Source organism: Vombatus ursinus, unplaced genomic scaffold, assembly GCF_900497805.2.
Source record: "Vombatus ursinus unplaced genomic scaffold, bare-nosed wombat genome assembly UNPS02007284.1, whole genome shotgun sequence".
NCBI lineage: Eukaryota > Metazoa > Chordata > Mammalia > Diprotodontia > Vombatidae > Vombatus > Vombatus ursinus.
Window position 1 is genome coordinate 16,253,704 of NW_020947062.1, and position 144,179 is coordinate 16,397,882.

Consider the following 144,179-nt stretch of genomic DNA (forward strand, 5'->3'; position numbering starts at 1 on the left):
GTGGTAAGTTTATACCATTTTAGTTTCTTTTTATCATCAGCTAGTATGGCGCTTCCACATACAGAAATCCATACCTCCTTTATCCTTTAGGTGTGTCATCTCATCCCTGAGAGAAATATCAATCAGGGATGCCAGGTAATCACATAGCGGGTTTTTACCTTCGGTGTGGGTATCCAGGAATGAAAGCATTCTAAGACTCTAATCTGGTTATGACTCTGTGGTATACTTATTTCTGAAATGTGCATCCAGACTACTGACTCAGAAACCTGGCTGGTAGATAAATGGAAGTCCCCACTGAGGACTCCTAACCACATCACCTTTACCCTACATGTCCCCATGTCACCAGGCCAAGGACTTTGCTAGCACTAGGCCTAGTGTGAGCTGAAATGCTTGTACCCACGCCAGGAAGCAAATGTCAGAAAGCTTAATTCTCTGCCCCCTCCATCCATTCAGGAAAACTAGGTCAGAAGCACTTGAAAAGTATTTTCTCTCAAAATCAGAAATAGGGAAGTGAGGAAAGAAGGGTAGCTTTTGGGATAAAGAGGAATTCCATTTTGGACATGTTTAATTTTAGACGTTTCTAAGATAACTAGAAATGCCCATTGGGTGTTAGTGATGTGAGACTGGAGCTCAGGAGAGAAAAGGGCTGGATATAGAATCTGATTCATCATCATTTTAATAGCTTGCATTTATACATAACTTTAAGGTTTACACTTTACATACATTACCTTACTTGGTAGAATGCAAGCAGTTTAAGACCAAGGAGTTGTACTTTCTGTCTTGGGATCCTAGCACTTGGCACAATGCTTGGCACACAGTGTTTAATAAATGTTTGCTGAATGATACAACCCTGTGAGATGTGCTATTGTTATCTGTGTATTAGAGATGAGGAAGCCGAGTACCAGAGTGGTTGCCCTCATCAAAAAGCTAGTAAATATATGAGATACGACTCAAACCCAGGCCTTCCTGACCCCAGATTCACCACTCTATCCTTTATGCTATGAATCGTTTCATTTGCCTAGAGATGACAACTAAACCCAGAGGACCTTATGAGATCACCGAGAAGCTGGAGAGAAAACAAAAGGGCCTAGGACAGAGTTGTGGGGTCCCATCCTTGGTTAAGGATGATCTAGAAAAAGAGACTGAGGAGCTGCTACCCAGGCAGGAAAACCAAGTGAGAGTCCCAGCCCAAATACTCAGGGAGAAGTAGTGATCAGTGTTAAAGATAGCCCGTTAGAAGGATGAGGCCTGAGATGTGTTGGTATTCCTCTGTCCATGGCACCCCCCAGATCAACAGGCCTGAAATGTGGCCGCTTTGCCGTGGTGGAGGTGGAGGCAGCGTAGGCGGTAAGGGTGTTGCTGTCATTGAGACTTGATTTTGCAGGTGTGAGAAGCTGCCAGTAACTGGTTAAGAAATGAAAATCCTCCCACAGATATTTTGTTTCTAGGAATTTTTTAACAGGCAAATGATGAATTAAAGTTCAAAATGATGGCATTTTCTTTAAATGAAGTAATTTCCTCCTGTCAAAGGATATATTGGCCACAGAATTAACCCAAAAGATGCTTAGCTGGTAGCTGCCACCCCTTACAGGATCATAGAGAGGCTGAAGGCGTGTCAGAGACCACCGGTTCCAAACCTCTCATTCTCCAGAGGAAAGTGAGGCCCAAGGTAGGTTAAAGAATCTGCTTTAGGTCACACAGGTGAGCCTCAGTCTTGTACATCCTGCTGGGCATCTTGGAATTGGGTTCACAAGTGAGGTGAATCTGGTAGGGACCTGTAAGTCACCTTTTGACAATTGGCCCCAAATACCCTTCTTAAAAGGGTTTTGAAGTTAATCCTCTCCCCAGCTATTATTATTGTGTTTGTTCTACAAATAGCTTCATGTTTTCCCAAAGAGAAAGGGATGAAAAGATAAGGGCAGGTCTCTTCAACATTTCTGACTCCTGGCCAAGAAATAAGGCTGCTTACAGGTAATCTGTTCAATTCAACAAGTATTCAGTAAGTACATACTGTATGCAGAATACCATGATGGGCATTGGGAAGATAAGAAGTGACATTTGAGTTGGGCAGAGTTGGACAGAAATTCAACAAGAAATTAGAGGGTAAAGATGGTTGAGAATCCTGTCTTTGCTTTTTACTACTTGTGTGACTCAGGGAGTCACCTGATCTTTCTGGTTTTGTTTCCTCAACCATAAAATGAGGGAATTAAGACCAGGTGATGCTTTAAGATTTCTTCCAACTCTAAGTCCTATACATATGCAATGTTTGCCTAAAGTAAATTACCCAACATTAATCATCCTCATTTTTTTGCTATAAAACCACATTTGCGCACTTCTCTTAGAGACACCTCCAATGGTCTAATGAAATCTTGTCTAGAGGTTAGGGTTGATTTTGATAGCAGCTAGAAGGGGGAAAAAGCCCCTAGAGGATCCTTTAATCTGGTTCCAGGAGACCACAGTTTCTTAACCTTTTTTGGCAGTGGATGAGGCCTATGAACCCCTTCTCAGAATGTTTTTAACTACATAAAAACACAAAGGAAATTAATTGTATCAAAATGTAATTATCAAATAGTTTAAAAAAAAACAAAACAACAAATTCACAGACCCCCAAGTTAACAAGCCCTGCACTAGACCCTGAATAGTGTTTTCTAAATAACACACATCTTAGTTATTTCCTGCCACGTAGTAATTAGCAGAAGGGGGGTAGCTGAGGTGCCCATAATAGTTCTTCCTCTGGTTTTCACTATAAGTGAAGAGGAAATGCATCTTAATCAGTTGGAATCAACTAATGAAGTTATGTTTTTGATAACATTAAATTATATAATTTTAGTTGCTCAGGACTATTCTAGTCTACTAAACTATCGCTGATCTTGCCTACCAGTTGGGTACCTCCCAAGAGGGAAGTTCTTTTCTTGGGTAACCTACAGAATACAGGATGGTTTCTACTTCCTGCCAACAACAATGCAATTCTCCTCTAGGTCCCTTTGAACACCCATTATGGAGCTATACATGTACATGCAGATAACAGATACATATCTGAAAGAGCACAGAGACTCCCAGTTCAGAAAACAGTTCAGCAAACTTGCAACAACTCCATAGCACTTGGTTATTTTCAAAGCACTTTTGTACATAATGATTTTAATTCAAGAAACAAACACCAAGAGAGGTGAGCAGGATGGATACTTCAGAACTCCCACTTTACTCATGAGGAAACTGAGACTCAGAGAGGGGAAGGCACTTAGCTAAGGTCACACAGAAAGTAACTGGCAGAACTGCGATCAGAAGCTCCCAGGGGATGGCTTTACCCTACATTCTACTGTATCTACTGGGTCTAAAATCCCAGTGAGGTATTAAAAAAATTAGGAAACAAGACAAATACCATTTAAAATTAAACTTGTCATTTTTATTACACTCAAACTACACAGAAATGTTCAGAAGCTCAGGCCTAGGCTGCTTGAGGCAACTAGCAGGTTCTTGTCATTCCTGCTCATCAAAAAACAGTGCTTCCATTGCAGAGACACTCTCAAAGGGAGAGTTACTTAGAAAGACTTTAATGAACGTAAGAGCCCAGGGAGCTGACACTGCATTTGATTATCTCTGAGCACTGGTCAATGTTCTTTCTAATCCTGTAGAATTTCTCCACATACTCAGAACGACCCAAAAGCTCCACAAAGTCTTCATCGTGGGTGATCACAAGAAGCTGGAAGTTGCGCTGCTGGGAACGACTTTTTATTATTCTGGAACAAAATATTTACAACGAGTTACTGAAGGTACAAGAATCCTTTCTCCACAGTATGTCCTGCATACCCAGGAAGGCTCTTCCTTGCTAAGCCAAGTCAATAATGTCCCCCCTCAGACCGTTAATAGCCTTTTCCTTAACTCTCTACAATCCATGTTATGAGATATTACACGTGGGTGCCTCGTTCTGCTACTGGAATGTGACCTCTTTGAGGTCAGGGAATCAAATAGCAAGATTCTGAATAAATATTTGTTGTGTTGTACAGATCTGAGTAATAACTTTATGTCGTTCACAAAGTGTACCAGTGTGAATGATGTAATCATCATTCCCAACTAGTGTCTCTCAGTCTCTCCTGTTGGAAAGAAAGATGGGGGCCCCAGCCTCTAAGAGCCAGGTAATAGCCGAGATGAGGAAAAGGGAACATTTTGAAGTCTGTTGCTAAATCAGGATCACAGACTTATAGCTCATTTTACAATACAGGAAACAGGCCTAGAGCAGTTCAGGTGAGTTGCCCAAGGTCACAGAGATCTAAGTGTTAGGACCAAGATATAAACCCAGGTCCCCTGACTCCAAATTTACTAAGTCACACTGCCTCAAAAATCTGGCAGCTCCACTTGAATTCCAATTGCCCACAACAAAGTGGAGTTACTTAGTCATGAACTCCAGAAGTTCTGGCCCAGAAATTTCTAACCATTCTGAAGAGGTTAGGAGGCAGGAAAGAGACATTTAAATATCCAGCTTCATTTAACTCATAGCTTGGTCTCACTCATTCTCCTTGCTTCGGGAATTTCCCAGACTTGTCTGCTTTTTTTCTCTGGTGATGTTAAAAACAAAATTACAGATGATGGATGGGGGAATAACACAAGCTGTCCCCAAAGTTTTCTTAGGAGTTGGGCCTACTTAGAAATGAGTCCCAACCAGTTATCAGATGCATCTACACAGAAGATAGGTGAGTGGGCGGGTTGGGAAAATTTTTATACTTCTTTGTGGGGAGAAGCTGAACACATGGGTTAAGAAGCTTGCTGAGGTTTAGTGGGGCAACATGAAGTTTCAGAAAAATGCTAACCCATGTCACAGAAAGAGGTCTGAGTGGTGGCTGTCTTAGTCTAGAATACTGCACCCAAACACAGCCAGCACAAAACATGACAAATGGTGAGAGGATGGAGAAAGTTCTATCAATGACTATTCAGCAACTTGGAAGCACATCAATTGTCTTACCCTGTATGTCCCTAAAACATGGAGCTGTAGGCTAAGAGGAGATGCCCTGTCAAACACATACAACATCACCATTGGGAGAAGTGCAGGTAAAGACAATGACTACCTTTTGGGATGGATGTATTTCTAAAACACACATGAATAATATAACATACCCAGTATACATCTGAATATATGAAAAACAAGTTCTGCCCTCACCCCTCACAACACAAGTGACAAAAACGGTAACAATTTCATAATCTCTACTTAATATTACCATTTAAAGTTATGCTAATTCTGAAGCTGTGGTTGTCCACTGGATATACCATTAGATGCCATAAATGAATTATTGCTTATTTTCATTTTTCATCATAACCTTTTTTAAAATGGAAAAATATGTTTATTTTTGAGTATGTATGGTATTTCCACTGAAATTCTACTCTGATGCCTTATCCAGGGGCCAGCGGGGCACAAGTTCTAGTCTGGCAGATCCCACTGACCTGAGCAGGCCTTGCTAACTGCAGAGCTTCCTCACCACACATGCCACAGGATGATCAAATTTGTGACCACAACAACTCTCAGAGACCATTTACCAAGTTAAAGAGGGGCTATGATCTGCTGTGGGACAGAGTAACCATATCTATGAAATTACAGATCCTTGAAATATTAAAATATTTACAACCCCTATTGCCTCACCAAACCAAGAATTTCATTTCAAAATAAGGACTACGTATTTATAATTCCATTCATCTGACACAGAAAATACTTCAGCTCCCAACTTGGTAGAAACTGTAAAGCCTGTCTATTAAAGAGTATACTGTTAAATAAGGAAGGACAAAGGTTGTGTGTATGTCTTTGTGTTTGTCCACATTTCTCCCATTGACAGATATCTGGCTAAAGTGATCCAACTTTTTAATATTAAACACCATTCAGGTAAAATCAGCCCATCTTGGGACTATACAGTAGTGCATTCTACACTTTCCCATGGACATCCCCATGCAAAGAAATTCAATTCCATTCCATTCACCTAATATATTAAAATGCTAATTGGGTTCAAGTTAAGGCACCACAGGGTAATGGACAGTTGGGATGACCTGGGATCTCCATTTCTCTGATCCATCCTTGCTGTGTGTCACTAGGCAAGTCACCTAACCCCTCAGCAACCTAGGCAATTCTCTTAGACTCCAAGTTGTAGAGAAGTGGCTGATCTGCACTGATCAAGGGAAATTCCTCACTGCGAACTCCCTAATGCAATTAGGAAGGTCAGGACCAAAGAAGAAGAGTGGTGCTACTGTTCTGGGGACATACAACAAACAGTCCTTGCTTTCAAGGGACATAACATCTACAGGGAAGGAGGAGGAACAGACAGCATAACACCAATAAGTCTGTGGAAAAGTGGGGAGGGGAAGAGCACCAACCACAAGGAGTAAGAGGCTCTGAGGCAATCCTGGAAAGAAGACAAGATAAGGTCTGAAGGTCTAGGTAAGAAGCCAGGGTATGGTGGGGCAACCAATCTTGTTGATTCTGCTTCCATCAAGCCTCTCCTAGCACCCTCTTTCCTCTGCTCCCACACCCACCACTCTAACCCATCTCACCTGGAGGAGCGCCAGAGCTCCCTACTCATGTCTCTGCCCCCCAGCCCTAATTCACACCCATCTCTCATTATTGCTGTCCCCACCCTCAACACTCCCCCTTCAGTCTCAGGACAGGTGGGCTTTCCTGATCTCCCCAGCTGATGGCCAACGGCTCTTACTCTCCTTGATTCTTCTTATAGGGACAGAAATAAGGAACAAAACAGGGAACTCTTTGACAAGGAAACTCCCTCTATTGCTGTAGGGCAGCCTTTTTGATGTAAGTGATAGTTATAAGAGTTGCTCAGAGCACTTAGAGGCAAAATAACTTGCCCGGCCAGGGTCATGCAGCCTTTTTGTGCTAGAGCCAGGACTTGAACCCAGGTCTTCCTTCTGGCTCTGAGGTCACTTCTCTATCCATTATGCCACATCGCCTCTCATTTTCCTTGTACTATACTGATTTGTGCTTATGCTGCATTCCCCCAGTAGAACTAACATAAGAAGAGGAAAACTGAAGACAAAGAGAGCAGAGCACCTTGCACATAACAGGTGTTTGGTCTGAGGACAGGGGTCAGGGTGGAAAAGATGACCAAATGGTCAAGCAAACCCATTTAGAAAAGGAGAGTGTGGGGCAGGTAGGTGTACAGTGGATAGAGCATGCAGTGGATAGAGTGGATAGGCCCTATAGTCAGGAGGACCTGAGTTCAAATCTGGCCTGAGACACTTCCTAGTTGTGTGACCCTGGGCAAGTCACTTAACTTCGACTGCCTCAAAAATACAAACAAAAAAAAAAACCTGGGGAGACTTAGTAAATTGCTGTAGAATGAAGCAGAACCTGGGGAACAATTATACAATGACTACAAAACTGTAAAGGAAAAGAACATTAAAAGATTTAAGAACTTTATCTAGAAGACTGATTATGAAACATAGCCCATCTCTTGACAAAGAGGTCAAGATGGAATACAGGTGCGCAATGAAACATATACTTTCATACATAACCAATGTATGAATTTTTTTTTTCTGCTTGACTATACTTAATTGTTACAAGGAACAGTTTTTAACCTTTTTTTTTTTTGGTGGGGTGGGAATTAGAGAATAGAGATGCAAAGAAAAAGAAAGGAACATCAATGAAACATTTTAAAATACACAGAAGAGTAGAAAGAAATTCAGAAGGGAACACAAATAAGCAAGGCAGTATTGTTATTATTATGTTAAATTTAATATATACTTTAAAACTAAAGCTGCATATAATAGATTCCCATTTTGATATACAATCCTCCTTTTCTGTGTGTACAAATACGTTCATGTTTTCTGATATTGGTCAAACTCATAAGGAAAAAAAAAGAAAAGAAACAGAGAAAAAAAAAAACGCAGCCTCTTTCTTGATGATGGCCTAATGTGTTGCCGTTAAGAAAAACATTAGCTGAATATATTTTTTAAGATTTCCAACAGTCAAACCTTTATATTGAAATGAATCAAATTCTTCATGAAGCCTATGTACAGTTTTCACTCAAAGCTTATTTTAAATGAGAACTTACCTTTCCTGATGTTATTTAAAAGTTATTGCTATAAAGTTACCACTGTCCCCTCCCAGTGTTAATAAACACTTACTCCACCAGGGCATGTGCAAGAGATTCAATGTTTTCTCTATCGAGGTTTGTTGTAGGTTCATCCAAGGCAAGAATGCCACAGTTCAAACAGAAGGTTTCTGCGAGGGCCAAGCGAATGATAAGAGAAGCAAGCACCTGAGGGAAAATCAATGGCAGTTAAAGTTGAGTCTGTGAGGTGTAAAGAAAGCCCCCAGAAGAAAAAGGTACTGGAATTTGAGCCTACAAGACAGACTCCTGCATTTTCAGCCTCAAGGAAATGTCACAAATGTCATTCCCAACCAAAGGGCCTTAGATGGTGACAGACCTCAACCAACATTCTGGATAAGTCAAAGTTCACAAGAACAGTATTCCAGTGAGGAGGATATACTGAGAATCTAATATACCAGAGAGGTAGGGTGATATAATGGAGAAAGCCAGCCTTGGAGCTAGGAGTACCTGGGTCGAAATCTTGTGTCTGATATCTACTGGTTGAGTAGTTCTGGACAAGTCACTTAATTCCTCAGTGATCTCCAGCAACCTCTAGGTTGCAGGACACTGGCTATACACCTCAGCGGAGAAAGTTTCCTCATTAGGAGTTCCCTACATCAATGAAATCATAGGTCCAGACAAAAAACAAGAAACCAAAGGAACTCCAAAACAAAACAAAATTGTGAAAAAAGCAAATGCTAAACATAATGCTAAGCCTCCCAAGATAAGGGTAAGATAAAAATAGTAGCTAATGGGAACCCACAAGCAGGTTCTTTTTAAGATCCTCTTGACCAGTGGTGTCAAACTCAAGTAGAAACTGGCCAATAAACTGTATATTAGGATCCCTGCAACCACATAATTGACTCAGAAAACCACATATTAACATTATCTATGTTCCATGTATTTTTATCAATTTTGTAAAATATTTCCCAATTATATATCAATCTAATTCAGGCTGCATAGCAGTGTTGTGGGTTGCATGCAGCTTTGGGCATTTGATATCTCTGCTCTAGACAATGGGGAGCCATTGAAAGATCTTTACTAAGGACAGTGACATGATCCTATTCACTAGAGGTAAAGGACTTGCCCAAAGCTACCCAGCTGTTGCTGCAGCTAAGCCACAAGCTCTGATGACTTGTCCAGTGCTCCTTCCACCATAGTAGACTGTCACTCAAGCTATATCTAACCACTAGCAAAACTCCTATTACATCACTCATTTCTGTTTCTCAATTTCCCTAAGAGTAGTTACTAAAAAACATCACTGAAATGTATGAGATAAAACAGATAAAAAAGCTCTTAAATCTGGAAGGGTCACTACATTTTCTTCACCCTAGCAGTCAGCAGTCTGCTTTGATGAAATACACAGTCTCTGGGTTAGAAAGGACTCTCTTAGTTCATAGTTATTTCTGATGGTAGCTCCTATTACTATTTTTCCTAGAGAACTGCTGTAGTTGTCCACTCCTCTTCACTTCCTTGGGAGATGGGGCTTCATTTATTTATAGCCATATTCCTGCCTTATTAGGAGGTTAGGGCAAATATTTCCAACTGCCCTTTAGCTGGAAACGTGTAGCTTCTTGATGAAGGCCCAACACAAACAGTGACTGAACTTGGCTGACATAAATGAGCAGTTATCTAGCTGAATGTATAAGTCTGATGACTTCATAGCCAATCTGAATAGAAGAGATGAAAATCCAGGTAAAAGTGTTTCTGATTTTGCTTCCATAAACCTATCTTTTATTTGTAAAAGTAAAAATATCAGATCAGAATTATTTTGCACTTAAATGTAAGGAGGAATTGGTTGTTGTAAGCTTCGGATAAAATTAGAAGTTTTCAAGCATCCAGTTGTTCATTTCCAGAGTTAAACCTCAATTCTTCTTCAGCTAAACTGAAAATGCAGAACACCTTTCCTGTTCTCAGAAGCTGTCTAAAGAAGGGAAGTTTATAAGCATTTATAAGCCAAAGTTCAGGACTTTTTACGAAAATAAAAACTCAGCCAATGTAGACAATAATCTCTGGATGTTTAAAAATTCTCTTAATAAAGGCTGAACACAAGCCACATGATCCAATGCTCTGCCAGACGGCAGAATTATATCTAAGTTGTAACATGTGGAAAGACTTCATAACTTCTCTGGGGAATCTATTTGCACATATATCCAGGAAGGTAAGCAGGCAAATTCCATTATATATACATACTACAGGCAACCATATGTCCTGGATTTTCCTAGACAGTTCCAAATTCAAGAAAGGAAAATAGGGTTCTAATGAGGTGAGGTAAAGGAACAACCATGATTTGGGAGTCAGAAAATATGATCACCACAGCCATGTGCATGTGTCTAGGAAGCTTGATAATTTCTCCCAGTGCATTTTAAACCATTTCTCATGCTGTCCTCAGCAAAGGGAAAAGGTTATTTTCTCTCTTTAAAGATTAAAAAAAAATTATAGTAGTATGTTACTATTCCAATTCAGGCAGAGACCAAGTATTTTAAATTCCAATTCTTCCAATAAAGTAGCATCACAGGTGCTACTTTATTGCCCTTTAACCTTTTACTTCTCTTTTACATTCTTTAATATTTGCCACTTCTCTCTTAAATGGTAGCTACTTGAACTGAACCCAGTGATGTACTCTATGCCAGATCCAATGATCACAATGCAGCCCTAACCTCTGAATTTCCATATGACTTCTCCCAGATATGCAAGCTAGTGCCTAACTCAGGCACCATGGAATTCATGCTAGAAGCAGAATCAATTATACCTTAACCTTACGGATAATTTTGTTAGGTCTTTAAGGGATGGTATTTATAGTTACCTCACCAAATGTGGGTGAAGCCGATGTACTGGAGACATCGTCTGCAAGTCTGAAGATTCAAATATGCCAGTGAGCACTCCTACTTTTTCAAAAGTTTCCTAAACCAGTAACAACCTCTAGAGATATAGTGAAGAGAAATGAGAAGATATAGTGGCAACAGGCACTAGACTTGGAGTTAAGAGGCATCAAATCCTAACTTGCATGTAGCCCTCTCAGTCTCAGTTTCCTCATCTGCAAAATGAAGGGCTTGGCCCTCATGGCCTTTAGGGTCCTTTGCGATTCTAACACTTTGAACTCATGATCTAATTCCCTTGCATGTCTATCTTGTAAACTTTTTTTGGTTACTGCTACTCATAATAGAGTTTTCAGTATCTTATGGCAGTTCACTTATGACTTGCTCCATTTCCTCGTCTGACTATTAACATGATAATTTCTTGTTTTTGTTGGTTTGTTTATTTTATATTTTTGCAGATGTTCATCCATTTCCATTGATGACAGGGTTAGAATCCCAGAAGATCTTGACAGTCTAGAGCACTGGACTAAGAGGCAGGAAAATTTAAAAAACAAAACAAAACAAAACAAAAGAAACAACCACAATGTGACTTCAGCTAATGAATGCACTAATGAAGGCACAAGTTTCTGGGGAGAAAGTGACAGCTCACATCTGGAGTGCTTTATTTAGTGCTCTATTCTGGGCATCCTAGTTTAAGAGGCTATTGATAAGAGCAAACAGGATGGTGAAAGGCCTTGAGTCCACATCATAAAGAAAACAGGTTAAAACCAATGGGGAGGTCTGTATCCCAAAAGAGACAAAAAAACAAAAAAGAAAAGGACCTACATGTACAAAATATTTATGGAAGCTCTTTTTTGAGGGTAAAGAATTAAAAATTGGGGGATGCCCATCAATTGGGGAATGGCTGAACAAACTGTGGTATGTGATTATGATGGAATCCTATCGTACTATAAGAAATGATAAGCAGGATGCTCTCAGAAAAACCTGGAAAGACTTGCATGGGCTGATGCAAAGTGAAATGTACTGTGTACAAAGTAACAGCATTATTGTTAGATGATCAGCTGTGAATGACTTAGCTATTCTCAGCAACACAATGATCCAAGACAACTCTGAAAGACTTATGATGAAAAATGTTATCCATCCCCAAGAAAGAACTGATGGTGTCTGAATACAGATTGAAGCATAATTTTTTTTTTTACTTTATTTTTCTTGAGTTTTTTTTTTGCCTATGTTTTCTTTCACAACATGACTATTACAGATATGTTTTGCATGACTACACATGTATAACTATATTGAATTGCTTGCTTTCTCAATGGGGAGGGGTGGAGAAGAAGGAAGGGAGAGAATTTGGAACTCAAAGTTTTAAAAATAAATGTTAAAAATCGTTTTTACACATAACTGGGGGAAAATAAAATATTAAATAAATTTAAAAAAACAACAACAACCAAAAAACCCCAAAAACCTATGGGGAGGTTTAGCCTGGAGAAGAGATGACTCAGAGGGATATCAGAGTTGTCTTCAAGTATCTGAAAGGAAGTCATGTGGAAGAGGGATTTGAGGTGTTCTGTTTGGTCCCAGAGGGCAGCACCAGGAACAATGGAGGTTTGGTGTCAAGAACACCAACAATTAGAGCTATTCCAAAATGACGTGTGCTCTCTCAGGAGGGGAGTGTTTCCCCTTCAGTGAAGGTCTTCAAGCAAAGGGCTGGCACTGGGGATGTCATGGGAGAGATTCCTTTCAGATATGGCCTGGACTGAGGCTGCTGAGGTCTCTTCCAACTCTAAAATTCTGTGATTCTGGGAATTCTCAGTTTTGCGAGCATTTAAATTTTGCAAATTGCTTTACATACATTATCTCCCTTGATTCTCACAACCCTGTAAGAGAGATATTATTATTATCCCCATTTTATGGGCAAGAAAACTAAGACTCAAAGAGTTTAAACAACCTGACCAGGGTCACCCAGACGGCATCAGAGGGGAGAGTAAAATCCAGATTTCTCCTGCCTCCAAGTCCTATGCTCCTACCACTCATACTACCTACCCTCTCTAGATCGGAATTTAGATTTCTCATCTTTGCTTGGAAAGAATCACAATTTCCCTTTCCCCCCTTTTACTCTATCTTTATATGTAACTGCTAAAACAATTCTATATACCTACCTTTTGCCCAGCACTGCACCGTCCTCGCATATCCAAGGCTGTATCTCCTTTTATCATTACTACTCTATAGTTGTAATTCCTCCTTTTGTCAGAAGCTGATACGTTTTCATCTGTATCAGACCGAATTTCTATGTATTCAATATCTGATATAGTAAGAAAAGAGTTTGAGAGAAAAAAAAAGAATGTTTTTCTTGAAGAGAATATTAAGCAGTATGGGAATTATCTAAAATAACAGTAGCTCCCTAGACCTCTAGGATCAAATATAAGCGCCTCTGTTTAGTTTTTAAGGCCATTCACTCCCTGACCCCAGCCTAACTTTCTAGCTTCACTGAACATTATTCCCTTCCTGCACTGATACACCAAATTTGCCTTCTCTGTTCCATGCATGTGATATGCCATCATTCCTTGTCTCAGTACCTTTGAACAGGCTGCCCTCATGCCTGGAATGGAATGCCCTCCTCACCCCCAGTACACAGAATCCCTCTCTTCCTTCAAGATACAGCTCAGGCAACATCTTCTACATGAAGCCTTTCTGCCTTCCCAAAATACCTTGTTTGTTTCGTTTACGTCCACATATGGTTAAAGATGTACTTGTCTTCCCCATTAGGACATAAGCTCCTTGTGTGAAACTATTGCTTCATGCTTTGTATTTATATCTTCAGAGGCTACCTTTTGCCTGGCACACAGTATGCACTTGGTTGATTGAAAAAATTCCTGATTGATTTTAGACAGGTTAGATGACAAATGATGTAATTAGTTTTAAGTAGCATTATTAAAGTGGCACTCCATGTCAAGTTCAAAATAAAACATTTTTATGCTTCTCTTAAAATATGGAGCTGAATCTTTTTAAAACTGATTGCCAAAGTCAGGAAGTAGTAGTCACAAGATACCAAAAATAAGGTCAGGGAATGGGGCGCCCTTTTTGCCCTAAGTTCCACTATCAATTTACTCATGATGGCTTTCTCCTTATCTGAGTTAAGCTTATCCATATCTACATTCTTCAAAAGAAATTGAACCCAAACCCTTTTTTCCTATTACAGCTCGGGCTAATTGTTATTTGCATCATAGCCAAATTATGTAAAATCTGACCAGGTTGTGAACAGAAAATTTTGCCTTATCTTCTTGGTAGAGGATCATACCAAGATAAGAAGTCTTATGAATTCTCAGAAAGAAAGTCAGTGGGAAAGTCAGAAGTAATAATGGAAAGGGAGTGATAAAGAAGACGCAACAGGAGAGGAGTAGCAATGAAGGAACAGGGCCAGTCCAAAGCCATGGAAAATGAAGAGCCTCCAAAATAGTTCATCTTAAATGTTATATAATATAGATACGACTTTTCACTTTAGCTGGAGTGTCAATAGTGCCAGAAATGGCACAGGAGTGTGGGAAAGACAACAGGAAGTTTGGATGAAACTCAGGGAATGGTTAGAGTAAAGCTGTTAATTGTGGAATAAGACTCCTGATAAAGAGTATTAACTGAATAATCACCTTGGCCTCGGTAGGTACTTCGCCAGAGATCACGAATAATTTTATTGATTTCTTCCATTTTCATGCTATGAAACTTCATTATTGCACTGAGAAAAGAAAATAATTTGCCAGTAAAAAAAAATTAATATCATGAAACTCTCATTATAAAACAGCTACATCAATTTTATTTCATTCATTTATTTATTTATTTCATTTCATTCATATTAGAAGTCTCCCCTCATTCCAAGAAATCTTAAATTGGTCAGCTTTGTTCCAGGGACCAGTGAATCAGCTAAGAAACTAATTTTATTAAGTCGCTTCTTTGGTGTACATTATAAACATTTTACAAAGTATATTTATTCCTTTAAAAAGTTTACCTAAGTTGTGATAAGTTGTTGGAGGAAAAGAGAAAGGTGTCTGATAAACTTCTCCCACTTACCACTGGTGTAAAGTACAATAACTGCTTGTTGAACAGTCTTTCTAGGGTTGGAACCAGGTCAGGAGGAACTAAGACATAGCTAATTCTAATTCACAGGCCAAGTCCCTGAGTTATCAGTCTCTATTACCATATACTGAAGCTAAGCAAAGAAGGACAGAAATCATACCATAGTTCATCTTGTATTTAAGAGTCTCAGGACAACAGCTCTCATAACTTCTCCAAACTAGAGTCTAGGCTGTTGGGGCTCCTGCAGGGATCTCTGCCTTACTGTCACCAGTAGGTGAGGGATCTCTAATTTTCAAATCATTAACATGGAGAAGACCACCACTTAACATAAAGCAGATCATCTGCCTATTCTGCTAACTAAGCAAAGGGAACAATTATTAAAAAGAGTAAAGTGTTATGATAGCGTCAGGATTTCACATACTGACAGAAGCACAAAGGAGAAATTTCCTTAAGGGCAGAAGAAGCTGACTGACATGCAGTGGTACAAGTCAGGCTTCCAGGGGTTGTTCCTGGAGTCCCCAGCTCTGCTGCCTTCCCCTCTTCACTTAGATAAAACCTACATAGCTTCAGTTTTTGTTTTTTTGGTTTTTATCCCTAACGTTCTGGTCTGGGTCTTTTAAATTTTTTGTCATTTGGACAACCTGGTCAAGCTGAGAAGTTGTGATACAGAAGAGATGATACTGTTTAGAGGATGAAGGTGTTTCAGATGCCAAAAAGTAAACCTCAAACATCTGTATAGCTAATCCCAAATATCACATGCTATTCAGTTGTGATAAATATTCCCCATTTGTGTTAAGGCACATCTTCTCAATTTCATTTGGTAACTGATAGGTTTTCAACTCAAAAGAAAGGAAAAGATAACTACAAAACTGAAAGTGATGTGACTGGTTGCAATGAAACTTTCCAACTACATGTCACCTTTCAACAAAAGATCCTCAGGTTTCTTTGGACAACTTAAGAATTTTACAAATATTACACACTATCGTGCCCCAAAGGCAGACAATACTCTCAGGGTAAAATGTAGACCAAGGATGTGAGGCGGACCTTACTTCCATAGCAGGTTTCTTATCTGATTGCACAAAAATGAAACTTAACTTTATGCTACTTACTTCGGCAAAATCATTTCATGATCTTTTGATTCACCAGCAAAAGAAACAAGAAATGACTCAACATAAAATACATTTTAAATATTATCAGATGAAGGATTATAATGCAAATTATAAAAAGAACTGGAAAAAAAAGCAAATGACTAAAACCCACACTCAGCTTGTTGATGAGGATGTCATCTGTTGCCTTATAATCACCCACGTTTTCTTACTTGTGGGGAGAAAAGTTTTTTTTGGGGGGGATGGGACAATCATGAAAAGGGACTTCCTATACCTTTTATACCATGAATCTAATATTTTAAAATACAAATTAATTCATTCAAACTTTAAAAACAAATCTACTTCAGCTAACACTGAAACTCAATTTATACATGGTAGAAATAAAATCCTTCTGTTCCCCTCTCATTCTTACCATGGATATGAAATGTTACAGACTTCAACATTAGAATAGGGGTGGGGGAAGAAGGGAGAGGCACTGATTTTTTGCACTTGAAGCTGCTTGGAGATGAGATTATTTAATAATCAGATAGATTCCAAAGAGAATCTCAGAGATCTAGTGAGGCCTGGTATGACTTAAATACTTGAAAAAATGTTGTGAAGTCTTAAAGAAAAACCTACAATTCAGAACAATACTGTATTAGCAGAAGTAAACTGGCTATACAACTCAATCACTTTATTTACTGAGTGAGTGTAAGACTGGAATTGAAGATGAGGGGAAAACAGGTGAATAAGACATATTCACTTCCCTGGGGGATTTTACATAGTCTAACAGGAATGAGAAGATGAACTCACAGATACCTATAATACCAGGCAGAAAGCAAAGTACAGGAAGGGTATATAGAATGCTATGATTGCTTAGAAGGAAAGATCACACTAAAGCTAAGGGGTAGCAGGGGGGAGGAGGTTTCCTAACTAACTTGTTCAACATATTCATTAGAGAGTGGCATGCAGGATCAGCTAGAAGATAGAGGTACTACTTAGGTTAGTGTTATAAACTGGGGAAAGGCTAACAATAAAATAACAGCAATAGTTGCCATTTATATAACATCTGATGGTCACAAAGTGTTTTACATAATCTCACTTGACCATCAACAATTCAATGAAGAAGATAATGCAAATATTATCATCCCTATTTTGGAGATGGGGAAACTGGTGAAGTGACTTAATGCACTCCTAAAGCTATGAAGTCAGAGCCAGCATCCAAAGCTGCATCTTCTGCGCCCAAATATACTGCTGTTTCATATTGTATGATGATCAACCGTGAAAGATTTAGCTATTCTCAGCAATACAATGATACAAAGATCTTATGATGAAAAATGCTATCTACCTGTAGGGAAAGAAATGATGAACTCTAAATGCAGACTGAAGCATTCTTTTAAAACTTTCTTTATTATCCTTGTCTTTTTTGGTCTCTGTTGTCTGTTGCAATATGGCTAATGTGGAAATGTTTTACATGACTGCACACATACAAATTATATCAAATTGCCTACCTTCTCAAGGGGAGGAAGGGAGGGTGAGAATTTGGAACTCAATTTTTAAAAATGAGTATTAAAAATATTTTGTTTACATGTAATTGAGAAAAAAAAATAAACAACATAAAAAAGTATATGGCTGTTTACACCACATCACGCCACCTCTTAGGATGGTGGGCATGGTCACAGGGAATGGTGAGATGGTGGGAATCATCTCAAGCAAGGAGGGATCACATCTCCCTGCAGAGACCAATGTTTTTCACATTTCTATAATATAATACTTTCCTAAGTCCTTAAATGTGTGTTAAATTCAAGGCACTATGCTAGTATTATAAGTCTTCTTCCTTTTCCAATTCCTAGGCAAGCTATGCTTGTTTGAAACAAGGAGTCTAGTGATTATTCAGGCTATACCGGCTCCCTGAAACATTTATATATTTCATTGACAATACAAAAAGGGCTATATCAAATAGTTAACTTTAACAAGCAGATATGGAAAAAAATGTGGAAAGAAATTTATTTCCTTCGGTGAGTTAGCCAGTCAACAAACATTTATTGCTTACTATGTGCTAGGCAGTGTCTTAATTGCTGGGAATATAAATGCAGATATAAGTAGGTCCTGACCTCAAGGTCACATTCTAATGGAAAAGGTATGTAAAGAGATATATTTGGAGTAGATGGAAAGTAATCTAAAAGAAAAAGGCATTAGCAAATGTGGGGACAGGCCACCTAAAGAAGGATGGATTTGAGCTAAGTCTTGATGGAAGTCAGGAAAAGCAGGAGGTATAACCTCGGAGAGAAAGCATTCTAAACTGAGAAAAGCTAGTGAAAGGGAATGGAGGGAGGAGATGGAGTGTCATCTCCAGGGAACTAGTAAGTAGGACAATGTCAATGGATCATGGAGTACCTGCAAGGAATAAAATATAAGAATGGAAAGGTGGGAAGGGGCCAGGTTGTGAAGAGCTTTACATATCAAAGACAAGAATTTATACGTAATCCTTCAGGTAACAGGAGACAACTGAAGTTTATGTAACAGGGGAGTGATATGGTCAGACTGATGCTTTAAAAAAAAATCACTTTCACAGCTGAGTGATGATAGATTAGAGAGGGGAGTCATATGAAGCAGAGAAACCAGTGAGAAGGCTAACAGTCCAGATGTGAAGTGATGAAGGCCCATATCAGGGTGGTTGCTGTGTGAGTGAGGAGAAAGGCCTATATACAAGAATGGTTGTAAAGATAGAACAACAAGATTTGGTAAAGGATTAGACATCTATTGGATGAGTGAGAATAAAGAGGTGAGAATGACACTAAGGTAACAAAGCAGGGTGTCTGGGAGGATGGAGGGTATCCTTGACACCTAATAGGAAAAGCTGGGAAAAGAAGAGTTTGGATAAAAAGATAAGGTGTTCTGTTTTGGACAGGATGATTTGAGATACCTGTAGTTTACTCAGTTCAAAATGTCCAAAAGTCAGTTGGTGGTAAGTAACTGGACTCAGGAAACAGACTAGAACTGGATGTATAAATCTAGGAGTCATCCACATAGAGAAGAAAATTGAATTCACGCAAGTGGATGAACTAAAAAAAGCAGAAACAGTAGTATATGAATGTAATGGAATACTATTGTTTCATAAGAAATGATGAGCAGGTAGACTTCAGAAAACCTGGAAAGACTGAGATAGTATAGAGAAAAAAGAGAGCACTTGTGAACACCCACAGATAGTGGGCAAAACATAGATGAAAAATTAATAAAGGAGACTGAGGAGGACAGGTAGAAAGAGAAGCAAGTGAGAAGCATTAGGAAAATCTAGAGAGGAGAGTGTAGCAAAACATTGTCTTAGAGATATTATAACACTCAGAGGTTTAAAAACACATGTCATCATAGTGTAGGTAACAGGATTATAGAACTAGATCCAGAAGGGTCCTTAGTGGCCACTCAGTCCAGTAAATTTTAGAGGTAAAGAAGCTGAGCCCCAGAGAGGTTTCGTAATTTCCCAAGGTCATTGAGGTAATTCATGTCAGAGATAAGCTGTGAGACCAGGTCCTCTGGCTCAAATCCCGCAAAGAGGTCAAGAAAGGTCAAGACTGAGAAAAGGCTCTGAGATTTGGTGATTAAGAAATCACTGGTGATTTTGGAGACAGCAGTTTCAGTTAATGATGTCTAGGCATCATTCATTTATTCACAAACATGTATGAAAGACCCATCCTGTGCAAAGTATAGTGCTAGAGACTGGAGAGATAAATTAGGTAAGAAATTCATGAAGTTTACAGTAAGAGGATAGTACATAAATACAAACAGTTATGATAAACAACATTACATGATTAGTGCACTAGAGAACTGCAAAATAAAGTGCTATGCAAGGTCAAAGAGTGAAGGTCACTCTTAAAGGGTTGTTGCTTGTCCTCTATCTGGTATATGTAGGGCCCTTCCTATCTTGTCCTACAAAAACTTGTGAGACAGAAAAGAAAATTTGCTCTTTTATTAGTACGCCAATTTCAGGCTGAATATTAACTGATACACTACAGACCCCAAAGGCGAGGGGGGAAATGGACACAATGCAATGGATTTTCCTTACATATACATTTAGACTTCAGATTCTCTGACCACTGGTTATACTTAGTCTCAGTGATTTTTCTGATGATTACTAATAACAGATACTAATCAGCTTTTCTTAAAAATGCAAAGCTAATTTCCTGCGTTACCTTAAATAAACACACAAACGCAACACTACACTGAATTCAAGCTTAACTTTCTAAGAGGGAAAAAAGGTTAACTGGGGCCATGTTTTCTTGAGGAGAGAAAAGCTGCATTCAGTGTTTGCAGGAAAACTTGTATAAAAAGGGGCTGCTGAGTTCCCTTCAGCTCAGTCTAGCAATCGGTCACTGAGTTCTTACAATGGACATGGCATAGCAAGGCTTATAAATATGAGTATAAATCTCTGTCATCAGGAACTTTCAGCTTAAAATGAAGGATAAAGATAAGTGTACAAATAATTGTAATACAATGTACAATACAGTCAAGTCGCACAAGAAGGGTACAAAACAAGGTAATAGGCTCAGAAAGGGGAGTGGGATCACATCTAGACAGGGTGGATGAAAGAGACCTTGAAGAATGGGTAAGATTTCAAGAGGAGAACATGAGGGGGTGGAAGAGGTGGGGAAGAAGGATAGAAAGGAATGGGCATTTTTGGAAGAGGAAAGAGCATTGTGGAAAGGTGCAGAAGGCAAAGAAGTGCATAAATGAATGGTAGTTTGATCTGAATGTAGGAGAGTAAGGTAAAACAGGTGGGACTAATTATAGAGGGACCCTGGAATGCTGAAGTAAGCAATTTGAACTTTATCCTTTTGGTCAACTGGGACTCACTGAAGTTTTCTGAGCAGAACATTGACCTTTACCCTTTTTCCAATGTTAAAAACCTTAGTATTATCTTTAATTCTTTCCTCATCTCACTTCTCTTATCCAACCATTTACTAGGCCCTATCATATCTACTTAAGGTCTCTCATCTCAACCATCTGAGGAGCCTCCTAAGAGGTCTCACTACTTTCAATTTCCTTCTCTTTCCAATCCATCCAACAGATTACTGCCACACCTCATTCTTACTCATTCCACATCACAAATCAGTTGCCAAGTCTTGTCATTGCTATTTCCACAACACATCATGTGTCCATCCCTTTCTCTGCACTCACATAAACAACACCCCTTCAGGTCAGACCCTTATCACCTCTCACCTGGACTACTGAAAAACAGTGTCCTCATCAGTCTCCTTACTTTGAATCTTCCCTCACACCAATCCATCTTCCACACACTTACCAAAGTGATTTTCCTAAATCACAGATCTGACCTGGGCCCTCCTTTACTAAAACTCTACTGGCTCCTTATTACCTCTAGGAACAAATATACATGCCTTAGTTTATTTTTTTAAAGCTCTTCACAACCTAGCCCCAAACCTACCTTTCCGGCCTTTTTAGATATCATTTCCCTTCACACACTCCATGATCCAACCAAATTGACTTTCTTAGTGTTCCTCATACACAACACTCCATCTCCTGTCTCTCTGCCCAGGAAAAACAAGAATCCAGGTACACATTGTGAAATATGAACTGAGTTAAATGCCTGGAACTGCAAAACAGGACTAGCCTCTGTGAGGAAGAGGCTAGTCAGGAAAAGCTTTGCAGCACCAAGACTCATTCTCTTTCTTCTTTTAAGCTATTAAGTTTTCATCTTCACTAGGCATCAATGAACAGCATCTTTTCCTTAGAATTCCTCCTTCACTGATGAACCTAACATCTCTCTAGTTTTTTTTTCTCTTGCTCTTCCAACACATTGTCTTAGGGATATTCTAACATTCAGAGGTTTAAAAACACATGTCAACATAGTGTAGGTAACAGGATTATAGAACTAGATCCAGAATGGTCCTTAGTGGCCACTCAGTCCAATAAATTTTAGAGGTAAAGAAGCTGAGCCCCAGAGAGGTTCCGTAATTTCCCAAGGTCATTGAGGTAATTCATGTCAGAGATAAACTGTGAAGCCAGGTCCTCTGGCTCCAAATCGCTGCTCTTTCTACCATAATGTATTGCCTCTCCAACACATTTTGAACTAAATAGTTCTACATCTTAAAATGTTGATCAGGGAAGCTAGGTGGCGCAGTGGATAGAGCATTGACCCTGGAGTCAGGAGGACCTGAGTTCAAATCCAACCTCAGACATGTAATACTTACTAGCTGTGTGACTCTGGGCAAGTCACTTAACCCTAACTGCCTCTCCAAAAAAAAAACAAATGTTGATCAATCAACTTTTAAAAGATTATTTTATAAGTCAGGTCCCATTACAACAAAAACTCTTAGGCTAAGAGCCCTTTTATTTCAAATCACAGTCAAGACAACAAACTATCAAAATAAAACACCTGGTCAGTCCCTTTGAGGTTTCTAAGACTAAATATGACCCATATGAAGTATCTGGGCACTTATCCACAACTTTTCTATGACAGTGGCTCTGTAACTCCAAAGGCCCATCCATGTGCAACCATCTCATGACTTCATGTGCCCTGTAGAGTCTGAGCAACACTATTTTGTGGTTTGTTTTTCTCCCATATCTATTCCCCTTTAAATCCTAAAGTACAGAAAACCTATTAGTATAGTTCTTTAAGCTGAGACCCTATTGATAAAGTTCTCACTTTATGTAAATTTGTATTATGCAAGTTCAACTTTACAAACAGAGTTCTGAAAGAAATCAATATTCCAAAAAAACACCTATGTTAACTTTACTGAACCAAATTGTGTGTTGTTTCTCTCCACTCCTGCCCCTCAGCTAGGTGCTCTAAGGCTTGCTCCCCTCCCTCCACCAAACCCCTCCAACTGAAAGCAGAACAGATGCCAGGAATGGCTGCTGACAGCTAGGGGGCTTGGCCTGAGATGTCCAGTGCCACGAGAACTTGACCATGTTCCATCCACATGGCCCACTGTTTGTCCCCAGCTTCTGTATGTTGCCCATCCTCTTCTGTCTATGTCCATTTCTAACCCATTCTTTTTGGTTCCTGGTGAACCTCTCACGTGGCTGGCCCTGGCCCTGTGTGTTCCTCCTGCTCTAGCTTCTGTGTCTTCAGCCCCCATGTGTCCTTGAACTATGTCTCTCCTGCTCCCTCCACAAGTACTCAGGACCCTTCCTATATCCTTTTCTCCCTCCCTTCCTCACATCCGAAGGCAAATTTGTATTAAAGTAAAAGTCTCTCTACTTAGAGATGTGTGGAATAATCCACTTATGTAAAGCAAGAACTGCCTGTAGTTCATGCACAGGTAAAGATGTAAATCTCTATAGAATTAATAAAAAGAACAGAATAATTGGAGACTGTGTATTCTCTGATGTAAATGAGAATCAGGTCTATAACATGACACTTACTGGTCCAATGCCTTGTAATAAATGTCGAGGTCCTTGTTCACAAGTTCTGTTGTTCTCATCACAATCATCATTTCTCTGTACTTTTCCTCAGCACTAGAAAACTGAGGTTCCCGCAGTTCTCTCTTAAAATGAAGAATTTCTTCCTCGTAGCCTTTTTGTCGTCCTAATGCTAAACTGTGATTTCTTTTTAACATTTCTATTTTTTCTTCCAAAGTCTGATATTCACTGTAAAGGAAGAAAAAATTAAAACTGCATTGAAGACTGCTGTGTGATTCACAATAGCTTCCAGTGAAAAACCTCACAGTTCAATCTGATGAGTCTTTAGTAAGCATCTCCTCTGTAAAAAGCACTAAGCTAGGGCTAGGGATGTGCAAACAAGAATAAAACAGTCTCTGATCTAGAGGAACATACAGTTCACTGAAAGTATCTGACACACAGACACATAACTGGGGTACAAAGAAAGCTGAAGAGGAAGAAAGCCTTAATACAGGAGATTGGGGAAGGCTTCATGAAGAAGGGGGCACCTGTATTAACTTTTAAAAGAAAGACAAGGATTCTGATGGGTGGACATGAGGAAGGATTGAATCTTAGAAATGAGGGGTGGCTTGTGGTACTGTTTGGAAACAGGAGATAGAGGGTCAATTTTGGTCAACAGCTGCTAGTACAGCTTCACAGAGTCACAGAATGCCAAGTGATGGGAGGGACTTCCAAGAATATCTGGTCTAGCCCATACTCTCTGTGGTACAACATGGCTGACACAGTGTGGTGTGTCTGTTCCTATCTGTTGTAGCTATTATGTATATACCCTGGGGGGACAGGACCTACCATATCCTCAGGAAATCCATGTTATTTTTGGATAGCATTAGTTGATAGGAATTTTTTCCTTACCTCAAGCCTAAATTTGCCTCTTTGCAACATCTAGCCATTGCCCCTATTTCTGCCCCTGGGACCAAGAAGAACAAGTTTATTCTCTCTTCCATGTAGTAGCCCTTCAAATACTTAGAGCTATTACACAACTCCACCCCCACCAAGTCTTCTCTTCTCCAAGATAAACATCTCCAGTTCCTTCAAATGATCTTTGGATGGACTGAATTCAATGTCTATGACCATACTGACTGCTTCCCCTGGACATATTTCAGCTTACCAAAACCTTTCCTAAAATGTGGCTCCTGGAATGGAACAAAATGCAGACATGATCTTACCAAGGGTAAGATCCACCAAAGGCGAATCAAAGGATTAAACAGGAGGCAATGATCAGAGAAGGAATATCAAAGATCAGGGCCAGGAAGTAGCATTTGTGGGCAATGGAAATCTAAGGTACAACTATCCTTATTGATGGCTGTGGTGGAATGAAGATTAAAGTCATAGGAACTGAGGAGAATGATGACTTGGATGACCAGACTAAGATCATAGATTTAGAGCTGGAAGGGACTTTAGAAGTCATTTAGTCTAACCCTCTCATTTTACAGGGAAGGAAACTCAGGCCCAATGAGGTTAAATGACTTGCCCAATATCACAGAGCTAGTAAGTAGAAGAATCAGAATGTGGCCCCAGGTTCCCTGACCCCAAAATCAGCCGATCAACCTCTCTCCCTCCCTTTGGGAAAATGTAAATCACTTCCAATCACTCCAAGGCACCCCCTGAAGCAAAAATCTACATTAAAAAAAAAAAACCAATGTTTTTACAGTGATTGCTATGAATCATGGAATAAATACCACGATCTTCAAAAAATCAAAATTTCAAGTAAGCCATGGGTCAATGGAAAGATGTAGTCATTCCCCAATTGATAAATGGTCAAAGGATATTAGCAGGCAGCTTTTCAATGAAGAAATCAAAACTATATATAATCATATGAAAAAACGCTCTAAATCATTATTAATAAGAGAAATGAAAATTAAAACAACTTTGAGATATCATCTTACACTTATGAGATTGGCTAAAAAAGGAGATGGAGGGGATTTTGAAGGGGATCCAGAAAAATTAGGACACTAATTCACTGTTGGTGGAACTGTGAACTGATCTAACCATTCTGGAGAGCAATCTGGAATTATGCCCAAAGACTTAAGAAATTGTGCATACCCTTTGACCCTGCAATGCCACTATTAGGTCTGTTTCCCAAGGTGATTAGGGAAAAAAGGAAAAGAACTCATACGTTCTAAAATATTTACAGCAGCTCCTTTAGTGCTGGCAAAGAACTGGAAATTGAGTGGATGCCCATTATTTGGGGAATGGCTAAACAAGTTGTGGTATATGATTGTGATGGAATACTACTGTACTATAAGAAATGATGAACTGGTTGGTTTTAGAAAAATTTTCAGAGTGATATGACCAGAACCAAGAGAATGTTGTATAGACAGTATAGCAATATTGTTCTAAGAACTGTGAATGACTAAGTCATTATGAGTATTATAAACACTCAAATCAACTACAAAGGACCTATGCAGTAAGATGTTATCCACCTCTAGAGAAAGAACTGGCAAACAGAAGTATGTATAATATGGTACCTATGTCTAATGGTGGTCTTCTCTAGTGTGAAGAGAGGAAGGAGGGAGGAAAAAAAAGTGCACAGCAGAGAAAAGAAAACTCAGAAGGAAGCAAAGAAACAATGTGTATTATCTACTACATAGTTTTTCAAAAAAAGTAAACAGTGTGAAATGGAGATTTATGGTTTTGTATTGAATCCTCTTTTTGTACTGTGCTATGTACATGGATTTTTTTTGTCTTTTGTATTTAAGTTCAAAATGAATAAAATTTTTAAAAAAGAAAGACAGTAGATATAAATAAGTTACAGCATTACTATCAACAACTTATCAGCAAGAAATGGCATAAAATATATCATTCAAGACGTTTATGACAGGAAAAGAAGGGGGGTTAGTTATGTAACAAAGGTAAAGAATAAGGGATACATATATAACCTTATATAATCCTCACAACCCATATGCCATCTATAAGATGGGGAACTGAGACTGAGAATCACTTATTATAAGCTAATAAACAACAATCTCTCTCTTAGTTTCCTCTTTCTCTAAAAGGGGGACAAGAGCACTTACCAAACCACAAGGTCACTTGTGACATAGTATGTATTTTACTTACACACATATACACCCATGTATATATATAGCACTTTGCAAAACATTAAGTGACATATCATGTTAACTATTAAGTGACACATAGCTAGTGACTAAGGCAAGTCTTGAATTTAGGTACTCCTAACTTTTATCTACTAAGCCATGGAAATCAATGAGACAAAAACTCCATTTGAGTATTGTGCTCTTAAGTTACATAGAGGGAATGAAATCTATAAATAATTCTACTAAAATGGATCTGAGAACTTGTCAATGTGGGTACTTCCTCCACCGGTATAATCTACCCAGGCTTTCCATCCTGTGTTATTCATGTCAATATTTTTCCGTAAGTTCTCTTGGCACCTATCCAAAATACTGGTGGTGTTCCTTTAGTTCTTTTAATATTTTATGGCTACTACTGTAGCACATAGGCTGCCTATCACTTGTTCTTGCTACCTGAATGGTCCATTTATGCCCACCACATGTCTTTCATACTCCCCTCTGGGCTACATGCAATTCTGATTCTTTGGATATCATAATGTTCATGATTCACAAGTCTACAGCATCACCATAATGATGCTTTTGTGACAGAGAGAGGATTAAGATCACTACAAAATGTCTCAAATGCAATGTAGTAGGACCTTTTTAAAAAAAAATCCAGGGGCAGCTAGGTGGTGCAGTGGATAGAGCACCGGCCCTGAAGTCAGGAGGACCTGAGTTCAAATCTGGCCTCAGACCAAACACTTGACACTTACTAGCTGTGTGACCCTGGGCAAGTCATTTAACTCCAACTGCTTAAAAAAAAAAAAATTCCAGACTTGGTGGTGTATTTATCTTTGGCACCCATTCAAGATCTACATACTAACAGACCAACTCAGTGAGTAATCTGTCCTACTGCATAGCACAACCTGGGTAATATGCACTCTTCACTTTTTTTTAGTGTAAATGTTTAGGCTCATCTCTTTTAAATAACCATGGATCTCAGTGAAGAGGTCCAGTAATGTTCCTGGGCATAAAGTAGTTAGCACAATGCTATTCACGAACAGAAGTATGTGGAAAATCTTGCTATGAGAAAGAATTCTTTGTCTGGCACCTTCCATGACACTGGTGAGCATGTTTCCTTATTTTATGACTTGCTGACACCCAATAGATTAATGAACAATTACTCCATGGTTGAATTCTGTTATGGAATCTTGTATGATTTAAATGAATAGATGGGAGACACAGTGTGTTTGAGGAGAACCTTTATAGTTATATTCTATTCAAATAAGTTAAACACTTTTTTTTGAGTAATCAACAAATAACAAATACAGCATAACCTCATACTCTCTACATCTCTCAGTCAGGTATATAGCTGTGGAGATGCTATCTGCTATAAAAATATCATCTACAAAAGCCCATTTCCTTCTTACTTTTTTTACTGAGGCTATCTTCAATCCATGCATTTAACCATTTTCACGAAATTTTAGAGAGATAAGCATATGAACTGGTAGCTGTTCTGTCTTCTCTCAGCTTTTTTTTTTCCTTTCAAGAACACTGTCCACAATTTTTTCCCATTCTTTTGGAATCTTTTCTCCTTTAAAATATCTTGAAAATCAGGCCAGAAATGCTTTAAAAATTGTGTCGCTTTCAGTATGAATGTCTTCAGAATGCCTTTATTCAGGTTCAGTCACTTCTGACTTGATCTTCTTAAGTGCTACTGCCCCATTTCCTTACAGAGAAACACTGGGTCCAGAAATGATGACAAAGACTGTAATGGAAATGCTGGAACTCGTCCTCTTTGCTGTTCTCTTTCCAGTTTCATCTACAAATGTTATTGGGATGATCTGACCTGACTTAGAAAAACATCATGACAGAGTGGGGAGGGTCCTGGACTTGGAGTCAGGAGTTCTGATTAGGAATCTTGTTTTATCTTGTGTTTTATCACATTTAGTAACTGTGTGACAACAGGCAAGTCTCACTGAAGCTGACAGTCCCTGTGCCACTTCACACATGCAATAAGACCTGGAGCATTCTCTTCCTGATCTCTGCTTTTCAATCCTGAGCTTTCTTCCAGGCTCAGCTCAACCATCACCTCTTACTCTAAGCCTTTTTTGGTGCCTCAGATATTAGGGCTCTTCCTTGTCAACTTAGCTCCTATTTACTTCTCTGTGTACAGGGTTCCACCTTCTTGGTAGAATATAACCTCCCTGAGGGCAAGAACAGTTTCATTTTCCTCTTTGTTTCTAGTGACTAGTACCTACCTATGCAGATTTGTACCTCATCTGTAACGCATAATCTTAGAGAGGTGCCTGGGATAGGGGGGAGGGCTATGTAACACTGAGTGGTTAGTAATTTGCCTACGCTCATACAGCCAAGGTTAGAGCTTGGACTTGAATTTAGGCGTACCTGACTCCAGGCTGACCCTCTAATCACTATACCACACTGCTTTTCTCTTGCACCTAAAGGCATGATCTTTAATAAATATCTTTTTTATTGAATGGAATATTTTAGCTCTTAATTTTAATATGCTTTTCAAAATCCTATTTTATTTAGATTTTCTTTAAAATATACTTTAAATCTAGTTTACTAATTTGTTGAGAATTTATTGCTCCACCCATTTGAAGTTCCTCTTTGTTTGCAGGGTCTTTTCAATTTGGGGCTCTCACCAATAAACTGAGTTCCTTCATGGTTTTTTTTCTCTGCTTCTATTCTCAAGCAAGAGGCTGGGGAGCCAACTCCTCAGCTTGTGCTGATTTTTTGATCTTCCTAGAAATTTTTCCCATAGTTTTTTTTTTTAAACAATGCATACTTTTCTATCAACTCAAGAATTCTTTACAGTTACGTCTATTTAAAATGCATCAAAAGTTTAGTCTAAGTGCTTTGAATTCTGTTTCACTAATAATTTTTAAAGAAATTAAAGAATAAACTTTTAAAAGCTCCTACTTTTTCAGCTGTAAAACCTGCATTTGTCCCATCTCCTTTAAGTGTTGCTTTCTTTCTTCTTCAACCTCTTTCAGTTCCTCATTTCTCTTCCTCAGAGTAAGGTTATCTTGTAGCCACCTTTCCTGCACCTAAAGAGACAGGCAGTAAGTCAGAGTCTATACGTGGCCCACTGATATAGGGCATGTCTAAAGGGGAAATACTATTTTTTCCTTTACTTAAAACTATATTACACACATTAGACTGACAAACGGAACACAAATGACAGCAAGTGGGATTTAGAGTCAGATGATCTTGGTTCAAATCCCAGCCCTGTCACTTAATGTGACCCCAGATGAGTCTCTGGCCTCAGTTTCTTCATTTATAAAATGAGAGGGCTACATTTAATGACTTCTAATGTTCTTTCCAGTTCTAAATCTGTGATCCTATGAAACTAAAGTTGACAATATCCCAATGATAGAGAATCTATGGTCTTTGACTTACTTTAATCTGCTCACTCAACAAATAAACATTTGCTAAACACATGGCAGTGAAAACACCAAACAGGTTTTTACAAGTCCTTAGTGGAAATACTCTAAAGAGCCACAAGATGGCAATACCATGTTATAGGATCAGAGGCCCTCCCAACATATGACAATGCTATATTGCAATGATCACCAACCTCTCCTGGATTCTTTCTCTTCTCTGGGTTATCATGAAATTGCTCTTTCCTGGGTCTCTTTCTACCTATCTGACCACTTTTTTTTAGTCTCTTTTGCTAGATCTTCACCAAAGTCATGACCATTAATCACAGGTGTCTGTTAAGGGTCTGTTCTGAGCCCTATTCTCTATTACTTGGTGATCTCATCAGCTACCATTTCAATTTTTTATTTCTATGCAGATGAATCCTAAATCTACATACCCAGCCTCAGTCTCTCTCCAGAGTTTGAGTTTCACATTATCAACTGTTTTGGATATTTCAAAAAAGACACTAACTACACAGATATCTAAAACTCAACATATCCAAAACAGAATTCAATCTTTCCCCACAAACCTACACTCTTCCAAACTTCCCTATTTCTGTTGGAGATACCACTGAATTCAGTTTTCCAGGTTTGTCATCTCAGTGTTCTACTTGATTCCTCATTCTCCCTCACCCATCAATCATTAAATATAGTGCTCTTGCCATTGGACTCTCTTGCTCCTCAATGAAAATGTTTTTTGTCTCTGGGTGCTGGGGGGTTGGAAGGGAGGGCAGGAAGAGAGAAACAAATAAAAAAATCAGTTCCTATCTAACAGCATGAGAAAATGTACCCAAATATAATTACTGCCTTGTCTTCTAGTTAAATGCCATGTAAATGATGTTTCCTGTTTCTGTATGCTGAATGAATGCATATATTTTTTCCATTTCTTTTCCTATATGTTTTATATTACGTATATCTATTAACAGATTTTCTGTTCCTTATTCTTAGTTTTTAAAAAGTCAACGAGTAAAGTATTTTATATTTCCCCCCAAATAAAGGTTTTACCCATGTAAAAACTGGCAGAAAAAAAAAGGGGACCAATCATCAACACAAATTCTAAGATTTTCTTGGAGAAACAATACCCCAATTTAATGTGTTCCTCTAGCTTTACAGGAAATCTTCCTATGATTCCATGCTATCATGAAGCAAACATTTTTATCTGAAGTTAATGTTAATATCGAGTCTTACACAAGATAAAGCTGGCCATTCTCCCTGCCAAGGCCAATTCCTCCACTTGTGTCCTTGAACTCATCTTCCTTCTAGGACCTTGTCTCAATCATTTCCTTTCTCATCTCTAATCTCTCCTTATTCTACCCTGCTGTCTACAAAAACGCCCAGGTTGTCACCTTAAACTATCACTCTGTATAACTTTTCCCTTTCCCAGCCAAACTTCTAAAGAATTGTCTACATTTGCTACTTTCATGTCCTCAATGTCAGCCTCTTATAATCTGGCTTCCTACACTACTATGCTATTGAAACTGCTCTCTCCCAAGTTATTTATGATATTTTAACTGCTAATATAATGGCTTTTCTCAGTTTTCATTCTACTTGATCTCTTTGTAGTTTCCACAGTCAAGCACCCTTCCCTCATGGTTACTTCTTTGGATTCCGTGATACTGCTTCTTCTTGGTTCTCTCCCTTTGCTAGATCATCTACTATCTTAAACCCACTAAGGTGATTGAGCAACAAGGTTATGTTTGGGGACTGTTCTCTATTTACACTTACACTCTTGGTGATCTCAACAGCTCTTAAGGGTTCAGTTATCATCTCAACACAGATGACTCCCTAAAGAGCTAAACTTAATCACAATCCTAAACTTCATCTTGTCTTTACCAAATGGGCATCTCCACTTGGATATCCCCTAAGCTAGGTGGTACAGTAGATATCACTTAACTGTTTGCCTGTTTCCTCAATTGTAAAAAGGGGATAATAGCACCTACCTCACAGGGTTGTTGTGAAGATCAAATGAGATAACATTTGTAAATTGCTTAGCTAATATTATTATGATGATGATGATAGTTGTTATTATTATTATTGTTGTCAGCATCATCAGAATTTCAAATTTAACATAACCAGAATGGAATTCCCTTAACCCTATCACCATTCCAAACATACCTACTTTTGCTGAGGAATTAGGTACCACTATCAACCCACATGTACAAAAATATTTATAGCAGCTCTTATTGTGGTGGCAAAGAATTGGAAATTGAGGGTATGCCCATTAATTGGGGAACGGCTGAACAAGTTGTGGTATGTGAATGTAATGGAATACTATTGTGCTATAAGAAATGATGAGCAGGCAGACTTCAGAAAAACCTGGAAAGACTTATATGAACTGATGCAGAGTGAAATGTGTAGAACCAGGAGAACATTGTACACAGTAACAACCACACTGTGCAATGACTGACTTTGATAGACTTGTCTCTTCTCAGCAAGGCAAGAATCTAAGACAACTCCAAAAGACTCACAATGGAAAATGCTCTCCACATCTAGAGAAAGAACTATGGAGTCTGAATGCAGATGGAAGCATATTATTTGCTCTCCTTTCCCTATGTTATTTTGCTTTATTGTCTCATTCTCGTGGTTCCTCCCATTAGTTCTAATTGTTCTTTACAACATGACTAATGTGAAAATATGCTTAATATGAATGTATAAGTAGAGCCTATATCAGATTGCACGCCATCTTGAGGGGGGGAGGAAAAGGAGGGGGAGAAAATTTAAAACTCAAAATCTTATGGAAGTGAATGGTGAAAACTAAAAATAAATAAATTAATTATTTAAAAAAAAATAAGGTACCACTATCTTTCTAGTTACCAGTTAACTATGCAACCTCAGAGTCATTTTTTATTTTTCCCTCTCTTTTGCTTTCCATATCCAATCAGTTGCTAGATTTTATCTATTCTATCTCTATAACACCTCTCACATTTATTTCCTTTCCATTTACATAATCACTCCCCTAGTTCAGACTCCCATCATCTTTCACTTGAACTTCTTTAACAGCCTCTTACTACATCTCCTTAAAATCTTCCCTCTCTCCATATCAACCATTTCCATGTCAAATCTGTGCTCAAAAACCTCTGCTGCCTTTAAATACACACACATATGTGTGTATATGTACATATGTATACATACACATATAAAGAGAGAGAGAAAGAGAGAGAATTAAGTAGCCTGGCATCTAAGGCCCTCTACAACCTGGCTTCTATGTCCATTCCTAGACTTGTGTACTACATGTTCTAGATAAACTGGCCTACTAGCTTTTCCCCTAAATTGACATTTCATCTTTTATTTCTGTACCTCTGCAAGACTGTCCTCCACACCTGAAATGCCCTCTTCATCTCTGCCTATTAGAATGATTAGCTTCCTTCAAGGTTTTTAGTTCAGGTGTCTTTCTTTTTGGATCAATCAATCAATCACTTATTAAACATCTTTCTGCCAGGCACTATTTTTCACAAAAACTGAAACGATCCCTACTCTCACGAGGACAGACGTTTAGTGACTCATCCAGAATCACCTAGCCACTGCTTGAAACCAGATTTAAACTCAAGTCTTCCTGCCTCTAGATGTTTTCTAAGGTCTCTTACAGTTCCAAGATTTGATGGTTCTAGCTATTGTCCAACTGTACCAATATTCTACCCAATTTTATATGAGTTAGCAACCAACTTATAAAAGATCAATGATTTAAATGCAAATCTCATTGAATTTCCTATTTAAGTAAGCAATTTCTTCAAAAGTGGCAAATATTTTCATACCTTTCATTGAAACCTATAATAATTAAGCATTCTATTATGCAGTTCACTTGATTTTCATGAATTCATTGAGATATTTTTTTGAGCATTTAAAGATTACAGCAAGGATCCTCTGTAAATTTGACATTTCATCCATATTCAAAGAAATTCCTGGGCTTACAGCCAAGGGAGGTGTAGACAAGGTAACTGGGACAGCTTTCATAGATATATTTACTTGTAGAAGCATTTCCAAAAGAAAGGATAATTTTATCAACTAATTAGCCACATCAAGCATTAAAACATGATAAAACAAATTCAGGGTAGAAGCAGCAGGAACAAGAGACTAATGGGTGTGCACAGAAACCAGTTTTATTTAAAGAAGACTAGCTCTGGAAACACTGGAGTTGGGCTCGAGTCCTGGCTCTGACACTGTCTGTGTGGTCTCAGGAAGTCACATAACTTCCCTTGGTCCCAGTTTCCTTATCTGTAAGATGAGGGGGTTGGACTAGATGGCTTCCCAAATCCCTTCCCCTCCTAGATCTATGATCTTCAGAGATCAATTTTTTGTTCCTGTGGAAAATATTAACTATAAATAAATATCAAGAGAAAAATGATTTGACATAAAGAAGAACTTACTTTACAGCAACTTTTAAGAACATATTTATTGTAGAGAGCTAGTCGAAACCTTCCCATCATTTAAATCACATGATATGGGCCTTACCATTAAGCCTCGAACAACAAAGAATACCTACCTTTTGCATATCTATGTCTTGTCTCATTGTTCCCATTTCCTTACTTATCTTGTCTTTTTGTTTTTCACATTCATTTAGCTGACTTATTACTTTATTGAGTTCAGCTTCTTTTTGCTACCAAAAAAGAGACAGATTTGTAAGTATATGGAAAATTTCATAAGCTTAATCAAATTAATTCTTTTTAGGCTTTAAATTACCATTTTGTAGCTGTCTTTTCCATCTTGAATATAGTTCTCAATGTCTTTCATATAACTAGAGATGTTTTTAACCTTCTCTTTGATATCATTTAACTGTGGAAAGACATTAATTCATTAGTTTAATCCATTTCTAAGCATCATACAGAGATAAGTGCAAAGCATTAAAAAAAGACTTTTTTCTCACAAAATGCTTAACAGCATGTGTGGGCATACACAGTACTGAACTGTAACCAAGCCAGGACTACAAGCTAGGTTTCAACTTGCTGCGTTGCTCTGCATTGGTTATGTCCCAACTCCTCAACCCCTAACCTCATAAAATGGAAAACTTCAACAAGTGACTTGAAGCCCTGTCAACTCCAACAATTCATACTTCTATAAACTGCAAAATCTATACGATGGGTCTATGAGATAATGATTAACACTGCCATTATAACTTTGATCAACTTACATGAAAATATTTTTTCAATGTAAACATCAATTTTTCTCTGCTTTTGGGGACAATGCAGCTCAAAATCATACATCATCCTTTTTAATAAGATTTTATGAACAAGTTCATATCCTAACTTGATGTTATCTTTGTCAACCATCTCTCTCCATTTCTAATTAAGTTAGATATTTGCTCACTAGACGCTTTATAGGCTCTTTTGAATATAAGTCCTTCAGGCCACCAGCAAATTGGGTGGATTCCCCTGTGACAAACTTTTGGGAGAACATAGACAACAATCATACAGGACAGGCAGGCAAGATGGGTTGTCCTCTGCATCAATGGAGGGAAGTGAATCAATAAGATCAGTGATCCATTACAGGATATGTATAAAGAAGACCATTTTGTGACACACTGAAAGATCCATTATTTTAATAGTATGGCTACTCCCAGTCAATCTCTGTTATGAGTCTAGCCTTCCCTAATCTTTTTATCCAGGCTGATTCTTAAACAACATACTTCTGACTTGTTTCCAGGCCTATGTTCAAAGCTTCTCCAGCTTGGTGAGTTAGATCCAACAGAAACTGTGTTTTGCTGTAAAAGTCTTTTAAGAATCCAGGGCCACAAGAGTAGGACTTAGATAAAGAATGGAAGACTCCAAGACAAAAAAACAATCTAAACATAACTATTAGAATCACAGAACGTTAAGTATCAAAAGCATTTCAGAGATCATCTAGTTCAACACTGTCATTTGAAAGAGGAGGAAACTGTTTATGAGCATTCTAAAGTAAAAAGAAATTTCATAAAAACACAGACAATCTGTATAAGTCTTACTTTTTCCTGTACTGCACTGTTACTTGTATTCTTTTTGTTAATTAATTCTTCTTTTTCTTGCTGCAATTTTCCCAGCGTGGCTTCCAAAGGACACAGCTGCTCTTTTGAATCCTAAAAGAAAAAAAAAAAGCACACACATTAAGGAAGAGTGGCTACATATTATCCCATGATCTTTACTATGAAATGTCTCTGGGATGATTCTTAGGGCTATTTTAACATAGCTTTTACAGGCACAGCAGTTTGTGGGTGAGGTGGTATCCTTAGCTTGTACCTTGTTCTTGTTTATATATACAGAACTATAAAGATATTCAGTAATACATTTATCAGGGATCAATGAATATAACAAATAACTCTGATAGTAAATCTAAAAATTTAATTAAAATGGCTCCATCTCTCAAACTGTAACACAATCCCAGAAGCTTAAGAGTTGGAAGCAACCTCAGTCTGAGGGTTCTTAACCTAAGGTGCATGACACTGTTTTATGAAATATTTTGATAAGTGTACTGCAATGTAAGTGGTTTTCTTTGCAATCCCTATGTATTTGTTTTATACATTCAAAAACATCATTCTGAGAAGGGGTCCAATAGGCTTCACTAGACTGTCAAAGGGGTTCACAACATAAAAATAGTTAAGGACTCCGGTCTAATCCAACCCAAGCAGGAATTCCCATCTCTAACAGGTGGTCATCCTGCCTTTACTTAAATAATGGGAAAGTTATTGTCTAATAATGAACTGACTCCATTTTTGACAATTGTTAAGAAGTGATTCTTCATAATGAGCTTAAATTTGCCTCTCAACTCACAGACACTGACCCTACTTCTGCCCTCTCAAGCCAAAATACACTTATACCTTCTTCCACATAATAGACCTTCAAATATTGGAAGACATTTATCATGTTTCCCCTAAAGCAATCTCATTAACTGAAGGGGTAAAACGGAAAAATGAAATAATAATAATCCCCTGTTAGTTTCCAAAGTGTTTTCACACATGTTGTATGTCAACTTATATATTCTTACTTTTATTTCTCGATGTAAGGACTGAACTTCTGTAGACAATTCTACTGTCTGCTCCTCCAGTTGCTGTCGATGTTGCAGATTACTAGATATCTGAAGTTTTTCTGATTTAAGTTCATTTACTGTACTTTTTAGGTGTTGGATTTGTTCTTGCTGGTCCTGTATAAGCTTACGATTCAACTCAATTTTGCTGGAGACTACAATGAAAACACATGCCATCAAAGATGAAATACTGTATCACTCAACATTTACCACCGTAAATCAAAGAAAACTATTAGAAGTCCATTTTCAGCAAAATGTCCTGTCACATTATATATTAATTAATCAATTTAAAAGCATTTATTAAGCAGTTCATATGTGCTAGGTACTAGGGATACAAAAACAAAAATAAGATAGTCCCTATCCTCCAGGAACTTACATTTTATCAGGGACAGCTTGGTGGTGTAGTGGAGAAGCAATGGGCCTGGAGTCAGGGAGATCCAAGTTCAAATTCAGTGACCCTGGGCAAGGTAATTAACTTCTGTTTCCTCAACTGTAAAATGTAGATAATAATAGCATCTACCTCACAGGGCTGTGGTGAGGGTCAAATGAAATCTTATTTGTAAAGTGCCCTATAAGCCATTATTATTATTGTTGTTAGAGACATCATGTACACATGATGAGAGGAGTGAACACATTCCAAGGAATGATGTTATGAATCTGTCTACTCTATAGAGTATGTGAAAGGGCATCACATATAATAAGGCTGGAAACTGGAAATTGGAGTCAGGTTGTAAAGAGCTTTAAGTGCCAAAAAGAAGCCTGCATTAGATCCTAAAGGCCCCCAAAGGGAACCAGTGGAGTTTACTGAGCAGGGAAGAGTCATGATTCAGAATATCATTTTGGCATCCATAGAAGATAGACTGAACCAGTCCAGATGAGAAATAATGAGGATGTGAATTAGGGTGGTGATTATGTGAGGGGACTGATATGGAGCACCAAGACTTGATAAGTCATGGCAGCTAGGTGGCGCAGTGGATAGAGCACCGGCCCTGGAGTCAGGAGGATCTGAGTTCAAAACAAGCCTGAGACACTTGGCACTTACTAGCTGTGTGACCCTACGCAAGTCACTTAACCCTGATTGCTTCACCAAAAAAAAAGTCAGATGATAGAAGTTTCTGTTGGGACAACAAGGATGAATGGGTAAAAGGTGTTTTATATAATAAAAGTCATCATTTTGGAAAGATTGGATTTTCTGTCTTACCTGTATCCAATCTATGCTGTTTTTCTTGCTTTTCTTGGTTTACTTGTTGAACAGTTCGATCCAAATCTACGCCTTGTAGCTTAGCAGCTTGTTGTGCAATTTTTCGCTCAACATCTCTAAGCTCCATCTTAAAAATAATAAAATCATTTCATTAAAAATATTTTGCACAATATAGTGAATGCATTGCTATTTAGAATCTTCAAACAGAACAGGTCTCAAGCTAAGTGTAGGTACTAGAAGTGGGGCAGCACCCGGAAATACCTTCAGTAAAAGGTAGGATTTGAACTGAGTCTTGAAGGAAGCCAAGCAGCAGAGATAGGACGGAGAGCATTTCAGGCATGGGGGACAGACAGTGAAATGGGATGGAGCCAGGAGACAGAGTGTTACGTGCAAAAAATGGCAAGAAGGCCAGTGAAGCTTGATGGTAGGATACGTGGAAGGGAATAAAAAGTAAGAAAACTAGAAAAAAAGGAAGGGGCCAGGTTGTGAAAGGTCATAAAAGTCAAGGAGAATATTTTACAGGGAGCCACTGGAGGGGGATCCAGGGGGTGGGGAAACATGGTCAGACCTCCATTTTAGGGAAATCTAGCAGTTGAGCAGAAAATAGATTAGAGTAAGGAGACACTTGAGAGAGACCAACCAGTAGGCTATTGCAACAGTCAAGCTATGAAAGGATGAGGGCCTGTGTGAGGCTGTGTGAGCAGAGAAAGGGCCATATATAAGAGATGCTGTGAAGGTAGAAATGACAAGACTTGGCAATTGACTGGATATGAGTGTTGACAGAGAATAAGGAACCCAGGATGACACTTAGGTTTCATGCCCAGGTGACTGGGAGGATGGTGGTACCCCAATAGTAATGAAGGAATTAGGACAGGTGGAGGGTTTGAGGAAAAAGATAATGTGTTTGGATATGTGAGTTTGAGATGTCTATGGGATATCCGGTTCAAGATGTCCAAGGGGAAACTGGTGATGTGAGACTGGAGCTCCAGAGACAGACAAGGCCGAGATATAAAGTTCTTAGAATCATCCACATAGAGACTGCACACATGGGAGCTGGCGAGAGGTCAAAAAAGATGAGGATTGAGAAAAGGCCATTAGATTTGGTAATTAAGAGATCACTGAAAACTATGGCAAGAGTAATTTCAGTTGAATGATGAGGTCAGAATGCAGGAGTTTTGAAAAAAGTGAGAGAAGAAAAAGTGAAGGCACCTTTGAGAAAGTCTATGACTTTCTCAAGGAATTGAGCCACAAACAAGTAGATATACAGGTAGAATGACAGTCATACAGTCAGTCCACCTCTAGGCTTTCCACCAAGTTTTTCAGTTTGGTAAAAATTGCCAGAGCTTACACTCTGAGGATATAACTCACAGACCCAGGGTTTACAAGTTTAATTAATTTTTAGGAAATTAAGTTAATAAAACAATAAAAATCTTAGTAAACATAAATGTTTGTATATAAAAATGTAGTTAGGAATGCAAATGACATACAAGAGAAAATATAGAAATGAAAAGGAAGTTGATTAATATTTGCTAACAAATTGAAAGACATTTCATTTTTATACAGGGCAAAACCAAAGACTACAACAATGCAGTTCTGCTTTCTAATTCTGATTTTGATGTACTGCTCACCTTTCCTCTTTAATTTTTGGTTAACTTGCCAAATGCCTAAGCATCACAAACCTCTTATTTTCTAGCAGATTGTTTTAAATTTAAAGATGTCATTTCTTCATCCACAACATTTCATCTTTACTAAAAAAGAATGTAGGACTACCTACATGCCTAACACCATTTGGAGACTATAAAGCTATGGCTATGAGAATAAATAGCAAGTATATTGCACTATAAACTCTTTTATTGAGCTCATGCTATATGCAAAGCTCTGCTGCAAGAAGAGGTCCCCAACAAGACATCTTTATAGTTATATGTAAGACTTTCCTAGCAAAAAGTCAAGAACAAGTTGTATTTCAGTATTTCCATTTAAAATCACACCCTGGACAATTACTAGATGTATGACCCTGGGCAAGTCACTTAATCCCTATCGCCTAGCAAAAACCAAACCAAAACAAAATAAAATAAGAAACCTACAAAAAAAAAATCAAAATAACACCATATTGGCTACGCCTCCTAAAATTTATCTACAATCAGCTGCTGGAAGAGGTCAATGGACTGGATAAGGGAAGTTAAGAACAAGACAAAAAGCTGGTAAGAGTAGATCAAAAGGTTGGCTTGAGGGACCAATGTGCCTGCAAGTTAATGGGTATATGACACTTGATGAGAATGATGGAAACCAGGAAAGGAAAGTATAAAAAATTATACAGAAGTATTATCATGCCCTCCAAAAGGAACTCTACATACCTGTAACCTTTCCATGATAGTAACATCTGTTAAACATGCTTTAGCACTTTCCTCTTCAGGTATTATTGTACCTAAGAGAGTCTCTTGTTCTTCTATTTCACCCTTTAGATGCTGTATGTCCCTGTTCACATTCTGTAGTTTATTCCTCAATTCTGGTATTTCTCTTTCCTTCAAATCAATTATGTTTTGTCTTGATAAAAAAAAAAACAACACACACACACACACAGAGAAAACTCTAAGTAAAAACTCAGTTCAACAATTACCACTTACTAAGTTACGTACTATATACAAGGCATTGTGCTAAATTTCTGTTTTTAATTTTTAAAAGTACATTTTAAGCTGTTATTGATGCCTGTTACTATGGCCATTTCCCAACATATTTCCCCTTCTCACTGAACCCTTCCTTGTGAAAAAGAAAAACAGTAAAGCAAAGCCATCAGACACAACAACCACATCAAACCATATATGCAACATTCTTCCCCTAGAGTTTCCCAACTTTCTTTGGAGGGAGGGACATGGTGTTTCATCATCTTTGGGACCAAGTGATCACTATAGTAAATCAGAATTTGGTTCTTTCAGTGTTGTAGTTGTAGTCATAGTATATACTGTTCTCCTTTTCTGTTTACCTAGTTAGATGTATTTTCAAGTAAAAGGTTTCTAATGAAGCCATGCATAAAAGATATATTGTCAGAGGAGTACTCCAAAGGTTGTATTTCAATCAAGTCAAACCCTTTTGTAATAAACAAAGTGGGATTACTTACTTACTCTCTCTCTCTCATGCACACTACCATATAATCCACATTTTTTGGGCTTAGCCTGTTGTAACACGCCATCTCTGCTCTAGGCACGTGCCTCCATATCTATAATCTTCCATGACAGAATCTTCTATACTGCAAACTTCTACTATGCGGGTCTGATTAGTAGAAGCCTGGTGGCTCCTTGTCCATGACCATCAGAAGCAGGAAACAAATCAGATGACCTGAGCAATCCTTCCCCTCTTTGTAAAACCCCTGGTCTTCCACTGTATCACTAAATATCTCTGTGGTATGGAGATGGGAACCCAGTTGAGCCACATACATCAACTAAATTTGCTTCTTCACAACTTATGCCCATTGTTCCTGATTCTACCTACTGTAGCCAAAATGAAATTAAAGCCTTCTTCCACATGATAGCCCTTCACATACTTGAAACTGTGTCCCTCCTAATATTTCTTCAATCTAAACATTCTCACTTCCTTCAGTACAAAAGGACTAGGCCTTGACACAGCCTCATTAAATGCAGTCTTCAGGCTGAATTAGCTCTCATACTGACCTTACAGTTGAGATACTCAACACCTTCTCAATTAACCCTCAATCACCTCTCTCCTCTGACTGGAGGGCTAGAGGGCAAAGCATTAAACTCCTTCCAAAGCCCTCCTTTACAAAGGGCTCAACAAGTTTCCTGGTAACTCCATTTTCCATCAGCTGCTCTACTTGGCTTCAACTCCAGAGAACACCATGCCTCAGTGTCCAGCACCCCATGGTGGATGCTTCCCCCTACCTCCCAGCTTTTCAGCTTCCTTTTGTATGCTGTCTTCCTCCATTATAAGCCCATGAGGGCAAGGATTGTCTTTGCTTATTTGTATCCCCAGCACTTAGCACAGTGCCTTGCCCATGACAGGTGTTTCAATAATAGTTCACTAAAACTCACAGATCATTTTTAGATAAACTGCTGTCTAGCCACTCCTCTCCAAACTCATACTCATGAAGTTGAGCTTTTGAACTCAAGTAGAAACCTTTACATTTAGAAAGAAGCATGATGTAATAAATAAAAGTACAGGACTGGTCAGAAAGATTTCGGCTGAAAGGTGTATGACCCTGGACAAGCCAAGTAACCTCTCCCAGCCTCAGATTCCATATCTGTAATATGAGAGTCTTTTTATCTGTTGCACTTATCTCTCAGAATTGTTGTGACACTGAAATGATAAAATGTATGTAAAATACTTTACAAACGTCCTTTCTTATTATAATATAGTGATTTAAAATTTGCTAAGTGCTATATATACACAGTAGCTCATTTGAACTTCATAATACCCTATGAGGCAGATACTACAGGTATCATAATCACCAAGCTGAAAAAACCTTCAGGAGTCATTTAGTTCAACCCACATTTGAAAAGGAACCCCTACTACAACATACCTAACCAGCCATGGCAAAATGACCATCCAACCTTTGTCAGATTAGTCTACTACCTTCTAAGGCAACCCATTCCACAACAGATAGCTTTTGAAACTCATCCCCTAGTTTCTGATCTGCCCTCTTTGGGATAAACCAAGTTAAGTAATCCTCCTTTCACATAAAAGCTCTTCAAATACTTGAAGCCATTAAAATGTTTCCCTCTCCTCCCAACTCCTCTCCTCCAAACTAAGCATCCTGGGTCAATCCTCAAATGGCATAGACTCTAGTCCTTTCACCATTGTGATTGTCCTCCTGTGAACTAAACTTTGGCACCCAAAACTGAAGTATATAATACTCTAGCTGTAGTTTGACCCAGGGCTAACTACACAGGGATTATCACTACCTTATTTGTAGAAGCCATTGCTTTCTTAAATGAAACTCAAGATCACATTAGCTTTTTCTTGGTTGCCACCCAAATATGATTGCTGATTTATCCCAAGTTTACCAAAACCCCAAAATCCTTCAGTGCTTAGTATGCCAAACATATGCGTGCCAAAAAGACTATTTCATGGAGAACTTACAGAGGGCAAGCCTTCACATGGTGATCAGAAGAAGTGATATAAAGCCACTCTCAAGATCTCTCTTAGGAACTTTGGAATCGATTGCATGACATGGGAGACACACAGGACTGCCCAGCATCAAAGAAGGGACTGTGCTCTATGAGCAAGCAGAACTGAAATAGCTCAAAAGAAATTCGAGATGTACAAATTTAGAGAATCCACCCCAAATGTTCACATGGACTAATTGATTTAGCCCAACCTGTGGTAGAGCCTTCTGAGCTTGAATTGGTCTGATCAGCCATAGTCAGACTCATTGTAACTTAACTCTAACACAGTGATGCCATTTGGTCCTTTTTGAGAAGAAAGGACAACAAACAACAATGCCTGGCAGAAAGCTTGGGTTGTTTTTTCTTTTTGTAAAAGAATTATTTTTTTTGTCATCATGAACTTGAAAAACACTGACAAACAGGAATACTGCCATATATATAAAACAACATAAAGAGGATTATGTATATGAAACTAAATCTCCTTTACCTACAACTTCAGATAAATTAGTTCCAAACCAATACCACTTGTCTTTCCTTCCAAACCTCCTTCTTTTCTCTTCTGTACATTTTAAAATGCTCCACTGATGTCTTTATGGCATTATTTTTTTAATCATTTTTTTTAATTGGCAAAAATCTACTTTCTTACTTTTCTACCCCTTCTGGAATTGTAACTGCTTATCATACTAATCTGAGTTTCTAAATCTTTCAAAGTTGTTTGACTTTAAATTATTCTCCTGGTTCTGTTCACTTTACTCTTCATCAGTTCATAAAAATTTCCCAAGTTTCTCAAAAACTACGTCTTTTAGTATTTCTTACAGCATAATCTTATTTATGTGATATTTATATACCATAATTTGCTCAGGCATTCTCCAACTGATGGGTATTCCCCTCAGAAGTCAATTCTTTGTCACCACAAAAAGCTTTAAATATATTTGTACATCCTTATTAAAGAGTTTATTTGGTTGAGGACTCCTCCCTTTCTTAATCTACTCTCCCTCTAATTTCCGTTGTTTCCTTCTCCTGTTTCAAGTTTCTGTAGTCAACTGTGTGTGTGTGTCTGTGTGTGTGTGAATGTATGTGTATTATTTCCTCCTTTGATCAGTTCAGATGAAGAGTGAAGTTCAAGTGTTAGCCACTCCTCCAAATCCTTCCTCCTATAGAGGAGTATCTTATATACCCCAATTATGCGAGATAATTTCCCCTTTCTTCTCCCTTTCTATTCTTTCAAGATTATCAAGAAAAGAAAAACATTCTCAGTCTCTCCCAATATAATTAGACTCATAAGGCTAACAAGATTCAGGAGGATAAATATATTATCTCCCCATATTTGAATGTAAGCATTTTATTCTTGTTTAGTCCCATTATCATTATTCATTCATGTTTAACTTTTTCTTTCTCTTGACTCCTGAGTTTGAACTTCAAGGTTTCTATGCAGCTCTGGTCTTTTCAAAAGGCATGCTTGAAAGTCCTCTATTTCATTAAAGATCCATTTTTTTTTCCTCTGAAGACTTTCAGTTTTGCTACATAAATCATTCTTGGTTGTAAGCCTATATCCTTTGCTTTTGGAGTATTATATTCTAAGCTCTCTAAATCCTTTATGGTGGTAACGATGATCCAGACTGTGGCACCTCGGTATATGAATTTTTTCTTTCTGGCCACTTGGACCTGGAAGGCCTGGAATTAGGTTATGACAGGAGTTTATATTTTGGGGCTTCTTTCAATAGGTGACCAGTGAATTATTATTCCAGTTTGTTCTCTGGTTCTAAGAGATTTGGGTAGTTTTCTTTTATGATTTCTTGAAATAAGATGCCTCGGCTCTTTTTTTGTGGGTCATAGCTTTTATGTAATCCAAAGACTCTCAAATTCTCTCTCCTTGTTAGGTTTTCCAGGTTATTTGATTTTGCTATAAGAGACTTTAAATTTTCTTTCATTTTTCAGTCTTTACTTTGTCTTACTATTTCTTGTTGTCTCAGGAAGTCATTGGCTTTTATTTATTACATTCTAATTTTCAGGGAGCTTATTTCTTAGGTAAGGTTTTCTTACTCTTGTGCCAAAGTCCTAATTCTCTTTCCAATTCTTTCTTCCATAGCTCTCGTTTCTTTTCCATTTTTCCTTCTCCTCCATTCTCATTTGGTTTTTAAAATCATTTTAAGCTCTTAAAAAACCCTCAAACTCCTAGCTTCATCTCTTCCAGAAATTCTAGTTGAATCTGTGCCTAAGCTGTGTTCTTCTTTGAGGCTTTTGCTGGCAAATGTTCTGAAGTCACTCTCTTTTTCTGGATTTGCATCTTATCTACCATGCTAAGAGCTTTTTATGGTAGGATTCTTTTTGTTTGTTTGTTTGCTCATTCTAACTTTGGACTTTATATTAGGGCCAAGCTTTGTGTACTTCTTGATGGAATGTCTGGGCTGGTTTTGTTAATGCTTTCTTTAGTTACAGAATAGTGTATTTGGGTACAAGTTGTGTTATTCCAATATCTCAGGGACAGCCCAAGCTGGAGTCCTATAAGCTTTCTGTGTCCTTTCTGTAAACTTTTCCAGGTCTCATCCAGGGCAAGTATGATCACTACTCTGCTAGTCTGAGCTCTGCAAGTTCCTGACCTGGATCTAGGTCTGAGTAACACTCATGTGGGCTTTGTCCCATACTGGAAGTTCCACTAGACTGCTGCTGGACTCAGCCCCTATCAGCCAGTTGGGAAGAAGTACTAGCTCAGAGTGACAGAACTGCAGGGTCCCCTTTGCGCTGGGATTTCTGCCCTGGTTATTCCACTGCAGGCTTCAAATAGGGCTAGGGGCTAGTTTTGAGGTTCTGTTTTGTTTCTGATTTCAGAGCCACATGGCTGCTATTTGTTTCTGAACTTGTTTCTCATTCAATACACAGCCTAGTACCACCCATGTGTCCAGTCCCCTCCTCAGTCTACCCCAGATCTGTGACCCAGAACTAGGCAGTCAGTGACAAAACTGCCAATCTGCACCTATTTCCACTTCCTGCACAAGGCTGAGGTGCTACAGTATGAGTCAGAGACTGTTTCTTGCTCTTGAGCTCAGCCTCAGTCCTCTTTCAGTCCCTGGGTGTTGGATTGGTCTCAGCTGAGTGACTACAACATGCTTTTTGACAGACCCTGTACCCAGTATCTATAAACCTCTCTGTCTGTCACCCCATGCTCACCTGCGTCAAAAAAATGACTCCTTGTGACTTTCTCATGGACTTCCCAATCATGATTTGGTCTGGTGTGTTTTCTAGATCTGTTTGGAGTTTTTTGTTTTATTTTGTTTTGTGGTGGGGTGGAGTCTGTGGGGGGAGACAGGACAGGAACCTTGCTGTATTTCTTTCTGCTATTCTGCCATAGTAAGCTCTTAATAAAAAGCTTGTTAACCTGACTTTTGTTTTGCAAAAATACATCCCCTAGAAACAACTCTGAAGAATTCAGCATAAAAGCTTATCTGTTTCATGACTACTTTAAGAACTTTCCACTAAGAAGGATTTACTTTTGAAAAAATATAATTTCTTTTAACAATAAAAATAACAGCATGAGGCAATGAATGCCAGCCTGTTGAATTCACTAGGATGCCTAATACTTTATTCCGGACAAAAAAAAAAAGAATGACAATATAATTTTTCATCTAACTTTATTTTAGAAAAGACTAGCTAATAAACATTTGGTTTGGATGGATGCATTTTTATAGTTACAGTGCTACCATAAGAAAAATGTTCGGGGTTTTGTTTTTTTTTTACCTTATTGGTTTAAGCTCCATCATTTCATCACGTCTTTTTTCTCTTTTCTTCAGCTCAGATTCTGTTGACTTGAGTTTATCTGGAGCAAGGCGTAGCTTGGATTGCAAATCACTTATCACATCTTGTAGTTCGGCCTCTGTCTGAAAGACTCTTTGACATACAGGGCAACATGACTGGTTTTCATCAGTTAGCTGAGTAATAAACTGGGAGTAAACTGCTGTGGCTCCAGCAAGCATTGCTGTTTTTAAGAAAGGAAAATAATATTTTCTAAATTTGGCATTTTATAAACTGGATTTCATATATCTGAAGAGGAGATATCAAAGTTGTCCTCTTTTCTACAATGATTATGATTCCTTGAATGAACACACTATTTTTTTTTTCCCACTGATATGTTTACTTTTTCCTCCTGTAAGCTGAAGCATACAATTAGTTCAAGACAAAGGCATGTAATAAAATAGCATAGTAAGAAAAGTCAAAATAAAACACTGTCCCCATAAACCTGGGGAACAGGTATATCTCAAAAATACATACACCACACATAGAGAGAATAGGTTTTTTTAGAGATAACATACAATGGTCACACATAAGAGAATATATGTGGCAGAGCACAAACATCGGGTGAATGAATACACTATTAAAAAGCCTCAGCTTCCTCAACTGTATAATAGGGATGATAATAACTGCACTTACCTCACATAGTTGTACTGAAGATCAAATGAGATATTTGTAAAGCATTTAGCACGGGTCCTGGCACATAGTAGGTACTATATAAATGCTTATACCTTTCCCTTCCCCATTAAAAGGACCAAAATTCACTTATTTAAATTTTCTTTTATAAAAGATTCCTAAATATCATTTGCACAAATTACTTTTTTCGATTTAAGGGGAAAAGTATGATAAAAGGAACTCTTAAGAGTATTTTCTAAATGGTCAAAAAAATTATAAATTTTACCTCGTTGTTTAGAAGATTTTTCAATTTCATCCATTAGTTTGTCTAAATCACTTTCAAAATCTTGACTCCCACAAACATCAAATAGTTTGTCTTCATATTTGGACAACTGTTCTTCTTTCTGCTTGAGTTCATTATTGATGTGATTTTTATTTTGTTCTGCCGAAGCTAGTTCTTTACTGAAATAGAAATGGATCTGCTTTTAAAACATGAGCTGTGCTCTTAAAACATGTAAGAAGAGAAACAGAATTAAAATAATTTAAGATACATCGTTAAAAACTGAATCATAATAATTCTCTTTCCACAAAATATATATATACATGTATCAAAGAAAATATGAAAGATCTAAAAGAATATATATATAACTAAGGGAACATTCCTTGATGGGGTGGAGGCTGAACAAGATAGGCAATAATGTGTTAATAAGCATGAAAATTAAAAATGAAGTTAATGACTAAAACTAATATATAGGTAGGTATCTTCAAAGCTTGATAAGCACTTGGTCAGGTTAGCAAGGGACAGATTTAGCACATATGATACAGAAAACAGATCTAGTGAATCAGTCAGTCAATTAACAAATATTTATTGTCTACTACAGTGGTTCTCGTGTCATGGATCCCTTCAGCAGTCTGGTGAAGATTATGGATCCTTTCCCAGAATAATGTTTTTAAGCAACTGAAAGAAATGCTAAATTTCAGTCAGAGGCTAGGGAAAATAAAGATGTAATTTTTTTTTCCATCCAAGTTTAACTCCTGGTCTACTCTGTGCCATTCACTATGCTAGGTGCTGGAGATACAAAGACAAAAATGAAACGGTTCCTCTTCCTAAGGACAATATAGTCATATACAAGTACATAAAGAGTAAACAACCGATCTATAGCTCTTACTAGGCCTAGCTCAAGAAGACCAAAGGATAAAAAGGATCTACATATAAAAAAAATTTGTAGCAGTTCTTTTTGTAGTAGTAAAATAATGAAAATTAGGGGGTATCCATCTATTGGGGAATGTTTAAATAAGTTACAGTATATGAGTGTAAAGAAGGATTAATATAATGTAAGAAATGATTAAATGGATGGTTTCAGAGAAACCCTGGAACACTTGTATTAATCAATGCAGACTGAAGCAAGCAGAAAAGAATAATTTATACAATGTTACTCAAAAACACCAACTTACAAAGACTTTAGAACTCTGATCAATGCAAGGTCCAACTGTGAATCCAGAGGACCAATGATGAAGCCACCTCTTAACAGAGAGGTGACAGACTCAAGATGTGGAATAAGACATATTTTTTCAGACATGGCCAATGTGGCAATTTGTTTCGCTTGACTATGCATATTTTTTACAAGGGCTTCTTTCTTTTCCTTTTTTTTGGGGGGGGGGGGTCCAAAAGAGGAGAGGGGAGGAAAGGTCACTGAGATATCTTTTTTTTTTAAAGCAGAGAACATATAAAGCAGAGAACATATTGAAGGCCAGAAATAAGAACACACATGCTGGATAATTTCAAAAGCTATCAGTTAAATTTATTATATACTTAAAAAGAAGAGCAATACTTATATAATAGAGACCTGCAGTTCCATGTACAATCCTCTTTTTTCTGTTCTAATATATATAGAAATGTCCATTTTATTTGTTTTGGTTTTTTGAGGGGTCAACTTAAGAATAAAAATAAGTTTAATAAATAAATTCAAAATAAAGACAAGGTGTTTCAGGAGGGAGGATATCAGCACCTCGGGGGGAGGGATCAAGAAAGGCTTCATGTAGAAGGTAGTGCTCTAGTTGAGCTTTGAAAGAAGTAAAGGATTCAGAAGGGAGTACATTCTAGGTATATGGGGATAACCAATGCAAAGGCACAGAGATGAGCGATGGAGTGCTATGTGTAAAAAACAAATTTAGCTGGACCATAGTGTGTGTGAATGAGTAATATAAAATGAGTCTAGAAAAGCAGATGGGGCAAGATTGTGAAAAGCTTTAAAAACCAAAAAAGGGTATATAATTTATCGTAAAAGCAACAGGGAGTCACTGAGGATAACATGGTCAGCCCTGCACTGAAGGAAAATCACTCTGGCAGCTATGCAGAGGATGAATTGGAGTGGGTGAGATTTCGATCAGGGAGACTGATTAGCACTCAACTGCAACAGTCCAGGAGAAACAAAGAATTGAGGTAGTAGCTATGTGAACTGGTAGAAATCGTCAGATACAAGAAATGTTGAGAGGGTATAAATATCAAGACTTGACAACTGACTGGATATGTAGGATGAGGAAATCTGAGAAGTCAAGACACCAAGGCTATGAACTTGGGAGACTGGAATCATGATGATCTTCTCAATTAAAACAGGGAAGTTCTGAATAGGGCTGTTTGCGGGTAAAGATAATTTTATTTCGGATATGTTGAGCTTGAGATGTCTACAGGACTTCCAGTTTAAAATGCCCAACAGGTAACTCATGATATGGGACTAGACCTCAGGAGAAAGACTGAGACTGAACACACTCATAGGTGAGTCATCTACACAGAGATGATAAGTCATGGAAGTCGATAAGGTCAGTAAGGGAGAGAGCATAGTAAGAAAGCAGTATAAATGAATAGCCTTGTGATATGTACTCTTAGGGGATATGATGTGGATGATTCAGAAGAGTGAGGAGAAGTCAGGTAGGAAGAGAACCAGGAGAAGGGAGTGTCATATCAAATCACAGAGTATCTAGGAATAAGGTACTGTCAGCAGTGTCAGATGTTACAAAGATCAAGAAAGATGAGGACTGAGAAAAGACCATCAAACTAGACAATTAGAAATCATTGTTAACCTTGGAAAAAGCAGCTTCAGTTGAGTGACAAGACTGGAAACTAGACTGCAAAGTGTTCAGAAGTGAGAGAGAGGAAAGGAAGTAGAAGCAACAAGTGTAAACAGGCTTTTTCTCAGTATGACTGAGAATTTGCCGAAGATACAGAATGAGAGCTTGAAGGAATAGTAGGTCTAGTGAAGTGAATCAACAAGCCAAGTTAGGATGAGAGAAGTCAAGAAGCTGAAACAAAAACGTATCTGGCCTGGGGCAGTTCAAGACTCTCAAAGTTCAGACACAACAATGACCAACTCAATTTTAAAAGAGGCCTAAAAGACTGGTGAGCCTGGCTCCCCTGAGGAAGTAGTTTTGTTTTCCTTGACCAGAGGTGGAATCCTCAAAGTATGAAGAAGGCAGCAGGGAGAGAAGAAGTTCTATATCCTCAGAACATGGAGACTTGAAAGAGTATGAGATCCTTAGAGTTCCTGGGGCCCTTGATATCTGTTTAAGTTTGCTGGAGGCCTCAGGTTAGACATAATAAAAAAATAGCCTATCATAACAATGTGTTCTTAATTTGCCAAAAACAAACAAAAAAACTCATTTATGAGGGACTGGTCACCCATACACACCATAATATACAGCATTTATTAAAAAGTATCCCTCATTTGGATCACAAAAACTAATAATGAAAATATTATGAATCTGATTTTCTTAGTCTCTTAAACAGCTATTCAAGACTTCGTAGGAAAAGTAGAACAAATCATCACTATTTGCTCTATGCAACTCCATATATTCATATAAGTAGATAAACAAGAATACAGGGATAAGAACTAGACCTGTGATTTCATTGGTACAGGAAACTTCCAAGTGAGGAAACTCCTATCAATGCAGGTTGGCAAAACATAGTCTTAAGAGATTTGCCTCTAGCACTGAAAGATTGAGGCACTTGTCCTGGGTCACAGAGCCAGCATACTTCAGAGTCCAAGCTTCAAGGACAGCTCTATCTATCTCACTATGCTGACTGCATTTCAATACATGAATATATACAACTTGCAAAATACAAAAATATCCTATTGAATATGTCAAAACAAGAGTCAACAAGGCATAGTGGGGAGATGCTTGACTAGGAGTCAGGAAGACTTGGGTTCAAATACTGTCATAGACACTAGCTAGCTGACCCTAAGCAAGTCACTCAACAACTTTTCAACTCTAAAGTAAGGATAATAAATGCCTACCTCACAGAGTTGCCATGAGGATGAAACAAGATAAGGGACCTCAAGCACTTGGCAAATCTTAAGATGCTATATGATGCCAACTATTAAAATATGCCATTTTACTGCAATAACTGATTTTAGGAACAATTTTAAAAAACTGGTCCAGTATGAAAAAAAAAAAAGACTCCTACAACAAGTATCAAATGAATAACTACTTACTTAAATTTGGTAAGTCTGTCCCTTGTCTGATTAATTTCTTTAGATTTACTATGAAGCCAGTCTTCAAGTTGCTTTTTGTTGGGAAAATAACCTAACAATGAAGTTAATTCATCATTGTGTCTGGATTTTATTTTTCTTATTTGTTCATCTTTGTCAGCCTATGGAAAAAAAATTTAAGACTATTATTTTTTTAATCCATCTGACCGTTTGGATATGGCAATTATGACACCAAATGAAATATCGTTATCTCAGTTACTAATTGGACTGGACCTGTGATTTCACTGGTACAGGGAACTCCCAAGTGAGGAAACTCCAGCTACCAATACAGGTCGACATCTTCTCTGCAGTTTATAGTCTCCTGAGAATTGCCTATAACATCCTGAAGTAACAGTTTTGTTTTGTTTTGCCCAGGGTGACAGATCACATAGCCAGTATTTGTCAGAAATGGGACATGAACCCAGGTATTCTTGGCTTTGATGCCATCCCTCTATCCGCTACAATACCCTGCCTCATCAGTTACTAATGCCAAACAAAAATTTCAATACTACATAAATTTCACTAGAATTAAGATACAATACTTTTTCTCTGGTCAACATTTCCATTTGGGTTCTCGTCATGGTGTGCAGGTTTAACTGTTCCATCTCCTGGTCTAATTTACGAAGGCTTCTGTCCAGGTCTCCTTTTTCCCTTAGTAGTGCTGGTACTTCTTCTTTCAGTGCTGCTATGTTACTGTTTTCCTCTGCCTTGCCAAGTTCAAGTTCCTAAAGGAAAAAAGCAGCACAAATTTACCTACTGAGCAGTAGCAAATAACAAGACGTTAGAAAGTCCATCAGAAAGCCACTGAGCACCAAAAAAGAGGCAGAAACATCGAGGTTTGACCAAAAACACATTCCATGCCAATTAAGGAGTCTTCTATTGACTCATGGGATGTGAGCAATTGGCCAAAACACATTTAAGGAATGTGCCATATGTATTTTGATGACTATTTCATGAAGAATATTCCCACCAGAAAGAAAATTACTAAGAAAAATAAACCAACAGGTCCAAAAGGAGTGGGGAAAAAAAGAATATTCTTGACATCATCTCCCATCCTGCCCTTTCACCAGTCTCTTACAAAGAGGGACCAGGCCAGCCCTGCCTCCTCTGTCCTTGATACCACTCTCTCCTGTCCTCTGCAGCATACTGCATCAGCAATCATCTCAAGTTTTCATCCTCTCTCTATCTACTAGGTTTTTCACTAATCTCTCCAAACCTGCCAAGATTATTAAAAAGTCTTTACTAGATGCCACCATCCCATCAAGCTATCATCCTCTATCTCTCTTCCTCTACTCAGTCAAACTCCTTGAAAAGAGATGTCTATACTTGCTTCCCTCACCTCCTTTTCTTCCTACTCACTGCTCAACCTTTTGCAAGCCGGCTTCTAAGACCTCATCACTGAACTGAAACTACTTTCTCCAAAGTGACCAACAGTCTCTTAATTGCCAAATTGGATCTTTTCTAAGTCCTCATCTTACTCAAACTATTGGGCACATGTGATACTGCTGACCATTCTTTCCTCCTGGATGCTGTCTCTTCTCTGGATTTTCAGGACGCCACCTTCTCCTGGTCTTCTTCTTACCTGTGTGACAGCTTTTATGTCACTTTTGCCAGCTCATTATCCATATTACATCCCCTAATGGTGGGTGTACACCAAGGTCTTATACGAGACCCTCTTTTCTTCTCTTTACAAGTATCTCTCTCTCTCTCTCTCAGGAACACTATCAGTTCTCCATGGTTTAACAACTCCATGCAGATTACTAAGAGATCTCTATATCTAGTCCCCTCTGTCCCCTGAGCTTCAGTCCCGTGTCACAAACTGCATACTGGAGATTTTAAACTAGATGTCCCGGAAACATTTCAAACTCAACATGTCCAAAACAGAATTCTTCTTCTTTTCCCCTAAATCTTCTCTTCCAAACTTCACTATTTCTATTGAAGATACCACCATTCTTTCAGTCTTCCATGTTTGTAACCTCAGCATTATCTTCAATTCATTATTTGTCTTCACCCCATATCCAATCAGCTGCCACACCTCCACATCTTTTATTTCTTTCCTTCTCTCTACTCACAAGACCATCACCTTAGGTCAGGACCTTATGACCTGTCATCTAGATCAGTGCAAGAAATGACTTTCCTAATTGGTCTCCTTGCTTCAGGTCTCTAATCACTTGAGTTTCTCCTATAAAATGCCCCCAAAGCAATTCCTTTTAAGCACAGACCTGACCATGAAGCCCCTCTACTCAATCAATTCCAGGTACTCCTATTGCCTCCAGGATCAATCATCAGCTCCTCAGTTTAGATTTTAAATCCTTCACAAACTGGCCCCAGAAGTCACTCTCTCCTCACCTCTACTGCACAGGGTCCCTCTCTTCCTTTCAAGATGCACCTGAAGCACCACCTGCTAAAAAATGTTTCCTGATCTCCTTCCCACCAGCTGCCAACATGCTCCTCCCCTGAAACTATTTTGTATTTATCTACACTTATTCATTTTATATATATTATGTGTATACTTAAGTATATTTGTTGTCTCCAATAGGATATAAGGTCACTTAGAACTGTTTCTTTCTTTGTACTAGCATACCGAGTACCTATTTCCTAAAATATAGCCTAACTGAAAACCATTTTTAAAAAACACAAGAAATTATAAGAAATGTGAGGGAAAAGCAGCTATGATCTCCCAACAGTCTGTCCCTGTGTACTTGTGTTTTGATTTTTTGTTAAAAGTTGAAAAACACTGAGAACATCTAAAAGTCTATTACCATAGGCTTAAATAACTGTTCCTTCAGGGGGACTGCAGCTACTCTAAAGGTTTGTATATGGCAGAGTCAGTTGAGTGGAGGGAAGAGCCTCTAGGAAACTCTTCTACAAAGGTATGCAAATTAGTGCTTCTTTACTACCAATGGGCTCTACATTGTCTACCACATTACCATGTTTGTATGTCAACAAATATGATAAAATCTGAGCATGGAGGATGTTAGGTAAGTCATTAGATCTATTCCTTAATTACATTAGACAAACATCTTACGGTTTTTCCTAGTTCCTGGTCCAGTTCAAGAATTCTGTCCGAAGATCCCTCTAGCTCTTGCAGTTCATATTTTACATTTTTCAGCTCAGTCTGTTTCTTATTTTGAATTTCTAATTTCAGTTCAATTATTCTTTCCAGGCCAGTTTTCTTATCCCTTATTTCATCTATCTGTTTTTGTTTCATACTTTCTTTTCTTGCAAAGTCATTCTAAATACAAATATAAAAAAAGCATTAATAATTTTACCATTATGTACTTAGATATGTAAGGGAAATTCATTTATGACTATTAAAATATAAAAATTTTAATCTTTTTTTCTCTTTACAAAAAACAAGTTCCTTTAATGTATATCTCAATAAAAGTTTTAAAATATCTTATAGCCAAGATACACATTATCTTCAAAGATCTCACATTAAATACCACTTAAAGATTAATAACTAGACAAAGCAAAAAGATGAAAAATACCATAGAATGACATATTACAAAATGTTTACCATCATTCGCCTATTAGTTTCTGTTTCTCTTTCTTCTATGTCCTTCACAAGCTTCTGAAAATTTTTAATTTGTCGTTCATTAAATGGTGCTCGCTCATAACCATCTAATTCTAAATGTGTTGCCAAAGACTGTATTAATGAATCTCTAGCTCGGATGTTCTGTTGATGGCGATCTGCTTGTAGCTGTAGACGACCTTTACATAAAATGTACAAAATCATTAACAATTCTATTCATATAAAATTAAGACCTAAGACTTTAATTTTTAATCTTATTCTTTCCAATTACATGTAAAAACAATTTTAACATCAATTTTTTTAAAAGTTGAGTTCCAAATTCTTTCCCTCCTTTGATATGGATTATACATGTGCAGTCATGCAAAACATATTTCCATTTTAGCCATGTCGTACACGACCAAAAAAAACCCCCAAAACCCAAGAAACATATAAAAAGTTAAAAAAAAAAATGCTTTGGGGCAGCTAGGTGGCGCAGTGGATAGAGCTCTGGCTTTGGAGTCAGGAGGACCTGAGTTCAAATCCAACTCAGACACGTAACACTTACTAGCTGTGTGACTCTGGCCAAGTCACTTAATTCTGACTGCCTCATCAAAAAGAAAAAAAAAAAAAGCTTCGATCCTTCTTCAGATTCTGTCAGTTCTTTCTCTAGAGGTGGATAGCATTTTTCATCCTCAGTCCTTCGGAATTATCTTGAATCACTGTCTTGATTAGAGTAGCTAAGGCTAATTTTTAACATTTGATTCCAAAAATACATGATACTGTGGAAAAATACCATGGACAATGCTTTTCAAGAGTGTATGGTTATATTATTTAGACTTTTGGAAGATAAAAAGTATTTTACAAGCATCATCTAGAAGTAGTATATTATAGTGGAGAGAGTGCTGGGCATAATTAAGTTGATTTTAATGTACAGTTGTGTTGCTGTTGTTTTTTTAAATATATAGTCTCCTGATCTCAAATTGTCAAATAAAGTTTTTTATACTCCCTTAAAATACATTTTTTTAATTCCCAAGATGTGTGTTAACAGTACATCAATTGCGATTTCATCAAGAATCTGTGATTTCATGAGTTTATCAGGGTAGGATGAGACTCTCTTACCAACATAGACCGCAACCCTATACAGACTGAAATGTCTAAAAGTCTTAAAGAAGAGATTCTTGTGAATGCAGAATAAAAAAAATTTTCTGTAACCAAATTTCAATGCAATTTGTTTCCTTTCTATACTAAATACTTCATTTTATGCATTTAAAAGCATATTCTGAAGAGTCCATAGGCTGTAGCAGACTGCCAAAAGGGTCCATGAGACACAAAAAAGGTAAAGAACATCTGGCTTAGAGAGTTGCCTAGAGCTCAAAGAAGTTAAATGACCCACCTATGATCACATGACTAGGAGATATCAGAAGTATGATTTGAACCCGAGTCTTGCGGGCTCCAGGTCCAGTACTCCATCTCCTTCCCCACAGCATCTCTCCAGTAATAACACCTACCCACACTAAATACACTGACTCTCACAATGAATAAAACTCAAATAGTCCATTCTACCTTGTTCCACAAGCAGTTCTGATTTTTCATGATTCAGCAGCTTAGACTCTTTATTTGTTCTGTCTAGCTCTCGCTGACAGTCAATCAGTCTCCTTTCCTTTTCTCTCACTGTTCTCTGGTGGTTATGATACAAATCATTTAGCTGTTCATCAGTCCCTTGAAATACCTAGGCAAAACCAGAATAAACAGCTTTAAAATAAAAATGTAAGAGGACATTACCATTACTTTAACCAGCAGTAACTTGTGTATATAGGCTATTATTCTGGGAGGGAAAAAAACCCAAAGCTCCAAACCTCCCTATTACTTATACAAAAAAAAAAATTAACATCAAAATAATTACCTTTTTCAAAAAGAATAGACAATGTCATGGTTTAACACAATAATCTCTTTTATACAAGTTATATTCTAAGGTAGAATAAAATTTCATACAAACCTTCTCCATTTTCTGCTCTAGTTCACTGTTGTCCTTTTCCATTTGCTTCTTTCTACTCTCCAGAGCTTTAATGTCATTGTCAAGCCTCACTATTTTAGAAAGATTCTGTTCAATTTCTTTTAGATGAGTCTGAAAACGAAATAATGCTCTTCATACATGAAACTCACCATAGCTTAATTTGTTCATTTAAAATATTTTAAATGCTCATAGAACTTAATTTCACTGAACACACTGCATTTAAGGATAGCAAAGAAGTTTCTATAGTAGGAAATTTTTAGTTTAGGTGGAGTAAGAATTTTTAAGGAAATCAATCTTTTCACACACCCCACAAAAACAGCAACAGGCATCTCCAGCCCAGCACTAAGACTCAAGAGAAACCAACAGAAAGAGAAATACCCTTTACAAAAGCCACGAAATATATGTGGGCATTAACTTAACACATAAGACATATAAGAGGTCCATATAAAGACAATTTCAAAATGATTTTGACAGAAACTGAGGCAGAACAGATGAAACAAAAGGATATGGACAGATAGATGGTACAGTTAAGAGACTACTGGGCCTGGGGACAAGATGATTTGAATTCAAATCCAGCTTTTCAGATACTAGCTACATGACCCCAGGCAAGTCACCTAATGTCTGGTTTGCCTCAGTTTCCTCATCTGTAAAATGGGGATAATAATATTAACTACCTCACAGGGTTCTTGTGAGGATCAAATGAAATATTTGTAAAATGCTTAATACAGTGCCTGACAAATAGCAGGCATTATATAAAGGCGAGCTATTATCAAATTCCTGTACATCATTAGGTCTAGCAAACATTATACTTGTCTAACTTGCTGATTTAATGCAATACAAATCAAAATACTAAGGTTATAGAATAGTGGTTTGATTTGCAAGGAGTAAGTTCCTTATGTATATCTGTCAAATAAGTAAATAAATGGATTGAATTATGGATAAGAATGACTATCAAAGTACCTTGAACTTTTCAAAGGAGGAATGCTAAAAATGTAAGGTAGCTCAAAGTACTTCGCTCAGAAATGAATGAAAAAGTATTTCTTGAACACTTACCATATGCCAAGCCCTATGATAAGCGCTGAGGACACAAATACAAATACAATTCCTGCCCTCAAGAAGCTTACATTCTAATAGAAGAAAATAACACATATAGGGGAATAGTGACTAAAGAGAGGGATATTTTGGTTTGAAAAATTACAGGGATGGGCTGAGGGAGCCACAGAGGAGTACATCTGTATAACATCATTCCAAAGTCACCAATGATGTCTTCCTCATTGCCAAATCTGATGTATTTTCTTAATCCTCATCTTTCTAGACCTCTCTGTAGCATAAGAAATGGTTGACCACCCTCTACTCTTGCATACCATCTCTCCTCTGTGGGTTACCTGTGCAATGGCTTCTTCTCAATTTCCTTTGCTGATTCATAATCCACATTACTCCCCAGTTACTGTGGGTATACTCCCAAAGCTCTCCCTGGTCTTCCTCTATTCTTTCTCTATCGTCTCTTATTTACATACACCTCAACTGGCTCCCATGGATTTAATTATCATATCTATGCAGATGACTCTCAATCAACCATCTCTAGCCTCTCTTCTGCACTCCAGTCATGCATCTCCAACTGCCTGTTGGACAAATCAAACTGGATGTCACACACCTCAAACTCAACATGTCTAAAATAGAATTATTTTTCACTCCTAAACCATCTCTCCTTCTAAATTTTTCTGCTTATATTGGAAATACCTACCATAGTTCACTCAAGTTCATAATCAATCACTAAGTATTTATTAAGCACCTATGTGTCAGGCACTGTGGATACAAGTACAAAGAATGAAACAATTCCTACTCACATTCTAATGGGAGAGATAAGTACATAAAAAATATAAAACATAAACAACAAGTTAATAAATACTAATACAAAGTTAAATACAAGTGGTTTGGGAGTGAAGGTACTAGTAGTTGAGGGGAGTAAGAAAGGTTTCATGCAGGAAGTGGTATCTGAACTACACCTTAAAGGAAAAGAAAAACTCTATAAAGGGAAGGTAGGGACAGAGTGGATTCCAGGCACGGAGAACAGCCAGTACAAAGGCATAGAGACTTTAGGCAGAGAAAAATTGGTATCTTGTATGAGGAAAAAGAAAAGGCCAGTTTGGATGGATCAGAGTGCAAGAAGGGGAGTACTGTCCTATGAGGTTAGGATCAGTTTATGATGGGCTTTAAAAGTTAAATTAAAGAACTGATATTTTATCCTAGAGGCAAAAGGAAGCCACTGAAGTTAGCTGACTAGGGGAGTCACATGGTCAGACATGCACTTTACGAAAATTTTGGCAGCAAATATGTAGGACATACTAGAGTGCTAAGATACTTGAGGCAGAAGACCAGTAAGTTATCACAATAATATAAGGGAGAGGTGATAAGAGCCTGAACTAAGGTGCAAAATGTATAAAATGGGGAGAAGGGTCCAGATGTGAGAGATAATGTGATGGTAGAAATACCAAGATTTGGGAACTAACTCTATATATGAGACAAGGGAGAGTAAAAAATAAAAGATAATGCTGACATTATAAACTTGACAGACTTCAAGGATTGTGATACCTTTGATAGAAATAAGAAAGTTTGGAAGAGGGGAAGGTTTAGGAAAAAAGATTGTTCTGGATGTGCTAAGTTTGTGGTGTCTTTGAGATATCCAGTTTGAAATGTCCAGTAGGGAACTGATAATGTGGGGCTGAAGATTAGGAGAGACAAAGGACTGGATATAGAGATCTGTGAGTTATCTGCTTAGTTGACAGTTAAACTCATGAGAGCTGATGGAGAGAAGGGGAAGAAGGGAAGAAAGTGAGAGTAAGAGAGAGAGTGAAACAGACAGACAGAGATAGAGAGAAGATACATAACAAAGAGAAGAGGATTTAGTATAGAATCTTGATGAAAATCCACAGTCAGGAGGCATAATATGGTTGATGAAATAGCAAGAGACAGATGAGCCAAGACAAGGAGAAGAACCAGGAAAGAGTAGTGTCACAAAACTCCACCCATATATAATCAGTGTCCAAGTCTCATCATTTCTATCTCCACATTTCCTGCATCCATCCCTTCTGATCTCTCATGCATCCACCAGCCTAGCTGAAGCTCTCATCATCTCTCGATTAAACGATTAGAAGAGTTCCTAATCAGTCTCCCTACCTCCCCCGATCAATCTCATCCTCCACATAGCTGCCAAAGTGATTTTCACAAAATGCTGTTTAGACTACATCACTTCCTTATTCACTACACTGGATATTATCTCTCGGATCAAATATAAACTCCTGTTTAGTTTTTAAAGTCCTTCACAACTTGGTCCCAACCTACCTTTCTAATCTTACATAGAAATCTGTATCCTCCTAAGAGGCAAAAACACCCCAAATAACTGTCTAAAATGACAGACCATGCTGATATTGCACTTTCAAAGCTGAAGTACATATCCTTCCTTTCCATTAATCAAATGGCTTTAGAAGATGACAGGAGGAAGACAGAAGAGATCACTGTCAGCTAAAGCGGTAAAAAAAGGCTTCGTGGAAGAGGCCAGTTCAATTGGATGTGAATGCCTACTGTGTCCATCTACTTAGGTATTACCCTCATTCCATAAGTAGATTACCTTCAATGGTCCAAGTTCATTGTCATAGGACTTGACAAACTCCTTAGAAGATGCTAATTGAGCTTCCTTGCTGACAATCTGATCTCGAATCTCACAAGCTTTTTCCTTATTCTGTTTCAGGTACTTTAGTTCAGTCTGACATTCCTTTACCTGAAGGCTTTGGTTGTGACGCACTGAACGAAGCGTCTCCAAGGCTTTAATATACCTGAAAAAAAGGAATAAAAAAGAACATTATTTTAACATTTTTCTGTTACAGTAGTTAACGGCAGCATAACAACTCTGAATCAAATGAAACATTTTAAAAGCGCTAACAAAATGATTTAAACAGATGCAATTTTACTAATGAACTAAGTATTATATAAAGCTATAAAATGTTACAAACCTTGTTGCTGAAAAGATTTCATCAAATTTCTGTTTCAGGGCTTTCCCTTCACTTAAAGGCCAATTGGAATCTTCTTGATGGCAAAAAATGACATTATTGAGCACAGATTTGGAAACACCAAGGGAACTGATCATCTCTCGGTCAATTTCTGCACACTTAGAGCTGAGGCTGACCTTTTCACCATGCCTATAGATGATGATGAATATCTTAGATTAATTTAATGAATTACAAATTATAAAGTATCTTCACATACATAATTTTATTTTATCCTCACAACAGCCCCGTGACATATGTAGAGCATGTATTACTATCACCTTCATTTTACAGATGAGGAAACTGAGGCTCAATGAGGATAAGTTATCTATCCATGATCAACAAATAGGTGATAAGTCTGAATTTTTTAAAAAAATTAAGTGGATGGGGTCTGCAAACTACATACTGGTGAACTTTATTTCTACTTGTGACAAAATTTTGGAACATATTATTACAGGGATATGAGTACTTAGAAAAGGAAGCACTGATCAAATAGCCATACCAAGTCATGCCAAGTTAACCTCATTTCCTTTTTTGACAGTTACTAGACTGTTAGAATAAGAGAATACAGTAGACACAGTACTTAAGTTTCAGAAAAGTATTTAACAAAGTCTTCCAAATTATCCTTATAGACAAGATGGAGGGAATGTGGATTAGATGAAAATAAAGTTAGGAATATTTGGAAATGCCTGAATTACTTGACCCAGAATGGGTGGATGTCAATTTGAAGTGAGGTCCTCAGGGAAGTACAATAGTCCTATGCTGCTTAACATTTTTATCAGTGACTTGAATAAAGGTATAGAAGATCTGCTTATCAAATTTTCAGAAGATATAAAGCTAGGGGACACAGACAACACAATGGATGATACATTGTGGATGCAAAAATATCTTGACAGGCTCGAACAGGAGTGAGAAACCTGCACATATGGCCTTCTAGGTCCTTGGGTGCAGCCTTTTGACTGAGTCCAAGTTTTACAGAATAAATCCTTTTATCAAGGAGATTTGTTCTGTGAAGTTTAGATTCATTCAGAGGGCAGCACTTGAGGACCCAGAAGGCCACATGTGGCCTCAAGGCTGCTGGTTCCCCACCCCTGGGCTAGAACAACAAGCCACAGCTAATAATATGAACTTTAATAAAGGGAAAGTAAAATTCTACACTAGAGCTTAAAAAATCAACTTCACAAATACAAATGGGAGAGAATAACTATCCTCATATAAAATAAATTCTAGCCAAATTTGACTTATATACATTCCTAGAACTTAGTATGTTTCTTGCATCTGTTTACTTACACATACTGGCCCCTGTATATCCAGAATGCATGTGCTCCTCCTCAATTCTAACTACAGTTATCCCTTCCACATCATGATTTTCCACATTGCGATTTTCTCCATCATAGTTTTGATATATCATGGGTGGGCATAAGAAATTAAATGGGAATTTGGGGGGAGTTTTACAGAAGCTGCAGACAACACGCAAAGGGCAGAAGACAACACGCAAAGGGCAGCAGACAACACGCAAAGGGCAGCAGACAACACAGAACCTATCATCAAATACTTAATCCAAATTTAAAATAAGGTATTATACACACCTCATAAAAGAAAAAGAAAAAAATTCCGACTTCTTTTCTGGTATGCAGGGAAGAACAAAAAATTTTATGCAGATTTTCCAGATCACAGGGGCACCAAGTCCCTCACCCCCATGATGTGGAAGGGATAACTGTATTAGAAACTTTGCTTTCTGCTTTTTCTTTTGCTGTCTCCTCTATAGAGCCTTCTCAATCCCCCCCAAACTCAAAGTGTTCTTTCCATCCTCAATTTTTTCTAGAGTATTGCACCTGGATCTCTTCCATTACCATGTCTCCCTCCTTGTATTATACTAATCTACCTACACATGTGGTAATCTCCCACAACTAGCTGTATGTTAGTGCCTTAAGGACAAGAACTATGCCATATTTTATCTTATCCTTAGGGTCTACAGTATGGCTTAATGGCTACAGACGTAGGCTCAAAGCTAGAAAGACTAGGTGCAAGTTGTACCTCTAATACATACTGGCTGTGTGATCTTAGAAAAATCATTTCCTAGGCAACTCTTTAAAACTCTAAATTACAGAGAACATATCAACCTGCTTTGAGAGAGGAAGTTTCCTCACCCAGGAGTTCTCTATCCAATTAAATCACAGGTCCAGTCCATATCCATATTCTTTATCCCCAGAACTTAGTTCTTTGCAAATAGTACATACTTCACTAAGGTTTAGAAAACAGAATTTAAGAGTATGCTTTAAAATAAAAACAACATATGCCTATTTTTACTCATCGGTCAGCCACTTTTTTTTGAGATGCTGAAAAAATTCCCTCCAAAATGTGTAAAAATTGCTCTATAGTTTAAAAATAACATTTCAATGATAAAGTCAAATAGTTATATATCAGTTTAATAAGGCAGTAATGTAATAGAGCTTAGAATAATGCTTATACTCACTTATTATGTTTCTTATGGTAAAGAATAAGAAGCAAGTTTTTAGATTGACCAGTGAATTATAAGAATGTCTTCTGAAATCAATATAACACTTACTCTAATAAAAAGACAGAGGTTGAAATAGCTAAACTAATTTTCTCAACCGGGTCCTCATCACTTATGGCTATCACTTATTCCTCCCTGACTCCAATGTACTCTCCAAAGTAGTTACTCCAAATCTTTTCTTTTCTCTTCCAGACTCCTCTCCTATCTTTTCCCCCATTCCTCTCAGCAAAAAATCACAATTTCTACTTCACTAACAACATGTAGACCACCCATCGGTAGAAGAATAGCTGAACAAACTGTGGTACACAAATGTAACAATTTATTATGGTAATGTAAGAAATGACAAATCAGAAAAATTCAGAGAAATTTGAGAAGACTTGTATGACTTAAGGCAAAGTGAAGCAAGCCAAATCAGAAAAATTTACACAATGACCACAACATAATGGGAAACAACACTTAAAAACCACCAGAGAAACAATGATGAGGCATGCCTCCTGGGAAAGATAGCATGTAATGACGCATATATTTTTAGAAATGGCCAATATGCTCATTTATTTTCCTTAAGTGTACTTATTTGGTACAGGAGAAGGTTCTATTTGGGGGAAACATTAAAAAAAGAATCCATAAAACATTTTTTTAAAGGAAAATAGAGGCCTTCTATCATTAACTCCCTAAGCTGACCTACTCGAACACCTCCCCCACACCAGCCAGTGTGCTCTTATGATATGCTCCAATCTCTTTTGAAAAAGTAGACTTTATCCTTGCCAAAGCCAACCCCTTTACTTACACTCTTGACTCTAACCTTTTCCATCTTTCTCTAGGAACATTTCTCTCAATCATTTCTGCTTCAACTTCTTTAATTTCTCCTTCGCTACTAGTTCCTTTCCCTTCTACTGGATGTACAATAGACATATTAAACGCAACATATCCAAAATGGAACTCATCATTTCCCCCTGTAAACCGTCCCCCTTCCCTATAACTGTAGTACAGCACCATAATCCCAGTCCTTCAGTCTTGCAACCTAAGAATCACCCTGGACTCCTCAGTATCTCATCCCTACACCCCACTCCCATATCCAATCTGTTGCCAAGGCCTAACAATTTCATCTTCGCAAAATTTCTCAAATACACTTCCTTCTCTCCTCTGACACTGTAACCACTCTAACACAGCCCTTGTCATCTCACACTTGGATTACTGCAATAACCTGCTGGTGGATCTGCCTGCCTCCGTCTGTCTCTGCTCCAATCCATCCTCCACTCAGTCACTAAAGTGATTTTCCTAAAGTGCAGGTCTGATCACATTACTCTCCTACTCAATAAACTCCAGTGGCTTCCCAAAGCCTCCAGGAGCAAAAACAAAATGTTGTGTTTGGTATTCAAAGCCCTTTGTACCCTAACCCTCTCCTACCTTTCTAAGAATACTCCCTTCCATGCACTCTTCAAACCAGAGACACCAGCTTCCTTGCTCATTCACAATCAAGACACTCCATCTCTTGGGCCTAGGCAATTTCTCTGTCTTCCATGCCTGGAACACTCTCCCTCCTCCCCACTGTGATTACTGACCTTCTTGACTTCCTTTAAGTCTCAACTAAAATCCCACCTGCTACAGGAAGCCTTTACTAATCCATCTTAATTCTAGCGCCTTCCTTCTTTTAATTATTTCCTATTTATCCTTTATATAGCTTGTTTGTATATTTTTGTTTGCTTGTTGGTTTTCCCATTAAGATTCCCATATCCCGTAAGCTCCTTGAGGGCAGTGACCATCTTTTGCCTCTTTTTGCATCCCCAGCACTTAGCAAAGTAACTAGCACATAGTAGGTGCTTAATAAATGTCTACTGACTGATTAATTTACTTATCTGTGTATATGTTATATTCCCCCCAATAAAATGTAATCTCCAGGGTGGCAGAGAGCATTTTATGTGTCTTTGTATCCCTAGTGCTTGACTCAGTGTCTTACCCACAATAAAGAAAAAATAATGCTAACATAACAGTTTAAGGTTTATAATGCACTTTACATACATGACCTTACCTGATCCTCATAACAATCCTGTAAGATGTTATGATCAACCACATTTTACAGATGAAGTAAACATGGTAGAAAATTATTAGGAACTTTCCCACAGTCACACAGGTGGTGTAAGTGACATTGATGTGTTGGAGGCAGGATTCAAACCCAGAGCTTGCTGAATCCAAGTCCAGCACTGCTGGCACTATACCAGGCTGCCTACCAGGTGCTTCAAATATCTGCTTACTTTAACTGAATTTCCTATTTACCTTGTTTCTCACCTCAACTACTTGACACAATTGTCCAATGATTTTTTTTTTCAATTCAGCATGTGTTACTCTATGAATTACACCACAGAAGCACAGCAACGTCTCCTAAAGCCTTTAAAGGCACCATTCAGTTTACTACTGTTATATATTAAATGATACCTAAATGTCATGGAAGAATAAACTTCTAAAAGTTCATGAACTCATGCAATGGAAAAATATTCTTCTTGTGAACATAAAATGAAAAGGAAATGGAACATGAAACAAGAACTTACTTTGTTCTAGTAATGACTCCTTCCAGGGTTTTAAATTCTGTCTTTTTGCTTTTCTGAGTACACACCATTGACCTCTGTACAGCTACAAGTTCCCCATTGACATCACGAAACTGTAGACGAATCTGAGCCTTAACATCTGTTTCTTGAGCAATCTTTGATTAAAACCAAAGAAAATAATCAATTTTTCAGAAAAAAATCCATTTCTCCCTTTATACTTTCTGTAATAATACAATATCAATTAAAAGATGTGTGTGCCAGGAAAGACTATTTCAGCTTTAGTTTCTCCCAAATCACAATTATTTAAGCACACACACCTCCCATCAGGTGTCACTTTGTCTTTTCAAAATTTTCACACTGCTCCCTGCCACATAATCGATGATCCAGTTGAACCAAACCCTTTCTTGTCTTTATGTACATTTGCTCAGATTGTTCCACAAGCCTAGAATGTCTTTCTTGCCTTCCTGTTCAATTTAAGCTCATCATTTAAAGCCCAATTCAAATGTCACTAACTTCCCTGTACTCTTTCCACGCACCAGCTCCATCTCCCCTTAAGTAAAGAATTTTTACTCCTTGGATTTCACAGAGTACTTTGTTTATAACTCCTTAGGCATTTATGAAGTTTCTTGCATTATGTTTATCTATGAATAAATCATATATACCTACTAGACTCTAAGTTCTACGAAAGCAAGAAACTTTCTTGCCTAAAGTTTCTAGCTTCCCAGCACCTAGAACAGCTACTCGTTAAAATGTACCAAAAAGCATGACAAAAGCAAGGAGCCAGTTTCCTCCAAAGAGCATCTCCTATCTTTGAGGCCAAAGGCAGAAAATCTTTTTATTTACTAGAGGCCACTAACCCAAAGAAACAAAAAAATTAATTGAAAGATACACGAATGAATTACAAATTGACTTAAGTTTTCTTTTTTAAAGTAGACATAAAACATTTCACTTCTTCACTTTTAAAATTAAGAATTAAGAAAACAAAGTTATTACATAGACACAAAATCTTTAAGGAAAATCTAAGAGAAAGGGTTTCTAATGAGGACAAAGAATCTAGACTTTGGGCAAGTCTTCTGACCTCTCTGAGCATCAGTTCTGTCACCTGTAAATGAGGGAAGTGAACTAGATGAAGTCCCTTCCAGGTCTTTCCATGATGCTTTGAAAATGGCACTTGATCTAAAGAAATCCCACAGATACAAAGGAACTTGTCAACCAACTTAGATTTTTAAAAAGACAAGTACAGAAGATATGAGCAGGGGCAGATAAAAGGAAATCAATATGAAAGCCTGTCACTGTCCTGTAAAAGCACCAAAACTGCTAAAGCTTAGAATGAGCTGGGGCTCTCAAAGAAAAGTGAGGACAATAAAAAGAAGATTATTCTAGCTATCTTGGGGAAAGTAAAGGAAGGCATTCAACTACTACTCTAAGATGGGGCAGTATTTAAGGCAAAGATTGCTAACCTCTTATTTTGCTTTTCTTTACTTTGCTGAGGAAAATTATTTCTGGACTGAAGGGCAGAATAAATATTTCCAAAGAGAATTGAAACTAAGGATGAACAGGAATTAACAGAGAGCCTAATTGCTTTTGATGAGTTCAAGCCAACAAATCCAAACAAATCACATTCACTCATTCATTTAATAAGCATTTATTATATGCCTATTATACGCCAAACAACAAGCTAAGCACAGAGATTTCAAAGATAAACATGAAATAGCACTTGACTCCTAAAAACTTATATTCTACTAGGACCAATAATATATGCATAAGTATATACAAAATAAGCACAAAGTAAATATAAGGTAATTTTAGCTAAAGTAGTGACTAGTGAGGGGAAGGAGAGGGCAGGGAGAAAAGGAAAAACAACTAGGCACTAAAAGTACAGAAACAAAAAAAGAGTCTCTGTCCTCAAGGTGCTTATATCCCAGGAATTAAAAGAATTGGCATATGTGATTGTTGAGTGACTGTCTGTAATCTTTAAAAAAATGATGAAGCACATAAGAGTGATATATCCCAATCTAAAGATAGAAGAGGATAGGATCTTCAAACTACAGGCCAGTGAGCTTGATTAATATTCCTGGCAAAATTCTAGACTGTATTATTAACTTGAATGAACACCTAGAAAAGAAGTGACGATCACAGAGAGCCACAGTGGATTCAATAACCGCAGGTCCAGTCAGACTAATATCACTTGATTTTTTGATAACTTGCATGGGAGGGAAAAGCAGCACACATAGTTTACCTATTTAAATTTCAGCTAAACATGCAATGAAATCTCTCATGCTATCCTTTTAGATAAGAGAGGCAAACAATAGTTAGATGAATTTGGAAGTGGTTAACCAGCTAGACACAAAGAGTCATTGATGGCTTGATATCAATTTGGATGGAGGTTTCCAGGGGATCTGTCCTTAACCCTATGCTGGTTGACATTTTTATCAGACTTGAATAATGTCATGGATGACATGCTTATCAAAAATGTAGATGACATAAAGCTTGAAGGGATAGCTAACATTCTAGATGACATTCATGAACCAAAGACTGAAACCAGTAAGATGAAATTTAATATAAATGTCAATCTTATGCTTAACTCAAAACTTAACTTCATAATTACTATGTGATAGATAAACATAGTCTGAAAAAGATCTGAGGTTTTAGTGGACTGAAAATTCAATGAGTCAGGTGTATGATATAGCAGCACCAAAAATGCATGCTCTAAGGATGCACTGAACAAGGCCTACTGTTTAGGACTAGGGAGGTGATAGTCTTACTGTACTCTATCCTGGACAGACCACAGATGGATTCTTAGATTCAATTATGATGGGAGGACACTGTAACAAGGACACTGGTAAGTAGGTAATCATCCAAGCAAGGACCACTAAGATAGTGAAAGTACTAGAGATCATGCCAACTGAGAAATAGTTGAAAGAACTAGGGATGTGTAGCCTGGAAAAGACAAGTAAAGGAGCTAGTCATGATAGCTCTCTTTTAAGCACAAGGTCTTTGGGGCAGCTTGGTGGCACCGTGGATAGAGCACCAACCCTGGAGTCAGGAGGACCTGAGTTCAAATTTGGCCTCAGACACTTACTAGCTGTGTGACCCTGGCAAGTCACTTAACCTCAATTGCCACCCCCCCAAAAAAGAAAAAAAAGAACAAGGTCTTCCAAAAGTCTTAGTGCGTTTTTAAGACTTTGGGGACACCATGTTTATGAAGGGCTGACACATGGAAAAGGGATTAGATTCATTTTGTTTGGTCCCAGAAAACAGAATTAGGAATAATGGGCAGAATTTGCAAAGAAGCAGATTTAGGCTTGATATAAGATATAAGTTCCTAACAATTACATCTGTCCAAAAGGGAAATGAGATATTTATTTCAGGTTGGCTTAAAGAACTCCCTTGCCAGAAGTCTTCAAGCAAATGTAGGATAATAATTTGTCAAATATGTTGGGGGGGGGAGATTCGTACGGAGGTATAGGTTGAACTTAATGGTTTTAGGATCCCTCTCGACATGAAGATCTTTGTAATTGTTTACCCTAGAAACACATGAAAGAGTGGCACAAGTGAGGTGATTATGACATAAGAGATACAGTCTATTTTCTTCAGAACATGTTATGTTTAAAAGCTGCTCAAATTTCTCTGTTACATTACAACCTGTATTGTAAGTTTTATCACTATTTCTGTTAACATTTTAAAGAACATTTATCAGAAAAATACAAATTACCTTTGCATATATAAATACTCTTCTTACCTTTGGATCATAAACAAATGTATGTCCTTTGGTACCAGGAGGAAAATCTCCAGTAGAAACATACTTCAGACATTCAATGATGGTCTAAATACATGAAAAACAATATATTACATAAGATGAGCTATTCAAAATGAACTTCAGTGTTCTCTTCTGTAAAATGAGTACGTTGAAATAAATGACCTTAAGGTTCATTTTAGCTCTAAAGCTATGATTCTATAATCAAGAGACAACATTTGTAAACACTTGGCACAATGTCTGGAACATAACAGGCACTTGCAAAAATGCTTGATCTCCTCTCCCTTATAATACTGTGACAAAACATTACTCAATTTGTTTATTCCATATACTGCAAAGTCGACTAACAAACACCTACATCACAAAGAACTACTGCAAACATAACTTTACAAATGGAACTATAAGGAACACAAAGAATACAACATATAGTCCCTGTCACTGCACACAGAAGCCACTTAAAAACTATTTGTTGAAAGCATTCTTTCAATTTATTTATAATCTAAATACAAAGTTTAATAATAAAGTTGACTTGAAAAAGGCAATACAAGAAATATCACAAGATAGGTTAAATATGCCAAATGAATGGTATAAACAACAAATACAAGGACACAGTAATATATATTGGTTATGTTGTAGGTAGAGGATTAGTGACAGGAAAGACTGAGAAGGTAAAAGGCAGTTGGGGTCAGACTGTAGATAATCTTATATATGGTATATTTAATGGTATATTTATTAATTTAAGTGGGAAAGACATTTTATCATAATACATAAACTATTCTGAGTGTGGGTGATTGTATCATCACAACCTCTCAAATCCATTCCCAGTCCTTTTCCCTCCCAGGTATCCACAAACTCTGTCTGAACCATTTTAACAACTCTTAACAGGTCTTCCTGTCTTTAGACTCTCCCTTAAAGTACCACTCTCATCATATCACTCTCCGGATCAAATATTTGGTTCCTCACTGTCTACTTACTAGATTAAGTCCAAATACCCTTCTCTAGCATTCAAAGTCCTCTATAATCTGCACCTGATCAGTGTTCCTAGCTTTTCTTTACATTATTTCCTTTCACACACTACAAATTTCAATATAAATTTAATTTGTATTATAATTACTTCTTTATGTCTTATCTCCTCCTATTACCTACCTGACTTCAGGGACTATGTCTTATTCATCTCTGTATCCTCAGTACCTAATAGTCTTTGAAAATAGAAGGTACTTAATTTGTTGAACTAAATTTTTTTGATGGAAGAAAACTATTTTCATAATCACACCAAATTTTTTTTATTTAAACTAGCCCTTTCAATGCCACACAAGTTTAAAAGTTGCTTAACTGAGAACATTTCACATTTAATTCCCCTATATTTTATTTTATTGTATGTTTTTCTACAACATATATATGGATTTCTACTTTATTATCTTTTAAATCATATATTACACGCACCAACAACACCAGGAGTGTGGATGCTAAGCTAAGGAAATAGTACAATGACTTAATAAATATTAAATAAGCAAGTATCAGATCAAAGAAGAGATTGGTTATCTTAATAAATATTTTTCATTCATATATAAGGACCTTTCTTCATAAAACCATGTGACTCAGGTGGGATAAGATCACAGCTAGAGATGAAAGGATCCTCAGAAGCCATCTAAGTCCAATCCCTTTTTTTTTTTAACACATGAGGAAACTGAGGCCTGAGGAAGTTAAATAACTGACTCAAGGTCACACAAGTAGTTTTAGAGGTGGGATCTTAACCAAAGTACTCTGACTGGAGTAAATGCTCTTTCCCTGTATCAAAATACTTAAGAGACAATCTACAAGAAAATCCTTCTAAGTTTCTTCAATGAGTAGACATTCTTATTAAAGTCCAAGAAAATAAATCTTGGATGAATTTTATGTTTTGAAATAACAAAACACTTTAAAAGACTAACACTGCATAATTCATTCTCATTTTGGGATGCTTTTTTTCCAGAATCTAAACCTTTAGATTGGATGGACTGAGATGACCTACCAGTTCCCCCTCCCCATCTTCCCCTTACTCAATAAACTTCAGTGATTTCTTATTGCCTCCAGGAAGAAATACAAAATGCTGTTTGGCCTTCAAAGTCCTTCACATTCCAGCTCCCTCCTACCTTTCCAGTCTTCTTACACCTTACTTCCAGACACTTACTCTTCAACTTAGTAACACTGGTACTCCACCTGTCTGCTCCCAGGCATCCTCTCTGGCTGTTCCCTCATGCCTGGAACACTCTCCCTCTCCCTACTCTGAATACTGACCTCCCTGGCTTCCTTTAAGTCCTCAAAAAAATCCCACCCTTTACAAGAAGCCTTTCCCAATCCCTCTTAATTCTAGTGCCATCTCTCTGCTAATTATTTCCTATTTGTCCTTTATACAGCTTGCTTTGTATACGTGTTTGTATGTTGTTGTCCCCATTAGATTGTAAACTTCTTGACAGTAGGGATTATCTTTTACCTCTTTTTTATCCCCAGCACTTAACAGAGTCTGGCACTCAGTAGATGCTTAATAAATGTTTACTGACTGATCAACTGATCTTATCTGCAGCACAGCATGGAACCAACATTGTTATGGAACTTAAGTGAAAACTGGATGATTTTTGTCCTATAGTCCAATAAGACTTACCGTCTTGCCTGCACCATTAGGTCCAACCAAAATTGTTAGAGGACTGAAGAAAGTGATAATTTGCTTATCCTTGTCCTCTATTCCAAAACTCCTCACACCCATAATGCTCATCTTTTCAATCTTAGACATGTTTCCAATTTTTTTTCTTTTTTCAATATCAATTATTTTGATGACCTAAGACAGAAAAATATTTTATTTTTGGAGCAAACTCCAGCCTCTAGGGATAATTTCTATTGTCCAATACAGTGAACGGGTAATTGCTCTGCTTTGCACTAGGTTCTACTCAGCTGCGGCATCTGTGATTTAAGGTCAAATGGTAGAGGCTCCATCTGGCCTTAGACCAGAAGCCTTGGTGGAACAGATTGCTACATTTTGCCACTCAGACCCAACAACCTTACACCTGAACCTGCAGCTCAGGCAGAGTTTCAGGCTGGGGAAAACTGAAAGGGAATGAGGTGGGAAGCTGAGAGGGAAGAGGGGATGGAGAAAAAGAGAGATAGTACTGGCTGGGGTCTTCTAGGCTGGAGTTGAGGGTTGTGGGCCTGGGGAGCGGAGGGGATGTAGATGGGGAAGGGCTGAGGAAAGAAGGGTTAGGAAGTGGAGCCAGGATATGGCATAGCAGAGGTGACGCTGTGGTGGGGAACACATGGGGAGTGGTCAGGGGTAAGGGGATGGAGAGAGGTGGGGAGGGGATACAGGAGCCCAGAGGGAATGGGAGGTGAGGGAGCCCAGGGGCCACGAAACAACTGCAGGAGAGAGCGCAGCCCCCACAAATGGGGCCCAGCCTAGGACCCCCACCTCCTACCGGCTACCTTCCTAGTGCCTGAGGCGGGGTCGGGGTCAGGGTCCCCTTCACCAAGCTAGCAACTCCGATACCTCCAACCAGACACCTGCGCTTCCCGCTCGCCTCCGCCCCACCCCTTTCCGCCGCGCAGCCCCGCCCTTTCCGGTCTCTCTCTCTCGCAGTCGCGCGTTTGCTTCTTCCCCGCCTCTTCCGGGCCTCGCAGACCGGAAGTCCAAGCTTTTCTCCATCCCCTGGAAGTGGGAAGGACGCCGGAAGCGGAAGCAGCCCGAGTAGGCTAAGCGTTCTCAGCCGCCGAATGGGGGTGACCTAGAGCAGTTTGGGCGGGTATACGTCCGGGGCTCGCTGTGCGTGGGATCCTAGGGATACGGGCAGGACTCCAAGCACACAGGCTTGCCCCAGAGCGGGAAGTGAAGTTGTGAGAGAGACGCAGCCGAAGCCAGATCGTAGTTTGGGGCCCTGCCTCCTCTGGAGGGGGGGTGGCAGAGCCCCGGGCGACGCCTTCCCGCTCTAGGCACAGAGCTTAGAGAAGTGAACTAAACTAGGTTGTAAATGTGCCTCGAGCCAGATTCAGAGCCCACAGGCCCCGGTGACCAACCCTTCATCTCACAGACGAGGAAACTGAGGCAGACGGAGTTGAGGTGCAGTGCCTCGTATGCGGCCTGCGAACACGAGTCCAGCGCTTTCGTCTCTATACTGTGCTGCCTCTCTAGTTAAATACCCATACTGTCGTTTAATGTCTTGACATTTTGAGTAGCCAGGGAAAAGCTGCAAAATTGAACCCTCAAAAAGTTAGGAACAAGTAGTTGATTCTTTTTTTTTTTTACTCAAAATGGATGGGACTTTTTCTACCTCTCTAATGCATCTTCCGTGTGATACTAGGCATTATCTTCGTTTGTGAATTATCTTCCAGCATCATCGTAAACAATGAATTTTCATTTGTTTAGCATAAAGCTGGTCAAATAAACCTTTCTTGTTTCTGACACGGGAAACGTCTTTGTGCATTGAGTGAGGCTATGGTAAGCATACAGAACAAAGGATAAGGACAGGGACTTTGATTTTGTTGGCATAAGGGACTCCTGGCTGAGGAAATTCCCTATACTGATGCATTTTGGCACCTTCTTTGCAATTCTCTGAAGACAGGGACTGCTCTATCTAAACTTTGTCTTTCTCATCCTCAGGGCTTTGCCTCAGGGCTTAAGTGTTTAATAAATATCTAATAAATGAATAGAATGACAGATATTTTTCAGGTTCCCTAGCAACCTACCAAGTCTGCCACTTAAAACCTGTATGGCATTAACCATACAGCCCCAGTTTCTTCATCTGTAAAGTAAGGATGCTGAGAACTTGATAGCCTTGGATGTCTTTTCTCTTTTTAAAGCTATGATCCACGATTACCTGAAAGATTGGACACCTGATAAAATATCAGTAATATAAACTTTCCTCCCTGTGCCAAAAAAGATAGTAGTTGAATTTTCTTACTGCTTTTGTGTGTGTATCTAAAGGTTAATGGAAAGAACATTTAGCCTAGTTTAATTCGTATTAGTAATATGAGTAATGTAATTGAAAAATAGTTCTTTACCTGTACTTAAAATCTGTCTCATGTTCCCATTTTAGTTTCTGCTTTATGTTCTCTATATGAAAGAGGCACCATGTATAGTGGCTAGAACCATCCTCAGAACCAGAAAAACTTGGGTTAAAGCCTTGCCTCTGACAACTACTGGCCTCTCAGTGCTCTAAGCACCTCAGTAAGACTAAGTTGCTAAGAAAGTACCAACTTACATTAGTGGGGGGAATTTTCTTATCTAGAAATTCCATATACCAATGAAATCACAGTCCCTATCCTTATCTATATTCTCACTCAATGCACTAAGATGCTTCTTGTGTTAGAAACAAGAAAAGTCTTTTTGACCTGTTTTATGATGAAAAAAATAAATGTATTGTCAGGTGCAAAGTTAACAAAATTAGCAGAACTGGTTTTCTGAGACACCCAAGGCCACTGGTTTGTTCTTCCTTGGGCTCCTAAGATGAGATGCTTCTTATCAAGAGATGGGAGTCTTATCTCATCCACACATGGATAACTGTCTTGCCAGCCAGCTTCCAGTGTGGACAGTCACACACATACCCTTATCTTATTAAACCAGCTGGGTTATATAATTTCATTCCGAATCACTCTTTTCATGTTCCCTGGCCTGTATGCCCTGATTTGAGTACTAGAAGTAATTTTGGGACTCCTGTGGCTCGCTGCTTAGGATTTCACTAAAATCCACCAGCCCCTATCCCCGGAATCTATGGATTATATAAATGTAACAAGAATGCCCATTATTGTTTAAAAATTCTACCCAAAGAAATTATGACGGGTGGTTTTAGAAAAATGTGGTAAAACCTAAGTTTGCATCAGTTGGTACAAATGAACTGATGACATGAGAAGAACCAGGAGATCATTATTCACAGTAACAGCTTTAAGCCAACCTAATCTGAGTCTCTGAAGTTAACTGAGCCACTCTTCAGTTAACAGACATAGTTACTCACCAGGCATCCATACTTTTAAGTCTTTCCAACTTGATAAAACCTGTCAGAGTTTGCAACCTGTACAAATAACCTTCAAGACTCCAGCATCACCTCCGTGCCATTGTAGCAATGCTATGGAGTTATTATCCCAACTCCCTTTCATGTTGGCAGACTGGCTCCTCAAACCAAGGCTGGCACATCTTCCCTCAGGTAGCTCTGAGGTGCATGGAAGGGTATCTTGCTAATGCTCTAGCTCATGAACTTCCACTGGTATGCCCCCATGATTATCAGTGATAGCAAGTAAATTTAAAAAGCCAGACTCCATTAGTTTTTAGACAGGTATTTACTATGAAGGTATATTAGGGACAGTTGGTATAAAACGTCCCCCAAATGTCTGTTATATATTCTCCCACCAGTACGTGCAGGGGAATCCAGGGGAAGTGGGCAAAGTGGTAACAGCTGCTAGAAGTCCTTTTACTAGAGTCCTCATGATGTTTCCTTTAAGTATGGTGCTGCTTTTCTGCTGGGCTCCAAGGGATTCTTCACTTTCTTTCGTCAGCCTCACATCACCAATTGCCTAAAGTACCTTTCAGACTGGATCTCCTAGACATGCTAAAAATAGAATTATATTTCTCCTTAAACTTTGCCCTCTTCCAAACTTCCCTGTTTCTTTTGAAGGTACTACCATTGTTTTGAGTCTCCTAGGTTTATAACTTTGCCATTATCCTCAACTCCTCACTCTCCCTTACCCCAAATATCCAATCAGTTGCCAAATCTTGCTGTTTCTCTGTTCTCATCTCTCACATCTATCCTCTTCTCTACATGCACACAACCTAGGTTTCCTGTTGTACCTAGAATCAAATATAAACTCCTCTGTTAAACATTTTTTTTCTTTTTAGTGAGGCAATCGGGGTTAAGTGACTTGCCCAGGGTCCCACTGCTAGTAAGGGTCAAGTGTCTGAGTCCGGATTTGAACTCAAGTCCTCCTGACTCCAAGGCCAGAGCTTTATCCACTAAGCCATCTAACTGCCCCCTCTGTTAAACTTTTAAAGCCCTTCACATCCATGTCACAACTATCTTTCTAGCATCTTTGGACATTCCTATCCCTCCCATACTCTTGTGATCCAGCCAAACTGGACTTCTTTCTGTTCTTTACTACTTCCTGTCCCTCTGTCTTTGCACTGGCCATCTCTCACTCCTCTCTTGCATCAGAATCCGTCTTTTCTTTAAAGTCATAGTTCAAGAATCACTTATATGAAGTATTTTCTCGATCCCTTCAACTGCTAGTAACCTCGCTTTCAAATGATCTTGTATTTAGCTGTTTTGTTTTTATTCGTATATCTCATCTTTGCAAGGGCAGCTAGGTGGCATAGTGGATAGAGTGCCAACTCTGGAGTCAGGAGGACCTGAGTTCAAATCTGGCCTCAGATACTTATTAGCTCTGTGACTCTAGGCAAGTCACTTAACCCAGTTTGCCTCAGTTTCCTCATCTGTAAAATGAGTTAGAGAAGGAAATGGTAAACCACTCTAGTATCTTTTGCCCAAATGGGGTCACAAAGAGTCAAACAGGACTAATCAATAAAAAAATTGTCTTTATATTTATTTTGTTTATACTTAATTCTGTCCTTGTTTCATTCCCCCTCCATCTCCCCACACCCGAATTGGAATGTAAGCATAAGAGATTGTTTCCTTCATTTTATTTGTATCTGCAGTTCTTAGCACAGTACCTGGAATATATCAAATATTTAATAAATATTTGTTGATTTACTGATTGATTAGGAACAATCTCTCAAAGTGTCAATCTAAGTCTTAATGTCTGCGTAACAGAGGCTTCATCAGGGAATCTCTGATCAATTGAGGCCCCTCAACCCAGTCAATGAAATTACAGGATGAAAGGGACAGGCAGTTGAAACAATAAAATGTAAGAGTTTACTTTTTAAGTTTGACTTTGTCTTTGAATTTGCCCATTTGCCCCTTGTAAGTGGTTTTCCCTTTTCAGACTTTAATTGACCATTGTAAAGGAAGTATAGGGGCAGCTGGGTGGCATACTGGATAGAGTGCTGGCCCTGGAATCAGGAAGACTCATTTTTGTGAGTTCAAATCTGGCCTCAGTCACTCCTGGCTGTGTGACTCTGGGCAGGTCACTTAAACCTGTTTACCCCAGTTTCCTCATCTGTAAATGAGGTGGTGAAGAAAATGGCAAATCACTCCAGAATCTTTGATAAGAAAACCCCAAATAAAGAGTCAAACACGACTGAACAACAACACAACAAAAAAGGAAGTGTAAAGGAGAGTTTATATTTCCTTACTCTTCTTTAGAAGGTGTGAAGAAATTCATAAATCAATGCGATGGAATGGGTGACTAACCATTGACTGGCTGAAGGATCAGCCACATCCCTGGTGACTTAAAAAACAAGTCTGACGATCAAAAAGAGTTATCTCTGGCAGTCAAGGAGGCCAGTTATAGAGGAAGAACCCAGCTCTTGAGAAGAACTCTGCTCTTCACAATTTCTCTTGTATTTCATCTGGAGTGCAGTAGGAGGAGATTTCTTCTCCTATCTTCTGTCCTCTCGAATTGGTATTGTCATCTTGCAGTAGAAAAACTCGACCAGTAGGAGATGCTGCTTCCTGCAGAAAGCAGGCCTATAGAGGAAAAGAGCAGGCTCAGAGAGCACAGTGCAGTGACCTGTGCAACCATTATACTGTGTTTAGGAATAGCAGTGTAAGAACATCCTTAGAAAAGAAAAAAAAAAAAACTTTAAGCCCTTATAGCATTGATGATGGGTTGCCTTGGTCCCATTGTGTTCCTTACACGTGTGCCTTTCTACTAGTATACTCTATGTGCCATTTTTCCTACTTTTTGTATTTGTGGGACACTGTACCCCTTGTTTATGGGGAGTATATGGTAACAACTGTTATAAACTACTGCTATGTCAATTCAACAAATGCTTTTGCTTTGAGCTAATTATGGCAAATTATGCATGGCAAATTAATATGTGGGGACTTTTTTTAGCTATAGTTTTAGAAGTGTAGTACCATATTTGGTTTCTTTGGTATCTTGAATGTGGAGCAGTCATCCTCCAGGAGACCCAATCTATGAATGAAAGTTGGGAGGTAGAACAGAGGGGCCACTACATTTGCTTCATTAGAACTATTTATGATTTTTATCACTTTCATTGTGTAAATTTAGTCACAGGACTTTTTTCCTCCAGTACTTTAAGGACTGTGTTAAGAGGTCACAGAAAGGAATTTACTTATTACAAACTTAATTTGAAAAACATACAATCATTGTCTGTATTGAAATAGAAATGGTTTCCAAGTACTTCATCCTCTCTCTTCCCATTCCCCTAAGCCACCACAGCACCTTTAGTGATTTGATCTTTTCTTACCAGGAGTCATTTCTGGTAACAGTGCTTAATAGGTTGTCTTTTAAATTTAATTGTTGCCCAAACAGTGGAAGTTTGCCTGTAAATAAAAATGGAAGGGAGAGAAAAGGAGCAGATTCTCCATTAAATGTCTTTCACTAATAGATTATCATTTGGTTCTGAATGGGTTACACTTTCTAAGCTCCCTTTCTCTTTATTACATCTCTGTTGTTGTGACATATATATTCAGTGAGCTCAAACTAAACAAGGTACTATGAGGGATAATTAGTATATTCAATGACAAAATCAAAATCCAAAAACATCTTTACAAGCTGGAATGGTAGTCTGAAGTTTATACCATGAAATTTTAAAGAATAAAGTTCTCCGGGGGCAGCTAGGTGGTGCAGTGGATAGAGCACCGGCCCTGAAGTCAGGAGGACCTGAGTTCAAATCCAGCCTCAGACGAAACACTTGACATGTACTAGCTGTGTGACCTTGGGCAACTCACTTAACCCCAATTGCCTACCAAAAAAAAAAAAAGAATGAAGTTCTCCATATTGATTTTTAAAAATCAATTAAAGGGGGCAGCTAGGTGGCAGAGTGCAGAGAGCACTGGCCCTGGTGTCAGGAGGACCTGAGTTCAAATGTGACCTCAGACATATAACACTTACTAGCTATATGACTCTGGGCAAGTCACTTAACCCCAACTGCCTCGCCAAAAGAAATAAAAATAAAAATCAATTACAAAAGTATAGTATAGGAGAGACATGGTTCACACGTATAATTCCTAGAGGTTTTTAGTGAATTGCATGCCTAATATGATTCAGCAATATGATATGGCAGCCCAAAAAGCTGATAACTTTGTTAGCCTTTAAAAATGTTTTCCAAATGCTATCCACATCCAAAGAAATACCTATGGAGTTTGAATGCAGATTGAAGCATACTATTTGCTCTTTTTTTTCTTCTGTTTTGTTTTGTTTCCTCTTTCTTGTGGTTCCTTCTATTGGTTCTAATTCTTCCTTACAACATGACTAATGTGAAAATATGTTTAATAGGAATGTATATGTATAGCCTATATCAGATTGTGTGCCGTCTTGGGGAGGGTAATGGGGAGAAAGGGGGAGAAAAATTTTAAACTCAAAAGCATATGGAAGTGATTGTTGATAAATCAAAATAAATTAATAAAAAAAATTTTCCAGTTATATGTGAAAGCATTTTAAAATTTTTTTTAAATTTTGAATTCCAAATTCTCCCCCTTTCTCCCTTTCAGGGACAAGTATAGTCCTCCAGACTAAGGGTGCCACCCTGTGATTGACTTCTAAAAGAGAAATGCAAAAATGGTTGACAGACAATAGAAGATGAACCTAATCTCTCTCCCAGGGACGTGAGCAATTCTCCAGACTTACAGCTGTCACTTTGTAATTGAGATGCCCCCAGAAAGTAAATGCACTTGGGATTGCTAAACAATCAGATTCCCTACATGTCATTAGATATCTCAGTGTGATGTTAATGGGTATGTCTGCACCTTCCATGGGGAGACATCTTTAAAGATAAAGCAAAGGCCTCATCCTGTGATTTCATCAATTTGACCAACCTCTCTCCTAGTCATATCCCCATTGATGTATACTGTCTAAAGCTAGGGGAAAAGTGATACAAAGTATAGAGCCTCCATACTTTGCCAGGATCAGACCACATCTAGAATATTGTATCTAGTCCAAAATTGTATATTTTAGAAGAGACATTGACAAACTAGAAGGAAACCAGAGGAGGGCAATCAGGATTATAAGGGGACTCAGAAACCATCCCATGCTAAAAATTATTTGAAGATAGTCTAAAGGCGTAGGGGAGGACAAGGAGGTATAATAAATATGGAGACAACTTTAAGGGGACTTCATATATTTGAAGAGCTGTCATATAGAAGAGAGATTGGCCATTATATAATAGAAAACATTGAATTTGTAGTCAGAAAAGACCTTGGTGGGATTCCCAACTTTGACCTTTATTAGAGAAGCATCTTCTATTAAGTTCCCAAGGTAGGAAAGGAAAGCCCAGGTTGCTTCAGCCAATGGGACACAAATAACTGAAAGTTATACAAATGTTTCCTCCTTGGAGTAACTCCTTAAAAGCTGCCTATGACTCTGAGATGTTTGTGGCAGCCTACCTTTCTGTTAAGGTGTGAGAATATTAAATTTCTGAGCCCACGAGAATTATTGGCTTCCTCCCCAACTGCCCAACTCCAGACTGGGCCACTCACCCATAGGTCTGGAAGCCTCAAAATAATGAAAAACTCAAGATTCAATTTGTTCCAGAAGCTTTTCCTGGGCAAGGAATCTGAAAGAGAAACCTCCCCAGGGAAGAGAGAGGAACGTGAAATGAGTTCATTTCCTTTCCTAACTTGAAGAGAAATAATGATTGCTGTCACTGGCAAATATTGATCGGAGCTGGTCTGACCAAGTGGTCATTGGTGGACCCCATACGGGAAGTAAGAGCAACTATCTATCTAACTTATGGGGAAGGTGTGTCTAGAAGAAAGTTTGCATGAGAAAAATCTGAGGGCTTTAGTGGGCTGCAAACTCAACATGTCAACAGGACAACATGGTCCCTTTTCCCCCCACAAAAAAAGTTAACACTATGCTAGGCCACATTGAAAGGCCTAGTATCCGGAACAAGGGAGGTAATAGACCCACTGTACTGTGCCAAGATTAGACCATATACAGAGTACTGTGTTCTATTCCAGATGTAATATTTTAGGAAGGACATTCATAAATTGGGAAGTGTCCACAAGAAGGCAACCATATTAGTGAGAGGCCCTGAAACTCATAAAAGGATTCATAAAAGAAGTGTAGATATTTGGCCTGGAAAAGAAAAGACATAGGGGAGGCCTGATAGCAATCTTCAAATGTTTGAAGGACTATCAAATGAAAAAAGAATGAGACTTTTTGTGCTGGGTTCCAGTGGGTGGAAATTGCAGAGAGCCAGATTCAGCTTCTATGTAAGGAAAAATTTCCTGACAGTAAGAACTATCTAAAAGCAGAATGGGCCATCTTGGAGGTAATGGGTTCCTCCTTACTGAATAAAGGTCTTCAAAGGGAATCTGGGTAACCTCTTGGGAATATTATAGAAGGAATTCCTATACAAGCTATACTAAATGGCTTCTGGGGTGTCTTCCAACTCTGAGATTCTCTGGAGTTCAATAGGACCTATCCTCCTTACAGGGTTGTTGTGAGGAGCAAATGAGATAACATTCTAAAAATGCTATATAAATGTCACCTGTGACTTTTCTGCTGGACTTCAGATGGAAGAACTTGGTCCAAGAGGTGGAGGATGAAATAGACCAGCTCAAAATGAGGAAAAATTTCCTAACAATTGGAGTGTCCAAAAATATACTGCATTGCTTGGTGTAAATAGTTCACCAGAGGCCTTTCAAGCAGAGGCTGGACAACTATTTTCCAGGAATGGTGTAGACAGGATTCATGATTTGAACATGGATTAGACTAGATGACATCTGTAGAGCCTTCCATCTCTATGATTTAACACCATTTCCAAGCTTCCATATTCCTTCCAAACTAGTTTTTAAAAATGCATGTAAAACCAAGCAAAACTAAAACTTGCAGTCAAACAGTTCAATGATAAAAAGGTTTCAGTTCAAGATAATGCTGGAGGATAACATCAATGCCAGTCAGTGCTAGTATTACTTCTAGTGTCATTTCTTAAAAATAGAACAAACCTAAACTAGGTAAAACGGTGGATAGAATGGTGGATTTGGAAAATGAAATTCAAATCTTACCTCAGACATTTACTAGCTTTATGGCCCTGGGCAAGTTGCTTGGCCTCAGTTTTCTCATCTATAAAATGGGAATAATAATAGCACCTGTCTCACAGGGTTGTTGTGAGAGCAAAATGAGATATATGTAAAGCACTTGAGAAACCTTCAGCATTTTACAAGTGCTAGTTATTATTATTTATTATTAATAACATCAAGTTTAATAACATTTAGTTGCCTTTTAACTAGTTTTCTCAAGTCTTGTCCTTTACTGTCTTGGTTGTACTTATTTTCCTCTTGGAATCTATTTGATTTCCTGCATTGGCAGATGTTGCTTTTTGACTGTAGCACCACTTATGACCAAGGACTGTAGGGATAGCGGCTGTCTAAAAGGAATAGTCTACCATTCCTTCATCCTAAAGGAGAGGGAGGAGCTGAAATCTCTCAAGAGACAAGAAGTCAGCAAGCATACTGAGGGGAGGCTGTGAGGAGCCCCAGTGGAACTCCCTTCATCACTGGTCACCCTCAAGAAAGGACGCCACATTCCTAAGAGCTCACTGTTCCCTTTATAAAAACACAATCTCCTCTATTGCTATATAAAGTGCTTCCTAATCTAGCTTCAGTCTACTTTGCCAAATTGATTACACGTTTCTTCTTCTTCTTCTTCTTTTTTTTAGGCAGTTGGGGTTAAGTGACTTGCCCAGGGTCACACAGCTAGTAAGTGTCAAGTGTTTGGTCCAAGGACGGATTTGAACTCAGGTCCTCCTGACTTCAGGGCCTGTGCTCTATCTACTGCGCCACCTAGCTGTCCCCACATTTCTTCTCCTTACGTACACTTTAGGCCATAGCAAACCTTACTTGCTTGCTATTTCCCCATGTTCCATATTCTGAGTCTGCGCCTTTGCCCAGGCTCTACCCCATGCCTGGAATGCTCTCCCTCCTCCCTTCTGCCCCTGGAAACTCCAAGCTCCCTTCAAGACTCAGCTCAAATACCATGTCTTTCAAGAGGCCTTTCCTGATTCCCTTACTTATTAGTATCACACACTGCCCCATCACTATGTATTTGTTTTTAAATCTAGTTGTGTTTATCTGTAAACATGTTGTTTGCCCCTAGTAGAATATCAGCTTCTTGAAGGGACTGTCTCACTATAGTATCCTAAGGGCACTATACCCAATCCATAGCAGGTACTTCATAAATTGATTGATTAGATGATTGAGATATTTCAAATCATTCTGATCTTAAGGAGGCAAACTTCTGTTTTAGGAAGTATAATCAGAGGGGACAAGCTGGTATGAAAGAAGTTTTGGTATGAAAGAGGTGGCATGGAATGATGGACAGACAGCTGTTCTTGGAGCTTAGAAGACTTGGGTTCAAGTCCCCCCCTCCACCCCCGTGATACATGCAGGCTATGAGGTCCTGGACAAGTCACTTAACTTATCAGTGCTCTAGGCAATGCTCTAAGACTATGACATACAGAAAAGGTGCCAGCCAATACCAGTATTGGTAGAGGGAGTTTCCTCAATAGTATTGAAATCACCGGGCTAGTCCCTATCCCTATGAATCATCTTAGTAAAATTAAGAAAGAGTTATATCATTTTATGAGGAGATAAAAGCAAAATAATTAGAGGAGAAATGGAAATATTAAGTTCCATGATGTGCCCCTATTCACAATTCCCTATCAGTAGCAAAGATCACCAGAAATTATTCATTTCCTCAAAGAGAGAGAATAAATTGGTTGGGGATATAGCCCAGTAGTACACACTTTCTTTGCCGGAGATTAACCTTGAGCACTTCAGCATGATGAAAATGCTTGTGTGCCTTCCACTGCTGGCTCTCTGTGCAGGCTATGCTTATGGGACTGCAACAGGAAATGCAGTGAACAGACTGGTCACTGAAACTCTATCGCTAATCACAGCTCACCGAACTTTGCTGATAGGCAATGGGGTAAATTTTCAATTTATTTAACAGATTCTTTTTAAAATGGTGTCATAGTTTTGGTGTTTTGCTTACCATTTATTGTTGATATTAATAATGAAATAACAGAATATTTTAGAGAAAAGTTTTGACAACTACATCTAACAACTAATAATTAAAGCCATTCTATTGTCAGTCACAAGTGCCAAGTAACTCAAAAGATAACCCTGGTATTTGCTTTTATTTTTAGACTCTGAGGATTTCGATACCTGACCCACAAAATGTAAGTGAAATTATGGCCACAGAATAATCATCTGTAAACAAATGTCATATTTATATGATGTAAAACAGCAGTTACTATCTGGAGTTAAGTACTCTGGGCATCTTCTGTATTTTGGTCTCCCTTATGGTTTTAGAATTATGAAGAAGAACTTTCCATTAATTCTTTGTAATTGAGAGGCAGCCTAGGTAATGGAAAGATGACTTGTGTTGGAGTCAGAAGGTCCAAGTTACAGTAACAGTTCTGATACGCACTAGCTGTGTGACCGTGGGCAAATCACTTAACCTCTGAGCCTCAGTTTTCTCATCTATAAATAGAGAAAATATTTGTTTTGTCTACCATAAGGAAAGCATTTTGTAAACCATAAAAATAATATACAAGTGTGATTTTCATTATTAATAGCTGTTTAAGAATAGAATGGTCTGTCTCATGAGATAGTGAGCCCCACCTGTCAGGGATATCACACAGCTAATTCCTTCATGGCATTTGGTCACTTTTAACTCTGAGATTCTCGGGGTGTGTGTGTGTGTGTGTGTGTGTGTGTGTGTGTGTGTGTGACAGAGAGAGAGAGAGAGAGAGAATATGCACATGTACCTTTCTTTGTATCCTTAGTGCTTAGCACAGTATTAATGGTAACTTACTATGGTATAGTCTCTGCTTATAAATACTTGTTGACCAACTGACTGATATTTTTCTAAAGTACTTACCCATGTATTGATTTCCAACAGTCTTAGTGATTTAAAGCTACATGTATTACACACACACACATATATATATATACATCTTAATATAAACGATGACAACTTCATTGAATTAGCCATGTTTAAGTTTGTCATTACATAATTATATTAAAATTGTAAAATGTATATTTCCAGAGGCTATGCGTTAGTTATAATATGAGAAGTGGACCTAGGAAAACTTTGGGGAATTACAAGCATGAGGTCAGTGCCAAAGGAAGCATATATTTTAAAATAAGTATCTACCCTTTGTTTTTTGCTATGCTTCTTTCTAGCATCCACTGTGTATTGAAGAAATTTTCCAGGGAATAGAAACACTGAAGAACCAAACTGCTGAAGACAATGTGGCAGAAAAAATTTTTCAAAACTTGTCTTCTCTAAAAGAATACATAACTGCCAAAGAAGTGAGTTGTAAGGATCGATGATATTTTATGTGATTGTGGTCTGAGAAAGGATAGCCTAACAATACTGTTTGTTCCTTTTTCAGAAACAGTGTGGAGGAGAAAGAAGAAGAGTAGAGCAGTTCTTGGACTACCTGGAAGATTTTCTTCGGATAGTGAACACTGAGTGGAACACTGAGTGGACAGTAGAAAGTTAAGAATGAAAAGGGAGGCTGTGACGGACCGATTTGGGGGAGGTAAATGAACCCTGCCTGGCCGGGATGGAGGATACTTTCGCAGCTCTTCCAAAACAAATGAAATCTTTTGGTTATTAGAAACATTTTATGTGAAACAGAATCTCTTTATTTTTATTTTTATGATACTTTCTTATTTCTTCTTCATATGTTCAAATATTAGTTTTGTCCAGCTGGTTTTTTAGAAAACCCTGGAAAAGAATTGATTCCTCTTAAAAAAATGCTAAATCAAGTGCTACCCAAATGATACCTTCTGACACAGTGTGACTTATTGACTGACAATTTTATCTGCCTGATTTCAGCTATGATGTCTATTTCTATTTGGTACTTTTCTCATAGATTGCACATGCAATGACAGCAACCTTGGCTATGGATTTTGTGGCATTTGTGGCCTCAGGAAATTACATGGTTATACTTTATTTGTTTTGACATGTTTAAATACAGAGCCACTTGGACCCTTCCTGTTTGATTATGGACTTGTTACTCTCTGAGCTCCAGTGTCTTTATGTGCAAAACAATAGGATTGTAATGTAAACTAACAATGATAAAAAGCAGTGCTACATACATAATCACAATGACTAATCTTCCAGATAAGAGATGAGGAAAACTCTTTCTTTAAAGAGGTAGGGGACTATGAGTGTAGCATTTTGAATACACTGTCAGAAGTGACCAATGTATTGATTGTTTTTTGCTTAACTTTATTACAAGAGAAGATTCACTGGCCAGGTGTGAGGGTATAGGTGTGTATAAATATACTCCCCAAAAAAGTGATGAGAAAAAAGCATCAATAAAACTTTTTCTAAATTAGAGGTTTAGACTAAATACTGTGAGCTCCCTCTTCTCCACCTGTTCTTCATATCTAAATCCTTTGATATCACCCCCCCATTTTCTCCTTCTATCCTCCAGTCGCTGGTAGAGAATTGAACCTGTTCCTCACCAAGGCCAATCTCTCTGCTGTCTGGAGTTAAGTACTCTGAGCATCTTCTGTATTTTGTTTCTCCCTTATTGGTTTTAGGATTATGAAGAAGCACTTACTAGTAATTCTTTTTTTTAATTTATTTCATTTTTAATTTATAGAATAAAACAAGCATTTCCATAACATAGTATAATAAAAAAGATGACTGCACATGAAACTGAAAAATTATTATGTACATGTTATTCCTTTTAAATATATAATAAAGTTATTGTGTAAATTTCTTTTTTATTTCCATTTTTTTCTTCTCTTCCTCCCCTGCTCTAATTGAGAGGCCACCTGGTACAGTGGAAAGATCACTTGTCTTACAGTAAGAAGGCTTAATCTCCAGTCCCAACTCTGGATCCCACCCTCTCTAGTTTTTGATCTGTCCCTATTTTCTGGTCCCTTCCCTGCTTTCCACAAACATGTCGAAGTCCTCCTAGCTTTAAAACAAAAACAAAACAAAACAAAACAAAACAAAACAAAAAACTGCCCTTCACCAGATCCTGTCATCTCCTCTAGGTGTCATCCCATATTTCTTCTTTCTTTCTCAGCCAGACTACTAAAGAATCTGTCTGCATTCTTTGCCTCCAGTTTCTTTCTCTTCATGTACTTCTTAGTACTTTGCAATCTAGTTCTGTACCTCAATGCTCAAATCAAAATTATTCTTTACAAAGTTAACAAAGATTTCTTAATGACCAAATATGATGGTCTTTTCTCAGTCCTTGCCTTTCTTGACCATCATCTCTTCTCTAAGTTTTTGTGACACTACCTTTTCCTAGGCCTCGTCCTGTCTGACCACTCATCTGTACTTGTAACTGGGCTTCGTGCATGCCTAGATCACTTAAGACAAGGCATCTATGTGGGAAGAGGCAGGGACTTGCTCGTAGGAGAGACATACTATACTCCCCTACCACATAGGTGGAAGCAGTCTCTTTCCACTGGCTGCATAGCTGGAAGAAGGTGTGTCTTTAAAACTAGCAGACTGGGATAGTATCCTCTCTTTTCTGCAGTGTCCAAAGAATAAAGGTCCTATTCACCTGAAGTTTAGGCAACATGCATTGAGCTGGGTGTGGGGGAAGAACTATCTTCCCCACCTCCCTTTTAGTCACTGTGGCCCCAAGAATCAGGCTTGGCATTTTTGTTGTTTGTCCTTTCCATTTTTAGGTTCAGGAAGCTCAAGCCATGTGGGAGGGAAATTTTGCTCCACTGAATCAATTCGGGATATCCTCAATTCATATCTTTATTGAATATCCACCTTTTGCTATGGTTAAGTAAATATACTTTGGTAACTGTTGTTACTTCTAGCCCTTTCTACATGATCAGTCCATCTTTTTTTACTGGCTCTACATTTCTTCAATGACATTCTAGACACCAATACAGGTAATTCCTCATGTGTAATGTTCACACATACATATCATGTGTTTCTCTATTGTCTTTTGGGAAATTCTCCATTTCAGTTCTGAGATAGTAGTACATGACTCAAAACCATATGAAATCACTGGAAGTTTACTGGTGTTAAAAAGATGAGTCCATAATGAGGTATTAATGTGTTATAAGAAGTGAAAAATATGACAAATACAGAGAAGCATGGAAAGACTCATGAACTGATTCAAAGTGAAGCAAGCAAAACCAGGAAACAATATGCATGCTTACAACAATGTAAATAAGGACAGCAAGAGCAAAATAATAAAAACTGAATGCTATGAAATTATAATGATCAAACTGGGCCCCAAATTAGAGATATGAGAAGGTACCTTCCTCCACTTTTTTTTTGCAGAAGAAAGAGACAATGGGTATGGAATACCACATGTGTCATTTTTTTAAAATGTTGATTGGTTTTGCAGGTGGATTTTTCCTAATTTTTCTCTTTGTTTTAAGTATGTGGTATTTTTGCAGGGATAATGACGGAAAAACAAAATATATCAGTCAAAAACTTTTTTTTAAAGATAGGCCATTGTTTCATGGAGAACTTAGAGTCTTAAAAAACAGCACAATTTTCCAAGGACAATCCAACTCACACTCTTCCAACTGTTGAATTCTGAGCCCAGCTCATTCTTTATTTGCAGTGTCTGTCTAAGGTACTGATGACTAGACTCTATATTTGTATGGGCAATGGACATTCTTTATCCACTTCAACCCTTACTGATGCATATCCATCCTTTTACTCTTTTCTGATTCATTCTCTATCATAGTTTATCCACTCTATGCCAAACCTTTTCTCTTTTTTTGAGCCTCTTATGCCATAAAGTCCCCCTCTTATCAGAGGACGTCATAGTTCATTGAAAAGTTGAGTTCATCCCTCCAGATCTCCCTTTCCTCACTAATGCAACACTTTGAACCATCTTATTATCTCTCCCTCCCTTCACCCTCTTTCCCCATCTTCTCCTTCTTTGCTCTAGGCTTGAAGGAATATGATGATCTTGTGCTTGTGATTGCCTACTCTTCTCAAGTCTTCTTGACACTGGTGTTTGATGACTCTGGAGGAGAGAGTGAGGCTGACGGTTTAGTGCAACTCTGCCTCATTTAAATCCAATTCAAGAGCAAGTCAAGACATCACCCTTGTGATGTCACTGGTCCTCTTCGAAAACAAAGGACGAACAACAATTCTTTTACTTCTATCATCCTGTCATCTCTGGCAGCTTGCCCTTGTGATCATCCCTCTTCTCTTCCAAATATTCAACTTCTCCTTATCTACTTCCTTCATCATCGCCTTTAAATGTGCACAGATCTTCCCTTTTGTTAAAAGCCTTCATCTAAGCTTACCATCCCCTCAATCTATCATCCTATATGTCTCTTCCCTTTCTCAGCCAAACTCCTAGTAAAAAACTGTCTATGCTCTTGGCTCTATTTTTTTCCTTCCACTTACTTCTCAACCTCTTGCAATCTAAATTCTGTCCCTATTACTAGGTCAAAACTTTTGTTGTTCAGTTGTATCTGACTTATCATGACCCCATTTGGAGTTTTCTTGGCAAAGATACTGGAGTGGTTTGCAATTTCCTTCTCCAACTCATTTTACAGATGCGGAAACTGAGGCAAACAGTGTCAAATGACTTGCCCAGGGTCACACCGCTAGAAAGATCATATCTGAATTCAGGTCTTCCTGATTCCAGGCCTGGCACTCTATCCACTTTGCTGCCAGATTAAAACTACTCTTGGAAAATTCACCAAATACCTGTTTATTGATAAAGCCAATAACCTTTTTAGACTTCATTCTTCTTGACCTCTCTATAGCATTTGATACTGTTGACTACCCCCTCTTAATAGAATCTCTCCTCTCTGGGTTTTTGTGACATTGCTCTATCTCTTTTCAATATTTTTCTTCCTGTATGTAAGACTGATCCTTCTCATTTTCCTTTGCAGGATTGTAATTCATGTCACACCCACTATGTATAAGTGGAACCCAAAGCTCTTTCCTGGTCTTCTTTTCTCTATATATACCCTCTCTCTTGTTAACATAATTAACATCTCTATGAAGATAGTTCCCAATCTATATATACAGGCTTTGACTCATTTCTCTCCTGAACTCCTACAGCTCCAACAGTCTGTTTGGTATTTCCATCTGGATATGCCCATAGGCATCTCAAATTCAACACATCCAAAACAAAAGTAATTATCCCCCTAAATCCAGCATTCCTCCTGATTTCCTTATTTCTACTAAAAAATCATTCCTCCAGTCTCCGTTTCACAATTTAAGAATCATGCTCAACTTCTCCCTTACTCACTGTCCTCACATCCAGTCAATTGTCTACTTTTGTTGATCCCACTGCTTCAATATCTTTCACATATGTCCCCTTCTCTTCACTCACATCACAACCACTGTAGTCTATTCCATCATTTCCTCTTGTTTATTCTATTGAAATAGACTCCTAACTGGTCTTCCTCAACTACTCTCTCCCATTCCCAATCCATTCTCATACAGATGCCAAATTGATATTCCTAAAAGATTGATTTGATGGTGTTACTTGCCTGAACAAAAAGCCTCAGTGGTTCCCCATTGCTAACAGCATAGGAGTTCTTAACATAGAGTCTGTGAACTTAAAAAAAATTCTATTTTTAATTAAAAAAATCATTTATTAAGCCCTTACTATGTTCCAGGCACTATGCCAAGCATTGGGGGTACAAAGATGAACAAGTAAGATAAATCCCTGCCTCATACGTTACTATTTCAATATATTTGGTTTCCTTTGTAATCCTATACATTTTACATTATGCATTTAAAAACATTACTCTGAGAAGTCTATAGGCTTTGCTAGTCTGCCAAAAGCTTCCATCTACAAAAAATTGTGAAGAACCTTTGCTGTAGGATAAAATAAAAACTCCTCTATTGGGCATTTTAAGACTTTCACTATCTGGCTCCAGCCTATCTTTTCAGGTTGTTTACATGGTACTCTTCATCTATTCCAGCCTCCAGTCAAATGACCTACACTATTCCCCATGGGCCTCATTTTATTTCCTGCCTCCATATCTTTGCACAGGTTGTTCCACATGCCTGGAATAGTCCCTTCAAGGCTCAGCTCAAGTTCCATCTCCTTCAAGAGGTCTTTCTTGACTTCTCTAGTTGTTATTGCCCAGCCTTAATCACTTAGTGTTACACATACATAAATACACACAATGTCACAAAAGTCAGCAAAGTTTTATGCTATAATAACCAGAAATATAAATCTTACAAACTTAACAAAAAACATAATTTTAAATTTACATAGTTTCATGAATTTTGAATAATATATTTTAAATTTTAATAAAATGGGCCACCCTGTCATTATGTATTACATGGGTAACAGTATGACACTTTCTCAGACTGGTGGACAAGTAGAGGAAATCCTAGACCTCTGGTATATTTTTTTACCCTTAGAAGCTCAAAAACTTATAGCTTAGTCCTTCCTGTCTCCAATACTCTTTCACCTAAGAGCAGGAAATTATAGACACACAGAGACAGAAAAACATTTGTGTCTTGCACAATCCAATACAAGAAATTTGTTCTGTGAAGTTTGGATTCAGTCAAAGGGTCACATTTGAGGACCTAGAGAGCCACATGTGGCCTTGAGGCCCCAGGTTCCCCACCCCTAGACTAAGCAAACTAACTTTGTTCTCCATTTTAATATATATCACAGTAAATGACTTGTAGGGAAGGAGAAGGGGGATTAATATAATGGAAATGAATGTCATGTAAAAATAAAAAGCATCAATTTTTTAAAAACAGAATGTAGGCTCCTTGAAAACAGACTGAATCATTTTTGTACTTGTATCACCAAAGCCTACTACAATACCCAGAACGTGATTGGTGCTTAATGGTTGATCCACTTGGTTTTTGTTGTGTGAATGGTTCAGCCAAACTCTTTTGAATTACCATACATTTAATTTTGGAGGCCCCACAATGCTTTGGAATATGAGGCAATCAGTACAATGTCATCTGTAAATATTTACACATACCACTTTAAATGCAGGAGAAACTGAGAAAGGAGAAGAGTCTGATGAAAAGGATTTTCCCTTACATATAGTTTTAGAATAATGTAGCTATAGGTTTACAAAGTGGAATGATCATATTATTTGCTAAAAGACTAATATGGCTATTGAAGGACAGAATTAAAACTCCTATGCTCGAGCAATTTATTTGGATGAATTAAAAAAAAGACAAACCCAAAAACCCTGAAAGACTATGCCTCCCATTATGGGCTTCTTTCTACTTTCATTAATACCAGTATCTGACACACAGGATCTTGATAATTTTTGGTAAATGTTTGAAAAATATTCTTCTTAGCTGCCAACAAAGACAAATAAACTTCACTTCTTGAGCAGTTTTCTTATGATTATTTTGCCCAATTCTTTACTTGGTGAACTCAGTGACTTGAAGGGAAAAAAACAAACAAACAAACAAAGATGTTCCTTTCAGAACCCTTCTAAGTGTTCTTTCCTGGTCCAAGCCCCAATTGTCTTTGGTCACCAAGAATGATCTCTGCTTCCCAACCCTGGAATGGCACTTATCTTATATATAGCTTGTTTGCAAATAATTATTTGCATGGGATCTTCCAGATTAGATTGTGAAGTCCTTGATGGCAAAAACTTTTCCCTTTCTTTGCAGCCCCACAGCTTAGCACAGTGCCTGGTGGATAGCAGGTGCTTAATAAATGCTCATTGTCTAAGTTATCTGTTACTTCCTTTCTCTCTAACCCCAACAGGTAATTTACAAATAATGAATGCAGCCTCTAAGAATGGAGAAGTCCCTTGATTATGTACATACATCTCTCTCTCTTTCACACACACACACACACAGAGCCACACATATACGTACCTTCTTGTTATTAAACATTTCTGAGGGTGCTGGATTCAAAATCATTAGTTCAGGGGTTAATGTCAAGGATCTTATAAATACAGTGAAAAGGGAGAATGCATGTACCATGGTAGTGGGCATCCTGAAAAAACATGTTTGCTTCATGTTCCTTAAGTACCATAACCCCCAAATGCAAAGTCTGCAGCCCATTAGTCCACTAGAGATGGGGATAATAACAGCCTCAGAATGAAGGGTCTTTCTCAGCAATTGAGGAGGCAGAGAAACCACAGGTACCATTGGAACTGGAACTGTCTCCTAATCCAACATCATCCTCTGTCTTCCACACAAAACCCTCTCCCTAAGAATAAGTTACTCTGCAACAACACTGTGCAATGACCAACTCTGATAGACTTAGCTCTTCTCAGCAATGCAATGCTCTAAGATAATTCCAAAAGACTCATGATGGAAAATGCTATCCACATCCAGAAAAAGAACTACAGAGTCTGAATGCAGATGGAAGCATACCATTTTTCCTTTTTTTGGGGGGTGTCTTTCTTGTGGTTTTTCCCTTTCGTTCTAATTCTTCTTTACAACATGACTAACGTGGAAATGTTTAATATGATTGTACATATATGGCCTATATCAGATTGCATGCCATCTTAGGGAGGGGGGAAAGGAAGGAGGGGGAGAAAATTTAAAACTCAAAATCTTACAAAAGTGAATGTGAAAACTATATATATATATACACACACATATGTAATGTATATATAGACATACATATATGTCTATATATATATATTTTTTTAAAAGAATAAGTTACTCTGAACAACTAAGATCTGACCAAGACCATAATAAACTGCATAAAAAAATTGAACCCTGACCTGGACATGGTTAATTTAAGATACTCATTTTTTGTTATAGCAAGACAAAGCTGATTGATGATGAACACCAAAAGCCTTTGTTATCCTTCCAACAGGATGCCCATAGCACTGGAACCAAACAGTACTCCCCAGGGGGACTGTGCTCATGACAACTGCAGCTGGAGACACAACTAGGAATGATTGTGCCTGGGGCAAGTACCCCAAATCCTGCCCAGGGCAAGTAGTACCAAAGAGCTTACTCTAGTGTAAAGAGTACTGGCATGGAGTCAGAGGAATTGAGTTTAAATACCATTTCTGAGATATTTATCTAACTACTTAACTTCCCTGTGTCTCAGTTTCCTCACCTGTAAAATGCAGGGACTAGGCTAGATGGCTTCTGAGGTCCCTTACTCTCATGCGGGGGTGAGAAGTTGGACACCATGCTGTGGGAAGAGAAAGAGCCTTGAGGATACTTCAAGAATCCCCCTGGAAGGTTGCTCATCCTCCTCCCAACTAGAGGAAAAGGAAGCCATTAAGTAGTATCCTATTCAAGCCAATGTCCCTACCAAATTATAAAGAATAATTACTTAGAAAGAGATTAAGAATGTGATGAACAAGATGGAGGATTAGACATTTTCTCTGAGCCTCACAACCTCTCAAACGTCTATAAAACAGGAATTATACATGAGATAGAGCAATTTCAGCTATCTACATGTTCTAGGACGCCAAGAACCCAAATGAAGAAACAATTCAATGAACTAATGGCAGAGGATACTCACTAGCCCCTAACATGCTCAGTCCCCAGTACTCACGACACTCTAGTAGAAGTCTGTCCTGTACAGTCACATGGTAGGCAGTGACTATGCTACAACAAAACTAAGGCAGAGAACTGAGGGCATTGGAGCAGCACGCGTGTGTGTGTGTGTGTGTGTGTGTGTGTGTGTGTGTGAGAGAGAGAGAGAGAGAGAGAGAGAAAGATAGACAGAGATTCCACTAAACTTGAGGGAAAGAATTCAGAGCTCAGAATCCAGCTGGGTCCAATTCTGTACCCCAAGAAATCACTTGAAGAGGCTAAGGCCTGTAGAATGTGAATTGTTCAATGCAAAAAGAGCCTGAGACAGCTTTTTGAGGTCTAGCTCCTAGGAAAACCACTGTCAAATGGGAAGGTGTTGGAAAGTGAGCAATAGAACATAAGGAGAGGGAAAGACTGAAATTACCAAAGATCTCAGGAGGAAAAAAAAAACAAAACACCTCAGTTAAAGACCTTGAGAATAAGCAGGTAAACTAATCGGGGAGATATTAAGAAAGAAGGAAACATGGACTCCAAATAAGCTAAATGAAGAGAATCTATGAATAAATATTGTTAAGAATCAGTACTCGATGAGGCAGAAAACCGTGTGGGTTCCCAAGAGATTATAGAACCATAGTAGGTTATTGCTGATTTTTTTTAAAAGAGAAATAAGTGTTGTAAAAGCAGAATTTATAGCCTGCACAGCAGAAATAATTGGCAGAATAGAAAAACTTGAATCCATGGTGACAACTTTCATAGCGAAAAACAAAACAGAGAATAAATAATTGGGAATGCAAGTACATAGAATTGAAGAACCATCTGGAAAAAGAGAAGAAAAAGCAGTAACATTAAAAGAAAACACTCTGTATACAAGCAAAGCATATTAATATTGAAGATAGGATGCATAATGATAACTTAAGGATTGTAAGTATCCCAGAAAAATATAACAGGTTAAAAAAATAAAGTGAACATCATAATGCAAGAAGTAATAAAAGAAAACTGCCTAGAACTTTTCAACACTAAAAATAAAGCATGAGTCAAAATCTCATTTTTGCCTCCAGGAAAACAAAACAAAACAAAACAAATTTATGCTACAATCTCTAAGACACATAGCAGTAACATGTAACAATTCCAATGACAAACAACAAATTCTGCAAATGACTTTGAGAGAAGACCTTCAAATATAAAGGAAAGGAAATTTGAGTAACAGAAGACTATTTTTCAACTGCTGGAAGGCACAGGAGGGAAATGTATAATGTGTTTTGAAGAGAAAAGAAGTTCTGGATGGAACCCAAGGAAATATACTCTGCATATCTGAGCCTGATAGCAAATGAAAAAGGGTAGGCAGCCAATTCAAGAGACTTTCAAAGCATCTTCAAAAGAAAACCAGATATGAACAAATTATTTGCTTTCAATACACCTCAGAATAGCTGAACAAGAAAAGTAAACAAATACAGCAGCGGACAACAACGAAATAACAACAGAGATCATGAAAAGATTTCCTTCTAAATGTATGTGAAGAGACAATTAAAACCACAAGACAAATAGAAGAGATGACGGCGACACAGGCCTGACACATTATAGACTAAATCTGACAACACACCACCTACAAGTGATTCAAGGTTTTATGCAGGATTAAATTACAGAATAGGAGAGTGCATGAGATGGGGAAGGGAACAAGAAAATAGAGAGGAATATGTGATTTACCCTAATCAAGTTTAAAGGTTAACAACGAAGGGGAAATAATTTCTGTAGTCTCTCAGGAAGAAGAGGGATTACAAGAGAATGGGAGAAGAGGCAAATAGAAGGATTTTTAAAAGGGCAACAAAATGGGAAAATATTGTCTTAGTGAAGAGAGGAGGTGCCATTGATGAATGTTCTCATGGAAGAAGAGAAACAGTCTATAAAAGGAGATTTGGAGTTTCAGTGAGTATAATTTGCAAAGATTTGGTGTTTACAAAGACCACTCATCCTGCCCGAGCAGAAGGGGAGTCAGAGCCCCTGGGGACAACTGACACTCAAAAAAGTAAGAGAGCAAAGACTCAAGGAGGAGATTTCAAGGCAAATGGGGAAAAATGACCAAGAGGAGGGCAAAAGTTAATAGTGAATGGCACAAACAGGGACATAAGAACATTCATGCAATGAGGTGATATCCTCTCTATAATTTGCAGAAAAACTATATTTTTGTATATTGTATATTTTTGTATATTTTATATATATTTATATGTTGTATATATAGTATATATTTATATAGGTGTATATATATATATACAATATAAATCGTATATTTTTGTATATTGTATATATATATTTTTTCTGTATAACAGAAAAAAAGATGGTGTCCACAAGGCAATAACATAAACACTGCTTAGAAGAAACCCAGAACAGGTATCTTAGAAGTTTTAATTCCATGAGGAATATAGAAACTAAAGGGTTACATAAGTATAAGGACCAGGAATCAAAGAATAAAAGTATAGGATAGACAGAAAAAGAAGATAAATGATGAAGATAATGAGTAAAAGAAATCCTTTTTAGAAAAAGGCACAGAAGTTCTAAAAACTAATAAATGAAACAAGGTGAAGGGGAGGAAAAGAAGGGGAGTTTTACTTGGTTATTTAACTGAGAGAAAAAAGAGAGGAAAAATTAATAAGTGCAAGAAAGAAATCTAGTAAGTTAAACAAAGCTCCAAAACTAGGGACAGGGGTAACAAATAGGAGGGAGCCAATGGGAAGAGAGTTGCCTTAAAATAATTAAGATAAAATAACTGAAGAGATCTAGTACTGTGTTTACCAGAAGAGAAAAAAAATCCTAATATTGAAAAAAAAAACTATCAGTGACATTGAGAGGAATATATAAATCTAATTCTCATGACTTTAAATATAAATGGATTGAACAATCCAGTAAAATAAAAAAAGAACGGATTGGATAAGAAAACAAAACCCACAATCTGTTGTTCACAAGAGACAAAAATAGAGAAAACAAAAAATATAGAAAATAAAAATACATATAAAATAAAAATGAGGGGTTAAAAAAGTACTATACAGCAGATAAATTCAAAAAAGCAGAAGTTGCAATTATACTATTAGATGAAACAAAAACATTCAAAACATTGAAAGGAATAAACAAGGGAACTACATTATTCTAAAAGTCACTGTAGAATTATTACTCTTTGAAGATGAATGATGGTATACCTGAAGAATCCCAGAGAATTAACTAAAAAACCAGTCAAAATAATTAAAAACTTTAGCAAAGCCACAGGATACCCAAATAAATTATCAGCATTTCTATATATTACTAATAAAGTCCAGCAGCAAGAGATACTAAACTAAAAGATACTATACTGAAAGAGAAACTGAAAAAAGTATAGGAAGGGCAAGTAAAACTAAGAGTTGGTTCTTTGACGAAAGAAATAAAAATCAATAAACCTTCAGTCAATCTTATTAAAAATAAGAAGGGAGAAAAATCTCCAAAACAACAACAAAATCAGAAGATATAAAAAGAATAATTAGAACCTACTTAACATAGTTATATACTAACAAAACTGAGAACACAAAAGAAATAGAATACCTTAAAAAGTACAAAATACTCAAACTGACAGATGACCAAATAGAGATCGTAAATAACCCAATCCCAGAAATGAAAATAAAACTAGCCCTAAAGGAACTATTGAAAAAATTCCTGGTCCTAATGAATTTACAGAAAAGTTCTATTCAACTTTACAGTTAGAGTAATACTACACAAATTATCTTCAAAAAATGAAGAAATAAAGCACCCTGCCAGACTCCTTTTACGAGAAAAATATAGTTTTAGTATCTAAACCAAGGAAGGAGAAAGCATGGATGGAAAACCAAAGACCAATATTATTAATGGATGTGGATTCAAAAACTTTAAGTAAAATCTCATTAAATTAAATTAAAATTAAAACTAATGCAATTTATCCAAAAAATCATTCATTATGATCAAGTCATAATTACACCAGGGATGCAAGGATGGATTGACATTAAGAAAACAATCAACATAATTAATTATATTAAAAACAAAATCATATAAAACTGCATGAATAACAATGGATGCAGAAAAAGTCTTTTGACAAAGTACATTTATATATATATACGTATATGTATACATAAACTGTAAAAAGTATAGTCATAAATGATTTTTTAAAAACATTATAAAAAGTAGCTATCTAGAACAAAAAGCAAACATCATATGCAATGGGGATAAACTAGAATCTTTCCCAGTAAATATAGGAGTAAAACAAGGACTGCCCCCTTTCCCTATTATTATTTGATATAGTCCTAGAAACGCTAGCTGGGGCAGCTAGGTGGTGCAATGGATAGAGCACCAGCCCTGAAGTCAGAAGGACCTGAGTTCAAATCCAGCTTCAGACCAAACACTTGACACGCACTACCTGTGTGACCTTGGGCAAGTCACTTAACTCCGATTGCCTCACTTAAAAAAAAAATGCTAGCAACAGCAATGGGACATGAAAAATAAATTAAAGGCATGAAGATATGCAAAGAAGAAATAAAACTACTTTTTTTGCTGATGATATGATAGTTTACATAAAAATCCTAAGAAATCAGCAAAGATACTAAATGAGGCAATTAATTCAGCAAAGTTGTAGACTACAATATAAACCCTCAAATTTCTAAAATATTCTTGTATAATAATAACAAAATTCAAGAAGCAATAACAGAAAGGGAAATCTTATTCCAAATAACTACAAAATATATAGGATATCTGGGAATCAATATAGCAAAGCACATTCTATTTTATTACAAAGATTCTATATAAAGATTCTATTAGATTATATTACAAAGTATTCCTTAAAGAAATAAAGAATAATTTAAATAGCAAGAGGAATATTCACTCATGATGGCTGATCTGTGCTAATATAATAAAAATGGCAAAACTACCAAAGCTTTAGTGTTATACCAATAAAGTTATTAAAAGAATACTTTCCAGGACTTGATAAAAATAATAACAAAATAGAATATCAAGGGAAATAATGAAAAGAGGTATAGATAAGGAAGGAACAGTACTTCTAGACTTCATACTATATCATAAAGCAACAGTCATCAAAGCCATCTGGTACTGCTTAAAAATAGAGAGGCAGGTCAGTGATACAGATTAGACAAGGAAGAATCAGAGACAATGGAACTCAATAATCCAGTGTTTGAAAAACCAGAAAACCTAAATTACTTGGGAAAGAATTCTGTACTTGATAAAGACTGTTGGAAACACTGGAAATTGTGTGGCAGAAATTAGGTTTAGACTAATAGCATATACAATATTCCACAACACATTCTAAATGAATATGTGACCTTAATATCATTATTATTTTGGCTCTTCAAGAAAATATTATTTATTTATTTTATACATTCTTTTCTTTTAAAATTGAGTTCCAATACTCTCCCTCTCTCCCACCATCTCCCACTCACTGATAAAGCAAGCAAAATGATATCAATTATATAAGGGAAATTATGCAAAACATATTTCCATATTAGTCATATTACCAAAAACAAAGCAAAAAAGAAAAAAAGAAAGAAAATTACACTTCAATTTGCGCTCAAAGTTCATCAGTTCTGTTTGGAGTTGGATAACATTTTTTCATCATGTGTCCTTGGGAATTGTCTTGGATCATCATAAGATACACAGTTGATCATCATTACAACATTGCCCTTACTGTGCACAATTATCTCCTAATTCTTCTCATTTCACTTTGCATCAGTTTATATAGGTCTTGCTATGTTTTTTTTTTCTGAAACCATCCCCTTGTCATTTCTTATAGTACAATAATACTCTATCACAATCATTTGCCATGACTTGTTCAGTCATTTCCCAATTGATGAGCATCCCCTCAATTTCCAATTCTTTGCCACCACAAAAAGAGCTGCTATAAATATTTTTATACATATAGATTCTTTTACTTTTTCTTTGATCTCTCTGGTATACAGACCTAGTAGTGGTATTGCTAGGTCAAAGGGTATGCATACTTTTATTACCCTTTGGGTATATTTCTAAATTGTTCTCCGTCTAACTCCAATATCATTATTAATCTCTAGATCATTATACAAAAATTTAGAAAAGAAGAACATCATATAACTCTCACAGATATGGGTAGGAGATGTATTCTTAATCAAACAAAATACATAGGAAATTATAGAATGTAAAATAAATAATTTTGATTACATGAAACTACAAAGCTGTGCAAACCAAATTAATGCATCTAGGATAAGAAGGGAAGTGGCCAAATTGGAAAAAAAAATCTTTTAAACAAATTTTTCAGTTAAGGGTTTGGCATCCAAGATATATAAATAATTAACATCTGATATATATGCACACATACAGACATATGTTATATATCACACATATATTTACATATGCATATATGCACACCCACATATATCTATATATGTATTGCACAATATATATTTATGCATGCTTACATGCATAAAATACATGCAATGACTTACATATGTATGTGTGTATATATATATATGTATGTGTGTGTGTGTGTGTGTGTGTGTGTAGTCAAAGGATATGAATAGTTTTAAACAAAGAATTCCAATCTATTAGCAACCCTAAGAATGCTCTAAATCATTAATAATTAAAGAAACGCAAATCAAAACAACTTTGAGATTTCACTTTATACCTTGAAAATTGGCTGAGATGGCAATAGTCAATGTTGGAAGGGCTGTGGGAAGATAGGGGCATAGGTGCATTGTTGATGGAGCTATGATTTAATACAACCATTTTGGAAAACGATTTAGAATTATGCAAATAAAGTGATTAAAATGTTCATACTCTTTGACCTGGAGGTTTTATTACTGGAATTATACCTAAGGAGGCCACTGATGAGAATAAAGGGCTCATATACTAAAATATTTCTAGAAGCCCTTTTTGTGACAGCAAAGAATTAGAAACAAAGTCGAGACCCATACACTGAAAATGGCTATGGTCAATGAACATCATGGAATATTACTATGCTAGAAGAAATGAGTGATAAATGTGATGAATACCAAGAAACATAGAAAGATCTACATGAAATGATACAAAGTGAAGTCAACAAAGCCAAGAAAACAATATTTTGACTACAACGATGTAAATGGAAGGAACAACCACAAAAAATCAAAAATGATTATTGCAAAGTTATAAAGAACATACTTAGCTTGAAAGAAGATATGAGAAGACATTCCCACTCTACCCCTTTACAGAGGTGAGAGGTCCAGAAATATACATTGCACATATTCTCATACTTTTTTCAGGTACCAATCAGTTATGCTCATTTTCCTCTTCTTTTACCTTTACTTTTTTTTGTCTTTAAAAAATACCATTTGTTATATGGTATGGTTTTCTAAGAGAGGGAAATGGAGGGATACTGGGGAAAACTATGGCGACAAAAAAAAAGATATCGATAGGGCTTATTTTTAAAAGTAATAATTAGTTATTTCTCCACACTTGACATCCAAGAAGCCTAATTACTAGGGGTGGGATAGGATTTGATAAGGGGAAAGTGGTAAATACAAAAATTTTCAGAAGAAATTGAAAGAAGGCTTGAAAGCCAAATTCTCAAATCTTCAAAGTATCATTTTAGTACTGAAAGAGATCTTAGAGATTATCTAGTCTATCCCCTGGAGCAGGAAAATAAACTTCCAGATAGTGAACCCAAAGAGTTGCCCAAGAGAAATGAATGGTTCATTCACCCTTTATTGAGATTGAGCCTGAGCTGAAGTAAAGACAAATGTAGCACAAATCTTATGGAGTCCCAAATCTTTGGAACTGAAAGGAACTTTAGAGATCAGCTGGTCCAACCTCCTCATTAAAAAGAAGAGGATACTTTTTTTCTAGCTCTATAAAATAATTTTTTATGGTTTGGTATGGCATTGAATAAAGAGATTAATTTAGGTAGGAAAAAAAAAGTGAAAACAGCCCCTGAGTGTTTGTCTCCCTAGCCAAACTCCTTTTAAAAACTAGCTAGGAAGTGATGTACCTAAAACTTTTTTTTCCCCTCTGAATTTAGAGAACAGAAAGGTTGATGGCCCTTTCTTTTATTTGGGTATTTCTGTTCCCTTGATTTTCCTATTTTTAACTTGGGTTCTCTAAAAAAAAATTGCCTCTAGGCCTCTAGAAAGTTTAAGAAGCTGGGGAGGGCAAACTATTGGGAACATAAAAGTTTACCAGGATCTCCTCTTCCACATTGAGGCCAAAGTGATTTTCCCAAAGCATAAGTCTGACCATGTCACTGCCCAACTCAATAAGCTACAGTGACTCCGTATTACCTCTGGGATCAAGGGGTGAGAAGAAGGGAATAAGCATTTATATAGCACCTACTATGTGTCAGCCATAGTGCTAAGCAGTTTACAAATGTTTCATTTCATCCTCACAACAAACTTGAAAGGCAGGTGCTATTATCATCCTCATTTTACAGTTGAGAAAACTGAGACAAACAGAGCTAAGTGACTTGCCCAGGGTCACACAGTTAGTAAGTGTCTGAGGCCAAATTTGAACTCGGGTCTTTTGGAACTCAGTGCTCCATTGTAGCCCTACCTGCTTCTAAATACAAACTACTCTGTCTGGCATTTAAAGCTTCTCACAATATGTCTCCAACTACCTTTTCATTACTTTCTTTCATCTAGCCTATAGCCCCATCAAACTGGGGCCATCTCAGTTTGGCCCCATCTCTCCTCTCCTGGCTTTTGCACAGGCTTTGACCCTTACCTAGAATGTATTCCTTCCTTACCCTGACTCCTAGAATCCCTCATTTCCTTAAAAGCTCAGTTCAAATCACCTTCTATATGAAGCCTCTCCTAATTTTCCCAAAAGTTAGTGCCTTCTCCCCCAACAAAAAATATGTACATACATATGTATGTATAATATGCATACATATTATAGATAGATACACACACACATATACACAGAAACACATGTTGACTTCCTCACAGAACAACATAAGCTAATTGAGGGCTGAAATGGGCCCCATTTCTTCTCTCTTCTTCCTTTCTCCACCCTCTACAGATAGAACTTGGGTTGGGGAATGATGTAACATGATGCCTCTGGTCTCCAGCATTCCCTCTCTCCCCAGGTGGCTGGATGTGATATATGAGGTGGTCCCTAAAGTGCTACCCACTGTCTGCAATGAGGGGACAAGAGATGGGCCTTTCTCTCAACCTCTAGGAGGGGCCAGAGCTTGGGTCCCACCAGCCTCTGCCTTTGCCTAAGCAATGCTTCTGGACAATCATTCAATCCGCTTCTCTATCAAGAGATTTTTCTGGTCTTTGCTCTTAAGACCCCATCGTTGGCTTCCCCGGGCTTCAAGGAGGCCTCTCACCTTCGCTCCCACCCTACCATAAGGCTCTACCCCTCCCCTGTAACCAACCAGGCTCCAGCCATTTTGCTTAGAGGAATATAACTGATTGTCACCCTTTACATTTCCCACCCTGGGGCAAATTTGAGGGGAAAGTCCCAAGGACTCACTCTAGCTCAAAGCCAAAGTGACTCCCCCTGTTCTTCACACCCCATTTGGTTCTGCCCCTAATTTCCTGAACACTCTGGAAAAGTAACCCAAATGGAGAAAGAAATTAATTCTGCTTTGATTAACAGGAAACAATTATTTTAGCTTTTTTCCCCTTCTAAGAAGTTTACTTTGCCCTCAATTTCACCCTGGGAATCCCCACCAGAGGGAGAGAGAGAACATTATTTTCTCCTCCTCTCCCACCCCCCCACCTCTCACCTCCTTCCTTCTCTGCCTCACCCCTTTTGTGTCACCATCCCTTGAGGAAGGTAGCCTCTGAGCTGCTTCTGACTTCTGATCCAAGCATCTGATAGTCATGGAGTATCAGATTCTCTTATAACGCTTAGCATAGGTGCCTGGCACATAGTAGGCAATAAATAAATGTTTATTGGCTGAATAAATAAAAGCTAGAGTCAGTTGTCCCTGCCCAGCTCACCCAAACAGGTAAAGGTAATTACCACAGACTTAGTTGAGGCTTGAGAGGAAGGAGGCATTGTGTCCCCCTTTCTCTCTCCATCCTAAACTTGGGCTGAGGGCCAGGGGAAGAACCAGGCCTAGGCCTGGGGGTTGTGCTCAGTCTATCTGATTTAGCATTTTCTATATGAAAAATCCCAATATTCCTCTGAGTAGCTCCTTTTTCTTGAATCTGGCAGTATATGCAAAGGGAAAAAAAAGGATGGAATTTATGTTGGAGCAACTGAGTTCATAATACCAGCTTTGTCACTATCTGTGTGACTTTGTGCTAGCTAGTTCACCTTTCTGGGTCTAAGTTTTTTTTATCTGTGAAATGAGGGGGTTGGTCTAGATCTGACATCTAGGTTGAACATCTGAGGTCATTTCTAGCTCCAGACCTATGATTCTATGTGTGAAGATTCCAGCAATTCCATCAATCAGCTTAGCTCCTCCCTGGGGGGTTAAGCAAACCACTCACAGAAGTCACCCACGATAGCCTGTGTTCGGTGGTAAAAGTTTGGAGACTCTTACCCCAGAGCAGTGGCTCTTAGTGTGTCGTCCCCAGACCTTTTCAGAGGCTTTATCAGGTCAAAACTATTTTCATAATAATAAGATGTTTTAATCTCTAATATAGTAAATACCCATAGACCTAATCCATGCAAACAAAAGCTCTTTGAGCGGTCCTCAATAATTTTTAAGAGTACCAGAGTCCTGAGACCAAACTGTTTGAAAATCTCTGCTGGCCCAGAGAGCAGTTTACTTCATGGCCCCTGTTTATGCTTAACTTGCAAAAACTGACAGGTAAAACATAGCAACTCCACACCTGATGATAAACCTGGAAACATTACAGATATTTACTGGCTGTGTGACTCTAGGCAAATCACTTAACCCTGTTTGTCTTAGTTCCTCATCTATAAAATGAGTTGGAGAAGGAAATGGCAAACCACTCCAGTATCTTTGCCAAAAAAACCCCAAATGGAGTGTTAGACACAATGAAATGAAGAGTTAGACACAACTGAAAAGACTCAACAACAACAACAACAAATGTGTGAGGTACAGTGCTAGGCACTGGGGATAAAAAAAAAATAAAAAAGACATAGGTATTGCTCTCAAGGAATTTATTATCTATGAGTGAGCACTGGTTGCAATTACATAATTAGAACCACAAGTGCCTTCAAAAGGCCTTATTCAACCTCAGACCTCTCATTTGGTTAGATCTCTACCCCTGGTTTGACTCCTTTGCTGCTGATACCTGGTAAGCAATAACGTAGGGGGAGAGGCCTTGGACCCTCTCCTCTATGAGGCCAATATGTGGCCCTGTAAACAGGGGCCTTGATTTGTTTTTGCTTATGTCAGTGTTTATTTTTTTTGTTTTAGGTGAAGGAGATTAATCTAGAGGCAAAGACCTTGTGAGTTGTAAATAGTCAGAAGATTTAGCTGTCCAGGAATCTGGGTATCTGGGATTTCGGGTGTCTGGGAGTTTTAGGACTCTGGGAGTCAAATTCACGCTGGGTTTTCCAGCTAGCCCATCATCAATGAACCGAGGAACAGCCTTTGGGAACCATCTCAGCTGTAGCTGAGACAAGGATTCAGCTGGAAAATGATATCACATTTGGACATGAACTTGGTAAAACTAATACTACGGAGAAATTCTGTCAAGTTTCAAGGCACTCTCCCCAGAGAGCAAGGGTGAAAGTATGTGCCTGGGCTGTTGGGGGAAAATATTCCTGTTTTTGATGCTATATCTTTGAAGTAAATCTCCCTTTGTAAAAGTTAATTGATATTAAATGGAACTGGGATTCTTGTAGTCACTAGTGGACAAGGTAGGTCACCTAGAACCTTGAAGGGCATATCCTGGCTCTGAGCTAATGAGCCAGAGCACAGTTACTACATATACAGTAATAACTGCCAGTGCCCTCACTCCCAAACTATCTTTTATTTAACTTTATTCAGTCATTTCAGTTACGTCTGACTCTTCATGACCCCATTTGGAGTTTTCTTGACAGAAATACTGGCGTGATTTGCCATTTCCTTCTCCAGCTAATTTTACAGATGAGGAACTGAGACAAATGGGGTAAGTGACTTGCCCAGGGTCACACAGCTACCAAAGTTTCTGAGGCAGAATTTGAACACAGGAAGATGAGTCTTCCTGATTCCAAGCCCAGTGCTCTATCCACTTAGCCACCTAGTTGCTCTTTATTTAGTTACTTTGTGTGTGTATATATAGAACAGAGAAAAGGAAGTAATGTACAATAGGTCTGGAGATACAGAATGGAACTATGTTGTGAAGGGTTTTAAAAGCTAAACAGAGTTTATGTTTTATCCCAGAGGAAATGGAGAGCCACTGGGTTTTATTGAGAAGGGGAGTGGTATGGTTAAACCTGCATTCGAGGGAAATTACTTTGACAGCAGTGTGTAGAATGGACTGGAGTGGGGAAAGACTTGAGGCAAGGAATCTAGCCAGGAGGTTGTTGTAATACTCTTAGGAGAGAAGTGATGAGGTTGTATGAGTGGAGAGAAGAGGTCAGTAGGAGGAGTCTAAGATGTCTTCAGGATGTTGAGCCTAAATGCCTGGGGGTACAGCAATGCTATCAAGGAACAGGGAAGTTGGGCCTCTTGTTGATTTCATGGGAAAGATGAGTTCAATTTTGGATGAGATGGGGCAGCTAGATGGTACAGTGGATAGAGCACTGGCCCTGGAGTCAAGAAGGACCTGAGTTCAAATCTGGTCTCAGACACTTACTGTGTGACCCTGGGCAAGTCCTTTAACTCCAATTGCCTCTCCCTCCCCCAATTTTTTTGGATGAGATGAGTTCAAACTCATCTTGTTTGATAATGGGATCTGAAGCTGGTGAGATATCTAGGTTCAGGCACATGGAAATGGGGGACAAGAGTCAGGGGAGATTTGATTTCTAATCACAGCTTCACACAGGCTGCTTCAATTATATAATTTCCTACTCAAAAGCTTTAATGACTCCCCAATGTCTACAGAATAAAGTCCAGTTATTTTAGCTCAGGTTTCAAGGATCTCCATAGTCTGCCTACATTCTTACTTTCAAACCTCATCCCCTACTCCATCTCTACATGTCCTCTTGCTACAGTTGGGAGAGCCCCACGTCCCCCAGGCTTCACATCCTCTAATCTCATTTCATTGCTACATCTTTGCTCCCAATATTCTCTTCTCCTTGAGAAAGCCTTCACACGCTTCCTGCCTATTAAAACCCTATCTAATCTTCAAAATCCAGCTCAAAACCCAGCTCCTCCTTGAACACTCCCACCAGGGCTCATTTTTCTTACATTTTCTCACCTCTTGCAGGCCTCACAGTTTAAACTTCAAGGTAGCATTCGCTCATGTACTCTCATGCATTGTCCTTTAGTTCTTTTCGTGTGTGTATGACAGTGTCTTCCCAACCATTGTGTGAGCTTCTTCAGGGCAGAAGCTGTGGCTGCTCCTTCTCTTGCAAACCCCATAGCATGGAGGAAAAGACAGGATTTCTTGTTGACTCATCATAGAAGGTGGTGAGCAGAGCCTCACGGCAGAAGCAGATAGAAGGAATAGGAGAGGGAGGGATATCGCAGGGAATAGTGGCCAAAGGTTAGTCAGGGGCTAGAGCTGGGGTGGCTGACATAACAGCAACAGAGTTTCCAGTCAAGGCTGAGGGCAAAAGAAGACAACAGTTTCTCAGTTATTAACTACTTACTTCCAAGAAGACAAAAGCAAACTCAAAATCTACTTAAGGATTATGAGAATTAAAGAAAACATATGTCATTGTTCAATCTCTCTTACTTAATAACACTACTCTAAAAAAAATGTTGGTTTCTTCATCATTTTTAAAGACAATCTTTTCCTGTTGACCTCACACATTGAAACAGGATCTAGTTCAAGGAATGACCCTCAAAATGCATCAAAGAACAGTCATTCTTAAGCCACAAGTAAAATGAACTTTTTCGTGTCTCTTATCACTTTCTACAAATCCAGTCACATATAATAGTATTTCCTGTTTCTCAGGAGCAGAAGCCTATGCAAATATCTTTTAAAGAAGAGAACGCAGAATACCCCTAGGAACCTGCCTTGTTTATTGAGGCTAACTCATAATCCCAAACCATAACAACATGCCCAGTTTCTAAGCTCCCTGGATTGGGTCTCCCATCTAGTTTCCAAACAGTGAGAAAGAGACAGGAAAACTAATAGATAGGGCATAAAGATGAAAGCTAAGTAAGGTTTCTGATGGTGAGAGATCGTGTAGGCTTCTATGAACACTCAGAGATACCACAGTGATAGGAAATGCAAACTCAGGCATTTTCAAATTAGGTCACTTTACTAAATAAATAGATCAGCATTGCCAAGTAAGAAAACTCTGAAGGTGCTGTCTCAGTGCTTCCTCCCCTAGCTTCTTCCCCTTTAACAACTATTCTTTTAACACCATCTATGTGCAAAGCCTATACTAGTTTCCTAGTCCCTGACTTCAAATGGTTTACAATTGAATACGGAAGAATAGTTATAAGGTAAAATAAAAATAGAATAAAAGAAAGGCACATAGCAGGTGCTATAAGAGTTTATTTGAGAGGGACATAATATCTAGGTGGGTAGGGGACGGAATCAAGGAAGGAAGCCTTCATGGAAGAAGAACATTTGAGGTGAAACTTGAAGGATGGGTGGGAATTCAATAAATAGCAATAGGGAAAAGGCCATTTGGTCAGTCAGTTAATCAATATTTACAAGCACCTATTATGTGTCAGGTGGGGGGATGGGTGCTCAAAGAGCACTGGCATCTTTGGCATGAGGGCTTGCTAAGCTCTTTTCAGGGCTGCTCACCCACCTTTGGTGTCCACCTGTCACTCAACTCTCACTAGTGGCTCCAAGAAGTGATAGCATGTGCAGTGGCCACATCCCAGTAAAACCATTTCAGCAAAGGGCTAAACCAGGTTGAGAGTAACAGACAGGCCTCAAATCTGTCAGTGAGTTAAGGGGATGTCTACCCCAAGAACGTGAAGACTTCTCTGGTGGAATGGACAGATGAGAACAATTTGTTCCAACCGCCATAAAGGCGGCTGAAGCAGGTGCTGTGGAGTGCTTAGAATTTGATCAGACATCAAAGATTCCAACGTCTTCCACTGCATCCTGGGCCATCACAAATTATCTTGACTTTTGTCTTGCCACTGGACTCCAATGACTCTGGAAGACAGAGTGAAGTTGATGACTTCGTGCTACTCTGTCTCACTTGAATCCAATTCACAAACAAGTCAAGACATCACTCATACATAGTATCATTGGTCTTTTTTCAAAAAAAGAAGGACATGCTACGTGTTGGGATACAAATATGAAAAAGAAAAACCAACTCTCCCCTCAAGGAGCTTATTATCTAATAGGGGAAAAAATAAGACAAAAGAAAGATAAATGGGAAGGGAAAGCTTTGTGGAAGAAATGGGACCTGAACTGTGCCTTGAAGTAAGACAAGATTTCTTTTTTTTTTAATTGATTACTTCACTTTCCCCCAATTACATGTAAAAACAATTTTTAACATTTGTTTTTTAAAAATGTTGATGTTCAACAGTTTGAACATGTTCAACATGTTCAACATATTCAACATATTCAACATGTTCAACAGTTTGAACAAAAATGTTCAAAATTTTCTTCCTTCCTCTCCTTCCCTCCATTGAGAAGGGAAGCAATCTGATATAGGTTATACAGATACAGTCATGCAAAACGTACTTCAATGTTTGTTGTGAAAGAAAACACAGACCAAAAAAAAACCCCAAGAAAAATAAAGTAATGAAAAACTATGCTTCAATGTGCATTCAGACTCCATTGGTTCTTTTTCTGGAGATGGATAGCATTTTTCATCATAAGTCCTTCAGAATTGTTTTGAATCATTGTATTGCTGAGAATAGCTAAGTCATTCACAGTTGCCCATCGTACAATATTGCTGTTACCATATACAATGTTCTCCTGGTTCAGCTCATTTCACTTTGCATCAGTTCATGTAAGTCTTTCTAGGTTTTTTCTGAGAGCATCCTGCTCATCATTTCTTATAGCACAATAGTATTCCATCAAAATCATATACAACAATTTGTTCAGCCATTTCCCAATTGATGGGCATTCCCTCAATTTCCAATTCTTTGCCCCCACTTAAAGAGCTGCTATAAACATTTTTGTACATATCAGTCCTTTTCCCTTTTGTTTTTTATCTCTTCAGTATGTAGACCTAGTAGTAGTGTTGCTTGGCCAAAGGTATGGCCAAAGGGTATACATTTTTTTAGCCCTTTGGGCATAGTTCCAAATTGCTCTACAGAATCAGTATACCACTTCATCAACAATGCATTAGTATCACAATTTTCCCATATCCCTTTTAACATTTGTCATATTAGCCATTCCGATAGCTGTGGGAGTGTTAGCTCAGCATTGTTTAATTTTCATTTCTCTAATCAATAGTGATTTAGTGTATTTTTTCATATGACTATAGATAGCTTTGATTACTTCATCTGAATACTGCCTATTCATATCCTTTGACCATTTATCAATTGAGGAATGGCTCTTGTTTCCATAAATTTGACTCAGTTCTTTATATATTTGAGAAATGAAGTCTTTATCAGAAAACACTGTAAAGATTTTTTTCACAGTTGATTACTATGTATTTTCACCCATCCTATTTTCCCCGTTTATCCTACTCTCTCTCTCCTTTCACCCCATCCATTCTCAAAAGTGCCCTGCTTCTGACTTTTACCACCCCATCTACCCTCACTTCTATCAGCCCCTCCCCCACTTCTCTTATCTCATTACCCTCTTATTTTCCTGTATGGTACGATAGATCTACACCCAACTGAGTGTGTATGTTATTCCCTCTTTGAGCCAATTCTGATGAGAGTAAAGTTCTTGTGCTCCCTTTCCCTACCTCCCCCATCTTCCCCTACACTATAAAAGCTCTTTTGTGCCTCTTTTATGTCAGATAATTTATCTCATTCTACCTCTACCTTCTCCCAGTGCATCCCTCTTTCTTACCCCTTAATTTTATTTTTTTAGACAATTATCCCATAATTCAATTCATGTCCTCTGTCTATGTATACTTCTTCTAACTGCTCTAATTATTAGAGGAGTTACAAGTATCATTTTCCCATGTAGGAATATAAACAGTTTAGCCTTATTGCATATTCTAGTCAGCTCTGGTCTTTTCATCAGGAATGCTTAAAAGTTCTCTATTTCATTAAATATCCCCCTTTCCCCTAAAGGATTATACTCAGTTTTGCTGGGTAGATTATTTTTGGTTGTAATACTAGTTCCTTTGTCCTCTGGAATATCATATTTCAAGCTCTCTGATCCTTTAGTGTAGAAATTGCTAAATCTTGTGTTATTCTGACTGTGGCTCTACAACATTTGAATAATTTCTTTTTGGCTATTTGCAATATTTTCTCTTTGACCTGGGAGCTCTAGAATTTGACTGCAATATCCTTGGGAGTTTTCATTTTGGGATCTCTTTCAAGAGATGATCAGTGGATTTTTTTCAATTTCTATTCTACCCTCTGTTTCTAGAATATCAGGGCAGTTTTCCTTGATGATTTCTTTTTTTTTTTTTCCAAAGTGAGGCAATCAGGGTTAAGTGACTCACCCAGGGTCACACAGCTAGTAAGTGTCATGTGTCTGAGACTGGATTTGAACTCATGTCCTCTGGACTTCAAGGCCAGAGCTCTATCCACTGTGCCATCTAGCTGCCCTCCTTGATGATTTCCTGAAAAATGATGTCCAGGCTCTTTTTTTGATCATGACTTTCAAGTAGTCCAATAATTCTTAAATTATCTTTCCTGGATCTATTTTCCATGTCAGTTGTTTTTCCAATGAGATATTTCACATTTTCTTCTATTTTTTCATACTTTGGATTTTGTTTTATTGTTTCTTGATGTCTCATAAAGTCATTAGCTTCCATTTGCCCAATTCTAATTTTTAAGGAATTATTTTCTTCCATGAGCTTTTGTACCTCCTTTTCCGTTTGGCCAGTTCTGCTTTTTAAGGTATTCTCTTCATTGCGCTATTGTACCTCTTTTTCCATTTGGTCAGTTCTGCTTTTCAAGGCATTCTTCTCTTCATTGGATTTTTGTGCCTCTTTTACCATTTGGACTATTACAATTTTTAAGTTATTAATTTCTGCAGTATTTTTTGTGCCTCTTTTATCAAATTGTTGACTCTTTTTTCATTGTTTTCTTGCATCACTCTTATTTCTCTTCCCAATTTTTCTTCTGCTTCTCCTACTTGATTTTCAAAATCCTTTTTGAGCTATTCCATGGCCTGAGATCAATTCATATTTTTCTTTGAGGCTTCTGATGTAGTGGTTTTGACTTGTTGTCTTCTTCTGAGTTTGCAATTTGGTCTTCCCTGTCACCAGAGTAACTTTCTATAGTCAGGATCTTTTTCTACTTTTCGCTCATTTCCCAGACTATTTCTTGACTTTTAACTCTATGCTAAAGTGTGGCTCTGCTTCTGGAGTGGAGGGGCACTGTTTTTAGTTCTTTCAAGGTGGTATGATCTAGGGAGAGGTGTGTTTACTACTCTCCTGGCCTGTGCTCTGGTCTATGAGCAACCACAAGCACTCTTTTCAACCCTGGAACTGTGACCAGGGTCCCAGCCCCCCTGTGGCTACAAGCTTTGGTGTGCTAGTGCTTCTCCTTACCCTGGAACTGAGACCCAGGACTGCACCCTGTATCCACGCATGGGCAAAGCAACAGAGTTTTACCCTTGGTGCCAGCAAAGGGATCCCTGTAATCTCCTTCTACCAGTTGTCTGACTCCCTTACTATCTGTGGGCTGAGAGGTCTGGCAATTACCACTGCTACCACTGATTCAGTAGCCCCCAAAGCCCACTGCTGGTTTGCTGGGATATGACTGGCCCTTGATTGTGTTCCAGTCTCACCCTGGTGCAAGAGGCCTTTGCTGCTGACCTTCTAAGTTATCTTAGGCTGAAAAATTGTTTCACCCTGTCCTTTTGTGAGTTCTGCTGCTCCAGAATTTGTTTTAAGCCATTTGGAGGGATTTTGGGGAGAGCTCAGGTGAGTTCCTGCCTTTTCTCTGCCATCTTGGATCTGAAGACAAAATTTTTAAGAGATAGAGACAAAGAAGGAAATTCCAGGCATGAGAAATGGATTGTATAAATGCAGAATTGTGCAAATGCACAATGTACATATAGATAGGAGATAGAATACCAAATTTGGGAAATAGTTCAATTTGACTGGAACACTGAGTTTGTGAAAGAGAGTAATACAAAATGAGCCTAGAAGGGCTGATGAAAGTCTTCATTAATCCTTCATTTTTCTTTTCTCTTTTTCTTTTCTTTTTTTTGGGGGGGGGTGAGGCAATTAGGGCTAAGTGACTTACTCAGGGTCACACAGTCATCCTTCATTTTTAAAGAGGACCAATGACATCACAGGATGATGCCATGACTGGATTTAAGTGAGGCAAAGTTGCACAAAGTCATCAGCCTCACTCTCTCTTCCAAAGTCATTGGAGTCCAGTGGTAAGACAAAAGTGAAGACGACTGGTGATGGCCCAAGATGCAGTGGATGACCTTGGGATCTTCAATGTCTGACTAACTTTTAAGCATTCCACAGCACCTGCTTCAACCAATTTCATGGTGTTTGGAACAATATGTTCTCATCTGCCCATTCCATCAGGGGAAGTTTTCAAACACTTGAGGTAAACATCCCCTTAACTCACTGATAGATTGGAGGCCTATCTGTTATTCTCAATCCGGCTCAGCTCATCTGCCCAGACAGTTTACCAGGATGTGGCCACTACACATGCTACAGCTTTTTGGAGCCACAGATAAGAAGTGAGTGAAGGTGGACACCAAAGGTAGATGAGCAGCCCTAGAAAGGGATCAGCAAGCCCTCGCCACAGAGGTGCTAGTCCTCCCTAAACACTACTGTGATGGTGGAGACCCACTGCATGCCTGCTCAAAGTAAGACTTCCTGCTACTAGTGAAGTTCTCTAGCTGTTTCTGTTTGGGGATAATATTGTATTTATTGCCTCTAGCCTCAAAACACTGCTGAGCCTTCTGAAAGAAATCTGGAATTATTCATAGGAGTGTGACCTGTCCATCCATACAGAAAAGACCAAACAGATGAACAATTTCTCTGTCTCTCTTTTTTTTTTTTTTAAGGCAATTGGGGTTAAGTGACTTGCCCAAAGTCACACAGCTAGTAAGTGTCAAGTGTTTGGTCTGAGGTCGTATTTGAACTCAGGTCCTCCTGACTTCAGGGCCGGTGCTCTATCCACTGTGCCACCTAGCTGCCCCTAGATGAATAATTTCTATTGCCCAGATTTCAACATGCATCTTGATGTGGGACAGACAGCCACAGATAGACAGCGTTCTGAGCCCACAGTTGAAAAGGAGCTGGAGAGCAGTTTGGATGATCATATCATGAAGGGAAATAAATGCTAGGCTATGGAGTTTGTATTTTTTTCCTAAAGGAAACAGGGAGTCACTGAAGATTTTTGAGCAGAAGAGGCTTGAATCTTAGGAAGATGACTTTGGCAGCTGTATTTGTTAAACAGAATGGGACGGACTTGCACATCTCTCAAATCTATCCCTTTTCTCCATACAGCCACCAACTCAGTTTAGACCCTTGTCACATCTCACTTCCTAAGTGGTCTCCCTGCTTCCAAGATCTTCCCTCTTGAATACATTATCTACATAGCTGAGAGGGGGTTGGACCAATGATCTCAGAAGTCCCTTCCAGGACTATCTGTGATCCAAAATAGCTTAAGGAAAGATGAAGGTTGTATAATTAAGATAAAATATTAAGAGCAATCAGAAATGAGGATGAAACATTTCTGAAATGGAGATGCAGACTAGTGGAAAAATGAAATCCAATTTACAAAAAACTAACTGATCCACTCACAATTTTACTGGAATACACTGACTACATCTTAAATAGGGTAAGCTATATAGCATTATCTCTTTAAAAAAATTTTAAAATTCATTTTGAACTTAAATGCAAAAAGTCAAAATAAATCATTTCCATGTAAACAGCACAACATAGAAGATTCAATATAAAACCATGAATTTCCATTTCAAATTGTTTAATTTTTTAAACTATGTAATAAATATGTAAACTACATATAATAACTATAATAAACTATGTCATATATGTATGTTTATATGTATACAGATATATGTAAAACCATACTATACATACTTCTGTTTATCAGTTCTTTCTCTGGAAGTGGATAGCACCTTCCCTCACAGGTCCTTTGTAATTGGTTTGAGAACTTATGATACTCAAGATTAATTACTTATTCAAAGTTATTCTTAGGACAATATTTCTGTTACTATGTACAATGTTCTCTTGGTGCTGCTCATTTGACTTTTCATTGTTTCGTGTTAATTTTTCCACATTTTTCTAAAATCAACCAGCTCATTATTTCTTATAGAACAGTAGTATTCCATCACGATATATACCACAACTTATTTAGCCATTCCCCAATTGAAAGGCATCTATCATTTTAGCCAATCTGATAGGTGTAAGATGACATCTCAAAGTTGTTTTAATTTGCATTTCTCTAATCAATAATGATTTAGAGCATTTTTACATGACTATAAATTATTTTGATTTCTTAATCAGAAAACTGCGTGTTCAAATCCTTTGACAGTGTGTCAGTTGGGGAATTTGTATTCTTATAAATTTGACAAAGTTCTTTATATTTTAAGATATTAAAACTTTATCTGAGAGACAGTCTATAAAATTTCCCCCAATTTTCTGCTTTCCTTCTAATCTTGCTACATTGGTTTTATTTGTGCAAAAACTTTTAAATTTGATGTAACTGAAATTATTCATTTTCCCCTTCACAGTGCTCTCTTTCTCTTGTTTATGAACAAGTTGTTCTCCTATCCATTAAGTCTGATAGGTAATATGTTCCATGTTCTTCTAATTTTCTTTTATCTCCCTCTATATCTAGGTCATATATCTATTTTGACCTTGTCTTGGTAAATGATATAAGATATTGGACTATACCCAATTTTTGCCAGAAATTTTCTGTTTTCAGCTTTCCCAACAATTGTTTACCAAATAACAAATTCTTATCCCCAAAACTTAAATCTTTATATTTGTCAGACACAAGGTTATTATAATCATTTACTACTGCATATTGTATGTCTACTCTGTTCCACTAATCTACCTTTTTATTTTAGTCAGTATCAGATAGTTTTGATAATATAGTTTCAGATCTAGTAGTGATAAACAACCTTCCTTCACCTTTTTAAAATCAGTTTCTTTGACATTCTTGACCTTATGTTCTTCCAAATGAGTTTTGCCAGTATTTTTTGTAACAATAAAATAAGTTTTGGTAATTTAATTGGGATGGCATTGAATAAATAGATTAGGTAGGTAAAATTGTCACTTTTATTATATTGGCTTTGCCTACCCATGAACAACTAATACTTCCCCAAATTTTTCTATTTATTTTAAATGGGGTATCCTTTAATATGCAGGGTTTTGTTGGTGATATATAAAAATGCTGATGAATACTACTTTGCTAAAATTATTACTTGTTTCACCTAACTTTTTAGTTGAATCTTTAGGATTTTCCAAATATATTATTATATTATCTGCAAAAAGAAATGGTTAATTACTTCATTTCCCATTCTGATTCCTTCAATTTCTTTTTCTTCTTATTGCTATTGCTAGCATTTCTAAAACAATATTTCTTTCTTTCTTTTTTTAAGGCAATTGGGGTTAAGTGACTTGCCCAGGGGATAAGGAGTTAGCATGTTGCTTACGTCTTTTTTTTGTTTGTTTGCTTTTTTTTTGGTTAGGCAATGGGTTTAAGTGACTTGCCCAGGGTCACACAGCTAGTAAGTGTTATGTGTCTGAGGCTGGATTTGAACTCAGGTCCTCCTGAATCCAGGGCCAGTGCTCCATCCACTGTGCCATCTAGCTGCCCCCATAAAACAACACTGAATAGTATTGGTGACATATAGTATAGTTTCTCTATTTATCTCTTTTAATTAAATCTATTTTAGCTTTAACTTTGTTTGGGTTTATGATTGCTATCCCTGCTTTTTTTTACATCAGTTGCAGCACAATAAATTCTACTCCAGCTCTTTATTTTAACTGTATGTAGCTCTCATTTTTAATGTAATTGTAAACAACACATTATGAGATTCTGATTTTTAATCCATTCTGCTATCTGTTTCCATTTTATTGGTGAGTTCATCCCATTCACATTTGAAGTTATAATTACTAGTTGTATATTTCCCTCCATTCTATTTTTCCTCACTATTTATCCTATCCCTCTTCATACAGCTAATATACTTTTAACCACTACCTTGCCCTCCTATTCCTTAATCTACCTACCCCTCTAAGAGTACCTCCCTTATACTTTCTCCCTACCCTGCTACTTCTTGATCCACACACTCTTCTAAAAGTCCCTCTGTCATCTATCCCGTCACCCTCCTTTTTCTTTATAAATTTAGGAGACTTTTATACCCTTCTAGATATATACATATATATATATATATATATATATATATATATATATATATGTTATTCCCTTTTTAACCCAGTTCCGAAGTAAGATTCCAGCACTATCAACCCTCCAACCCCACCTGCTTCCACTGTAACAGTTCTCCCATTCATGCCTTGTTTGTATAATTATTACATTTTGCTTCTCCCTGAACTACTTTATTTTTTAGAATCATCCCATAACACTCAACCCCAAGTCTTTTATCTATATATGATGTTTCAAACTACTCAAATAAAGATAACAATCTTAAAAGTACAGGTAACATTTTCCCAAATAAGAAGTAAACAGTTCAACCTACTGAGTCCCTTATAACTGATCTTTAATGTATGTAGCATTATCTGCAACAACCAACCCCGTCATCTGGAGACTCACAGGGATCGGATCCAGCGTAATATACAACAATAGCTCCCTCTTCTGACAGACCAACCTGGGTTTAGAAATTGGTTCCTTTACAACATAAGCAGAAAAGGAAACTCAAGTATTCAGGAGGGTATTTTCCATTTTGTGAGTACTCCAGGAATTGTTCTTTTCCCATTTTTCTCACTGATAGCATGTTAGTGTAGTCTTCCAAGCCACATTCAGGTTCATGGAATCTATTTCAGTCCAAATTCTATTGCTCATAAACCTTCTCTTTCTCTCTGAATCTCATGATCAAAGTTATGCCTCACAACAGGACATTTACTTGAAATAGAAATGTTTAGGGTAAATAATAAAGAATTAGCATAAGCTGCAAATATAGTTGGCACTCCTACTCTGACCCCTTCAAACTTCTCTGGGGACTCTTGCTTTCTATTGAAGCCCCCACTGTTCATGCAACCTAGTAGGTGTAGGATACAGCCAGTCAACTCACGGCCCAAGTGTTACTGGTCAGTAATGACAGCAGTCTCTCACTGAGGTATTTCCCATTTCATGTCATGTGGCTGCCTCAGGTGTATAGAACAGTAGGCACTAGAATTTCACAGTATGGCTGTCTTAGGCATTCTCTTTCTTCTGTTACACCTGGAATTCTCTCCAGTCAAGCCTAAGGTCCTTTGTTTAGCCTTGTCCAAACATTGACATTTCTTTCTGTCTCTTTCATTTCTCTCCCAATTCACTTTTGGCTTCTTTAGTTCTTTCAAAACCTCCTCCCCAAAAGATGGCTCCACACTGTATGCTCACATACAGGCTTCTCTGAGAGCTAGATCAGGGTCCTCTTCCCAATGAAATAATCTCACTGGACCTGATGGGGTGCTTAGGTGCCTGTGCTTGGACCCCAATTCCTTCCTAGCCTCAGAAACACTATCCCTGGCAGTTTTCCTCCAGCCCAAGGACCCTATCTCTGGCAGTGACTCATGAGTGGGCCCAGTGAAGCAAACTACCTCTCCCTGTTGCAAGAACAAGCTGACCTCTGTAGAATTTCCCTTGTATGAACAGGACTATGTTGTACCAGCAGAACTATCAAGTACTGATGCCCACAGTTACTGTATACAATCCAGAGGTCAAGCTATAGACATCAACTCCCAAAACTATCTTGTTACAGACGTAACAGACCAAAAATATACGCTTTAGGAACCCTCTCTTCCCCACCTCCTCTCGGTTTCCAGTAGTGAATGACACCTGTGACTAAGGTTGTATGTTATCACCTAATTAGCATACGTGGCACATAATTCACTACTTTTCCTATATAAGCTTTAGCATCATTCCTGTCAGGTTGCAAGTTCCTTGGGAGTCCTTGCCCACTGTGTAGCATGGCAATAAATCTTTGCCACCTTGACTCAAAGAATGCTTGAGTCTGTGAATTCATTCCAGATGACCCTGTCCTGCACTCTGGTCCTTGAGGGACTGAAACCTCTCAGACAGCAACAGACCCAAAGAGTTGTGGAAATATAACAATTTTTCAAAAGGCTCCTAACGTCGACAGCAATCCCGATGGGGAAGGAGGACATGCAAGGCATACTTCTTGGGGAGAGTTCTATCACATTGGAGGAGAGTAAGTAGGCTAAAGAGATTTGGGAATTGTCTGCAAATTGAATTTATTGATTTATATTTAAATTATTTATTTATATCCATATTTATATTATTTACTTATATCCATAAAGACTTGTTGACTGATTATCTATTTGCTTTTCCTCCCCTTTATAGGATAACTTAGAGTCACCATACTCTTCTAGGTTTGGGGCTGTAAGACTGTTGATGTCAAGATTAATACTATACTACATGTAGTTGGCAATGGTGATATGAGTCAAGTCAGCACTTACTTCCCTTCCATTAAACCTCCCTAGGAGAAGCAGCTGGGAATAACACTTGAGAGAGGGACAGGTGTCCCGTACTGACTACCAGTACTGTACTGTGAGAGTTTAGGGCATAGTCTAGAGCAGAGGAGTTATGCAGACAGCTGGTGCTGGAGGACATGAATGAGAATGAGTAAGAGAACTCCTGCCATCTGCTATAGCCATGAAGACCCATCAGAAGCAGGCTGAAGAGAAGCCAGAAGCATCACAACAGCCTTGGGACTCATGATTCTACTTAAAATGAAAGGACTTCATGGTTTGTTTGTTTGTTTGTTTGTTTTTCACGAGTTGGTGGGGACTATGGATGAACCTTACAGAATGAGAAATGGAAATCAGTGGGAGAGACTTTCTACTGCTTTTTTTCCTGAAGGTTCAAATATTTAGTCCTTCTGTGCTCATGATTGAGCTTAACTAGACCTGTTCTATGATTAACGCCTTTGTTGGTCTGAATGCTTGTAGGGGAGCTGAAGGCCCTTGGAGATTCTGAAAACAGACTCTGATGCTCCTAGGGAGGATCCCTTGGTAGTAGCATAAACTACTGAGATTATTATTAGAGAGAAGCTCCTGATCTTGAACCTATTCTGCTACCTCAGAAATCAAAGCAGAGAACACATGGGTTACATACAGATATGGAAGGAACACGAAATTTTATTTGTTAATTTACTAAATTATATTTTACAACCAGTGTCTCTGATAAGGGCCTCATTTCTAAAATATATAGAGAACTAAATCAAATTTACAAGAATACAAGTCATTCCCCAGTTGATAAATAGTCAAAGGATATGAACAGGCAGTTTTCAGACAAAGAAATTAAAGCTATCTATAGTCATGAAAAAATGCTCTAAATCACTATTGATGAGAGAAATGCAAATCAAAACAGCTCTGAGGTACCACATCACATGTATCAGATTGGCCAAGATGACAAAACAGGAAAATGATAAATGTTGGAGAAGATGTGGGAAAATTAAAACACCAATGTATTGTTGGTGGAGTTGTGAATTGATTCAACCATTTTGGAGAGCAATTTGGAACTATGCCCAAAGGGCTACAAAAATGTCATACCCTTTGACCCAGCAATAGCACTTCTAGGGCTGTATCCCAAAGAGATCATAAAAATGAGAAAAAGACCCAGATGTACAAAAATATTTATAGCAGCTCTTTCTGTGGTGGCAAAGAACTGGAAACTGAGGGGATGCCCATCAATTGGGGAATGACTGAACAAGTTGTGGTATAAGAATGTAATGGAATACTACTGTACTATAAGAAACGATGAGCAGGCAGACTTCAGAAAAACCTGGAAAGACTTGTATAATGCTAATGCTGAGTGAAGTGAGCAGAACCAGGAAAACCTTGTACACAGCAACAGCCATGTTGTACAATGACTAACGTTGATAGACTTAGCCCTTCTCAGCAATGCAAGGATCTAAGACATCTTCAAAAATCTCATGATAGAAAATGCTATTCACATCCAGAGAAAGAACTATGGAGTTTGAATGCAGATCGAAGCATAGTATTTGCTCTTTTTTTTCTTCCGTTTTGTTTTGTTTCTTCTTTCTTGTGGTTCCTCCTATTGGTTCTAATTCTTCTTTACAACATGACGAATGTGAAAATGTTTAATAGGAATGTATATGTACAGCCTATATCAGATTGCATGCCATCTTGGGGAGGGAGGTGGAGAGGGAGGGGGAGAAAATTAAAAACTCAAAAGCTTATGGAAGTGAATGTTGAAAACTAAAAATAAATAAATAAAATTTTAAAAATTTATTAAATCATTTCCTGTTGATAGTCATCCCCCCAGTCCCCTTCAACCCCAATGTCATCCCCCCTCCAACCTCCCTCACCCCCTGGATTTGGAGTCAGAAGGCTTGAGTTTGAGTTCTGCCATTTACTAGCTGTCTGACCTCAGACAAGGCACTTTATCTCTCTGGGCCTCAGTTTTCTTATCTACACTTTGAGGATGATAATACTTGCACTACCTCCTTCACAAGTCAGTTGTGAGAATTAAATGAGTTCATGGATGTGAAATGCTTTGTAAGATAGGCTTGGCACACAAATTTTAATATTGATATGGGATTAAAATCATGAGCCATAATGAGGATCGTAGAATCTTGGTGTCAAGATTGGATTGGGAGAACTTCAAGCACAAGTTGAGCACAGATGGCTTTTTAGTCATGAACATATTAAATAAAGCAACTAATAAGAAAGATACCCTGTCTTCTCTGCCATTTAATCTTAAATTTTAAAAATGAACTTTCTATAATTATTTTTTATTTTACAGCACCTTCATTTTTCTGAATGTACCTTCTCCCAAGTTATATATAATATATATATATATAATAAAGAACAAAAATGAAAACTAACAAAGAGCAGTTCAACAAGATAGCCAACATATCAACTGTGTTTGACACTATGTATGTATATGCGATATTTCACACAAATAGCCTCCTACTCTGCAAGGGAGGGAAGTGCATTTTGTCATCTCTTCTCTGAGGCCAAGTGTTGTCATTATAATTACATGACATCCAGTTTCTTTGGGGGTTCTTCCTCTTTACATTGCTATTGTCAATGTGTATATTATTTTCCTGGTTCTTCTTTACTTTATTTCGATTCATATGTCTTAATCTTGAAGATAACTATTTTTTTCACTTTTGATGCAACCTTAGGCAAATTATATGACCTTCCTATTTCTTTGCAAAGGAATATGAGCTAAACTAAGGGTCAGGTCATGGGTGGATCCCGAGTGGAGGAAAAGATGAGGGGATACCTGCTTGGGGCAATGTCACAAAGGTTTCTTCAAGAATGAACAGAATTGGGGCAGCTAGGTGGCACAGTGGAGAGAGCACCAGTCCTGAAGTTAGGAGTACCTGAGTTCAAATCTGGCCTCATACCAAACACTTGAAACTTACTAACTGTGTGACCCTGGGCAAGTCACTTAACCCCAACTGCCCCCCCCCCAAAATGAACAGAATTGAGTGGGGTTTTGAGGGTTGGGTGGGGGTATACACTAGGTGTCAAATAAAGTTGTACCAAAAGCTTCCTCCTAGGAACAACAGCAAACGCTATAACAATTATAATGTGGAGAAGGAACTGGCCAACGGAGGCTTAGTCCTCGGAACACGTGTAATGTTCTCTGCCTACAGCAAACCCATCAGAGACTGCCTCTAGATACATGTGGCTATTGATTCTGCTCCTCATTCAGAGTATGCACAGATATTCTACAACCATTTTCTTTCCACTGAACTGTGTGGTGAAGAAAACTTTTTTTAAAATTTATTGCAGAGCTAGAACTAAGTGTGCCTGCAGAAGTCATGAACAAGAAAAATCACCCTCTCTTTTCTGGTGGTTTTTGAGTGATGACAAAGAGCTGTTATAAGCCTCCTGAGAGGGAGACGGGCACTGTTTTAGAAGACATCTCCCCCTGGACCACCATGGGGCCATGAATGCATGGCTCTGTCTCTTTTATCTCTTGTTTCTTCTTACCTGATCTTAGGTGAATGGGTATTAGAGATATAACAGACTGGGAGCTTTGAAAGGTGGCAAGAGCCATCAGAAGTACAAAAACTGGAGTCCATAGCAGAGTTTGCCAGCAGCCAAGCCTAGTGAGGAGATGGCCCTGGGAAATGAACTGCCTGACCCATTCTAGCAGAGGACTGGCCTGGTAAATGAGACACTATGTCCAGCAAGTAAGGGAGTGACTTGTCCATTGGCTAGGTTGGACCTAGAAGTGGGAAGTTCCTTTAAGTCTGAATCCCCCATTCCCCAGGAACCAAGATGGTAGAGGAGAGTATGCTCTGGGTTTTGGAGGTTTTTGTACTCCTTACTGCTAGTGTTTTTTCTCTGAGATTATCTCCTGTTTACATTGTATGTATCTTGTATGTACATAGTTATTTGCCAGATGTCTTCATGAAAATGTGAGTTCCCTGAGGGCAGGGACCATGTTTTTGCTTTTTTCTTTTTGTATCCCTAGGACTTAGTATAGCATCTGGTACATAGTAGGTGCTTGTTGACTGGTTAAATATCCCTATGTAAAAGCTAATTGATTCTAATTGGTTAATAGTAATGCAGAGGAGGTACACATCAATTTGATAACTGGGGTTGATCAATCAAAATTATATTGGGGCAGTAATCACTGGTTAAATGATATCAAGGAAATACTAACTGATTAGTTGATATTGGAGAAATATTAATTCATGACTGATATTGGCAAGGGGGGTGTGGGCATTAGTATAGCTCATATAAGTTCTGCTACTCTCCTAATCTATACTAAGACTAGAAGATTGGATCCCTAGAAAAAGAAAAGTAATTCTCCCTCAGGGTTCTACTAATAACTCTCAAGACTCTGGTATGTCTTTTTCTAACACCATAGCTCACCAGCCTCTATCTGGTATATTCTCCCTAATGTCAATCACTCATTCACCTAAAATCAAGAAAGAAGAAACACAACTAAGATTTAAAAAAAAAAAACAGCAGTGATCCATGCATTCATGGCCATACGGTAGCCTGGGTAAGAAGATAAGGTAAGGTGAAGCTGCTCTTGAACTCCCTACCTAGAGGCTTACAGAAGTTTTTCTTCTATATTCAAAAGCCACCTGGGAAGATAAGACAATTTTGCTTATTCAGGCCTTTTATAAGTACACTGGGTTCCAACTCAGTGGCCAATTAAAAGGCTTTTCTTCCCCACATAGTAAGTGAACAGGAAATAGTCAATATTACCTGTGCATCCTCTGAATTAAGAGCAGGTCCATCTGTTATACATCACCAAACATTCTAGAAGTAAACGCAGAATCCTCCATTTGGATACTCACTAGATAGAGAACAGTAAGTGTGCTCCAAGGCCCGGGCCCCTATTTCAATACATTTGCATAGAACTTTAAGGTTTAAAAGTATTTTGCATATATTATCTCATTTGACAGTTTTATATTACAATTATTGTTATTAGATTGTAAGGACAGGAGAAGAAAAGGTAAAAACAAAACAGGACTTCTAAGGACCTGGTTTAAACTTCAAAAATGCCATTTTCCCCACAATTTCTGGCCAAACCAGAAGGGTAAGGGGATAAAGGTAAGCTTGACACAAGCCTACATACATCTGTGTATACGAGGCATCTCTGGGCATATTGTGACTATGTCAGCTGTGTTTCAGCAAGGCTAGAGGAGACAGGCTGGAGTTCAAACAGCCCAGAGCCAGAGTTAGCCTCTTTCCTCCCTTACTCCTCAAATTCCCTGGTGCTCTGAGACCCTTAGGTTTCCTGTAGAGGTCAAGGCCCATTTCTTATGATCCTTCTGATGGCCCCTAGAGGGCAGCATTCAATGGTTTTTCAAAAACATCAGCGATTACTCAACTAATTCAGTGTACAAAGTGCCTATATAACACTTGATAAATGTATACTATAATTGTTATTAATTAGCAATTAATTTAATGATGGTAGCTGGAATTTTACTTCTAGTAAAAAAAAGAAAACCATCAACCATTACAGCTTATACATTGCTAAGGGCTATCACACATTTAATAGGACTAACCTAGCTCTGCCTAAAATGCATTGAAATTGATCATGAATCTGCTGGCAGCAAAGATCCCCTCATCATGTGTTCCAGGAAGCATCTGAGGTGCATTCTAAGAATTGGAGTTGGCTCTGAAATTTCACCAAGTGCCTGCCTGAGCCCATGAAGACATGAAGAATAGCAACTAGGTATAGTGAATTACCACAGGGGCAAATATAGTGCCTCTTAGTGGGCCCCAGTTTCCTCCCATTGTGAGGTCATATTTTTGCCCAAGTCAAAGGACTACAGATTTAGAGCTGGAAGAGCTACCAGAGCCCCTCTAGTTCAACCCTTTCATTTTATAGATGAGGAAAATGAGTCACAGAGAGGTGAAGTAACTTGCCTAAGATAAGTGGCAGAGCTAGGATTTGAACTTAGTTCCACTGACTCTATACTGTTCCACTAGAGTCTGACCTAACTCAGTTCTCTGAGGTTAGGTATTGTATGTTTTTTAAAACTTTATGAACATAATAGACACTTAATTAATAACTGTTGACTTGAATGGACTCTACCAGTTTCAGAGCAAAAGAAATGATAGGCATTAACTTCTCAGGGGGCACTGTGTCCCCAGGACAATTAGTGCTGATCTGATGTGACTCTGACTCCTGTTGCAGACATATTCCTGCTGGTATTTTCAAGAAGAGCTATTTGGAATAGGCACCAGGTCGGAACATCAGAATTCTTGAAAGCTCTGAAAGGAAGCAAGTACCTTGAGGGTTGTCTATCCCTAGCTCTTAGCAAAGTGCCTGGCACCTGGTAAAGCACTTAATATACACTTGTTTACTTAACAGATCCCATCAGGACATACCTCTGGGCCCAGTCCAGAGAAAGGATTAAGATCCTGTCTTTCTATCTCTCAGACTCAAATGCTTTGCATATTGAGGAACTTCTTTTCCCTCCTTCCCCAATATCAGCATGGAGTTAAGTCCCACAACCACAGAATAAATGGAACAAATCATAAAGCCTGTTTTAAGAAACAAGAAAAAAGATTGAGGGGGTTGTTGAAATGTAGCTGGTCATGGGATCTACTTCCTGCCTCATTCTTATACAAGGGGTGAATCCTCATTTCAAATGCAGCCACATGGAGATTCCCAGGGTCTAAGTCACCAGCCAGCTGGGAAGGGAACGCTAGCCATGCCTTGTGATACATGAGGAGCACCTGCTTAACTATTACGACATCTGGAGTTTCCCTGGATACTTTCCAGCCTCTCTGGGCCAAATATCGGTCATAGTTTGCCATTACATCACCCTGACCACTGGAACTCAAGATTTCTTGGCAATCCTGGTGAAAGCTGGGTCTGGGCACATGTCTTCATGCAACCTTGTTGGAGCTTGGCTATTTTGCTTATTCATTGATAATGCTCCCTCTTGTCATCTCTAATTTCAGTAACTTAATCACTTGACTCTAACTTTAGGTATAGGCAGTAGGATAATCTTTCCAGTTATTGATAAGAGTACCTTACCATTTAGGGATTTTTTTTTTTTTTGACAAACTCATAGTCATAGGTAACATGAAAGTCCAATGTAGCCCTAGAAAAGAGACCCATCCCTAAGATGGCCAATATGGGACTTCATGAAGTCAAATATTTAGGACCAGTAAATCTATTGAGTATTTACCAAATTTGATGGGTGCCATCTATCTCATTATGGAAGTCAATGATAAAAATTCAAGAATCCCAAAGATGAAGACAGATTCCTGAGGCATTAATAAGAGACCTTTCAAGTGAATATGGGCCCATTAATGATGGATGACTCAACACCCCTCTTACTCTTCAGCATTTTCTCCTCTCTCTAGAGCCAATGGGCTTCAGCTGCTTGATTAGAATAGAGATGTTAGAGGAAAAGTTATGAGTTGTGGCTGCTAAAAGGGAGGAAGTCAAAGACTTGGAGAGACTGAGGGGCTATGAGCTAACTCTTGGCCACTGGAAACTCGAACTAAGGGGCTCAGGGTGGAATGGGGGCACTAGCCTCTCCTTGCTGCAGTCTTTTGTCGAGTCCTAACTCTGACTTGGTCATGGACAAGGAGCCATGGTAAGGTCATGGTAAGAAGCCATCAGCAGGCTCTGCTGGTGACAGGACACCAAATGAGGGGAAATACATGTAAACCCTTCAGAAATCATTATAAAGAAAAGGATTAGGGCACCTAGGTGGCCCAGTGGATAGAGCACCGGCCCTGAAGTCAGGAGGACCTTAGTTCAAATCTGGCCTCAGACCGAACACTTGACACTTACTAGCCGTGTGACCCTGGGCAAGTCACTTAACCCCAATTGCCTTAAAAAAAAAAAAAAAGAAAAGAAAAAGAAAAAGAAGAAAAGGATCACTTTTTCTGGGAGGAGTTGATGGGTATTTAATTTCATTCATTTAACAAACTCTTAAGTGCTACTAGGTGGTGCAATGGAGTCAGGAAGACCTCAAATCAAATTCAACCTCACGCACTTATTGGCTGACCCAGGATGAGTCAATTAACCTCTTTTTGCCTCAGATCCCTCATCTGTAAAATGGGCATAATAATAGTACCTACATTGCAGGGTTATTGTAAGGATCAAATGAGATAATAATTGTAAAGCATTTAGCCCAGTGCCTGGCATACAGTAAGTGCTATATAAATATTAGCTATTATTATAAACATACTCTACCTTGGTATTGGAGCCTACAAAAATAAATAAGTCCTAGTGGTTTCCCCTAGAGAGTTTAAAATCTATCATCCTTGTCCGCATACTTCAATTGTGTGATTCACATTTTCTTTCTGTCCCTTTCCCCTTTAACAGTGAAACAGTTTGATCATGACAGACCTGAAAAAGAAAAAAACACACTTATGTGTTTCCAAGAGGCCACTGGTCTAAGATGAATGAATAAATCAGGGAATGAAAAAAAAAATGTATTAAATGCTTGCTATGTGTAAAACACTAGAGGTACAAATAGAAAATTGTGACAGTCTCCACTCTCTAGAAACTCACATCTTAGTCGGGGGAGACAACATATATGGATGAAATCAGGTTCAGTCAGATAATAGGCAATTCTGGGAAAAATATTGTCGTGCCTTGGGTTAGCCTCCTCATTTTCAGTCTTGAAGAGAGAACTCAATGAACATAGTAAATGGGCATGTAGCTTCAATAGCAGCTTCAAGTAACGTAAAAACTGAGCATTAAAAAGAGCAGAGGCAGGGAATGAATATCTTCCTTCACACACACACACACACACACACACACACACACACACACACACACACCCCCACCCCCTTCACTGGTCAGAGGAAAAATGGGAAGTGAGGTAAACAAGCTAAGGGGTACTGGATTCCTTAGGTAACATTCCAGGGAAAGGGGGGCAGGAAAGCAAAGAAGGCTACAGACAAAACTCTGAGTGATTTACCAACCATTTGTCTGATGTTTTGATGTTTAGGCCCATCTCTCATCTGTTCCTCTGCTTAGTCCCAGTCCTTCTGTGTCTCTCCTGTATTTAGTTAGGACCTCAGTCCCAGTCTCCTCACCTCTGTCTATAGGTGAGCATTAGACCAAATATTACTGTGCCCTCTGTTCCTGTGTCTGGGCAAGTGAGGGGAGCTTGGCCAACACGGATTCTTGAAGCAGGGCTCCTTCCTCCTTTTCTGTCGGTCTGTACGCCTGGCTTCTCAGAAACTGGAAGGACCTGAAGCTTTTCTGGTGTGACCTGTACACTACTGGCCTTTGGTCCTCCTAGTACTAGCTGACATCTCTGGAGGAGGGGTTACATTTCTTTAAATGGAAACCTCCCTTTGAGGTTTCTGATCAGGCAAAATCTTGACTGTCAGGGTAAGACCCTGAGGAATATTTTTCTTCCTATTGCAGAGAAACCCTATAGTGTTTCTACACTATAGTGGCAGGAGCACTAGATTTAGAGACAGGACTTGATTTCTAATCCAGGTTATTAAACTTTCACCTTGTGAACTTTCACCTCTTTGCCTTGTTTATATTTCTAGCAAGCTCCAAACGTGAACTTCCTTCTTTTGATCTTTCTCACAACCTACAGGCTGCGAGGAGGTGTGTGGATGATGATGAATGGAACAATTTCTTTTATTTTACTCCACCCAATAAATTGTGTGTATCATGATACCAAATACAGAGGGTCATGTATGAAAGACCCAGAAGTTGGGATGCGGGTTTGAGAACAGAGAAAGGAAGTAGCATTGCAGTAATTTTGGAATGTATGCTGTATCATCCCTAGAATTCAGGACCTGGGCCAATGGGGCTTCTTTCTTGCCTAATCTTTTCAAGTTAAGGTCTTTTCCAAGTCTCAGTTTGACTGAAGCAAGGCCCATTTGGTGTTTAAGGCTAGGTAAGAAACGAGGCAAAGAATAGCCTTTTTTACCTAGTTTAAAAAAAAAATAATCTCAGAGGAGAAGAACTCAGGGTTTCTGGCCAAAACAGAAATAATTGCTATTTAATTCACTCTGAACCATCAAGGGCCCAAACAATGATCAAGTGAGGCTTGGGCTGGGACCTATTGTTGATCAATCAATAAGAGCCAGAGTGATTTGTACTTAAGGCATGGTCCTTAAGAAAGAAGTCTAGCCCATAAGCTCCAAGACATCTTGCAAGGTTTCAGCAATCAAAATTCATATTCCTTTGGGCAGAGCACCCGAAGTAAGGGTATGATTCCCTACTCAGACAGAGGAAAGGGGGGTGGGAGAAGGGAGAGAGGGAGGGTGAGAAGGAAGGAAGGAAAGAAGTAAGGAAGGAAGGAACTGTGTTGCCGAACTGGCTAGTTGGGTCCCCAGTGGGGCAGCTACTACTACTCACAGGCTGTTAAAAAGGCCAAGGTCTCCCACTGCATTCATCTCTAGTCGTCCTGATCTACATCTTGCCACTGGACCCACATAGTCCAGAGGAGAAAGTGAGGCTGGTGACCTTGCACACCTGCCTCACTTAAATCCAATTCACTTGCAAGTCATGACATCCTCTTCCTGATGTCATGTTCCTCTTTGAGAAGGAAGGATAAACAACAACAGTCATTTCAAGGCAGAGGCCTGATGGGTTAGAATAATTCAGAGATTTCCTCCACTGGTAAATTAATGTGTGTGATACCTTATAGACTTATAGAAAGCGAAATAAGCCTGATGCAAACTCTTGTTGCTCTGGTAGTGCCTTAAGTGTCATGTCTGAGAGGGAAAATCTCCCAAAGTCATACCAAGCCTGCTGTACCCTAACATCACTTCTGTTTTGGGCAGACACTTCAAATGGGCAGTAAGTTGGGCCTAGAATTGAATAGGAAGGTCAGGCTGGATTACCATTAGGAAATTACAAAATTTCCTAATGTTTCTTTTTGAAGCAAGGGCCTGCATTTTCTAATATGGATAGTCTTCTGATTAATGTTCTCATGTGGTTGTAATCTATTAGAGTTGGAGATTACCTTAAAGACTTGTTTGGTATTGAAAGCCATCATTATTTGGTTCCAGCTTGTTTTCCTTTCTTTTTATACATGATTGTAACTTTCCAATGATTCTCCCTCCTCAGTAGAATACTCTTTTATGACAGAAAAGTGCAGTCCAGCAAAAATGGCCATTTATGAAAGCATAAGTTTCATTATGAACCTATTCTCTACTACCTCGGGGCTAATTGGTGGGAAACATGATTCTCCATCAAGTTCTGTAAAATTACTTTATTGATATGAGTTTTTATGCCTGGTTCTGCTGACATTACCCTGCATCAATTCTTATATGTATAAAAGGTCATTCGCAGATCATCTAGTGTAGAGGAACCCTCATGCCCCCTACCACAGGCTGTGTCTTTAAAACTGGCCATCCTGGAACAATCTCTTTTCTGGCTTGCTCTTTCCTTTAAGCTTTTACTGTGGCTCCAAGAAATGGGTCTGGGGTCTTTGCTCTATGTTGTTTGTCCCTCTGTTTCAGGTGCTGGTAGTAATCCCCACTAGACCTAGGAGTTAGAATTACCATGGCCTTGTAGCCAGGATTACTGGTAGGATGTTGCAGCCAGCCAGACCAGCAAGGAGACCTGGAGAAACCAGGCTGCCGGGGACTTTAGCCCCAGACATGTCTCTTTTCTGGGTGATTGCTAATAATAGTTAGCATTTGTTAAACAGCTATTATGTGTCAGATATTGTGCTAAGCACTTTACAAATATCATCTCATTTGGGCCTCACAACCACTCTAGGAGGTAGGTGCTATTAATATCCCCATTTTACAGATGGGGAAACCGAGGCCTACCTGACGTGTTCATTCGTTTCAGTCCTGTCCAGCTCTTCTTGACCCCATCTGAGGTTTTCTTGGCAAAGATGGTTTGCCATTTCCTTCTGCTCATTTTACAGATAGGGAAATTGAGGCAAATAGTATTAAGTGACTTGCCCAGAGGGCTGCCCTCAAACTCTACACTGGGCCGAGAAGGGCGCTGACTACCGCCCTGGACCCAGCTCAGAAGCTCAGGAGACCTAGCACTGTGCACTGCATCCTGGAGATGGACCTCTTTCTCTCCCCCGCCCCCGCACTCCGGGGACGGGTCACGCTTCTCCTAGTAACTTCAGGAGTCTGCGCAGAACGTCCAGCACAGGGCACGAGGTTACTACACACCGACAGAGCGCGAGGCGTCCCAAGCCTCACTCCCATGCCAGCGGCCGCCGAGCGTTCCAAGCTTAGCCCGCTCTGCCCCACCGCCACGCGCCTGCGCACGGGGGAGGGGCGAGCTCTAGCGCCTGGCTCCGCCTCCCCTCGCTTTCGCTTTCACTTTCTCAACTGCTAAGGGATCTACTGGTTGGTCTGGGGGTTAGATGGAAAATGAAAGGGGAGGCTTTCTGCTTTCCCCCGACCGCTGGAAGCTGGACTTGAATGCCCGCAGCTGGCCGAGCTTCGTGAGTTGGCCGAGCGAGTACTTTCGTCCGAGGTGGGAGGTCGAGGACGGGGAGGGGTCTTGGGGAAGGGAGAGGGAGGAGAGTTTCTGGGGCGGGGCGGATGGGGGAGGGGGTTGAGGGGAGACCGGGCTTTGAGGGAGGGAGTTTCTGGGGGAGAGGGCAAGGAATTGGGGGTAGGGGTATGAAGGACCCTGGACAAAAAAGGCTCTGGAGGGGGGCCCCTCCCCCGCCCCCCAAGGTGTGTGCCTGAGGCCCTGCAGCTCAGGTAGGGTTATGAATGTTGGCGATTTAATTACGACTAACCTTGGGTGCGAGCGCCTGCGCTCTGCTGCCCCTGGGGCGCAGGTCTGACACGCACCCTGCCACGAGAGTTGGCCCGACCCTGGAAGAGGAGCTGACTTACCTTAGTGTCTATGACCATAAGTGGGGGGAAAAAACGTGCCCTTTTCATTCGGTAACCTGATTGCCCTAAATTTTAAAATGACAATTTGTTCTCCACCCCACCCCATTCCTGAGTTTACTGAACCTAAAAAACACAAAAAGACGAGAATTATTTGATTTTTTTTTTTTTTGCCGTCAGTGAAATGGACTTTTTCATTCCTGACTTTCTGACATTCCTTTTCCCGCATCTACCTTCCCTAACAATGTGGGCTTGTAGCACTTTCTGCCTTTTCATAGTAAAAGAAAGAAGGAACTGAGGCTAGAGCCAAGGTTTTCCATACCCCAGTTTTTCTCCCCTTTTTAATTCCTTGATAATGGCACGCTGATAATGAAACTTGTAATAAGCTTTGTTCGAGTATCACTTGGTGTGATACTACCTTACTACCTTGGAATAGTACATTTCTATGATTCCAATATAGGAGTGGATTTCTTACTTAAATCTTTCCTGCACCGGAATATAAGAGAAAAAGGGAATGGGAGCTTAATGTAGTTTTCTGTTAAAAGGACCCCATCCCCCACTTTGGGAAAAAAAAAGGAAATTTCTTAATTGTTTAGAACTGACTGATCACTCACGACATTCCAGCCATATGTGGATACTGGGAGGTGATGGATGTGGGAAGAATGTACTGTCCTTTTTCAATCAAACGTATTTCTAGACAAGCTATTGATATTCAAGACCTCTCTCTGTCACACAGAATCTTCCTTCTGTTGATTTCCTGGAATTGCCCTTGTTGGGTTTCTTCATTCATAATAACTCTTTGCCAAGAACATTAGGTTCCTTACCATGGATCTTTTTTTGTTTTGTTTTGTTTTGTTTTTTGGCTAGGCAGTGGGGTTAAGTGACTTGCCCAGGGTCACACAGCTAGTAAGTGTTATGTGTCTGAGGTTGCATTTGAGCTCAGGTCCTCCTGACTCCAGGGCCAGTGCTCTATCCACTGCACCACCTAGCTGCCCCCTCATTACCATGGATCTTAAAAAATACTTCTGCAGCTAAGATGTACCTTTTTTTTTTTATGAGGCAATTGGGGTTAAGTGACTTGCCCAGGGTCACACAGCTAGTAACTGTTAAGTGTCCGAGGCCAGATTTGAACTCAGATCCTCCTGACTCCTAAGATGTACTCTTAAAGCTTTGGTGTGTATAGCATTTAAAATTAATTTAATTTAAAAAAAAAAACCTTGCAGTTCAATAATGAAGTATTTGAGTGCATGGCATGTTGTATTTCTTTCATACATGCCTGTCTTCATGATTTGAGCTGCCTGACCCCCTTGTCTTGTATGGTTTTCCCCTTCACCTCCTCCCTTGTGGCAGCCCTGGTTTTCTCCAGTGTTCCACTCAAGTGCCATTTTCTACATGAAATATTACCTGGTCTCCCCCTCGGGGTGGGGAACCTTCATCCTTGAGGCCACATGTGGCCCTCCGGGTCCTCAAGTGTGACCCTTAACAAATCTTGTTCTTTGAAGTTTGGATTCAGTCATAGGGCTGCACATGAGGACCTGGAGGGCCACATGTAACCTTGAGGCTGCAGGTTCCCCACTCTTGCTAGATACTAGTATCTTCTCTCCTAAGGTTACTCTTGTATGTGTTTTGTATATGTACATGTTGTCTCTTCTATGAGAAGGTAAGTTCCTTAAAGGTAGGAACTGTTTAATTTTTGTCTTTGCATCCCCAATGCCTGGCACATAACATGTTTAATAAGTGCTTATTTGCTGATTGTATAACTGAGAGGAGGTACTTGAAGTAAAAGCTGAGTCTCTCTTTCTATATATACTTTAAGTCCCATCCGCTCATCTGCTCTAGCCCCCCTTATTCCCCTTCTCCTCACCCCTGGCCAATTTTCAGTCTCCTACTCTACTGGTTGCTTCCCTAATGCCTAAATACACATTTAGCCATTTAGGTCTTAGTCCTGCTCCTTCTCAACAATCTGCTGCATTTGGCACTGCTGACCATCCTCCTGCTGAATACTGTGTCAGCAAGCATTTATTAAGCCCTTACCATGGGCCAGGTGCTATACTAAGTGTTGGAAATACAAATCCAGTCAAAAAGACAGTCTCTGCTCCCAAGAAAGTTACGTTCTAATGGGGAATAGACCACACATAAGAGGAAGCTGAAAAAGGAGAAGCAGGAGGGGAAGAATTGAAGGCTGGATCTGAGGCCTGGTAGAGAAAGTCCAGGAGAATCAGGAACAGAGTCTGGAAAAGACTGAAGACATAGTGGACCTGGGTACCCTCCTTCAAATGAAGGTTCTGGGAGGAACTGTCCAATCACAGGAAATGGCCTCAGGGCAGGAGTAGAGGATTATCTTAATCCCTTGTGTGAATGCAGGAGTGGTGTCTGGGGCGGTAGAGTCCGGAAGAGTCTAGACTAGATTCTGGAGAGGAAGGGATACTCCTTTCTGGGTTTTCCAGTCCCTCTTCTTTCTTTGTTCTCCTGCCTGTCTGTTTCATATCTGATACGCTAAGTGTTGGTGTTCCCTTAAGCCAGGGGTGGGGAACCTGCCGAGGCCACATGTGGCCCTCTGGGTCCTCAAGTGGGGTCCTTTGACTGAATCCAAACTTCACTGAACAAATCCCCTTAATAAAAGGTTTTGTTGGACTCAGTCAAAAGGACCACTTGTGGCCTCAAGTCCGAAGGTTCTGCACCCCTGCCCTAGGCTCTGTCTTGGGCTTTCTTTTTTTTCCCCTCAGCACTTTCTCAGTGACCTCATCAACTTTAATGAATTTAATTATCATCTCTAAGCAGATGATTCACAAATCTTTGTTTCCAGCCTCAGGGGCTCCACTGAACTTCAGTCTCATTACCAATTGCTTCTTGGACATTTCAGATTGGATGTATCAGAGGCATTCCAAATTTATCTAAAACAGAGCTCATAATCTTTGCTTCTAAACCCATCCTTCCTCCAAACTCCCCTATTTCTATGAAAGGTATTACTAGTCTTCCAGAATCCGAAGCTTGAAATCTCGGTCTCTTGCTCTCCCTTCCACATATCTGATGAGCTTCCAAATCTTGCTTTTTCTACCCCTGCAACATCTCTCACTTCCAGCTCCTTTTAGCTCATGCAGCCAGCCACCTGCTTTTTGCCTAGATAATTGTAATGGCCATTCCTGTCCATGCTCTACACTATTGCCTGCCAAAGTGATTTTCCTAAGTGCACATCTAACCCTGTCACTCCCCTGATAAGCCCCAGTGATTCTCTATTACTTATAGGATAAAATACAAATTCATTCCTCTGTTTAGTTTTTAAAGCTCTTCTCAATCTGGCCCCATCCTATCTTTCTAGGCCTGTTTAATATTAATTACCTCCTGTCCTGTTCTGTGATTCAGCCAAACTGACCTTCTCTCTCTGTTCCTCAATCATACATAACATTTCACCTCAGGTCTCTTTGCTTTTGCATTGGTTGTCCATGTGTCTGAAGTATATTTCCTTCTTTCCTTTGAATTATGGAGTCCTTGTAGTCCTTCATGGTTCAACTCAAACAGCAGCCTCATGAAGCCTTTCCTGATCCTGCCTGCTGCTAGTGCCTCCTTCCCAAACTACCTGATATTTATTGCTTTTATATTTATTCTGCATACATTCATCTATTTTGTTGTCTTGCCTTGGAATGCACACTCCTTGGTAGTAGAGTGTTCCATTTATTGTGTTTGTATCCCAGTACAGGGCCTGGCACATAGAAAATATTTGATAAGTAAGTGTTTGTTGATTAATTGGGATCATTCACTTTGTGTTCATTGTATGGTTCTCTCTGTGTCCCCCACTTCTCTACCCCCCGTTTTGCAATCTCTATTTTTATGGAATAGGACCACTGGGTCAGTGATGCATTAAAGGGTGGAGAATAGAGAAAAGAGAACTCTAAAATATGAACCTTTCTGAGAAAGCAATAGTAACATTTTTGGTTGTGGTCAGGACCTGTGATTTCATCTATGTTGGGAGCTCTCTGGTGAGAAAACTCCTCCCAGTGCAGAGTTGCCATTGTTGTGCAGTTTGCTTTAGAGAATTGTCTGGGGGCATTAAGTAACCTTTCCAGGTCTTGAAAAGGAGGAAGTAATTACGTAACTTTCCCAAGGTTATGAAGGTGGTAGTAGTGCCAGAGGTGAGACATGAAACAGGTTTCCCTGACTGAGGCCAACTCTGAATTCTCAATGCCAATCTACCTTACCATAGTAAGATTATTAAATTAAAAATTGTCTGGGAGTAGACCTAGTCATAACAACATGAATCACAGTTAGTATACTTGGACCTAGCCTTCAGGTAGCCACTGGGACAGCACCTTGTGCTAACAGTGTTTTTTTTTTTTTTTTTCCCCACCTTTAGTTGTTTTTACCTGCAGGTGGCACCATTTTGTAGATTTACCTGCTCCTCCAGGGCAAGAAATGGTGCTCATAATCTTTTTGAGGATGCTTGTTTGTTGTTTCCATGTAATTTGAGAATTAAATCTGAAGTTTTCTTCCAGTTATTTTAGTGTAGGAGTTCAGGTAAATCAAGGATGTCCATATTTTCAGCACTTAAATTGGTTTTTGAGCTTTTCTTCATGATACAGTTGAAACCAAAAAATATTACAAAGTAGGATGATACTGCACATGTCAGTTTCCCTTTCTTTTCTCCATCTTAGGTCCTTGATTTGGTCACCATCGAGAGTATACTTTGTCAATAAGATATGAATAGGCAGTTTTCTGATGAAGGAAAAAAAAACAATTTATAGTCATATGAAAAAATGCTCCAAGTCATTATTGATTAGAGAAATGCAAATTAAAACAACTTTGAGATATCATTTTACACCTATCAGATTGACTAAAATGATAGAAGGGGAAAGAGACAAATGTTGGAGGGGATGTAGAAAAATGGAACCTTAATTCATTGTTGGTGGAGCTGTGAGCTGATCCAACCATTTTTCTTTTTTTTTCTTCTTTTTTTGGGAGGCAATTGGGGTTAAGTGACTTGCAGCTAGTAAGTATTATGTGTCTGAGACTGGATTTGAACTCAGGTCCTCCTGACTCCAGGGCCAGTGCTCTATCCACTGTGCCACCTAGCTGCCCCTGATCCAACAATTTTGGAGAGAGATTTGAAAGTATGTCCAGAATTATTAAACTGCCTATACCCTTTAACCCAGCAATACTGCTATTAGGTTTGTTTTCCAAGATGATTAGGGAAAAAGAAAAAGAACCTATATGTTCTAAAGTATTTATAACAGCTCTTTTTGTAGTGGCAAAGAACTGGAAATTGCTGGGATGCCTGTTGGTTGGAGAACGGCTAAATAAATTGTGGCATATGTTCATGATGGAATATTACTCTGTTATAAGAAATGGTGACCTCAATGATTTTTAGAAAAGCATGGAGAGACCTCCATGAAATAATGAAGAGTAATGAAAGAGCAAAGTGAGCAGAACCAGGAGAATGTTATATAAACAGCAGTGTTGTTTTAAGAACAGCTTTAAGCGACCAAGTTATTCTATTATAAATACCCAAATTAACCACAAAGATGTTATATGAAGGAAGATGCTGTTTGCACTCAGAAAAAGAACACATGCACAAACACACACACCCCACACACACATCTAATGGTAGCCATCTTGAAGTTTATTGTATATTTGAAAGGAATAGCAAGTTGGATCTGCAATTTCAGGTGCAATCCTCTGTTTTTCTATTCCACTTTTTTATGAAAATGCATGTTTTATTTCTTAAGTTCAGAATAAAAATTTTTTTTTAAAAAAGGGGGAAAAAAAGAGTATACTTTGTACCCAGTATAATTTATCAGTTCAGTAAATGTGTATTGAATTGTGCTTAGCATTGTGCTAGGAAGGAAGCAAACAGGACTAATGCCACCTCTACTGAGCACAAGATCATATATATTCCAAAATTGAAAGTCTTTCAGTGTTGATTGAACTTGTATCTTGTTTTGGTGAATTTAAGGCAGAAAATCTTGTCTCATAGCCATAGTACAAGATATTGTCATAATCATTTTATATACTGCCTGTATGTGTTCTAGAGGTATAGGAATGAGAGGCAATCAACAGTTGTCAATTGTTAGGATACTGTAAACATTAGGTTTACTGTAAGGATACATGGGATCAGAAGATAACTACACTAGCTAAGAAGTCATTCTGGGCCCCTATACTACTGATTCTAGGGGTATACATAGTGGGCTGTACCAGCTTGGAGGATACTTGGTGTTGGCTTAGATCAGTGACTGAAAGGTAGGTGATCCAATGGTCCTCTACTTAATGGAAGTTTTTATTTGCAGAGAAAGGGCTGAAACTTTCTAGCAAGTTGCATATGTATGAGCACTTCTGTATATTCTTAAACTGAATTCTTTCTATGACCAACTTGATACAGATGGCCTCCAAAACATTGTAATAATATAATAAAAGTAATAGAATTAGCTGATGACAATTATATTGGTTTGGAGGTAATGTATTGTCTTGAATACAGTTCTAGACTTAGAGTCAGGAAAAGCTGCTTTCATATTCTTCCCTTAGGTTGTAACCTGCTGGTGGAAGGAGTTTCCTACCCTGGTAGTATTCCATGCTTAGAGAAATCCCCAGTTCTCCTATATTCATGTTATTATAACACTAATAATACCTGACAAAAATGTTTTATGGTTTACAAAGCATTTCACATTAGTTTGCAGGGGGCAGTGTAACAGAACAGGTTGGGTGCTTGTTAGAAGAACTGTAGAAATCCCATCTCTGACACCAGTCCTATGACTGTGAGCAGATCACTTACCTTTTCAGAAGTCCAGGTAGCTTCCTAAGTCTGATCAGTCTGCACTGGTGGAGTATAATCCTCACATACAAGGTGACATATTGACCCTTACAAGCTCCCTGGGAAGTGGGAAGGGCAGGTATTAGACCTCTCTAATACCATGGTATATGTAGTCTGTAGGGAGCTGGGCTTATGCTCAGAAAGACCTGGATTTGAATTCCACCTCTCACACTTATTATGTGACTGTGAGTAAGGTATATAACCTCTCTTAGCCTCAGTTTTCTCATCTGTAAATGTGAATCCACCTCTCAGGGTTGTTCAAATGAGATAATGTATGTCAAATGCCTTGCAAAAAAAAAAAAAGCCATGTGTGTCCATCAGACAGTCAACAGGCATTTGTTAAGCACCTATTATTATTTGACAAGCACTGTGCTAGATGATAGGGATACAAATACAAAAACTGAGAAGAGCCATACTCTCGAGGAGCTTACCCTCTAATGAGAGACAGTGAGCATGTAGATACATACACACATATACACAAAATAAAAAAAAAAGTGGGGAAGGTGGGCACTAAGCAATTGAGAGAATCAGGAAAGACTATGTGTAGAAAGTGGTGTTTGAGCTTCATTTTGAAGGAAGAGAGCACATTTTCAGGTATGGGAGACAGTATAAAGACAAAGAGGTGTGAGATAGTACAAGGAAGAGAAAGAAGGCCAATTTGGCAAAGATTGTAGGAAGAGGAGTGAAATGTAATGACACTCTAAAAGTAAGATGGGACCAGGTAGTGAAAGACTTTATAAGTCAAATAGAAGAGATTATATTATATTTTATTTTTATATTTTTTACTTTTACTCTGCCATCTTGGCTCCGCCCCTCCTATTTTTACATTTTTTAATGAAGTTTTTTCAAATGAAGGTCTGTCTTCTCTCCACCTTTTCCCCACCCCACGATGAAATAGCAAAATAAATACACCTATATAAATAAAAATAAATAAATAGGGCTCCTGTTACAAACATGTATAGTCAAGGCAAAATAAATTCCTGAATTGACTGTCTTCAAAAAAATTATGTCTCAATCTACACTCTGAGCCTCTCACCTCTCTGTTAGGAGGTAGGTAGCCTGTTTTCTTCATGAGTCCTCTGGAATTGTGGTGATGTACAGTTGTTCCCCATTGTGATTATCAGAGTTCCTAAGTCTTTCCAAGTTGATTGTCTTTACAGTAATGTTGTTATTGCATACTTTGTTCTCCTGGTTCTTCTATATAATTTTATACAGAGTTTTTCCCAGTTCCTCTAAAGCTATCCCCTTGATTGTTAATTATAGAACAGTGTTCCGTATTTCGTAACATTTATTTTTTTTCTTCTTCTTTTTTTTTTTTTTTTTTTTTTTTGGTTAGGCAATGGGGTTAGGCGACTTGCCCAGGGTCACACAGCTAGTAAGTGTTATGTGTCTGAGGCTGGATTTGAACTCAGGTCCTCCTGAATCCAGGGCCAGTGCTCTATCCATTGCACCACCTAGCTGCCCCTATTCCGTAACATTTATATAACTTATTCAGCCATTCACCAATTGATAGGCACCCCCTCAGTTTCCAATTCTTTGTCACCACAAATAGAGTTGCTATAAATATTTTGGTACCTGTGGGTTCTTTTCATCTTTCTTTGGTGTCTTTGGGGTATAGGTATAGACCTAGTAGTGGTTTTGCTGGGTTGAAGAATGTGTCTTATGTGATACTCTCTATATCTTATTTGGTCATGAACTCTTTCCCCAGTCCACAGATCTGACAGGTAATTTGCTCCTTGCTCCTTTCATTTGTTTTTTATATCACCCTTTATGTCTAAGTCATGTACTTGTTTGGAGCATATCTTGGTATATGGTGAATTGATATTTTATCCTAGAAGCAATAGGAAATTGCCGGAGTTTTTTAAGTAAGGGAGTGACATGGTTAGATCTTCACTTAGGAGAATCACTTTGGCAGGGAGTGGGGAGATATCTGAGGCAAGGAGACCAATTAAGAAGCCATTGCAACAGTCTAGGCAAGAAGTGATGAGTACTTGAATTTGGGTGGTGACTGGCTGTATGAACAGAGAGAAGGGACTAGATGAGATATTGTGGAGGTAGAAATAACAAGATTTGGCAGCTGATTGGATATGTGGTGAGGGAGAGGGAGACACAGATTACAAGATTGGGAGACTGGAGTACTGGGAGGTCTTTGATAAAAGTAGAAAAGTTTGGAAGTGAGATAGATTTGGGAGCAAAAATATGCATTCTCTTTTAGATAAATTGAATTTGGGATGCCTTTGTCCAGTTTTAACTGCCCAAGAGGCAGTTGGTGATAAGAGACTGAAACACTGGATATATACATCTGTGAATCATCTGTTTAGAGATAATAAGTAGACTCATGAAGGTTAATGAGATCACCGAGAGAGAATATAGAGAGGACAAAAGAGAGCCTAGGACAGAGCCTTGGGGAACACCTACTGTTGGGGGTCTGATGTTGATTAAATTGTTACTAGGTGGGTAGGAGAACCAAGAAAGAATAATGTCAAGAAAACCTAGAAAGGAGAATATTTAGGAGGAGAGGGGGTGCTGGACAGTGTCAGTAGATTGTTGAGATGGATGAGTACATTGAAAAGACCATCAGATTTGGAACTGCAAGGTCATTGGTAACTTTGGAGAGAGAAGTTTCAGTTGAGTATTGAGGTTGAAAGGCAGATTTTTAAGGGCTGAAGAGTGAGTGAGGGAAGAGGAAGTCATTTGTTACTATCATTCTCACTCTCATTTCGTGTCATTCTTGTTCTCATTTCGTAGATAAGGAAACTGAAGTCTACAGATGTTGTGGCTTT

At 38.5% G+C, this 144,179-nt stretch overlaps 2 protein-coding genes across 5 annotated transcripts; one reads left to right on the forward strand and one right to left on the reverse strand.

Moving 5' to 3' along the window:
- Positions 1-3,381: 3,381 nt before the first annotated feature.
- On the reverse strand, positions 3,382-74,107 carry RAD50 (RAD50 double strand break repair protein). Of its 4 annotated transcripts, none has more exons than XM_027849163.1 (26): positions 74,065-74,107; positions 73,189-73,362; positions 70,533-70,616; positions 66,794-66,945; positions 61,697-61,882; positions 61,315-61,519; positions 57,669-57,797; positions 57,236-57,401; positions 55,679-55,872; positions 55,187-55,393; positions 52,701-52,883; positions 52,123-52,280; positions 47,919-48,094; positions 46,967-47,204; positions 40,469-40,658; positions 38,115-38,241; positions 36,875-37,068; positions 35,859-35,969; positions 34,601-34,693; positions 34,404-34,517; positions 29,424-29,551; positions 23,434-23,658; positions 14,542-14,627; positions 13,057-13,199; positions 8,116-8,249; positions 3,382-3,737 (listed from the first exon to the last, which is right to left on the reverse strand). In XM_027849163.1, exons 2-26 carry the CDS (start codon positions 73,315-73,317, stop codon positions 3,551-3,553), a joined length of 3,939 nt encoding a protein of 1,312 aa, XP_027704964.1. In that variant the 5' UTR covers positions 73,318-73,362; positions 74,065-74,107; the 3' UTR covers positions 3,382-3,550. The 4 variants fall into 4 exon arrangements, with proteins under 4 accessions (XP_027704964.1, XP_027704963.1, XP_027704965.1 ...); XM_027849162.1 differs by having other exon boundaries at positions 74,001-74,100; XM_027849164.1 differs by having other exon boundaries at positions 73,987-74,098.
- Positions 74,108-85,427: 11,320 nt separating this feature from the next.
- Positions 85,428-87,159, forward strand: IL5 (interleukin 5). Its single transcript, XM_027848989.1, has 4 exons — positions 85,428-85,574; positions 85,795-85,827; positions 86,837-86,965; positions 87,049-87,159. Exons 1-4 carry the CDS (start codon positions 85,428-85,430, stop codon positions 87,157-87,159), a joined length of 420 nt encoding a protein of 139 aa, XP_027704790.1.
- Positions 87,160-144,179: the final 57,020 nt, after the last annotated feature.

Excerpts from the sequence above, each read along its gene's own strand:
- RAD50 (XM_027849163.1), bottom strand. The coding sequence starts at position 73,317 with ATGTCTAAGATTGAAAAGATGAGCATTATGGGTGTGAGGAGTTTTGGA. Across the intron at positions 70,617-73,188 it reads CTAATGGTGCAGGCAAGACG|ACCATCATTGAATGTCTGAA; the intron begins GTAAGTCTTATT and ends TCATGTATTTAG. Across the intron at positions 55,873-57,235 it reads AGAACTGCTTGTGGAACAAG|GTCGTCTACAGCTACAAGCA; the intron begins GTAGAATGGACT and ends TTTTATGTAAAG.
- IL5 (XM_027848989.1), top strand. The coding sequence starts at position 85,428 with ATGATGAAAATGCTTGTGTGCCTTCCACTGCTGGCTCTCTGTGCAGGC. Across the intron at positions 85,828-86,836 it reads CGATACCTGACCCACAAAAT|CATCCACTGTGTATTGAAGA; the intron begins GTAAGTGAAATT and ends GCTTCTTTCTAG. Across the intron at positions 86,966-87,048 it reads AATACATAACTGCCAAAGAA|AAACAGTGTGGAGGAGAAAG; the intron begins GTGAGTTGTAAG and ends TTCCTTTTTCAG.